General features: G+C 39.4%; 3 protein-coding genes and 1 long non-coding RNA gene across 13 annotated transcripts; 2 read left to right on the top strand and 2 right to left on the bottom strand.

The window, feature by feature from the left end:
- The first annotated feature begins 319 nt into the window (after window positions 1-319).
- On the top strand, window positions 320-88,141 carry LOC127429778 (glycerophosphodiester phosphodiesterase domain-containing protein 5-like). 9 transcript variants are annotated; one of them, XM_051678958.1, is made up of 19 exons: window positions 320-592; window positions 6,435-6,523; window positions 6,635-6,842; window positions 33,262-33,436; window positions 64,628-64,731; window positions 70,083-70,176; window positions 70,632-70,691; window positions 71,290-71,388; window positions 71,691-71,784; window positions 72,868-73,013; window positions 76,667-76,749; window positions 78,156-78,306; window positions 79,471-79,692; window positions 81,646-81,803; window positions 82,406-82,553; window positions 83,098-83,180; window positions 84,204-84,218; window positions 85,660-85,772; window positions 86,804-88,141. In XM_051678958.1, exons 4-19 carry the CDS (start codon window positions 33,320-33,322, stop codon window positions 86,869-86,871), a joined length of 1,755 nt encoding a protein of 584 aa, XP_051534918.1. In that variant the 5' UTR covers window positions 320-592; window positions 6,435-6,523; window positions 6,635-6,842; window positions 33,262-33,319; the 3' UTR covers window positions 86,872-88,141. The 9 variants fall into 9 exon arrangements, 7 of the variants coding, with proteins under 7 accessions (XP_051534918.1, XP_051534920.1, XP_051534917.1 ...); XM_051678960.1 differs by having other exon boundaries at window positions 6,432-6,523; XR_007895335.1 differs by lacking the exons at window positions 6,435-6,523; window positions 6,635-6,842 and adding an exon at window positions 85,943-86,191.
- Window positions 87,870-96,529, bottom strand: LOC127429779 (heat shock 70 kDa protein 13-like). Its single transcript, XM_051678963.1, has 5 exons — window positions 96,389-96,529; window positions 92,935-93,275; window positions 92,594-92,807; window positions 92,196-92,363; window positions 87,870-90,897 (listed from the first exon to the last, which is right to left on the bottom strand). The coding sequence occupies exons 1-5, from the start codon at window positions 96,411-96,413 to the stop codon at window positions 90,329-90,331; spliced, it is 1,317 nt and encodes a 438-aa protein (XP_051534923.1). The 5' UTR covers window positions 96,414-96,529; the 3' UTR covers window positions 87,870-90,328.
- Window positions 96,530-98,638: 2,109 nt separating this feature from the next.
- LOC127430153 (SAM domain-containing protein SAMSN-1-like) lies at window positions 98,639-114,693 on the bottom strand. 2 transcript variants are annotated; one of them, XM_051679687.1, is made up of 15 exons: window positions 114,578-114,693; window positions 113,517-113,660; window positions 112,793-112,839; window positions 112,258-112,295; window positions 111,811-111,894; window positions 109,219-109,316; window positions 108,635-108,737; window positions 105,372-105,697; window positions 101,934-102,014; window positions 101,589-101,717; window positions 101,309-101,414; window positions 100,581-100,732; window positions 100,201-100,413; window positions 99,833-99,983; window positions 98,639-99,054 (listed from the first exon to the last, which is right to left on the bottom strand). In XM_051679687.1, the coding sequence occupies exons 1-15, from the start codon at window positions 114,599-114,601 to the stop codon at window positions 98,957-98,959; spliced, it is 1,794 nt and encodes a 597-aa protein (XP_051535647.1). In that variant the 5' UTR covers window positions 114,602-114,693; the 3' UTR covers window positions 98,639-98,956. The 2 variants fall into 2 exon arrangements, with proteins under 2 accessions (XP_051535647.1, XP_051535648.1); XM_051679688.1 differs by lacking the exons at window positions 112,258-112,295; window positions 112,793-112,839; window positions 113,517-113,660; window positions 114,578-114,693 and having other exon boundaries at window positions 109,219-109,311; window positions 111,811-111,831.
- Window positions 112,273-113,653, top strand: LOC127430154 (uncharacterized). The gene is made up of 4 exons (XR_007895412.1): window positions 112,273-112,438; window positions 112,572-112,631; window positions 113,180-113,212; window positions 113,489-113,653. It is a non-coding gene; the product is annotated as an uncharacterized LOC127430154 (long non-coding RNA).
- Window positions 114,694-121,896: the final 7,203 nt, after the last annotated feature.

The raw sequence follows: 121,896 nt of genomic DNA, 5'->3' as shown, positions 1-121,896 counted from the left end.
TTTAGTATTTTTATATTTATATTTATAATATTTATTTTAAACTATGCAAATGTAGGGTTCTCTTAAGCCACTTACAGTTATGAATGTAATTTGACAATATTAAAAAAATACATATAATACTAAATCAATTTAAGAATTTTTCTATATCGAAACCAATATAATTGCAGTCAACAAAGCTTTAATAGCATAATTGTCATTATTTATTTCATTCAGAAGGATCTTCACATTGGACAGCAGGGAGCATAATGAAGACAGAGCAGCATTTAGCCCCGCCCACTAGAATGTAGCCCCGCCCACAACCGATCGTTCAGGGCTGCTGTCTCACTGCAATAAGCACGAGCTCAGGTACTCTACTACACTGACAAAACAAAGAACCGACGGAGCCGAGCGAATAAACAGCATGTATTTTTAGTCAAAACACTTTTTAAAATTTTGTTTTTTAAAGTGCCTCCCCATGCCAGTGTTTTAATTTCGTCATATATTTATTTTAACATTCATCGGTTGTGCTATTGTGTCAGTTGAACCTGTTCCGTTAGTACAGAGGAAACGCGCCACCTGCGGATAAACGGGGGGGCAAACGCGTTTAGATAAGGTAAGACAACTTTTGTTATTCGCTCTTTAAAATGATTTGTTTAATCGATGAACACTTTTAGATTTTGAATAAGCTGTTAAAACCTACAATCACTGTATTGAATTCATATATATAGGTTTTAATTTAATGTAAAATAGTAATATAAAACTGCAGGGCAACTAGTTTACACTGGGCGCAGATTTGGGCATCCTGAATAAATGGTCTTTATTTTTTGCATGACGGGTATATTGGAAGTAGCATTTTGTACGTATGAGTATAGAACTAAATGTGATTGATTTAGTAAACAAACGTGTTGTGTGGAATTCCTCGCGCATGGCACGCGGTAACGCCCGTTGTATTTACGCCAGGTGACATACAGGGCATCTGTTTTCCCCTCTGCATAAGGGAAGTGAAGTTACAGCAAATGGGACAACGTGATTTACCCAAGTAGGACATCTTCCTGGAGCAACATCCTTTATTTGTCCTGAAACTGTATATTCTTTCAGTTAATCACAGCCAAATCCCTACAAGTCAGGCCACTGGTTAATAAGATTGGATAATAAAAATGTTATTGCTAGTCTAACAAATGATACTGATCCTGGAACATGCTCTTCTTGTGTAAATCACATTAAGCGCACGCGATGGTAATGATAATCATATTCCGAATGTGCAGAGTATATGGTATCTAGCACTGAAGGGCTGCCCTTTGACCTGATTGATATCAATGTAGATTTCCCAGTTCATTAAGTAAATCACAATTTGTCGGTTAGGACATTTGTTTTTCTTATTCCTCCCTTTCCACTCACACCAAAAGACTATATCTGGCAGGCACCAAATATTTTGTAATTATGTAACGGCAACTTTATGTGGTTACATAAAGTCCCATTTTATTGGTGTGTAAAACAAAGGTTATTTCTCTCTCTCTCTCTCTCTCTCTCTCTCTCTCTCTCTCTCTCTTTCTCTCTCTCTTTTTTTTTTTTCAATTTGGAATGCCCAATGCACTGTAAGTCCTCGTGGTGGCGTAGTGACTCGCCTCAATCCGGGTGGCGGAGGACGAATCTAAGTTGCCTCTGCGTCTGAGACCGTCAACCCGCGCATCTTATCACGTGGCTTGTTGAGCACGTTATCATGGAGACATGGCGTGTGTGGAGGCTTCACGCCATCCACTGCAGCATCCACGCACAACTCGCCATGCATCCCACTGAGAGCGAACCACGTTATAGCGACCACGAGGAGGTTACCCTATGTGACTCTACCCTCCCTAGCAACCGAGCCAATTTGGTTGCTTAGGAGACCTGACTGGAGTCACTCAGCACACCCTGGGATTCAAACTCATGACTCCAGGGGTGGTAGTCAGCATCTTTACTCGCTGAGCTACCCAGGCCCCCAAAGGTTATTTCTCTTAATGAAATCATCGAACCCATTCCTGTTGCACAACCATAAACAGTTAGGACAGTGGCATACACATGAATGAACAAACACTACTTTTATTATAGCGCCTTGGAATCTAGCTTTAATCTGTCCTCTAAAGCATTGAAGACTAAAGATCTGTTCAACGATGTGTTAGCTGGCTATAAAAGAATCACTGCTGCCCATCTCAAAGGAAACAGTCTTCATTTATCTAGCACGGCAGGTGAACGATGAATTATCCCTTTTTTTCGTAAGTGAGCTGGGTGATGCTATGAGATGACCTATTGCCAGTCCTGTGGGAGCTGAGCCATGTGCCATCTTTGATTAGTCCACACCCCCCTCCTACATGTCAGGAATAATGGATGAGAATCTGAGACTCAAAGCTCAGCATTACATCATTAGAGGACCCTCTTAAGAAACAGCAATTGATTGGGTGTGCTTTGAAACTGGGCACTCTTTAATCTTCATTGTGTTTTATGTAGGGTGATTTTTAACTTGGTACTTAAAGCAGAAGTCCCTGTTCATTGTAGGGTTTCACGGTATACCACGGTATGAAAATTGACGGTTATCATACCATGTACACTTGCTTATCTATGGTATTGAGGAAAAAATGCAACTGAACGGAGAATATCACCTGCGCGTGCGCATCTCCTTTCCAGGGGGTCTGACATAAGTAAGTGAGTGTGTGTGTGAGTTAAAGCAGCGTTTCTCAACTGGTGGGTCGCAGGTCTATTCGGACTGGGTCGCGGACAGCAGGGAAAGAACAATGCCATGGTTCTCCCATTGAAGATATTTCGGCAACCACTCAAGTGATAGCCTATTTAGGACTGCCAAAGCAGATTTAATGATAATCTCGCAATCAGCTAAAGGCTTCTCATCTGCACTTTCGCACGAGTGTAACGGAACCAGATCGTCATCATGATATACTCTGCTCTCTGGCACGCGCGTGCAACAACCGGGCTTCCCACGATATTGCAGAGCACAGACCTCAAAACTGATGTGACCAATTTCAATTCTAGTGAGACTTCTCTAGTTTAAAGCGTTATGTAGGAAGTAAAGTCGAACCTCTCAAACAGTAGGCAGCCCTGACATGCCAAACAGCACTGAGGAGGAAAAGAGCAACACTGTGCTATGCACTAATTTTGTTTTTTGGTATACATCATCACCTTTACAAAATTGTTTCACGATTTTACATGAGTCAAAGTAACTTATATTTTGACAAAATGTTATAGTTTCATATGAGATAATCTATTAGACCTCATTTTATATCAACAGTGGCAGTTGTAGTTAAAGTTTCAAGATGTGTTTCAGCTAGTATAATACTATAATTTGTTAATAATAATAATAATAATATTACTATTATTTAAGACTAGCAACACTGACCTAACCATGGTAATGAGGAGCCTTTTCTCCTGTGTAATATGTATGTTCTGTTTGAATTATGTTTGAAATTAGGAAACAAACAGGATAATAATGGATTCATATAAGTAAATATGCTCTTCAATTTTTAAAAGGGGGGAGTGAAAACTTCCTGTCACTTTTGTTGTTGACGTCAACAACAAAAATAATGTCACTTGATGCATGTCCTTGTACTTGAAAACCACGAACAAAACTATGCAACATAAAAGGAAATGCGACCCAGGATACATTAAATATAGGTTACGTTTTAACTATGGCGGGTCGCCACTTGATTTCCAACGTAAAATCTGGTTCCTGAAGCAAAACCAGTTGAGAACCACAAATTAAAGGTACAGACAGGAGCAGTCTGGCTGCAATGTTGAGCACCTACAGTATATGTTAATGGTTAATAAACATAGGACATTACTTTAAAAGCTCACACAGCTGATGTTATTTTTCATTTAGTAGTTCATTTAACATGTAGACTAACATAACTTAGTTAACATGTTATAGTTACAAGCTATTCTTTTTTTTATCATGATTATAATTGTTTATTATTGTAATTCTGTTAGCTTTCGTATTTACTCTATTATTTTCAAAAGGGAGATCTTTTTATTTATTTATTTTTTTAACACATACTTCCATAAAAAAAAAAAAAAAAATGGTTTCAAGTTTCAATTATAATAAAGCGTTTGTTCAACCCAAAATAGGGCCATTGTAACTGATAATAATAATTGTGTAATACCGTGATACCCTCAAACCGTGATATTTTCTGAGATGGTTATCGTACCGTGAAAATCTCATATTGTTGCAACCCTAGTTCATTGTTGTTCATTCAGTAAGGAATTTCTCTACTAATTAGCAGAAATTAAATAAATTATGAGCCCATACTGGCTGTGACATGGTATTTGGTCCATATAGCACAGAAAAGCAACATTAGGGTCACGTGCTGGCTGATAAAAGTGATAATTACTGTATCTCGCCAATTCAGATAATTTTGGAGCATAGGTTGAGGCTGTGGCTAAAACTGAAGGCAGCTACCTTGTTGCCCAGTCAGTCAATAACTTAACAGGCAGCTTTTTTTGAGTGAAGGTACCGCTTAAGGAAATGGGTTTCAAACAGTCTTCCAAGTCACCATAACATCAAGTCTAATGGTCTAGAACTAATTCAAATGCACTTTAGATTTAAGCTAATTTTGAATGACTACAATGCTCATGTCTTGGTAGAAATGGAATAAAAATAAAAGAAATTGACAATTATAAATTTCCTGCTTTCAATCGATCAATCACAAATTGTATTCCTTACAACAACAACGGAACCATACACACAGGATTGTGAGATCTCCTAGACAACTATGGATACATCTGTTTGCTTCAGAAACTGATCAGAGTTATCTTAGTAGACGAGGTGCGTCCCAAACTGCACAATTCTGTACTATTCTACAACATTTTGTAGTGTAAGTAGTGCACATAGCATGTTAACACTGAACATACAACAAAAATGAGTGTAGTATAAGTACCTGGATGATGCACTTCTTCAACCGTCAAAACAGAGTGTGAATGTTGGACACTTTATGCACTCTGCACTTGCCGCTTGCTGTACGTTGCTGTAGGGGCGGGGTTACCGCGATGCTGGCCTGACAAACCCGTAAATAATGGAGAAAGTAGCAACTAGTGAAACTTCAGTGTAGACAGCACCATACAAATGGAAGTTTAATGCTTTACCACCACCACCACCACATGCTTTGAGAATATGTACATTGTTTGAGATATAAGTGTTTGACTGAGGTTGCCTAATGCACTAAAGCTAGCTATAACACTAATTGCAAATGTTTGAAATGTCACTTCCATCAGCTGTTAAATGACGATTGCTTCTGTGTTGTAAAAAAACAGTTAAGTGTTCCATTTGGGACGATTATACGCTTTGAAAATTCATACACTACATGGCTCAGTGCATAGTGCATAGTGCATTTTTTAAGTGTATAGTGTATCGTGTGTCATTTGGGACACAGCTAATGTGTTGCACAAACACTGTATTTGTATGTACCTTCAAACCTATACCTTATACTGCCTGCAAAGGCAGCATTTTTCACTTGACGTTTGATGATTCAGACAGGCAAGGTACCTTTTTTTTTCCAGATGAGTTCACCAACATCAGCAATGTCTGGGCACGACGTGGATGAAGTGTACTTTATACTATGATGTCAACCACACCCTTCGTTAGGCAGTCAATCACTGCTGCATCAGTGTGATTCTTGTATAGGCAGCTACTTGCAAACTCCACATGCATTGGCCACGGATCCCCTGTTGCTCATTGGGACTGATGGCACCTGTGCTTACTGCCTCAGGGATTTCAGGTGGCACTGAAAGAGTTAAGGCTCTGATGGCCTTTATTTCAACCAGAACAATGTTCTCTATGTGTCCGCATGCCTCGCATGCCTTTGTCAGGTGCTGATTTTCCAGGGAAATGTATCAGCACCTACTGTATGATTAAGCTCTGGTCCAGAATTGCCATCTTCTCACCAGTTCCCTGGACTTAATCACCAGGGGTTGTTTGAAACGGCTCCATTAGGCCGTTCTTGTGCTTTCTGCATTAGTATTCAGGAGGGCAATGGGTTCAGCTGGATAGAGAACATGCCAAGCTCAGCATCCCTCTGTTTGGAGTGAGTAAAGCCATCTGAGCACAGTATGTTTATCCTGGTTTGTTGTTTATTTTGAGCTGTCCCTCATGTGTAGGAGGTGTTAAGTTTTTTGTCTCACATGCTGAAGATCTTTTCGAAAACACTTTTTTTTTTTAATGATGGGGCTCTTATATCATACAAGTTTGGCTACTAATTTGGGATTAAATTAAGATAAATTTTGCATTAGAAAATTGCTTTGCTTTAGAAATGAAATATTGATTTAAATATTCAATATTTAGGTTAAAATGAATGTGCAGTTTTTCTTTTAGTCTTTTAATACTTTCTGCTATCCCAGTTTAATATGCAAAGACATCTAAAAGCAGTTCATATAGGTTGATTTCCCCATTTGTTTGAGATTCTAACTTGTCACAGCAGCTTTGGCTCAACGAATGGTGTGAGTCTGGGGCGGGGCTATCTGTGTGTATCTGACCAATGGCAGACGGGGGAGTGTTCTGGAAACTCAGGTCATTATGTTTTTACATGCAATTCTGTTAAAATTACACATTTCACCTTTAAATAAAAAATAAATGTTATTAATATAATCATATTTTCATGTTTTTATTCTCTATACTAAGATGGCAAGCCCCCATAGCACAAACAGAAAAAGCTTGCCGTAGGAGTAAATTCTAACCAAAGTTGGTCGATTGCTGGCAGTCAATTAGATGGCTGAGGAATGTTTACATAAAGAGCACCAACCTGTAGCTCAAGACTGGTTGCCTGCTGAAGCTAAGCAGGGCTGAGCCTGTTCAGTACCTGGATGGGAGATCTCCTGGGAAAACTAAGGTTGGTGCTGGAAGAGGTATTAGGGAGTCCAACAGGGGGTGCTCAGTAGTGTCCAACTGATATATCAGTCAGCCAATATTAAAATAGTCAGCATTTCACTGATACTAAACAGTTCTACTGATGTTTATTTAGCTATTTATTTTATTTGTATTCTTTATGGTCAGCATTTGACTGATACTAAACAGTACTGATGTTTATTTAGCTATTTATTTTATTTGTATTCTTTATGGTCAGCATTTGACTGATACTAAACAGTACTGATGTTTATTTAGCTATTTGTTTTATTTGTATTCTTTATGGTCAGCATTTGACTGATACTAAACAGTACTGATGTTTATTTAGCTATTTATTTTATTTTTATTTATTCTTTATTTAAATGGTCAGCAATTGACTTACTAAACAGTACTGATGTTTATTTAGCTATTTATTTTATTTTATTCTTTATGGTCAGCATTTGACTGATACTAAACAGTACTGATGTTTATTTAGCTATTTGTTTTATTTTTTATTTATTCTTTATTTTAATGGTCAGCATTTGACTGATACTAAACAGTACTGATGTTTATTTAGCTATTTATTTTATTTTTATTTATTCTTTATTTTAATGGTCAGCAATTTACTGATACTAAACAGCACTGATGTTTATTTAGCTATTTATTTTATTTGTATTCTTTATGGTCAGCATTTGACTGATACTAAACAGTACTGATGTTTATTTAGCTATTTATTTTATTTGTATTCTTTATGGTCAGCATTTGACTGATACTAAACAGTACTGATGTTTATTTAGCTATTTGTTTTATTTTTTATTTATTCTTTATTTTAATGGTCAGCAATTGACTGTTACTAAACAGTACTGATGTTTATTTAGCTATTTATTTTATTTTTATTCTTTATGGTCAGCATTTGACTGATACTAAACAGTACTGATGTTTATTTAGCTATTTGTTTTATTTTTTATTTATTCTTTATTTTAATGGTCAGCATTTGACTGATACTAAACAGTACTGATGTTTATTTAGCTATTTGTTTTATTTTTTATTTATTCTTTATTTTAATGGTCAGCATTTGACTGATACTAAACAGTACTGATGTTTATTTAGCTATTTATTAAATTTTTTATATGGGGTGAGGTTGGATGCCCCATCATCTTTTGGCTTCCAACTCATAATTAATACTGTCTCTGATGTGCATGAATAAGGTAAAGCTCTGGTGAAATGAGTGAGTGAGTGAGTGTGTGCGTGTGCAAGAGCCTAATTGATCAGCTGTTGAATGCAGACCATGTCCATACTTGATTCCTTGCAAAGAGTCAAATTTAATTTGGAAATGGATTTGTAATATGCCAAAATAAGAGAACTTGCCATATGCTAAAAATGAATTTGTGATAGTAATGAGCCAAAATATAATCTGTAAAAAAACCCCGACATCATATAGTTTTAAAAACAAATGTCCTTGAGATAATTGTTGGTCATTGTTACTTTTAATTTTGAAAAATATAACAGATTGCAGGTCAGTTATGATTTTGGCTTTTGTTCCTCTACTGTCTCACTTTTTTCCACAAATGCAACCACCTGTTGTTTTTAATTAGTGTCATAAAGTAACTAAAATATCCAGAGTCCGCAGACACAGCCCAGGTCTCATCTGTGGCATTTTAAATCATAGACTGTCTCCATCCTGAGAGAAAGGAACACGGTAACTTTATACTGCAAACCTTATAATTAATCTGACGGGCATTTAGCATTGTAAAACGTTGGTAGATGGTGCGTGAAAAGCGCTTTGTGCCACTTGCTGCTAAATAATGCCTATACATGTAATTGAGATTTCTTTAGGGTGAATTATTCTTTCTGAAAATAGCTGTCAGATATACAGTACAAATGAACCTTTTTCCTAATTAGCTGGTAATTGCCTGTAAAGTTTTGCCAAATCATGACTTAAATGAGAGCCAGTATTTAATTTTCTTTCCATTGTATTCATGACTGTTACTATTTGCTGACAATGGGAATCAGCAAGGACCTGGCAACAAAATATTATATTGATATCTGGGCTGTGATATGTTAATATTGCAATTCTATTTATTACATTGCGATTCGTAATATATATTGCTATATTTACTCACTTGTGTCTCATTCATATTCATTGGAATTCGGTCCTTTGTGCTAAACTTACTTCTTTACTTCATCGTAGAGCCATAGTAGTGTCAATAATAAAAAAATAACATGAAGGAATACTGTCCCTTGATTACACCGTTTATTTTTATATAAAAACCCTTGAAGAACTGTATATAGGTGGAAATATCTATAAGGACATCCAAATTTACACAAATGAAGCATTGTATACTTGTTTTTTTGGATCACTGAGTTTCCATTTTGGTCACAAAGAAACAATTGAGTGGGCATATGTTTAGTTTTCTTGCACACTTGGAGGCCCTTCACACCGAACGTGGAAAACTAGATGGAAATCCCTAAAAATTAAACAGGTTATAGACATATATTCTTAGCTCATACTTTTGCAGTTTAGTCGGATAGAAATATAACTAGTGTCGCAATATGTTTAGTTTTCTTGCACATTTGGGGGTTGTTCACACAGAACGCTGAAAGCTAGACGCAGCAACTGAAAACGCTGCACTCATGACAAAAGGTGCTGAAAAAGCAAAGAGACAGGTCAAAGTTGTCCAGAAAAACACTTTCTGTGTGAACGGCCCCATGCTCATTTAGTTTTTCTAGGATACTTGAATGGTGGTCAGTCTCTTTTTTTTTTTTTTTTTTTTTTTTCTAAAAATATTATTGAAAAAAAAATGTGACACATCGATGTAGTATTGTGCCACAGCATATTGGAATACTTTGAAATAAGTTTTTTCCCCTACCTATACAATCAGTTACTTCCACAAAGACAACAAGTGAAAAAATAAGCTGCAGTAGCTTATATATTAGAGGAAAGGAGCTATATTTAACCCAGAGCTATTACAGTGTCTTAGATCTATCAATCAAGGTCTTCCTTCAGATATTCATGGCTCAGCGTTCTGCTCTGAATGGGGTTTTTTTTTCTCCACCGAAGATGTACTCTCATTGGCCTACTAAAAAAGGAGAAAATGGTTTGCCTTATCTCTCCACCCACACAGAGCCCAGAACCCTCAGTAAGTGATAAAAAGCTTCCTTATTCATTTGGACACCTGACCCAGTTCATTCTCTCCCTAGTTCTATGGAGGTTTGTTATGATCATGATAACAGTTATGGAGTGACGGTGATTTGCATATTTGTTCTTGATTATTATTGGGTGAAATGTGGCACCAGCCATGTGTCCATAAACCAGTCTTTAATTTACATGATACAGAGACTGTCATTAGAGGCACTGATAAAATTACTGATGAATTTATTTGTCTTTTTCACAGTTAATATCTACTTATGGTACTAAGGTAATACCTTGGGAAGTATCAAATATATATCTAAATGTATCTACAGCTAAGGTCCTCCGAATAATGCAAGATGGTTTCAGCATCCAGATCTTGCAGCTCATAATGTTTTATACAGTCGGACAGTAGTCTTCATTAAGTTTATTTGATTTTATAATTTTTTTTTTTTTTTTTTTTTTAAAGAAGTTTTATATTTAATTTTAAAAAGCAGATGCAGACTTTGTAGTAAAAATTTGCCAGCCAGCGTTCAGTGAGAAGGGCTGTTCTAGAGAACAAGTGAAGGTTGCCATGATGAACCATCTGCAAGACTTCAAGAATGGCACAGAGCAAAATTGTCTGTGATAATTATTTTGGAAATTGTTTTTACATTCTGTATTATTTCAGTATGCTTTACTAAAATTGTCCTAACAGATTTCAGACAAAGATTGCTTGTATTGTTCTTTTGTTTATTTTGATAAAAAATACAAAATCACTTTTCTTATAATGTCTTGTTAATGTTGTTGTTGTTTCAGATGACAAATACTTTTCTCCCCATGAGTTCTAAATGACAGTAGGAACATGTTAGTTTTCTGTTACAGGAGAAGAAATGGTTCAGGATAACAGCGAAATCCAGTTATCACTGTGATACAGACTATAGTGAGCGTGATATAATATCCAACAGTGGCAGCATGCAGTAACACCATTACACTTCTTGTCAAACACTTGGAGATTAAAATGTTAATTTTCTTAATACACAATATGTTATTTAATAAACATTTATTACTGTAGGTCTGTTAAATAAAGAAAAATATAGACTATTATTGTTGTCATAGATTTTTTTGACCATGTGAGTCTGATGTTGTTGGGTCTTCAACAGCTTGAAGTCCAACCTCCCATATTTTAAAGACATAAAGACTTTAAGGCATGGTTTTTTTTTTAAATAAGCAGTTCACTGGGCACTTTAGGACCTCATTTGTAAGTCAGTTTGGATAAAACGAATTAATGTAAATTGGAGGCATGTTTCTCACTAAAGCTATTTTGAAATTATGTGTATTGTGAAAAAAGTTATACAAAATAAAAATGATGACATTTGATGAGGAGTCATATTTCCCTCAGTGTGGAGGTTCCAGCCCTCAACAATGTCTGTTAGCAGGCCAGCAGGCCTCTTTAAGACTGCTCTCTGCAAGTCACGCCAGCTCTGCTGAATTCTGTAATATTAAAATGCATAATATTTCTGTGTGAGACACTTTATGGAAACGTGAGTTTGAAATTACCTATCTTCACATATGAATTGGTGACTGGAGTAGATGATATAATTAAATAATTATAACATTTTATATAATGTGTTGTATATCGGGAGGTGCATGTTAATTTTTTTTTTTCTCCCAATTTGGAATGCCCAATTCCCAATGCACTCTTAAGTCCTTGTGGTTGCGTAGTGATTCGCCTCAGTCCAGGTGGCGGAGGATGAATCCCAGTTGCCTCTGCTTCTGAGACCGACAACCCACACATCTTATCACGTGTTTTTTTTTGAGCGTGTTATCGCGGAGACATGGCACGTGTGGAGACTTCACGCCATCCACCGCAGCATCCATGCACAACTTGCCACGTGTCCCACCGAGAGCGAACCACATTATAGTGACCACGAGGAGGTTAACCTATGTGACTGTACCCTTCCTAGCAACTGGGCCAATTTGGTTGCTTAGGAGACCTGACTGGAGTCACTCAGCACACCCTGGGATTCGAACTCGCAACTCCAGGGGTGGTAGTCAGTGTCTTTACTCGCTGAGCTACCCAGGCCCCCTGGAGGTGCATGTTCATTTAATCCAACCAATCAACACTGGAGTAAGCGTAAATAAGTCACCGCTTACCTCTGTCCTTCGACAGTTCTTCTGGCATCCCTCTGCCACCCCAACTCCACCTTCATGGCTAGTTACCACTTTATTGGACAAGAAAGTCCGGGGGGGTTCCTTGGGCTCGGGTCAAGTCTCAAGCACGAGCCCTCCATTATGGGCAGCAAGCCACATATGTTTACCTTCTCTTCATTTCAAAGATTACATGAACATTATGTGAACATGTGAACTCATGAAAGTTCCATTAGTGTGCAAAGTGGAGTAGAAAATCATTCGGTCAGTGCTTGATTTGTTTAAACTCTGCCTCTTTTTTTCTGTGTGGATGATGTATAGATGGACATATGTCAGAGAAATTCTATTTTATTTATTACTTGTGCCCTGTAATGTTGTTGACCTTGGTATGTTATGTAACAATTTTCAGAATGTCTTTGACAGTAAGGCTAAACTCTTGACCATGTTCACAAGTAGGTGGTTTTATACATAGATCAAGTTTTGCCTCTGCACCATAGCTTGTGTAATCGGGGCTTGGAGGCCCTTTGGACTGATTTTAAAGACATTGAATGCTCCATTTAAAATGTTATATCTCATTTAATACTTCTTAATGCAGTCTTTACAAAATTACCTGACATACAGTTTATATACACCTTACCCAAATACATGTACACTCAGTTTTTCACAAGTCCTGACATTTAATCTTAGAAAACATTGCCTGTCTTAAGTCAGTTAGGATCACTATTTTAAGAATGTGAAATGTCAGGGTTATTTTAGAGAGAATGATTTATTTCAGCTTTTATTTCTTTCGTCACATTCCCAATGGGTAAGAGGTTTACAAACACTTTGTTAGTATTTGGTAGCATCGCCTTTAAATTGTTTAACTTGGGTCAAATGTTTTGGGTAGCCTTCCACAAGCTTCTCACAATAGGTTGATGGAATTTTGGCCCATTCCTCCAGACAGAACTGGTGTAACTGTGTCAGGTTTGTAGGCCTCCTTGCTTGCACATGCTTTTTCAGTTCTGTCCACACATTTTCTATTGGATTGAGGTCAGGGCTTTGTCATGGCCACTCCAATACCTTGACTTTGTTGTCCTTAAGCCATTTTGCCAACTTTGGAGGTATGCTTGGGGTCATTGTCCATTTGGAAGACCCATTTGCGACCAAGCTTTAACTTCCTGACTGATGTCTTGAGATATTGCTTCAATATGTCCACATAATTTTCCTTCCTCATGATGCCATCTATTTTGTGAAGTGCACCAATCCCTCCTGCAGCAAAGCACCAACTCAACATGATGCTGCCACCCTCATGCTTCATGGTTGGGATGGTGTTCTTTGGCTTGCAAGCCTCACCCTTTTTCCTCCAAATATAACGATGGTCATTATGGCCAAACAGTTCAATTATTGTTTCATCAGACTAGAGGACATTTCTCCAAAAAGTAAGATCTTTGTCCTCATGTGCACATGCAAACTGTAGTCTGGCTTTTTTATGGTGGTTTTGGAGCTGTGGCTTCTTCCTTGCTGAGCAGCCTTTCAGGTTATGTCGAAATAGGACACGTTTTACTGTGGGTATAGATACTTGTCTACCTGTTTCCTCAAGCATCTTCACAAGGTCCTTTGCTGTTGTTCTGGGATTGATTTGCACTTTTCGCACCAAACTATGCTCATCTCTAGGAGACAGAATTCGTCTCCTTCCTGAGCGGTATGATGGCTGCGTGGTCCCATGGTTTTTATACTTGCGTACTGTTGTTTGTACAGATGAATGTGGTACCTTCAGGCATTTGGAAATTGCTCCCAAGGATTAACCAGACTTGTGGAGGTCCACACATTTTTCTTCTGAGGTCTTGGCTGATTTCTTTTGATTTTTCCCAAGATGTCAAGCAAAGAGGCACTGAGTTTGAAGGTAGGCCTTAAAATAAATCCACAGATACACCTCTAGTTGACTCCAGTTAGCCAATTAGCCTATCAGAAGCTAATTGCCTAAAGGCTTGACATAATTTTTTTGAAATTTCCAAGCTGCTTAAAGCCATAGTTAACTTTGTGTTTGTAAAGTTCTGACCCACTAGAATTGTGATATAGTCAATTAAAAGTGAAACAATCTGAAAACAATTGTTGTAAAAAATACTTGTCATGCACAAGTTTTTTTAAGATCCCCACAAATTGTGTTTGGGCTGCCCATGTGACAATATGCCTTATGGCTAGAGAGGTCCATTGTTTTCTTAATAATATGAAGAGTTACGGGTTTTGTCTCTACATACAAATTCACGGTTGTCAAATATTTGCTGTCTGCCGGTGTAGATTGTAGTCCTCAAGCTTTCTTTACGGACACAAATTTCAAATGTCTTGACAGATGAGGTAATGAATGACTTGGAAAAATGTACTTGGGTTTATAGGCAACTTCGTCTGTGTCATTATAATATTTGCCCACAACTTCACAAGCAACTTCATACATCTGAACATTTTTGGTGTCAAAAAACTTTTCCTTTGCAATTTCTGAAAACAATTCATCCAGTGTATCCTCAGCTGCCTTAAAATAGTTTGAAAACATTGCATAAATACAACCATAATTTTGTCTGCATTGACCCTTTGAATTAGCCACATCAGCATTTTACTGTGCATATTAGCATTCTGAGCTGGCTGCATATCTTTCTTCACCGCTGATTCCTCGGATGAAATAGATCGATGTTGGAAATCAATCATACATGGAACTTTTTGTCATTCTGTCACAAAGAATAAGCTTAATTGGACTTGAGCTGGTTGTGCTTACACAATTTGAGGTCAGTGCACACCTCAAAATTTAAATGAAAATTATTAGAGTGGACGTGGCCTGGGTTTTGTGTTTTAACACGATGAGACAAACGATAAAAACTATCAAGCATTTTCCTAACCATCTGCAGCAGGACGTTGATATTGATTGATTTGTTTTTATTTCTGCAGCATTGTGCTGAGTTGCCCTGCCCACTGTGAAACCTCATTGGTCCAAAATCCCACTCTTCGTGACTGTGCATTAAACAGTAAAAATAAATAGAATTTTGCTGTGTTATGCAGCAGGTTATGTTCACTGTGCACAGACAACATGCTTGTCACTGAAAAGTAGTTGCATCACAGCTGGTTAGGTTTAATGTCCCATCTACTATAGGTCCTTGAAGTTAATTGATTTTTAGAAGTAACATAAATCCTTGCATTCTTAGAAATTCTCTCTTAATGTGTTGGGAAACAAAATCATACTGGATGAATTCCAACCTTTTCGGTGTATTTATATATTTTTTCTAATTACCTGTCTATTAGGGAAAAGGTTGATTTGAAATTGAGCACCATAAGAAATAAGTTAATTAAATGCATCCTTTTAAGTTTGCTCAATAGGCTAAATGTTTCTCAAACAATATTTTATACGGGTGCGACTAGAGTGTTGTGTGACTAGAGTGTTGGCCAATTCCCTTTGATTATGTGCTGCTGTTTTCTCTTGCATTTGAGAAACAACATAAAACAGCAAAGGCTTCTAAAGTGGTATGAAACGGCACTCCCATATTAACAGAGCACAGAGAGCACCAGGCATGTGCGTTAACTCACGGACCGGACTCGAGCTCTCAACTGCGCAAAACAGACCATTATAAATAGCACTCTGAGAATCAGTGAGACGTGCAGTGTGGAACCTGTTTGAGATCGGCAATTAGTTCTTTGTTGTAAACCCCTATGAAAACCCAAATGTGTCGGTGATTAAGTAAGGGATAATATACAGTCAGCCGGTTGTTATCGCAAAAAAAAAAACACCAACAGGGTGATCAGGACGGTTTTGTATCAGCCTTAAGTGGTTTATTTTGCAATAACAGCTGGATGTATACTATCCCACTTATTACATGGCATTAAACGAATTCTGTCACTTGCCTATTTTTTAAAACATTGACAGATAATTCCAAATTATGTCCGTCATTTTGGAAGATAACAAAGATTCTTGTTGTTGTTTTTTTATTTATCATCTTTACGAGGTTCATATCTCATGTCGCTCTATGAGTGTATGTGAATGAGGTACAGTTGTTGTCGGCAGAGTGTGTGAGAAGGCGACACTTGTTAATGCAGAAATAATGCCATAAATCTGAAGATTTTTAAATGGAACCTATGATGAACATACACCCTCTTTTCACGGACATGTCCTCTTTTTCGAACCTTAATAAAGCATCCGGTCAGATTTCTAGATTCCCTAAATGTCCGGGATTTGGCTGTTTTCATTTTGAAGTGCACAACAAGAAACACAATTAAATCTGGCGCAATCATATTCATGGATTCTCTCTCTCTCTGCATGCTGTATGTCTGTCTCTCTCTTTCTCACACACACACACACACACACACACACACACACACACATGTACAGGGCATGTGCAGCAAGCGCTAGAGTCCAGTAACTTTACCATGCAAATATGTGTGTGATTGTTTTCTCATCTATTCAGGATTGCCGTCGAAACCTAATGTCCATACACAGACATTAGTGAGAAAGTGATTTACGTTAAGTAAACACAGACTGATCTTCCATTTTTGACTGTTGTTAGTGATATTATAGTGCTTGGAAATGGGAATAAGTTGTGAAGCAGAAGTCTGTTGCATCCGCATTGGAAGAACACGCTAAGCATAATGGGTAATTTCGCTGTCTGTGCCAAAGGTGGATAGTAACGCCTTGTATTAACTATGGTATTTCCAATGGTACAATATATGCAATATTATTTTACTTGCACTTATTTATTCAATACAACAACATCACTAATTTAATTAGATTCTAGAATTCTTTTTCATAGGCCCCAGACCCCCGCTTTCCCACTGGTGCTACTGTGGATAAAGTCAGGTCTGAACTGTTTGTGGTCTTTGTAAATTCCAGACTGAAGTGTTTTTAAATAGGGCTACAAGCGTCCTCCCAGACATATTAAATCTGTGAGGTTACACATACGCCTTAGTAAGGGAGTATTTTAGTTTGGGCTTTGTGCAAGGTATTTGGCAGTTTTGAGCAAACAGATGGTGACCTGAATATCTTTAGCTGTTAAATAGGGAGTGAGTGAGTGGAGTTATCGGACATAAACAACCTGCTAATATGAGTCAGGTCATGGCGGAGTCTGTAGCATCTTCATCACCTCTACAACCACGTTTAGTAAAAGCATTGATATATCCAAAGAGATTGACTAGGGTGGAATAGTCAGTCGCTTACTTGCTGTCATTTAGTATAAAAAAAAGTTTTTAGATGTAAACAGCGATTTAGACGTAATGTTGAAGGCCACTTCCAGAGTAATACGCATTTGTTTGAAAACGCATTGATTTTTGTGTCGTTTACACCTCTACATCCATACTAGAACAGAATTTTCCTTCACCGAAAATGGAGACTTTCCAATATACTCTTTATTATCGCTTTGGAAAGCTATGACATTAAAAAGCGTACAACATTTTCAAACAAAATGCCACGTCCACAGTAAACCGTTTGAAAACTCTGTTTTCAGTTTCCTAACGTCATTGTTTTTGATGTATGAGATAATGGGGATCGTTTTCGAAATGCTATGTTTTCAGTGGAGGAAAACGCTATTTCAGTCTGTGTGACACGCATAAACGTAGCAAAATCAATGCGTTTTCAAATGAAGATGTGTAAACGTGGCCTAAGTTTTAGTTATATTTTCAAACTGTGTGATGTTTACATATTGTAAATGTTTATTCACAGTGCATTAAAAATTAATCTGAGAAAAATTTAGAAAAAGAAACTCCTAAACAATATGTCGACCTACCAGGAAAAAACAAAACGCATTCATCCTGTAAATTGTTAAGCTTTGGTACTGTCTTGCTATTGAAAAAATACGAAATGTCATGGTTACTGGTGTAACCTCCGTTCCCTGATGGAGGGAACGAGACGATGGTGTCGATGTAGTGACACTAGGAGTCACTCTTGGGAGCCCGAGACACCTCTGGTCTTTGATAAAAGGCCAATGAAAATTGGCGAGTGGTATTTGCATGCCACTCCCCCAAACATACGGGTATAAAAGGAGCTGGTATGCAACCACTCATTCAGGTTTTACGCTGAGGAGCCGATATAAGGTCCGGCCATTTCAGCGGGTAGTTCAGCGTTGTGGCAGGAGGGACCGATGTCTCGTTCCCTCCATCAGGGAACAGAGGTTACACCAGTAACCATGACGTTCCCTATCTGTCACTCACTCGACGTTGGTGTCGATGTAGTGACACTAGGGGTCCCTATACAAAATACCACAAGGCTGAACTGTGTTACGTGAACTGGCGGTGTGTGGTGGGCAGACTTGCTGTGTGCCTCATAGCCAGCACACCAGGTCGACACGTAACCTCCCCCAACACAGTTATGAATGTCGAACGGCCCTTTTTGGGGACAAGTCGACTACCTAGAGATGGAGACGGGCTTAACCCAGTCGTGGCCTCTTTCACCTTCTCTTTTTCCACTCCCTAAAAAAGAAGGGGGATTATCCGACTGGGCCGCCAGGTCTAGTCGGGGGGTGTCCCTCCCAAGGGGAGGACACCACGGAGACCACACCTCACCCCAAGAGAGGGGGGGATATTTAAGTGGAAGAATACATCACATGGTCTTTCCAACCATGTGGAGAGCCTTCAAGGTAGATCCTGCCCAATGGGGGAGGAGTTACTACAACATGGAGACTGGGGCAGAGGGGCTCTGCCCAAGGAAGACGTAGTTTGCCAGCAGGGAAATGAATTAGCGGAAGATATAGATCGCATGGGGTTAGCCTTACAGGGAACCGCCACATGCGGAGCACCTACTCCAGAACCGGGCTCTTAGCGCGTGTACTGGGCCGGCAGCGAGTTTCTCCGAAAACTCGACTGCCACAGGGCTCGGAGGAAGTCAACCAGGGAACAACTTTTGTGAACACTACTGGGAATTAACAGCGCACGTCTTCAGCTCAAAAGGAGGTGGAAGGCGCTATGTGCAAGCGATACACCCGGCCGGCTATCCCGGGCTTATCCGCTTGTGTTGCGTGCCACTACCTGGGATGAAACCGGTTCCACCCGGAGGTTGTAGAACCTTGCAAAGGTGTTGGGTGTTGCCCAGCCCACTGCTCTGCAAATGTCTGTTAGAGAGGCACCTCTGGCTAGGGCCCAAGAAGCCGCTACACCACGGGTAGAATGGGCTCGTAGCCCTACCGGGGGCGGCATGTTTTGGGCGAGATATGCCATAGTTATGGCGTCAATGAGCCAGTGGGCGATCCTCTGCTTGGAGACAGCGCTTCCTTTCCGCTGTGCACCAAAGCAGACAAAGAGCTGCTCAGAGACTCTAAAGCTCTGTGTGCGATCCAAATAGATGCATAAAGCGCGCACCGGACACAGCAACGACAGGGCTGGGTCTGCCTCCTCCTGGGGCAGCGCTTGCAGGTTCACCACCTGGTCCCTAAAAGGAGTGGTGGGAACCTTGGGCACATAGCCCGGTCGGGGTCTCAAGATCACGTGAGAATAGCCTGGACCGAACTCCAGGCACGTTTCACTGACAGAGAACGCTTGCAGGTCACCTACCCTCTTGATGGAAGTGAGCGCAGTCAGGAGGGCAGTCTTCAAGGAGAGTGCCTTAAGCTCGGCTGACTGCAAAGCTCAAAGGGGTTCTCTGTAGACCCTGAAAAACTACAGAGGTCCGATGAGGGAACGAGGCGCGGCCTGGAGGGATTCAGCCTCCTGGCGCCTCTTAGGAACCTGATGATCAGATCATGCTTCCCTAAGGACTTACTGTCGACTGCGTCGTGGTGTGCTGCTATGGCAGCAATGTACACCTTCAAGGTGGAAGGGGACAGCTTCCCTTCCAACCTCTCTTGCAGGAAGGAAAGCACTGATCTGACTGCGCATCTCTGGGGGTCTTCCCGACGGGAAGAACACCACTTAGCGAACAGACGCCACTTAAAGGCATACAGGCACCTTGTAGAGGGAGCCCTAGCCTGATTGAACGTGTCTACCATCGTCTTCCGCGTCCCGTCCAGGGGGCAGACATGGAGATTCCAGAGGTCTGGGCGCGGGTGCCGGATGGTGCCCCTTCCCTGAGAAAGAAGGTCCTTCCTCAGGGGAATTTGCCCGGGGGGAGCTGTCGCGAGGAGCTTGAGGTCTGAGCACCACGTCTGGGTGGGCCAGTAGGGTGCTTACCAGGACGACCTTCTCCTCGTCCTCCCTGACCTTGCACAGGGTCTGTGCAAGCAGGCTCACGGGGGGAAAACGCATATTTGTGAATACCAGGGGACCAGCTGTGTGCCAGTGCATCTATGCCGAGGAACGCCTCGGTCAGGGCGTACCAGAGCGGGCAGTGGGGAGGATTCTTGGGAGGCGAAAAGGTGCACCTGTGCCTGTCGAATCGACTCCAAATCAGCTGGACCACCTGAAGGTGGAGTCTCCACTCTCCCTTGAGGGTAACCTGTTGTGACGGCGCGTCCGCCGAAGTGTTGAGGTTGCCCGGGATGTGAGTGGCTTGCAGCGACTTGAGGTGCTGCTGACGCCGTTGGAGGAGACGGCGGGCGAGTTGCGACATACAGCGGGAGCGCAGACCGCCTTGGCGGTTGACATATGCTACCGTTGTCATGTTGTCTGTCCGAACTAGCACGTGCTTGCCCTGGATCAATGGCCGGAACCTCCGCAGGGCGAGCAGAATTGCCAGTAACTTGAGGCAGTTGATGTGCCAACGCAGCCACGGACCCGTCCAGAGGCCGGTGGCTGTGTGCCGTTGCCAACAGCGCCCCAGCCTGTTTTGGAGACGTCTGTTGTGACCACGACACGCCTGGAGACCAGTTCTAGGGGAACACCTGTTCATAGAAACGAGAGGTCGGTCCAAGGGCTGAAAAGACGGTGACAGACCGACGTAATGGCCACGCGGTGTGTCCCGTGGCGCCATGCCCGTCTCGGGACTCGAGTCTGGAGCTAGTGCTGAAGCGGCCTCGTATGCATCAACCCGAGCGGGGTGGCCACCGCCGAGGATGCCATATGCCCCAGGAGCCTCTGAAAAAGTTTCAGTGGAACCGCTGTTTTCTGTTTGAACGCCTTCAAACAGGCCAGCACCGACTGGGCATGCTCGTTCGTAAGGTGCGCCATCAAGGAGACTGAGTCCAACTCCAAACCGAGAAAAGAGATGCTCTGAACCGGGAGGAGCTTGCTCTTTTCCCAGTTGACCCGAAGCCCTAGTCGGCTGAGGTGTGAGAGCACCAGGTCCCTGTGTGCGCATAACACGTCTCGAGAGTGAGCTAAGATTAGCCAGTCGTCAAGATAGTTGAGAATGCGAATGCCCACCTCCCTTAACGGGGCAAGGGCAGCCTCTGCGATCTTCGTAAAGACGCGAGGAGACAGGGACAGGCCTAAAGGGAGGACTTTGTACTGATACGCCTAACCCTCAAATGTGAACCGCAGGAAGGGTCTCTGTCGAGGAAGGAGCGAGACGTGAAAGTACGCATCCTTCGGGTCTACCGCCGCGAACCAATCTTGATGCCGGACACTCGCTAGAATGCGTCTTTTCGTCAGCATCTTGAACGGGAGTCTGTGTAAAGCCTGGTTCAGTACTCGCAGGTCCAAGATTGGCCGCAACCCACCGCCTTTTTTCGGTACAATGAAGTAGGGGCTGTAAAACCCTTTCTTCATCTTGGCTGGAGGGACAGGTTCTATCGCGTCCTTCCGTAGGAGGGTAGCAATCTCCGCGCAAGGTAGCAGCGTTTTCGTCTTTCACCAAGGTGAAGTGGACACCGCTGAACCTGGGCGGATGCCCGGCGAAGTGAATCGCGCAGCCGAGTCGGACGGTCCGGACCAGCCCTCGTGACGGACTGGAAGGCGCAAGCCATGCGTCCAAGTTCCGCGCAAGGGGGACCAAAGGGACAACCTCATCGGATGTACCGGCAGGTGGGGCCTCGCGGCGGGGCAGAGCTCGAGGTGCCACACCACGTCGTGGCCGTGCTGAGTCCGAGGACATCGAAGCACTTACCTGGCTCCTTGTGACCACCCCCGGAACAGCCTGGGACGGGGGAGGAAGAGGCCTGTCCTCGTGACCCGTGGAGTCTGTCACATCGGGGGCGGCTTTGTGCCACAGCTGGGCGCTCAGGGCGGGAGACCGCCGCTGGAGCACCAACCTGCCAAATGGAGTGGTGGACGGTGTTCGTGATGCCAGCAGTACACACCGGATATGTGACCCAGGGAACAAGGAAACCACTCTTGCTGAGCTCTTGAGTACTGCAGCCACTTGGGCATGCAGTGCAATTAAATGCAAAAGGTAACAAAAAGATGAAGATCTGCTTACCATCTCCAGAGCAGTGGGTTTTGTTGTCCCTGGGTCGCCCGTCTCAAGGGCGCTTTGAAGCCTTTCACGGGTTCTGGCCGGCCGCGAGACGTGTGGCGTCTGCTTCCTGCGGTGGGCTCCACGCCGGGGCCAGGCCGAAGGGGCGGGCTGCGGCAGAGCCGGTGCAGACACCGCAGGGGGACGCCCTTGGCGATGAGTAGATGGGGTGCGGGATCTTGAGTCGCGCCGGGGCAGGATATGCCGGCTAGCATCCATCTACTGCTCTACCATCGAGAACTGCTGGGCAAAGTCCTCGACGGTGTCGCCGAATAGGCCCGCATGGGAAATGGGGGCAGCAAGGAATCGTGTCTTGTCGGCCTCACCCATCTCGACCAGGTTGAGCCAAAGGTGGTGCTCCTGGACCACTAGTGTGGCCATCGTCCGCCCGAGAGACCGCGCCGTGACCTCCGTCGCTCGGAGAGGGAGGTCGGTCGCCGAGTGCAGTTCCTGCATCAATCCCGGGGCGGAACTACCCTCGTGCAGTTCCTTTAGCGCCTTGGCGGACTTGCAGGAGAGCCATGGCGTGCAGGGGGGAGGCGGCTTGTCCAGCGGCACCGTAGGCTTTGGCCGTCAGAGACAACGTAAACCTACAGGCCTTGGATGGGAGCTTTGGGCACCCACGCCAGGTGGCGGCGCTCTGCGGGCATAGGTGCACTGCGAGCACCTTTATCCACCGGGGGATTGCCGAATAACCCTTGGCCGCCCCACCATCGAGGGTAGTGAGAGCGGGGAAGCTGAAAAGATCGGGACCGGGCAGTAAAAAGTGCCTCCCGCGACCTTGTCAGCTCTTCGTGCACTTCCGGGAAGAAAGGAACGGGGCGGGGCATGGCTTTGAGCAGCGCCGCGAGCCCAGGAACCAATCACCGAGCCGCGAGGGTTCAGGGAAGAGCGGTGAAATCCACTCTAACCGACGCTCGCGGCTGCCCGGGAAAGCATGTCGTCATCTCCACGTCAGCCTGTGACTGGGCGATCGACCCCAAAGGGAGGAGCCCAGCTGAGGCTTCCGACTGGACGAGCCCGCTCTCCGATGCTGCGCTCGAGAGCTCATCACTTTCGCGGGCTCCGAATAAGAGGTCGAACTCGCAGTGAGACGAGTCGGCGGACTCACCCGGAAGCCCGATCGGGGCAGACGAGCGTGCTGGGGAATGGGAGGTCCGCGGGGGAATACCCGGCGGAGGCGGTCCCATTGGGGTCCCCAAATCGCCCCCAGTGCTAGCCGCGCTGGCCTCAAACCTGTGGGTAAAAGGACTGAGGCGGGAGCCTCTGGGGTGGCTCGCTTTCTTACGAAGGCGAGCCGCGACCGCAACGTTGTCATGGACATATTCTCGCAATGAGAACATGACCATCCACGAACGCTGTCTCCGCGTGAGCAGTGCCCAGACACGAAAGACAGTGATCGTGACCGTTAGAAGGCGAGAGATAACGAGCACAACCAGGAATAACACGCAATCGGAAAAGCATCTTTAAAAAGACGCGTCTTTAAAAAGACGTTCCGTGTGTGCGCTCTTTTAGAGAAATATATACTCTTTTAGAGGGGAAAAATGCTCTTTTAGAAAATATACTCTCTAGTTTTTCTGCCGAAGCGCCCAGGGGCATTCTCTGCAGTGCACCAGTGCAGAGGAGGGAGAAGCCGCTGAAATGCGCCGTCAGATCCAGCAGAGGTGAATGAACAGTAGTATTCAGCTCAGTGAGCATGACCGTTCAGCTCCGAAGAGAAAATCTTAATGAGTGGTTGCATACCAGCTCCTTTTATACCCGTATGTTCGGGGGAGTGGCATGCAAATACCACTCGCCAATTTTCATTGGCCTTTTATCAAAGACCAGAGGTGTCTCGGGCTCCCAAGAGTGATCCCTAGTGTCACTACATCGACACCAACGTCGAGTGAGTGACAGATAGGGAACTAAATGTCTTTCCCTAGAGCTAAGAGTTAATTATTCAAATTTTCTGCTGTTGTCTCTTTATATGTCAAGCATCAATAGCAGTAATTTGTAGCGCATCAGTTCGAGGAACCCTTGATTGTATGTGGTTACTTTAAATGTCTCCCCAGATTGGCCATTGTAACATGGCCATCTTTAGTAATGGCACAGGGGCTTGTTTAGTTTGTCGCCATACCAATAGAATGACCTTGTTATGTTATAAACACGTTTAAGGAATAATTGTAGATTAGCTCAGAGACATGTGATTTCAACCCAAGACCACTATTAGGAATAGTTCACCCACAAATTAATGTTCTCTTATCATTTACTAACCCTTATGCCATCCCGTATGTTAATGACTTACTTTCTTCTGCAGAACTCTGAAGATTTTTAGAAGAATATCTCAGCTCTGTAGGTTCATACAATGCAAGTGAATGGTGGCCAGAACTTTGAAGCTCTAAAAAGCACATGAAGGCAGCATACAAGTTATCAGTACAACTCCAGTTTTTAAATCCATGTCTTCAGAAGCAATATAAGTGGGGGTGAGAAACTAACCAGGTGGCAATATGCATGAAGAATGTGATTCGCCAAAAAACAAAAAAAAAGAAAAATGTGGAAGTGAAAGTGAAATATGAGATTTATAGTACAAAAGGACTTCAATGTTCTGGGTTCAATAGACATTAAGATCAGTCAACAGCATTTGTGGCATAATGTTGATTATCACAAAATAAATTTTGACTTGCCCCTCCTTTAAAAAAAAAAAAAGGTAAAAGTGTGGCACTTACAGTGGAAGTGATTAGGGGCCAATTTTTGAATGTAAAAATCCTTACTTTTTCAAAAGTATGGTCACAAGACAAACAATTTGTGTGTAAACCTGATTTTAGTGTGATAAAATCTAGGCATATGATAGTATTCGGTTTTAAGGTATATCAAGGTAATTAAAATGCACGATATTGTTATTATGGGCACTTCAAAATACCGTTGATAATCCTAGATAACTGTTTAGCCAAATTGTTTAGATATTTCTGATCACACAGTACATTTTATTCCATCAACAAATCTTAATTTACAACACTGCGTGTATTCGGCACAAATGACACATGCGCACTGCGCACTCTTATGTAAACAAACCAGCAAGGACTTGAAGCATGGCAGAAGGAGGCCGACCCTTTATCCACCTTCTAGCAGGGTTAAGTCATAAGTGTGGAAGTATTTTGGGTGCCATAAAAATGCAGAGGGAGTGTTTCCCTTTGTGCAGGGGTGTCGTTCGGGGGCCAAATGCAGAAAAAAATAAGGTGCCGCAGGCCGCATTGCTGTAATAATTTCAAAAATGTCTAGAAGCTACTAGATTGCCACTATGCATAATCTTTATATTGTACGCTTAATATTATACAAGTTTTAATCATAATTTCTGCTCTATGGTATGCTTGTGTAGGTCCTACATTTAAATAAAGGATAGGGTATTTCACTCACAAAGAACTCTTATAATGGAACAGTGATGCGTCTTATACAAAATATTATACTCATTTATTCACATTAACTTTTTGACGTCCATCCAGTGGCACATATAGATCTGCTAATTTGTGTTGGATGTGACGCATCACAATAACCAGAATCAGATTACATTTTATTACTTTATGAAGTGATGCAAGGAATTACTCATTATTTTTCAAGGAATTACTCTTTATAGCTATACAATTATAACTTCTGTTCTGTTGTTACTTGTGTTACAAATATGATTTTAATTTGATAAAATTTATTTTGTAGACGTGCATGTGCAAGCTGAGCGTGCGCATCAGTCAAAGATGTGCAAGTGTTTTAAGCGCTCTCTTCTACAGTACAGTATGTCCTCACTCAAATGGCACTGGGAAGCCCGTGAATAATTTCTCGTTTCAATGGAATATCAGAACGAACCAATTATTTACAGTATAAGTATAATACAGTATAAGTTGCACTGACAGAGGTTGCATCCGGCAGGCACCCAGCCTTAATTCACCAGTTCATATGTCAAACGCGCTCCATGAAGTTACAGTACCTCCAGAATCTACTCATCGTATCAAAGTGGTTATGGGACTGTTTTAAATGGGAGAATTTGCTTTAATCGTGTGTAACAGTTTCTCATATTCTGTTTGTTTCATGAGAGAAATGTGACAAGTAAGCCACATCTGTTTATAAAATCTGTAACTCTATGCTGTGTGCAAATAAACAGCGTTTAGTCTGTGAGTAAAACAATATACCTGTTGCATTCCATTCTTTCATTAACATTAGGGACTGTGAATATTTCTGATCTTTGTAACCCTCTTTGCTATGCATTAATCATCCAGTTCACTGACTAAATGTTTTATGAGTGTGATGAACAGGGCCAAAGCTAGAGGGGTGAAATGTGGTAATGATTCTAGGGGCCCACAGGTCCAGGGGAGCCCTGACAACATATTCTAAACTGTATTTTTTAATAGAAAAGGGGCCCAAAGCAATATACAGTCGGGGGCACCAGAAAACCCAGCTACGGCCCTAGTGATGAAGCATCACTTTATGGGCATGTGAGGAGATGTGTTTGTCAGCGGACTAGAGTTTGTTAGAACAGTAATGTTATGATGGACAAAATAGTTAAACTGGTTGCATAAAATACTTTGTAAAGGCAAAATATTCTGAATTGGCAACTTGAAAACACTTCTGCCATCTCTATGACTGATGTTTTCATCTGTTTTGGTGCACGTTTGACCAGCTGACATCAGTACTGTATAAATTATGTATAGGCCTATAAATCACTTTGGACTATAAGCAGGACCTTTCAGATGATGAAAAAATTCACAACTTATATTCCAGAAAACACGGTATTCATTTATTTTGTGGAATTAGATAATTTTCCAAGGCATACCTGACAATCTTAGTGGTTGGGAAACACTGCTCTAAGAGACAATTGGCTAAGTGACAGCTAAGATGACAAAGAAAGTGAACTGTTGTTGCTATTTGCAGATAATGTGTAGCTTGCTTTCAAGTGGCCAGAGAGTAGTTCACTAAAACTCTGCCAGCTACATAGTAACGTCTGCGTCTTGAAGTAACAATTAAAATATAGTTGGAATCAGAAAATACTAGGTCCTATAATTAATAATGGCAATGTGGCTCAATGATGATTTCAATATTAATCAAGTTAGAATGCCAAGCAAACGTACATTTCCATACAGTGCGAGTAAACTTACGGTTATTAAAGTTGTAGCTAGCGACTTGCTCTATATTAGCAACTGGCTTGCTATCCAGAAAAACAAAACATGCATACTATTGTTGTAGCCTAGTAGCTGGCTTGATAAAATGAGTCTAGCCTTACTTTAACATTAGCCTCAACAACACAAGGTTTGTCCTGATCTGAAATGATCAGTGGCCCTCTGGCAGAATGACCATTTAAATATTAAGACATCAACTTAATGTTATATTTGGCTATGTATCTATGGTGTTGATGGTAGTTTTTTAAACGTTCAAGGTTCTTTTTAAAGTTCTTTATCTGTTCATTTTAAGGCTAGTTTGTTATCAAAAAAGTAATTAAACTTGTTATTAAGAGAACAACAATAAAGTTTGTTTATCTTTCGTTTTTGTAATGTAATTCAGTACCGTGATAAAAGCTTCAGCAGTTATCGTGAAGTGAAAATTTGATACCATCACATGCCTAATAAAATCACTTTTAAATCAATTTTTAAACCCTTCAGAAATTGGACACATTCACTTCTATTGTAGTGCCTTATTGTAACCTCGAATTATTTTTTTATTTTTATTTGTAAGAAAAGGAGGGACAAGTCAAATGTTTTTTTTTTTTTTTTTTTTTTTGTGGTAATCAACATTATGGCACAAATGCTGTTGATTGAGCTTAACTTGTTTCTCACCCACAGCTGTTATACCGCTTCTAAAGACATGGATTTAAACACTAAAGTCATATGGATTATGTTGGTTTATGCTGCCTTTATGTGCTTTTTGGAGCTTCAAATTTCTGGTCACCATTCATTTGCATTGTATGGACCTACAGAGCTGGGTTATTCTTCTAAAAATCTTTGTTTACATTCTGCAGAAGAAAGTCATTCACATCTGGGATGGCCTGAGCGTGAGTAAAAGATGAGAGAATTTTTGGGTGAACTATCCCTTTAATTATTGTTTTTTATTTTATTTTTAGACACTTTTAGACAACATGAAATGTTACTCGCAACCTATTTTACTTCTGTAGTCTGACATATTTCCACATAAAACAGGATATTCAGTGTGAAAAAAGTCTAGGGCAGGACTTGATTTTACCCATCACAAATGAATTGGGTAATAAAAAGTGGTGTTAACGTACCAGAATGGAGCCAAGTGGTTGGAGGGAAGGGGGTGAAAAATTAGAGGGATTTGTGATGTCAGCCTAAAAAGAAAGTTGTTTTAGATGCGGAGCAATTTATTTAATTTTGACTGATTAAAGATTATGAGGACAAAGGTTTTTATTTTTTATTTTTTTTATTAGAATAACATACTCCAATGAATTGTACACAATAAGACTGGGAATGTGCATTAAGAAAGTAAATTGGCTCAATTTTAATTTCATGTTTTTCAGTTTCTTTATAACGTAGTCCGAGATTCAAATTGCTGAACCATGTCCTTTAGTGGAAGCTGTTTTTCTGACAATAGGAAATGAGGCAGCAGAAAGGAAACTGTTCTTCCTAAACCTTCTGTCTCACCCCTCTGAGCCCTAAAAATATGGAGCAGGAGTCAATTAGTTTGCAGGAAAGTTTGTAAGGGTTAGGGTGAGCATTAGTGTCAAAACAAAGATGACAGGAAAGGTTGGGGATAGTTCACCCAAGATTGAAAATTCTGTCATCAGTCACATCATTTACTGCCTAACATTTCCTTTTGTGTTCCACTGAAGAAAGTCTCCTTTTTACCTGATAATTAAGGGAACTGGTGACACTGTTGAATTGTGACACATTCAGTGAAAGTATAGAGTTTTATAGACTTTCACCACTGCCCTTTTAAAGACTGCAGTCCACTGCAATGTGACTTCATCGTGGTTTTGTGTAATAGCTGTTTTCCCTTTCTGAGTGTTGTGTTCAGACAAAGAACAGCTGACGACTGCATTTCATCACCGGTCCATAACAGTGGCTTATCCTTATCCCTACAATTATTACCTCCTGTGTCATTGACTTTATAAATCTGAGCCATGCAGTGTTGGATTGTATTAATAAAACATGATGATTTGCTTATTTTGTATGCATAATGAAGTTGATTATTTTGGATGTACTCTTAACACTCAAACAAAAAAAGTATAAAAAAGCCAAAAGCTGTATAAAACAGCATTGACTTTTCTGTGGAAGAGTGAAATATGACATTTATTTAAAATGAAAGTTTTGTTGCTTTAAGTCCATGTCTGAAAGCTTAGAGGCCATCTATATTCTAGTGTACTTCTTAAAAGTTCAAATTAATTTAAAGCAGATACACGCTTTTACAAATTTACAGTTTTCCCCTTGCCTTTGTAGAAAAGGGGGCCCTCTGGATAAGTGCGTCCTGCCCCAACTTGCTGTTTCGATTAGCAAAATGTCAATTTAGAGGATGTTTTGCAGTTTACTTTCCTATTCAGACTGTATGGCCTTTTTGACCATTGTTTTCTCTTCCAGACAAAAGGCATTAGTATGAACAATGTAAGGCCATATCAAGTTCATCCTCAAATAATCCCACCTGCTCAATAGATTACTGTTCTCGCCTACAGTATATCTGCGACTCGCCCAGCAGTAAACAAAGGGATTTCTTAATTATTCAACAGTTCTCCAAAATGGATTCAGTCTTCAGCATGGGAGTGCAAGAATAACTTTATTCTCAATTAAGACACTGACAGCTCATTTACAGTAATGAACAAGAGACGCATTTAAAGCACATTTGGGTTACATAACTAGTAATTTAGCAATACATCGCACGACCTTGAGACAGCGTATTTCTGTCTTCCTCGTAAAAGCTTAACTTTTCCAAAATATTTTTCTAATTTAACTTCAAGGACAGGGGTGACTTGTTTTTGCTAAAACAGATTATCTGATGCTTGCACAACAGTGCTGTCCTTGACCTTCATTGTGGAACTTTGAAGGTTCACTGTTGAAATAAGGGAAAGATTGAGGATATTTGGTGACCTCTAATGAAGCCTGTTATGTTGAGTTAACCTATGGAGAGTCTTTTTATTATGTGAGCACCTTTGCATTCTCTTTTAAGCTGGGGGAGGGTTCTAGCGCATTAACATGAGACCTTGGTGACGGAAATTACTTCCTTTGCTCTGTTGGATACTTTAAATACCTCTCAGCAGTACACTGCAAAGGATGGGCTGTTGGTGGTCTCTCCCTCTAAATGTCAAAATGTCCTTTATTAGCGTTGGGTTGCACTCAGCAATGCTTCATTTAGCAGATAGAGGATTTAGCAGAGAGGTTACATAAAGATATGTGCCATGCTTATTTATATAGTTGCCTTAAGATTGCTAGCCTGATGATTTAATTTTTATGTTGTTTCTGCCAAGATTATGTCATTGGCAGGCATGGAAGTTTTTATTTTAAATTTTACATTCCAAGCTCTTGTTATTGTTTCTTAAAGGAATGAATGGTTCACCCAAAAATAAAAAATTCTTACTCACCCTCATGTTGTTTGAGCATGAGAGAAGCTCGTTCGTAGTGGCTCGTGTTCACGTGAGAACTTGTGTTGTTTAGCACTAAAAACAATGCAAGCTCTCGCATGAATGCCTGCCACTTTGAACGAGCTTCTCTTATAGCACTCATGAACATGCAGCAGATGTCACAGTTTTTACTGAAAAATAATCTGCATTTCAAGTTGTTGGGTTTTGTTGGATCAGTCTGTTAACCTTGTTGGTGTTTGTTGGGCAAGTGTGAAAATGACAGTTATGCTTCTCAGTATTGTCAATGTTCACACCGAACATGTTTTTGCACCCATCTGTGCTGTTTTTCAGTTGATTTTTTTTCTATGTAGACATGCGCTAAATGGATGTCTTTGACTGTTGTACTGTGTCTCGCACAACGTAAAAAAAACAAAAACAAAACTTCAGCTCGAGACACGTGTTCTGGGGCCAGTTGCATAAACTGTTTTAGACTAGTCTTACAAGTTAGATAACATTTTTATCTTAACTTTTTCAGTCAGTTGCACAAAAACTTTGCACAAAGACCAAAATGTAAAGCTCGAGACCAAAGACCAAAAAAATAAATCAGTCATTCACTCTTCACTTTAAAGTGGATGGGGGGTGATTTCGGACACAACAAAAGTCTTTTTAGCAAGTCAGTTCACTTGGCGGCCATCTTTGGAACACTCCTGGGCAGCTCCTGTCTACTTGAATGGGGAAAGACCGAAATCACCAAAATAGTTGGTCAAGATTATGCTCAAAAAACATATTTCAAATCAGCAGTTAAATTGAACAACAACGGTATCATAAATTGTACCTCAATATTTTACTTCAGGTTAAGCAAAAAAAAACTAAATGTTCCCGGTTTGTATATCTAATGTGCATGCACATTCTCGAGTTGATTGACAGCCAATGTCAATATCTAAAAGCTGATTGGCTTTTTTACCTGTAATGCGGGACTTTCTTTCTACATCAGTTGATCGTTGGTTATTCCGATTTCTCACATTTATTTTAATAGAAGTGGCCCATCTCTGCTAAATAGTCTCTGGCTGAGCTAGTGGGGGCTTCAGTTGAGAGCTAAAAGGGCCTGAGTTGAGACTTTGTAGAAAACTTTGACTTTAACTATGTTAACACAATTTCTTGTTTTTTATTATTTGGGTTAAAATAACTACATTTGTTCATTAGAATTGATTTTGAAGCATTGTTTTCTTCTAATAAGCAAATATTTTCAGCAAATGAAAACTGTGAGCACCCACTTTTTTTTTTATTATTTATTTATTTTTTTTTCAGCGTACTTTTCCCACAATGCAATTAGACCGTCTTACGAAGTACAACTGGGAACTTGTTTTATGCAACAGGCTTTCTCTGGTATCTCTAGTCAGACTAATTGTTAAGCGCAGTCTTAAGTTAATGGTTACGTTTATGCAACAGACCCCTGCTCTGTTCGTTGCCCTGCATTTAGCTTCTTTTTCTTTAGCGCAAAAGTGTGTTCTGACTGAACACTCCCTAAATCCATATGGCAACTTTTTACTCATTGGAGTTTTTTGGGGCAGTGCAAACCAACCTTTATGCCACATCCATACTAAACTGTTTTCGTTTCCTAATGTCACCATTTTCGATAGTCTCGAACACTTTTTCAGTGTAGCAAAATCAATGCATTTTCAACCAAAAATGCATTAGTGTGGAAGTGGCCTTTGACATACTACAGTTCTTATCAAATTGTAGCTAAAATTTTATCATTGCTAAGCATGAAAGCACTTCTGTGACTGTATATCCACTGAGCTTGAATTTATGATCTCCTTAGATGACTGTTTTGGCTGATCCCAGAGCCACCCTGGCATCCACGATAAGACTCACAGAGGCTTAGTACCTCTTTTACTGTGACCGATAAACAGTGGAAAATCTCTGAGCTGAAGCTGCAGGAATGTGATTTTATTCTCTTGAGTAGTTCAGCAACAATTACTACAGGAACGGTGTAGATCTGGTGCCTGACGCACATTAATTGAAGGTGGGTTCGGGGTCCACTACCGTTCCACAGAAGAAAACATCACCACCATCAATAAAAATGCAAAAAAATGAACACCCTTGTTAGCTGTGCCACTTAAGCATTAAACGGCAAAAGCAAAAATTACATTGAATACTATGATCAGGTTCAGGAATTCTGTAACTTCAGTATTTAGGAGATCTTGAACAGCTTTACTTGGTGACAGTGTTGGAAATAGACCCATAGTTCCACGCCTCTGCTCATATGGGTTTATGAGTGTCAGCTGTTTCATCTAGCTTCACATAGTGCTAATGCTAAACTATTGTTTGTTTATTCAGTGCTCTCTGTGTGTGCTGCTGTCTATGTGCAGGGTTCTTGGCTGTCAGTGGGATGATAGTGAGGTGGAGTGGAGTCTGGATTGAAGGAGCATGGTGAAGCACCAACCCTTACAGGTCTATGAGAGACAGCTGTGTTTGTCATGTCTGACCGGGATCTACGGCTGCCGCTGGAAACGCTACCAGCGGTCACATGATGACACCACCAAGGTGAGTTACCCTGTCACCATGCCATCTGGTGGAGGTGTTTAAAGATGTTCTTTAAAATTTAAGCTCAGACCTAAGTACTTTTAAATATGTCACTTGCGCATACTGCTGCTGACCAGAAGGATGATGTAGATTTTAAAACAATTAATTAAATATTGATCTTTTTCACACTAAAAGTAATTGTGTTGCTTTAGAAGACACTAATTTAACTGCTGGAGTCAGTATGGATTACGTTTCTTTTTTTTTTTTTTTTTTTTTTTTTTTTGGAGCTTCAAAAGTCAAATCACCATCCACTTGCATTTTAAGGACCTACTGAGCTAAGATATTTTTCAAATTTTCTTCAAATGTGGTCTAGTGAAGAAAGTCATACACACCTGGTTTATCATGAGGGTGAGTAAATGATGAGAGAATTTTTATTTTGGGTGAACTATCCCTGTAAATCTCCTTTTGTGTTCTATGGAAGAATGAAAGCCTGAGGGCGAGTAAATGATGACAGAATAAAAACTTTTGGGTGAACTATCCCTTTTAGTGTTTTTGTGATTTATTTTCTGTGTTTTAAGGGTCCTGGACATAATGTGACCGTAACAGATTACCACATGTGTACAGACATAGTGTTTGACAAGACAACAGTATAGGTGCGCGTAGGGGTGTGCGATATTGAAAGAACATTATATCTCTATATTTTCTGGGATTTTGTTGATAATGATAAGTAGATGATATTTTGCATCCTTCAAAAATGTGTTTGTTAATAGGATATTAACTTTTTTCCAGAATGATTCCGCTATGTTTGCTGAGTGTGTTTTTGTGCTGGTACCTTGGCTGGTTTAGGCCTGTCACGCTGTCAGTGAAAGCGTGCACCCTCAGTGCACACATGCAGTAGTCTATCCTACTAGGCTACATCACACAGTGAATGCGTGGACTCTCAAGGCATGTTTTTGATTGGTTTTTGCAAAGTGAGTGACATACTCTAATGTCAGCTCGCTCATCGTTTAAACAACAATTAAGATATTATCGTAGATGATGCATATCGCACATCCCTAGGTGTCCGTAACATTTACATATCAACCTACAAATATGTAGTTTGTTTTGAAAGGGTAATAGGTCAACTAGTACTGGAAAATGTTCAGGTCAAATGATTAGTCAGTTTCCAAGGAAACAAGTATTTTGGGAAGATCAAAGTTCAGATTATTCAAGGGTCACGGTGCATTGAGGGGTCTGTGCAGAGCTCCAAGGCTGATAGAGAACTCTCGCTGATATGTTCTCTCGTGTTCCTTATTTACCGTATCAACCAGCCCAGTGTAACACATCTATTATCTTTTATTTAAATATTATCTGTTGTCTTTGTTTTGTGCATATAGATGATGTAGTCTCAGTATGAGAACCAAAGCTGATTATAAAACTTAAGTTTTGGTCATCAAGAGGTCCGTTTTTTACAGTGGGTAATTTCACCTATAGAAACCAAATGTCAGGCATGAGGTAATTTCTGGCCCCCTCATTTTGAACTCCAGGGTCATATTTGTCATCATTGTTGGCACTTATGCCCCTAGCCCCGCTTAATTTCTGACCCTGATCTGGACCGTACCCCCATATATATTAAAAGGGGATGCATCCCCTCCCAGTATTTTAATTAGTGGTTGACTAATAGGCATTGAGTTTTTCAATGTCTGATTTGTGGACAACTTATTTGCGTCCCCCCAGTCCTTAACATTTGTTTGCAGTCTTTCATTAGATAATACTGATTTTATCGTAATGGATAATGCTCTAGAAATGTGTTAACAGCTAGTAGATATTACTCATTAGGTTAAAACATTTTATTAGGAATCCTATTAATCAGCTACATTTTGTTTGGTCATCTTTTGATACTTTTGCTCATGTCTGCTTCTTTAGTAGAGTAAATTAAACCATCAGATCTTTAACGTATAAAAGCACTTTTTTTCCTCTAGGATACAGTTTCCATGCAGTTAATTAATGGACATGTGCTCAGCATTAAGGGAATTGTGACATTATTTATGTGTGTTGAAAGAGCTGTCTCCAGACAGCCAACAAATGGTATTATCCTCATTGGCTAATGCAGCAAAACCAGCCAAGGGTCCAGGAGGGGGATGTTCTGCTTTTAGCAATAGAAGACTTTAAGTGAAAAATGGCAGGTCTGTGTAACTTTTATGTTAGCGGAATATGTAACTAACACAGCAGCTGTGGTTGTGATTTTCTGTGGTCAAGGGAATATATGCCCTTTGAAGCTGTATATACCCACTTTCATTTGCTATTGTAAGGGAAAAACATGTAAACATCTACTGGTTTTGTTTATTTTTCTGCACTCTCCCTAAGGGCCTGTTCATTATTTTGATAAGCTTTTGGTATGCTTGTGTGTTTTTGAGCTCGACAAGTATACTATACAGTGGGCCCAAAAAGTATTTGGACAATTGAGCCACTTCTAAATATCTGAATGCCATTGCATTAGATACAAACATCAAACCACATAAAAGTGATTTTAAAGAAAGCACTTGAATACTTCAAGTGAAGCATTTCACAAAAAGAAGTTTGATGGGTTTGAATTGATAAAAAAAATAAATTAATATGGTGTTCAAAATGAAGGCAAATTATTTGGACACTTTGTGGTTGTCTAATGTTATTGGCACGTGTTCATTAAAGGAATAGTTCACCCAAAAATAAAAATTCTCTAATTATTCACTTACCCTTATGCCATCCCAGATGTGTACAACTGTATTTCTTCAGCAGAACACAAATTAAGATTTTTAGAAAAATTCTGAAACTCTGTAGGCCCTTTATAATTTAAGTAAACGGTTGCCATCGGGCTGCTGGCTATTTGACGGTTTAAAAAGCATAAACGTAATCCACACGACTCCAGTCGATCAATTAATGTCTTCTGAAGCAAATCGATAGGCTGGTGTTATAAATAAATCAATAATGAAAAAGTTTTTAACTTTAAATTGTTGCTTTCGGCCAGCGCTGGGATGCTGTTTGGAATAAACTAACTCTCGCGTGACGTTCGTTCCTCTGTTGTATGCAAAGCACGCTTCCGACTTCTTGCATGAACGTGCCATAGCACTTGCGTTATTGATGCGTCAACTGCTGGCAGAAAGCAATTTTTTAAAAGTTAATAAAGTTTTAATTATTGATTTGTTTCTTACACCAACCTATCGATTTGCTTCAGAATACATTATTTGATCAACTGGAGTCGTGTGGATTACTTTTTATGCTGCCTGAATATGTCTTTTGGACTGTCAAATAGCCAGCTGCCTGATGGCACCTGTTTACTTCCTTAAAGTTCCCTTTGCCACACTTTTGCAAGTTATATGCTGCAGTTATACGTTTATGCCCCACACAATAAAATTAAGGTAACACTTTACAAAAAGGTTCCATTTGTTAACATTATTTAACAACGTTACTATAGTTAACATGAACTAATGAACTTAATGTTAGTTACAACATATACTAATACATTTTTAAAATCAAAAGTTGTATTAGTTAATGCACATTAATGCACTATGAACTAACAATGAACAATTGTATTTTTATTAACTGACATTATGAATAATAAATTCTGTAAAAAAATATATTGTCCATTGTTTGTTCATGATACCTAATGCATTAACTAATGTTAAAGAAATAAAAAAAAATTTATTAAGTGTTACCAAAATTACATGAATTGTGAATTGCTAACATAAGATCAGTAGCTCTAACTTGTAATGCATGTTGTTTTAATTGTTATTCAAAAACTCCCTTGAGGTATGTTCATTAAATGATTTGTTTTCCTTTAGAGAGGTTTTTGTCTTGAGGAGCATTACTGTTTTCAGATTACTGTTTACTTTTGTAAAGGTTCCAGTGAGAGACGAGAGTTAAGAGGACAATTGCTTGTCAGAGAACCAGGCTGTAAGACAAGACGGAAGCGAAAGGATAAGACTTTGCGTTGAAAATTGGTGACACAGATTTTGACTGTAGTCACGTAGCTAAGAGAAGCAGTAGAGATGGTTGTCAGAGAAACCGAGATTAAATGTGATAATGAAAGGAGGACCGTCTCATGATACATGGGACAGTACATAATTGTCCAAAGAATCTGTCATGGAGTAAGTCATTTACAATGCATGGAAAATAATTAGATTTCTAGTCCTTAAGAATTTACAGGGCTCCAGACTAAATTTTGAGAGTAACCAGTGCCACCAAGTTCTCTGTATTTTGCTGTGTTCAGCTTTCCTTCAACCCTGACCAGTTCCCCAGTCCCTGCTGCTGAAAAACACCCCCACAGCATGATGCTACCACCACCATGCTTCACCGTTGGGATGGTATTGCACAGGTGATAAGCGGTGCCTGGTTTCCTCTAGACATGACGCTTGGAATTGAGGCCAGACAGTTTCATCAGACCAGAGAATTTTGTTTCTCACTGTCCTAGAGTATTTTAGGTGCTTTTTTGCAAATTCCAAGCGGGCTTTCATGTGTTTTGCACTGAGGAAATGCTTCCGTCTGGCCACTCTGCCATAAAGCCCAGATCGGTGGAGTGTTGCAGTGATGGTTGTCCTTCTGCAAGTTTCTCCCATCTCCATACATGATCTCTGGAGCTCAACCAGAGTGACCATCGGGTTCTTGGTCACCTCTCTTACCAAAGCCCTTCAACATGATTGCTCAGTTTGGCCTGGCGGCCAGCTCTAGGAAGAGTTCTGGTTGTTCCAAACTTCCATTTAAGAATTATGGAGACCACTGTGCTCTTGGGAACCTTCAATACAGCCGATTTTTTTTTTTTTTTTTTGTAGCCTTCCCAAGATCTGTGCCTCGACACAATCTTGTCTCTGAATTCTGCAGGCAGTTCCTTTGACCGCATGGCTTGGTTTTTGCTCTGATATGCATTTTCAGCTGTGAGACCTTATATAGATTGGTGTGTGCCTTTCCAAATCATGTCCAATCAATTGAATTTGCCACAGGTGGACTCCAATCAAAGTGTAGAAACATCTCAAATATGATCCAGAGAAATGGGGATGCTCCTGAACTGAATTTATTTTTAGGATTTTTATATCATAACAAAGGGTCAGAATATTATGTAATTTTTATCTTTATAATAAATTTGCAAAGTTACCAAAAATCTGGTTTTTGCATTGTCATTATGGGGTATGGAGTGTAGATTGATGTGATTGTTTTTATTTTTTATTTATTTATAGTACTTTAGCATAAGGCTGAAAAAAAATGAAGAAGTCTAAATAATGTATGAATGCACTGTAGAACTTCTATAAAAGGTAAAAAGTTAACACCTTGATTCAAGTCGTCATTTTTATTTGTATAGCGCCTTTCACAACACACATCGTTTCAAAGCAGCTTTACAGAAAATCATGCATTAACAGAAAATGAAACTGTAATATCTATAATGTCTTAGTCATCATTGTGTAGTTTGATAAAATACGATTGTGATCTCTTGGAAGCAAAAAAAAAGTTATATTTTTCTACAATCAGAGAGCATTAGAAGAGAACAGATTTTACACAGAAGAAAAACTATCTATGTCCATAATTCACAAAGGTCCAGTTTTTAAAGCCCTTGATTCCATTTTCCATTTGCCCCTTTAAAATTTACCATAGTTTCTTTTTCTTTTCTTTTATTTGTATTATTATAGTTTTAACAGTGTTTTTTGTAACAAGACAATGTTAGATGTAACATGACTTCTATAAAACAAACTATGGCATTTGTTGTAGTACAATTTAAAAACTATATATATAAAAAGCATTTATAAACTGCCATAGTTGCAATAAAAATGAAGGATATTCCCTCACTCCCATGTAGCATATTATATATTTAATAGAACTTTAGTAGTTCTATGATGATATTTATTATGAATATATTTTTTTCTAAAATACTATAGTTAATAGGCCTACAGTTGGTTTTACTATACTAAATTCATGGTAATATAAGGGCAGTGATGTGTGTCTGCTGATTTACCTATATCGGTTTCACGTCACAGCAAATCCTGTTCATCTTTTAAATGTTGTTAAGAATATCGGGCCGTTTAATGTGGTTTTAAACTAGTTTACTCACTGAGGTTTTTCATAGAGGCTTGCACCAGAGAATTCAAATGGTTTCCGCGACTCGTGCATCGCTTCTTACTGCTTCTCGGTGCGTGTCTGGTGCAGAAGAAATCCGCTCAATGACGCTTACAACGGCCGAGAGAGCAGTCGCTTTGGGCCGTGTTTGTAAAACAGTATGTAAAGTGTGTATAGTCTATACACTATACACTATTGCTCAGTACACGAGCATAAATATAATCTTATATATGCGCGTTTACAGTTGGAAAGATGCCAGCTGACATGTACCGTTAATGATTTACGCTGCTTTCCAAACCTTTTTAGGATTCACAATTTGTTGTGACAGTGCCAGGTGCAGATGTGCCTAGATCACATACATTACCGTTCAAAAGTTTGGGGTCACTTGCCTGAAATGTTTCTCATGATCTTAAAAACCTTTTGATCTGAAGGCGTATGCTTAAATGTTTGAAATTAGTTTTGTAGACAAAAATATAATTGTGCCAACATATTAATTTATTTAATTACAAAACTAAAATGTAATTTAAAAAAAAAGTTTTTGAAATGGATGACTTGGACCGAATAATTAAGAAAAGCAGCCACTAAGTGCCCAGCATATAGATGGGAACTCCAATACTGTTTAAAAAGCATCCCAGGGTGATACCTCAAGAAGTTGGTTGAGAAAATGCCAAGAGTACATTTCTGCAAAATCTAGGCAAAGTGTGGCCACTTTGAAGATGCTAAAATATAACATTGTTTTGATTTATTTTGGATTTTTTGAAGTCACAACACAATTCCCATATTTCCATTTCTATTATTCCATAGTTATGATGATTTTACTATTATTCTAAAATGTGAATTTTTTTTTTTTTTTTTTTTTTTTTTAAATAAATAAAAGAAAGAATAAGTGACCCTAAACTTTTGAACGGTAGTGTCTCTACAATTACTGCTCAGTTGGATCAATGCTAAATACAGAAATGTGCAAAAAACAAGCAGATATATGTACTGTAGATTTCCATTTTAATTCCACAAAAGGCAAACTAAGCCATTGCCCTGGTTTCCTGTTGTGCTTTGGCTCTCAGCTGCTTATACTATGCTGTCAGCGATTTCAGCTTGCTCTTGACTGTCTGCAGTGGGACGCCTCCCCCTTTCCATCGAAACAGCCAGTTCAGCTGACTGAGAAAGAGAGAACTAGCGCTAGAGAGAGAGACTCGGGCATCACAGTCAGTGGTGTCGTTCCACAGTGAATACAGTTAATATAATTTCCTGTCACTTTTAAGAGGAAACAGGATATGCTTGCTTCACATGTACACAAAAATTTGACCTTTGTCCCATTCTGCCAAAGTGGATATTTTCAGAGCTGAGGTTTTGCCCTTGTGTGACACTCTGATCTTGTTTTGTGCCGGCTGTTACTATAGGCCATTGATGATGCAATGAGCATCCATACTTCATGATTCCAGAATCAATTTGCGGTGTGAGAGGAACAGGCAGTTCATACACATTCTGGATGGATGCATCTTTTCACACAGAATACAAAGGAGTTTAAGTTTGGAGTTTAATGCAAACTTCTGTTAACTAGGTTAACCATCTTTATTTTTTTAAAACCTTTAATATGCCATTTTTCAATATTAAAATTATTTTAATCAACTATGAGTGTAGCGCGGAGGAGGGCGGGGCCGGGCAGAATGATGGACGCCCGGACCCCAATCAGCCTGATGAGGCGAGCGAGGGATAAAGGCGACCGAAGACGGCAGCTCGAGAGAGAGAGAGAGAGAGAGAATTATGGGCAGCTGCCCTGTATGTGTTTGTGTGTCTTTTTATTTAATAAAATATTATTTATATTATCAAGCCAGTTCTCGCCGCCTCCTTTCCATTGATGTGTTACATTGGTGCCGAAACCCGGGAGGGAGGAGGGATGCCCGTCGTAGAGTCCTCACACTGCTGTCCACCCAGGGAACCGCTGCCGTTCACAAGACGAGGAGGGACTCCCCTACTGCCTTGAGCAATGGAGTCGCTGGCAGGGGCGGAGGGGTGTCCCCACGTGCCGCCAGAAAAGCGGTGGGGCGTTCTGTCCGCTGGGGGTCGGAGGTTTGACTCCGGTCCGCCCGGGGAGGAGCGGCTGTCGTCCACCCGAGAGGGTGGAGGAGTGATCGGGGACCACGCGACGGTGCATCAGAGAACCAGTGAGTGAGCTTTTTCTCTCTCTCGTCTCTCTCTCGCGCTGTCGCTCTGTGTTGGCCTTTCCCTCGCCTTTTTTTTGTTTGTTTTTGTTTTGTTTTCCCCTCCTGTCTCCTCCCAGGTCGAGGAAGGCGGGGATGACTTGCCGGCAGGTGAGGCGCAAGGCACGCCCCCCACCCCGGGGGGGGGGGGGTGTATGTCATGCCGCGGGCTCCCCGGCCAAAGGCAATGCAGGGAGGAGTGTAGCGCGGAGGAGAGTGGGGCCGGGCAGAATGACGGACGCCCGGACCCCAATCAGCCTGATGGGGCGAGCGAGGGATAAAGGCGACCGAAGACGGCAGCTCGAGAGAGAGAGAGAATTATGGGCAGCTGCCTTGTATGTGTTTGTGTGTCTTTTTATTTAATTAAATATTATTTATATTATCAAGCCGGTTCTCGCCACCTCCTTTCCATTGATGTGTTACATTGGGCCATTTGTTGGTTGATTTTTCTCAAAGTGTCTTTCATGGCAAGTCAGTCCATTCCGCTGCCATCTTTGGCACACTTCCGGGTAACCTGGGCAGCTATTTTCTATGTAAACAAGCTGCATAAAAGTACAGCTCCTAACTTCTTGAAAGGGGAAAGACCAAAAACTAAAAAACTGTTGGTCAAGATTATGATCAAAGAACATATTTTTAGAGTCACGTGACGCTATACGAGGGTTGGTCACTTAGAAGCGAGCTCTGCTTAAACTTTGCTACAGTTATTGTTTTAAGCAATAATATACAACAGTTAGCTCCGGTCCTCGAATCTGATTGGACGAGAAACATTCCATGAGTATTGATGTCTCACAACATCAGCGCTCGGACGCTTCACTGTGTTTCACTCAACTTGTGTTCGTGCCATTCTAAACTAAAGTGTAAGAGCAGTACAGATGTGTTAAGAGCTGTCTCTTTACATTTAATATTGTGACATTACATATTTTAGCCAGCAGGTGGAGGCAAAAGCCATTTTTGTGTGTAATATGAGCCAGCTGGTGATGTGAAGTGAGTCCGTGTCACTCAGTATTTATATTCAACAGCGCTCCGTGATCGCTCGTATTACTACTACACTACTAAAGCTAGGAAATAGCTTTAAATGGCTTTAAACTAACAACTTCAGCATTAATATACAACATGATGGCGTCGCGGATGGCCGCCTCAGTGTGGAGCGCTCTTATTGTTTTGTTGTTTTTGTTTGTTTGTCCTGTGTTTAGTAATCTTTTTCCAGTCAGTTTTACCAGAGACGAACTGATGAACATTCGACAGCTTATACCAGACAGTCTTTTCCCGGTTTGTGAATATTCAGACATTTTGCTAGACATTTTAGTTGGAGGCGCGGCTTTGTTGTTCAGGAGACGCAGGCAAGGAAGACGACTGCGTCGACGGGCCTTTCAAACAACGCTGCCAAGCATTCATCTTGCGAATCTCTGCTCTCTTCCTAACAAAATGGACGAACTACATCTCCTCACCCACACAAACATGGACTTTTCAACCTCTGCTGCCTTGTGCTTCACAGAAACCTGGCTGATTGAAGCCATTCCGGACAGCACGTTACATCTGCCAGGCTTCCAGCTGTTCAGAGTGGATTGCATCGCGGAGTTAACGGGGAAAACGAGAGGCGGTGGAACATGCTTTTACATCAATGAAAGTTGGTGTACAGATGTAACAACGTTAAAGAGGATGTGCTGTCCTAATTTGGAAGCGCGTGTTTGAATGCGGCGCTGCAACAGCTGGCTGATCAAATCACAGACACAGAACAACAATACCCGGACTCAGTTATTATTATTCTTGGGGATTTAACAAAGCAAATCTCACACGTGAACTGCCCAAATACAAACAGCACATTACATGCCCCACCAGAGACAGGAACATATTGGATCATTGCTACACAACAATAAAGGATGCATATCGCTCTGTCCCTAGAGCAGCTTTGGGACTCTCTGATCACTGTCTGGTTCATCTTCTTCCAACCTATAGGCAGAAATTAAAATCAACCAAGCCAGTAGTAGGGACTGTAAAGAGATTGACCAATGAAGCAGAGCGGGAACTACAAGCCTGCTTCGATTGCAGGGATTGGAGTGTTTTTGAGGCTGCAACCACAGACATGGACGAGCTCACAGATACTGTTACATCATATATCAGTTTCTGTGAGGATATGTGCATTCCTACTAGGACTTATTTAAAGTTCAACAATGACAAACCGTGGTTTACAGCAGAACTCAGGCAGCTTCGTCAGGCCAAAGAGGATGCTTGCAGGGGTGGGGATAAAGTCTTGTACAATCAGGCCAGGAACACACTGAACAAGGAAATCAGAGTGGCTAAAAGAAGATACTCTGAGAGGCTGAAAAACAAGTTTTCATCTAACGACCCTGCATCAGTGTGGAGTGGCATGAAACACTCACAAATTACAAGACTCCTACCCCCAACCCTGTGCTGGACCAATAACTGACTGACGACCTGAATGTGTTCTACTGCAGATTTGAAAGGCCCAATCTCACACCCCACACCCACTCTGATCTTCACTTCACACAAACACCAACACCTCCTGCAACCCCCCTCCTCCCCCTCCTGCTGTTCAACCTGCATTAAGATCAGTGAAGATGATGTGAGCCGCGGCATTCGGAAACAGAAGACGAGGAAAGCTTCAGGCCCAGATGGCGTCTCACCAGCGTGTCTTCGATCCTGTGCTAACCAGCTGGCCCCCATCTTCACACAGATCTTCAATAGATCACTGAAGCAGTGTGAAGTCCCATTCTGCTTCAAATGCTCAATCATTATTCCTGTCCCAAAGAAACCAAAAATCACAAGAATTAATGACTACAGACCTGTCGCCCTGACGTCTGTGGTCATGAAATCATTTGAGAGACTGGTGTTGGCCCACCTGAAGAACATCACTGGACCCTTTCTAGATCCCCTTCAATTTGCTTATCAAGCAAACAGGTCTGTGGATGATGCAGTCAACATGGGATTGCATCATATCCTGCAACATCTGGACAGACCAGGTACATATGCAAGGATCCTTTTTGTGGACTTCAGTTCGGCTTTCAACACCATCATCCCAGCTATACTCCAGAATAAATTACACCAACTCTTTGTTCCCATGTCTATCTGTCAGTGGATTACCAGCTTTCTGACAGACAGGCAGCAGCTTGTGAGACAGGGGAAACTCACTTCCAGCTCCTGTACAATCAGCACCGGTGCCCCCCAGGGATGTGTGCTCTCCCCACTACTCTTCTCCCTCTACACCAATGACTGCATCGCCAAGGACCCCTCTGTCAAGCTCCTGAAGTTTGCAGACGACACCACTGTCATCGGCCTCATCCGTGATGACGATGAGTCTGCATACAGAAGGGAGGTTGAACAGCTGGCTGTCTGGTGCAGTCAAAACAACCTTGAGCTGAACACTCTCAAAACGGTGGAGATGATTGTGGACTTTAAGAGGAACACCCCAACACTGACCCCCCTCACCATTCTAAACAGCACTGTGGCAGCAGTGGAGTCATTCAGGTTCCTACCTTTCACTACCATCTCACAGGACCTGAAGTGGGAGATCCACATGAAAAAGGCCCAGCAGAGGTTGTACTTCCTTCGCCAGCTGAGGAAGTTCAACCTGCCACAGGCGCTGCTGCTACAGTTCTACTCAGCAGTCATTGAGTCTGTCCTCTGCACTTCAATAACTGTCTGGTTTGGTTCAGCTACGAAATCAGACATCAGAAGACTAAGGACAATTCGGACTGCTGAGAGGATTACTGGTTGCCCCCCCCATCCCCCCCCCCCCCCTTCCTTCAAGAACTATACACTTCCAGAGTGAGGAAAAAGGCTGGAAAAATCACTCTGGACCCCACTCACCCTGCCCACTACCTTTTTGAACTGTTGCCTTCTGGCCGACGCTTCAGAGCTCTGAGCACCAGAACTGTCAGGCACAAGAACAGTTTTTTTTCCCTCAGGCTATCCATCTCATGAACAGTTAAATTGCCCCATTGAGCAATAACATGTGCACAGTTTAGTCTTTTTTATATTTATCCAACACATCCAACCTCTTCTGCCATTTCATTCCTCTGGAAAAAAAAAATTAAACTTTTTGCACTGTACATAACAGATTTGTATTTGCACTGTACAGAACAGATAACAAATTTGTATTAGATTGCACTACGTATGTGTATGTATGTGTGTGTCTGTGTGTATGTACGTATGTGTATAAATATTTTTTATTTTTTATTATTATCTATGTCTTGCTGTTGTTTTTGTATTGTACACTGGAAGCTCCTGTCACCAAGACAAATTCCTTGTATGTGTAAGCATACTTGGCAATAAAGCTGATTCTGATTCTGATTAAGGCTCATCATAGCTGAGAGACACAACAGACTGATTAATTACACAAACTCAAGGCGCTTACCTCTTATCGGATTTCCACATTGGAGAGGAAAATATGGCGGAGGAGATTGCGGTTTCTATAATGAAAGACTCTTGCGCACCAGCTACCACGAAATAGCGAGGAATACCTCCGCTTGAATGGCTATTTTTCCACAGAGAAAATAGGATGCATTTCACCAAAATGACATTATCTTCAGAAAGCTGACTAACAGACTACAGCATCGTCAACAGATGATCGCACACGCTCCAGCTCTCTCTCTGTCTCTCTCTCACACACACATGAGCACACACACACACACACACACACACACACACACATCCTTGTTTCTCCAATAACTTATTAAAAACAGCCCAAGCCATGATTTTAGTTCTAAAGTGAAATTTTTGAATTACTAACGAAGGCTTGGACGCATCATTTGGTTTGTACTAGCAACAGCAGATTCTGATCCATCGCGTAAGAAAGTAGTTCCATGCACAAATGCGTTTTTTGTGACCGTACTCAGTTTTTCCCAAAAAAATGTTTATATTTACTTGTTCATTGAACTGTTTTATACAAGCAATATCACACTCGCAATCGTGCTGTATGGCCCTAAATCAGCACTGCTGTGATTACTTATGGCACAAGGCCGCGGCCGAATCACAGCAGTGCTGATGTAGGGCCATATCGCACTCTTGCTCATGTGATATTGCTTAATTAACCAGTGAGAACTGTAATAGATTTATATGTTAAACTGTGCTGGGAGGGCAGGATGTTGAAAATTTTTAAATCAGTGGCCTGTGGGGACATTAAAAAGCACTTGTGTTCTTACAGTCGGTCCAGTCGATAGTGACAGCGAGCTTCATGATGTAGGTCGGGATATCTCTGACATTCATGCAGCACTAACAAAAATCTCGACCAACATGGAGGGCTTGCAGAAATTCATCGAGCAACCATATCTATGGAGGCGAAACTTTCCACCCTGATCACAAGAATGGACAATGTTATAGGCTAACCCGCCTGCTACCAAGGCTGATATGGAACAGGTGTTTTTCTATAGCTACACAAGCGAAGTGGCACGGATTCAAAGAGTGTACAAAATTACTGCACCAACAGAAAGTAAGCTTCAGACTGCTTTATCCTGTTAAGCTGAGAATTGACGTCAAGGATAGTAGCAAGACTTTTAAATGCCCACAACAAGCTATGGCCTGCATTAAATCAATGGTGTGAGTGGGTAATTTTGCCTGCATTTGGTCAATAATACAGACTACACATTGTACATTTTACTGATGCAGCTTGAGAGGGTTTGTTGTTCTGTTGTCTGCCACTGGCTCCTGCCTGACTCTTATTTATTTATTTTTTTCTCCCTCTATTTACTTGCTGTTGAGCTCATTCGTTCACTTTGTGGGTTCGATGTTATTGTTTACTGGGGCCTATTTTATGTTTTAATTTTTTTATTTTATTGAACACATTTATGTACATTTTAAAGGCATTTGTGATGAGGAGGGCGTGGCCAGGCCGTAACGATGGACACCTACTGCTAAACCCGCCCAATCAGTGAGAGAGGGACAGAGGAGCCGGGGACGCCATTTCGAGAGGGAGAGAGAGACACGTGGCCACGCTGTCTGTGTGTTTTATGATATGATTTAAGTTCAGTTATGTAATTAAAGATATGTTGACTCTTCTGCCGGTTCCCTCCTCCTACTTGCCCATCTTTTACCTGTTACGTTGGTGTCAAAACCCGGGAAGGAGGAGGGATGTGCTCTCCTAGAGTCCTCACCGCTGCCGTCCGCTGGGAAGGGGAGGAGCTGTGGCCATCTGCCAGGGGCCGGAGGAGTCCCTGCCAGCGCCGGAGGAACTGCTGCTGTCCACCAGAAAGGGGAGGAGTCATTCTGTCCACCAGGGGTCAGAGGACTCGCTGCCATCTGCCAGGGGAGGAGCGGCTGACGTTCGCCAGAGGGTGGAGGAGTGGCTGAGGACCAGGCGACGGCATGTTCGGGGACCGGCGAGTAAGTTTTTCTCTCTCTCTCTGTCACTCCCCCTCGCTCTTTTCCTCTCCCCTCTCCCTCCCCTTGTCTCCCATGGCTCCAGTGAGGCGGGGAAGACCTGCCAGCAGAAAGATGGAAACACCTCCCCTCCAGGAAGGTAGGGGAGGGGAGTATGTCATGCTGGAGGTTTCCCCGGCCTGAGTCTGGTGGCGGAGGAGTGTGACTAGGAGGAGGGCGGGGCCGGGCTGTAACGATGGATGCCCAGTACTGAATTTTTAGGTCTAAATTTTTCAGGTGTTTACAGTTGCGCCATCTACTTTGTACTATTTTTGGTGGTAATCCACAGCCCCCTAAAGCTGCAGACACCCTCTGTATGGTGCTCACAGCCTTTGGAAAGGGGCATGAAATGGCAGTGTATTATTATTCTTTGATTCAGATGGGGCCTTAACAGCTCTTAAGGTTATCGGAAAGAGATTTGAACTTGGTATTAGAGGATGGGGAGTGGGAAAGAATAAAAATAATAAATTTAAAACTATGTCTAGCGATGCAAGGGTACACCTTATTCAGTTTAAGGTTTTGCATCATTTCTACTGGATTCCCTCTAGATTGTTTAGGCTTGGTTTAAAAGACACACCTACCTGCTGGCGATGTCGATTGGAGGATGGAGACATAGCCCATGCTCTGTAGTTCTGCGCTAAAATTCAAGAATTCTGGGTAAGAGTCCAGAATTTTATCTGTGAGGCTCTAGATACTCAAATTTCATTCTGCCCCAGACTATGTATATTAGCTGATGGGGCAGTTATTAAAGTAGGTGACAAATATACAAAATGGGTCCAAACTAGTGTAATGATTGGCAGACAGATAATTCTTAGAGGATGTAAGTCAATTGGTGCTCCCTCATTTCAAGAATGGTTCACTGAATTGGGCAGGGTGGTGGCATTTGAAAAGATGTTACATAAACAGCTTGGTACATTAGACATAGAAAATGGGACAGGTAGGCTATTTGTCTTTTCTGGAAGGCTCTCATTGAGGACCATGTGGAGAGAGACAAAATTGTGGTAGTAATTGTGGATTCTGTTCTTTGTGGAATTTTCATTTCTCTTTGTTGATTTTTATATTTTTATTTTCTCATATTTGTTTTTGTTTGTTTATATGTGCATTGTGTAATTTAGGCTTTGACCATAGGGATGTTTGTTGAGGGACAGGGTGGGGTTGAGGAGGGGGAAATAATGGGGGTTAAAGTTGATTCTGTATACATATTTTGTTTATTCTCTTTTTTTTTTATATATTTTTTTTTTTATATATATATTAGAATCAATAAAAATAATAAAGCAATAAAATCTAGGGCTGCCCACGACCAAAGATTTTCCTAGTCGACTAGTAGTCGTTAGTTTAAGCCATTAGTCGACTAGTTGTTGCACATTTATGACATTAATTTAATTACTTAAATATATGTATTTTGGGGGGCATCAGAAAATGGTTTGAGTTCCAGGGCTGAGAAAGAATGTTATAAGTAACATTGCTAACACTGTTCTACATTACAGAGAAATACTAAACCGTAATAATGAGCCTTTAAAATATTAATTTTACAAGCGCACGCACAAAGCGAGCTGTAGCGACACCGGCAAAAGCGGTAATAATTCTGAATGTGTCGTAAAATCCAGCAAGGAGACTGTCTGAACATTTTGTTAATTTGAATGCACATTAGAGTTGTGCCTATAGACGATGATCTCGGGGATCATCCCATTAATGTATTAAATTATTATCAGGCTGTTATTATTATCAAATTAATATTACAAATAATTTGCCCATAGACACACAGACAAGCGCTTGAAGAAACACTTTATTATATTATGAAGAACAGTTGACAGAAATGCCGTCGATGCGCTGGTATAACACGCTGTTTGTACAGAGGCGTGCAGTCTTGTGGAACACGTGTATGTAAAAGGTTCTCACTCTTTCGTTTCTGTCTTCTGAATTTTTTTTTGCAAGAACAGTATCGTCTATGAGTGCTGCAAATGACCTCTGAGATCTCAGCTCAGGAGGTGCTTTGAGTTCAGTTCGCTTTATTTCCACAGAGCAGTTCATTGTGACAACTCTGCAGCCTATACATCTGTGATTAAAACATAAAATAATACAAAAACACGTTCACCTCGAACCATGATTTTTATTTCAGTGATTATTATCATCATGATTATTTTTACATTTATAATTGTTTTTGTCTTCATTTGTGTAAGTAATTTTCTGCCTGCATGTTTAGATGGATACTTGCCTGATGGTAAAATGGAAAGGTGGTTACTTATTATTTTTTTGATCACGTTATTATTTTAATTGCTTTTTCATTTTGATTTAAGTTTTTTGTTTTTTAAATTAATTTTCAATGCAAAATCGCTAAAGCAAGAATAGGGAAGGAAAAAATGAATTTATTCACACAGATGATGTATTTTCCCAGACAACAAAATACCCGACCGGGAGAGAATGCACAGATGAAGTAGGTTCTTTGCCAGAGAGATGTTGCCCTTCACAGCTGTTGTAAAGCCATTTTTCAAAAAGTTGAACAACACACATTTTAATTGCACTTCATTTTTTTCCAGTTTCATTTGAATTTTTAGTTAAAATAAAGTTCAAAGTTTGAAATTGTGAAGGTCTCCACAAACAGAAGGGAAGGAGGACACAGGGAAGTGGGTTCTTCCAGACTCAGGTAAGGCTTTTACTCGGCCACTTAAATGCTTTACAGCTTCACAAACTGAACAGTCTCAGAGGCAGTAGGCACTCAAACTCATTAGCTTCATGAACGTAAACACATTAGCTTTACAAACATAAACACATCAGCTTCCACAAGCACTGTAGGCTCCCTTGTGCCAGACTCTCTCTGCGCCTCTGCTGGTGGCATGGCCGTTTATGTACTCGCTGGAATTAGAGACAGGTGTTAGACATAATCTAGCTCAGGTGTAAGCGCCCTTACCGCTTTTTCTCGCTTTCCGGACAGACGCTCAACCACTCCCCCGCTGCCACAGAAATCAAGGTGTCTTGCTTTTTTTTGTAAGCTTAACCCTAACCCTGCTTAATGAAAATGACCCCATAGTACCACCTAGCATCCAACCAGCGGTAATACCAGTGATCGTCGGTTTCCTGTGTTTTTTTTTTTTTTTCTGTGACCAACCAACCAATCAAAACTTGGCCGACCAAGACTCTTCTCATCGACTAACCTTTGGTCGACTATTAGGGGGCAGCCCTAGTAAATTTGACAACAATGGTATCTTTAATTTTGCTGCTTTAGCTCAGATCAAGCTAAAAATAATTAACTTTTATTAGCTGTTTCAGCAAATGCGGATGTGCATTCTGGAGTTGACTGACAGCTGATGTCTGTATTTAAAAGGTAATTGGCTCTTTTACCTGTAAGGCAGGACTTTTTTTTTTTATACATCCGTTGGCCGTTTCAGCTTCTTTCATTCATTTTAATACTAGTGGTCTGTATCTGCTTAACTGTCTTTTATTGCTCTTTTTTTTTTTTTTTTTTTTTTGAGCATCCCAACCAGCCCGACACTGCGATATTAGCTCATCCCGAAAGTACCAAGAACACTGAGAGAAAAACAAAATACCCTTTTAACATTTAACATCTTTTGTGGGCACACAGTTCTAATATGTCTTGGATTGGTGGATAAATACTGCATGTTTCATGACAGAATATTTTTTCATTCACTGTGTTAAATGATGAGCAAGAAGATCATGACCATGTGAGTTTTTTGTGCCCATACTTTTATTGAAGTAACTACTGTAGTCTTACATTTCTCATAAAATCAGTGCGAATCCAGTTCACAACCCATTTTATTTCTTTTATGTGACTAATATTCCGAGTCAAACAGGCTAGAGAAATTTGTTTTGAATGGGACTTGATTTTATCTATTGGGAATTGTTTGGATTATGAAAAGTGGATGTACCATACCAGAATTTAGTTGAACCTGAATGTGAGTTTGCTACAAACAATGGCAAAATAGCTTCTTTTTTTTTTTACAATTTGTATTGATTCCATGCAGCAAATCAAATAGACACAACAGAAAATGCAGAATCAAACCACATGAAATCATATTTTACCCCCCCACCCCCACCCCCCACCTGACACAAACAAGCACCTCAGTGGTCGAAAGCTAACTGACAAAGACACATAAATAGACAATAAAACAGCAGAAAATTCTTAGAAACATAAAAAAAAAAACATAAAAAGCATGCTCTCAAAAACAAAAAGGTTACAACACACACATCCAAAGCCACTAGTCTCTCTCCGCCGCCCCTCCCAGAGAGCCTTCCAAAAAGACTAAATAGCTGCCCCATTTCCTGTTGGACAAATCCCAGTTGACTAGCCTTCTACATGTCATCTCCTCAAATGCCGCTACCCTGCCCATCTCCGTGTACCACTCCTGAAATGAGGGCGCTCCAGCCGACTTCCATCCCCTTAGGATGACCTGTCTACCGATCATAACACTAGCTAGAACCCAATTTTTTTGACTTATCCCCTATATTAATGACTGGTTCGTCGCCTAAAATACAGAGTCTGGGGCAAAATGAAATTTGAGTGCCCAAAACGTCACACAAAACTCTGAACCCTCAACCAAAATTCTTGGATCTTAACACACCACTTGTGTGGGTTGTGTCCCCATCTTCTGACTGGCATCGCCAGCAGCTGGGTGTGTCTTTAAGACCAAGCCTATACAATCTAGAGGTGTCCAATAGAATCGATGTAGAATCTTAAATTGCATAAGGCGCACCCTTGCATCTCTACATGCAGACTTGATGTTTTTTAGAATCCTAGCCCACATTCCCTCCTCCAATACCAAGTTTAAATCTTTCTCCCATAATCTCTTTAGAGAAGTTGAAGCTCCATGCCCCAGACTCTGAACTAGCAGAGAGTAATACAGTGATGCCTCATGACCTTTTCCAAAAGCAGTAATCACCACACCCAGAGTATCTGTCGCTTTAGGGGGGTGTATGCTATTCCCAAAAATAGTACAGAGCAGGTGGCACAGCTGTAAATACCTAAAGAATTGAGACCTGGGGATCCCAAAATGTTGAACCATATTTTCAAAGGATCTGAACACTCACAATCCACTCTGACCAGCAGAAAGGGGACTTATTAATACATAACTTTGGGATCAGACATATGCTCGACGCAACATTTAAATAAATGTCTGAATTAAACACTCTGGACACATGTCCTTACAGCATGCAAATGCGAGATAACGGGTGTAACTTACAATTTTTAATAATTGCTTTGGCTAATTTTTTGAAACAGTCTTAACATTCTCTAAACTGTAAGTGCAATTGTCACAACTGTTTTATGGGGCATCACAACTCTATTGCATGTCTGCAAAATGTAGTAACTCACCCAAAATATTTAATTCATGCTTCAAAACCTAGTTATTGTGTTAGTAAACTGGCCAATGCCACCAAAATAAACGTTTTTTTTTTTGTCATCGTGTGCGCCGTACTGGTCAAAATGTTTAATGTTTTTTCACCATGGCAAATTTCATTTTTGTTCTACTTTTTTGTTGACTCTGACTGCTTACTGTATTATACAATTTCAGTTTTGTCTTGCTGAATGCTATTGTGGATCACACTGAGCTTTGTAGATACCAATTTCAACAGTAGGTAAAATTTTACTGGGAAAAGTCAATACTGTACAATACTTTAGTACACCGAAAAAGGATATGCACATTTGTATGTATACAGTACATTTATTTTTGTAGCAATGTGTAAACGGAAAATTCACATTTACATGTCGATTTTTACACATTTCTTAAAAAGTCATATATAGTGAACATTTAGCAGACTTGGCATTAGATTTAGCAGTCATCACAAACATTCCATGTCATAGATATTTTTGGAATATACATGTATGTCTGACAGATTTTAATAATTGAATGGATCATTTTTCATGTGATGGCTCATGATGAAAATGTTCAGAAGTTGTGAAGTGTATGACAGTTTCACTGAGAATCAACTCAGTTTTGATCAGCAAGCCATGTGCATTTAGTTATTGTGCAAATTGTAGACAATTGTACTTACTCTTTTGCACACATGTGCCAAAACACGTGCAATTTGCTTAAATGAATACAAAATTCAAATCTGCTGTGAACAAGAAACTAATTGTTCAGATATTTGAACTTATTGTTTTGAAAAAAATTATTCTCATTCAAGAATTGAGCCAAAGCAATTGAGAAAAACTACCTTCTCTTGTCAGTTTGATAGAAAGGCTTTGCAATGGCAAAATGGGGGCAAGAACTTCCTGTTCAGTACAAAACCAGGGAGGGGTTCTCTCAGGACCGAATGCATAATAATAAAACAAAATCTTGGGTAGGCCTAGCCTACCTTTGTCAATTGGCCTATGCAACTTACTGAAATGTAATCTGGGGCGTTTACCATTCCAAATGAAGGACTTCGCTATGCTATCAAATTGCTTGAAATAAGAGAGGCGGACATCTATAGGGAGAGATTGTAGCAGGTAGTTGAATTTTGAAATACACTTCATTTGAATAACATTAACCTTCCCAATCATAGATAAATGTAATGAAGCCCACCTGCCCACATCGCTTGAAAATTTAAAATTAAACTTAAATCACACAAATTTGCTGGAAATATAATACCCAAATACTTAATGCCCTGTTTGGGCCACTGGAAGGCGCCCGGCTGAAAAGCCGTTACCGGGCAGTATGCTGTCAGAGCCAAGGCTTCGGATTTAGACCAATTAACTGAGAATTTAGAAAAGGAATGAATAATTCTGTGGAGGCAAGGCATAGATCTAGTAGGGTCAGAGACAAATAATAAAATATAATCTGCGTAAAGCAAAAGCTTATGCGCCACACCTTCCGCCACCACCCCTGGAAAATCATCCTCCTTTCTTATCGCGGCTGCTAATGTTTCCAGGGCAAGACAGAACAATAATGGGGAAAGAGAGCAACCCTTCTGGGTGCCCCTATCCAGAGTAAATTACTCTGAAATTCATTCCATTCATTTGTACCGCCGCTACGGGTGTCTATAAAGTAACTTAATCCAACCAATAAAAGTATTCCCGAACACGTACATTTCCAAATACTTAAAAAGATAGTCTCATTCTACCATATCAAACGCCTTTTCAGCATCAAGTGAGATGGCAGCAAATGGAATCTGATCATTCACCGTCACATGATATTGATGAAACACCTAATGTTATCAGAAGAGCTATGCCCCCGAATAAACCCCACCTGATCTATATGAATAAGAGATGTCATAACTTAATTGGTTAGCCAGAATCTTTGACAATATTTTAACGTCTAGCTGGATCAGGGAAATTGGACGGTAACTCTTACACTCACTTGGATCTTAAGAATCAGACTGATCCGGGCTTGTGTCATGGTTGGTGGAAGCTTTCCATTCTTTAATGACTCCGTATAGACTTCTAGCAAAAGTGAGCCAATTCTGTAGCATAAGATCTAAAAAAATCAGCAGCAAAGCCATCTGGCCCCAGGGCCTTGACTGTAGGCAAGGCCTTAATTACCTCGCCAAGCTCCTCCAAGGTTATCTCAGAATCAAGAGAATTGTTTTGCTCAACTGTCAGTTTAGGAAGTTCTAATGGTTCCACAAAGTTTCTAATATCCTCACCAGTAGATGAAGACGTGGAACTATAGAGATCAAGATATAATTCTTTAAAAGCATTATTAATATCAATGGCTGAGGTAAATATTTTACCACCAGCAGATTTCACTGAGGGAATGATAGGAAAAAGATTCTAGCCAGAGGTTTTCCTGCCTTGTCCCCCGAGTCAAAGTATGACTGTCTTGCCCTGAATAGCCAAAACTCAACCTTCCACCCCAAAATAGTATTATATCTGTATTTCAGTCGGGTCAATTCTCTGAGGCCATTAGACCACATTCGGCACTTCAGCTCTGCCTCTGCACTTTTAATATTCCCATCCAATTCCACGAGTTCTTGTGCTTTGGATTTTTTGGTGAATGAGGCATACTGTATGATCTGGCCCCTAAGAACTGCCTTAAGTGCCTCCCAAGCCACGCCCACAGAGGATACTGAGGACCAGTTGGTCTCCATATAAACATTGATTTCAGCCTTTAACATTTGTTGGAATTCAAGATCTTGCAAAAGGGATACATTAAAGTGCCAACTATATGATTTCCTTTTCTCCATATGTGGCGACACCTCTAAACACACCAGGGCGTGATCTGAGACTAAAATGTTTCCAATTGAGCAATCAACAACAGATGAAATGAGGGACTTAGATATAAAAAAAGAATCTATTCTAGAGTAAATCTTATGGACGGATGGAAAAAAATTTACAGTCCCTACCAGACGGGTTCAGAAGTCTCCAAATATCTGTAAGACCAAGATTTTTACACATCCTTTGAAGCGTCAATGTTGCTCTAGGGGGCTTGCACACTTTTGCTTCACTATGATCAAGGACTGAGTCCATCAAAAGATTAAAGTCTCCTCCCAATATTATATCATGATGGGTGCCAGCGGCTTGCAACATCCCTTCAAGATAATATATAAATACCCCTGATCATCAATGTTAGATGCATAAATATTAGCTAAAATAAGACTTTGCCCCTGAAAGAAACACTATATGATATTTCTTATGCTTAAGAAGAGAAATAACCTTCCTTCTTTTTATGATGTGCCCCAACCCATTCACATTCCACGTGGAGAGACAATCCACTCATTTTAACATTTGACATTTTGACATATAAGAAAAAATAGATTGTGTGTCAAAAACAAAATTATAAAGACCACATTCCAACATTAGTGCAACAATCAAACCCCGAACTTCCCCCAGAACCAGACAAACAGAAAAAAGAAAAGACAGTGCGACAGTGCCAACTGGCATCCATCCCTCTAAATTCGAACAGTCCATGCATGCTTACGAGAACCTCCGCGACAACTTTGCCGTCGGATTGCTCAAGTCCGGTGTTTCTATACAAATTTTGTGAGACAGAATTACACAACAAAAGATAATCTATAAAACAAACTCGAGCCAATAGGCGGAACCAGCACAAAAAGAGAGAAGAAAAAAAGGGTACTCAGTTTCCTCGAACAGTCAAACGAATGTTCAGGGAGCCCATTCAGTTACAGCATGGGTGCAACAAATGACCTAATCACTCCAATGTCTTGCAAGAATACTCCAAAAAACAAACTCCATCCAATAGGAGGCATAAGCACAAAGAGCACAAAAAGAAAACAAAATGGCGCTCAAGTTTCCTCGAACACTCAAGTGGATGTTCAGTGAGACGGTTCATTCAGCTGCAATGTGAATACCACAAGATAACTTACTCCACTGACTTTATGAAGGACATCGCTTGCTGTGGGCATGTGAATGTTTTATGGCCATCCTTAGCATCTATTCTCAATTTGGCCGGGAATATCAGTGCAAAAGCGACCTTCCGTTGATGTAAAATTTTCATGCATTCCTTGAATAGATCATGTTTCTTTCTTGTTGAATTTGCAAAGTCTGGGAAAAAGAAAATGCTGTGGTTTTTCCAAGAAAGCCTTCCTTTACTTCTCGCCTCACGTAATACAAGATCTTTATCGGATGATCTCAGATATTTGGCAAGAATTGATCGGGGCCTGACTCCCTTTGCAACTCGCCAAGAAGGAACCCTGTGAGCTTGCTCGATTTCCAGCTTATGGCCTGTTATGTCAAGCAGATTTGGAAAGAGCCCTTCCAGGGATTTCACCATATCCTGACCCCAGGAATTCCAACAATACGGACGTTATTCCTCCGGCTACGGTTCTCCATGTCCTCCAACTTCTCCCAGACAAGCTTCAAATCCACCTTGGTCGCTAGTGGATTAGCAGATAATTCCCTCTCCAATGACTCCAGATAATCTATCCGTTTCTCGACATCCCCCACTCTTGTAACCACCTCAGAGAATTTCGTCTCCATGGCAGCGATCGATTGATGTATCACAGCAAGATCATACAAGTCAGCAATGACATTCGTCAGCATCGCCAACGTGTTCCGCATCTCTCACCACAATTCCCTCACTTCTCCGACAAAACTGACTCCCTAGCTTGGGGCCTGTTCGGGTGTGTCAGCATGAGCACGTTAGTGACTTTTAATGTGTCCAGAGCCCGAGGATTTTGAATTCTTTGACACATTGTCCTCCTAAAACAGTTATGGATCAGTGTATCGAATCTCACCAGTTTATATTATTACAAATTTTAAAACTAGTAAAGTGCGCAGAGTTCACCGTTCACATGTCCGATCCTTGTATGGTGTCACCAGGAATCTGGCGAAATAGCTTTTTAACATTTTCCAATAGTCTGCATGGCCTAAGTGACATCAGCAAAGTTGTTTCAAAAGAAGAGCAAGTTACTTTTTTAAATATTTGGAATAATGTGCATTGATGAATTTTGATTTCTTGTTTGAAATAGTTTGAAGTTTGAAGTTTGATGCCCTCTTCTAGTCAGTTCTGAGGGCAGATTGTTACCACAGACATGATGCAAAGTGACAGACGGTGGCTCCAGCCTGCAGTAGGTACTGCACAGCCACCGACTCTGCCAGAGGCCACCCAGCCAATCAGTTTGAATACATGGGTGGCAGTGTTTGCCCACTGAAGTGGAGAGAACGTACAGACAGTAATAGCATCAGTATCACAATAGGACTCTTAAAGGCATGCCATTCTTCAGTTATACATGATGATGTCTGTAATTACTTTCCATTCCCTTGATGGTTTTTTGCACATATTAATCTGATTACTGCAATGTTCTGTATTAGTTTGGATGCAGATGTAGGAGTCTACAGTTAGTTTGCACCTCTATACAAGATTCTTTCTGCTCTCTTGTCAGTCTGTTTCAGGAAGCTCATGTTTTTACATTAGCACGTCCGCATTTAAATGGCTTTGATGAATATATCTATGGGTGAATTCTAGTGCCAGCATGTTTCCTACAATGTGACCTAATGCTGCATCTTGTGAGATTTAAAAGGATAGTTTACCCAAAAATGAAAATTCTGCCATCCTTTTCTCTGTTACAAATAGAAAAAGCTAAGCAGAATGATAGCCTCAGTCGCTGTTCATCTTTCATTGTATGAATAAAACAATGCAATGAAAGTGAATGGTAACTGAGGCTTTTTCAAAGTTCCATGTTGAAAATACACAATTAATTTGGCCTTTTTTGCATATATGGAAAGGTAGCACATCCCAGTGACACAATAAACTTCAATGGAAATATTATATATAGAAACAAAAAGTGTAATTTCAATTGAAAATTTGTCAAGATCACAGCATTTTCATTACAATATACAGCATTTCTGGTTGTAACTTTTTGCAATCACCATGTAAATGTAAATCACAGTGTAAATACCAGTGTTGTGCTGAGAATTTACACTACACCTTTTCCACTTTTACTCCTGGACTGTTCAGAAGAAATAATCACCCCTAACCCACAGAGCTGTGAATTCAATTGAACAGTACTAGCTGTATTTAATTTACTGCTCTGTGGATTAGGGTTATACTGCTACAATATCCTTAATTCTACCTGACCTAAATTCTACACCCATTGACACACCATCCCTGTCTTTTTACACTTGTGTTGTCTGGTTTTGAGACAGATATGTAGTACCATACAAAAGTATAATGGAAATGCTTTTTACAGATTCTGTTAATGGATTGTGTGAGATCTTGTTGAGACCAGGTCAGTCTGTTTTTTTTAAAGACTTGATTTTGCAGCCGGTTTACTGGTGGGATTACCACAGAATGATACTGTTATGAAAGCTGTTGAACTACCCCCCTATCATTCCCATTTGTCTCTCTTCACTCTCTCTCTCCCCTCATCTCCCCCTCTGTCTCTCTCACCTCGGGAAGCTGGCCTTACTGTGCTCTTTGCCCTTTGCCTCTGTGGACTGGATATTTAGCAGTCTGTGGGATTTTGAACTACAGTGTGTGCCTCAAGGGAGCAGATGTGTGCCTGCAAACATCAAAGTCAAGCCACTCCATTGAAATGCGTCTTAACACAAAGCAGAAAGCTGCTTTATTTTGCGACTTTGGATCAGTTTGTAGAATGTCATTTTTGTTGGCACAGGAAATGTAAAAAAATAAATAACTAATTGTCATAATTGCAGCCAGTGCTCAGACGATCTTATTTTCCGAGATGTTGTTATTATGCCCCATATTTCAGCATCAGATATGCCTCTAACTTAATGAAGATCATTAAAACCAGCCACTGTAACATATCGCCCCGCCTTAACTAATTATCCAGAGTTTACTCTGCACTTACTTTACAGCATTAAAACAAATGTGCAGGGATTGTGTTGATGTGAAATATTTTAATTTATTATATAATAATTTTTTAAGGCAGGAGTTCTTCAGGCATGTCTTTGCCTCCAAAAACACTGACATAACTCTGTGATTGTAAAAAGGAGACATTCAAGGTACAGATACTGTCTCACAGAATATAATTTCTACTTTCCCCTCAGGAAGCATTTGACTTACAGTGAGTTTGGTACTAAGAAGTGGAGTGACACTGTCATCTCAGATCAGCAGAACAGTGGCAGTTTTTCCATTTAAGTGCTTTTGAAAAAAATGAGATGATATTCTTGTTTAGTGGAAAGGCAGGAGACACAATTTGACTCCCAGTGCTGCTCAGAATCACTCAACCGAGTCTGTGTCTAAAAGGTGAATGACTGTTTTATCTGCAAGGCTAGACTACCTTTCTACATCCATTGACTGTTGGGTGCTAGAGCTTCTTGGTTGGGTGTTCCAATTTCTCACATTCATTTAAATAGAAGTGACTCATCTCTGCTAAATAGTCTCTGGCCTCACAATCTGTAGAACTACAATGGCCATCATGCAGTACGTCTCCTCCCTAATGTTTGCACACTTTTACTCCTGATTTCTCGCAATACGGGGAAAGTAGAGATGTACAAAAGCAACGTGTTTCTTTATTAAAAAAGTAACTCTGATATTATAGTCTAAAATAAAAAAATATTGTTACTTTACTCATTACTAGAAAAAAGTAATCTGATTACATAACGTGCATTACTTGAAACGTGTTACCCCCAACACTGGTTAGGGGTTTGTTCAAAACTTCATGAAACATAAACAGCAGATGCTCCCGATTAAAATGAAGCCAAATACAATGTGATTTGATGCAGTGATCTTAAAATGATCTTGGAGAAAATGCGACGCTTCCTCAGATATCTTTTTTTATCATCATGGGGGACGGTCTCAGGTGAAAAAGCAGACCAGTCACAGCTGTTGTGGTCTGTGTAAACATGACGCATTGTTACATTTTTGGAGAGGTGCACATCAGGCTGTGCCGTAACCGCCGTAGCTACAGATAGACTACGGCATTGGCTCAACGCAGAAGCATTAATCTGCCTCAACTCATTCAAAAAAGTTTATACTATGGACATGTCAATGATATCTCAAATCATGCAGCTTCCTGAGGAGAGGTATGCTTGTAAATTTCAAAGCAATCTGACTTACGATTTCCACATGGCGGATGATAAAATGGTGTAAAATACCAAAGTCTTTAAATGAAGGAGAGACCCGAGTCATATCTAGGGATCAAAATATCATAAAGATTTAGAGGTGGGCTCTTTTGACTTGGGCCAGTAAGCAACCCAGAACACCCTTGCAACCACAGAGCAATGCCCTAGCAACCACACACAACAACCAAGCATTTGTGGCAGCAATTTTTGCACAGCACCTCTCACATTTGCTTCAGAAAATAGAAAATGTATGGGATTAGTCAGTGCTAAACATTACTCTTGTCCAATTGATGGAAAAATCATTTGGAAACACAATACCACGTTTGACCTATTTTTTGGTAGGCTATTGATTTTATGCATTCAGACATACTGTGCTACTGGTTGGTGATCTCCGGTTAAGCAGCATTTATTTGGATGTATTATTTTTCCACTTAGAATTACCTCAAATACTCTTTATCCATCTATATCTAATTGTTTTTGGATGATGGGGTTTTAGGAATTAATACATGCTTTCTAACTGCTTTTCATGAGGATCATTAATTTCTTAACAAAACTGTTGTCATTGCCCTGCCTTCCTCATGACAGGCTATGTTTTCATTCATTGTGTTAAACCATGAGGAAGAAGATAGTGACCGTGTGAGTTCTTTGTGCCCAAACTTACTTTTATTGAAGTAACTACTGTAGTCTTGCTTTTCTCATGAAAAATCAATGTGAATCCAGTTCACAACCCATTTTATTTCTTTAATGTGTCTAATGTTTCTGAGTCAAACAGGCTAGAGAAAATTTTTGGAATAGGACTTGCTTTTATCCTTTGAAAATTGTTTGGATTCTGAAAAGTGGATGTTCCATACCAGAATGTAGTTGAACCTGAATGCGAGTTTGCTAAAAATAAAAACAATGGCGAAATAGCGCTTTAACATTTTCCATTAGTGTTCATGGCCTAAGTGACATCAGCAAAGTTGTTTTAGAAGAACAAGTTACTTTTTTAAATATTTGGAATAATGTGCACTGATGAATCATTCACAATAAGACCGTAACATGCTTTAAGAAAGTAAATAGGGTCTATTTTGATTTTATGTTGACTGAAAACGCAAATTTCAGTATGTAACCAAATCTGTGTCTAATGGAATTTATTCATTTAGAAATCAGTTTAAAATGTATCCAACGCTGTATTATGTCTTTTATAAGGCATCACTCAGTATTGAGGTGTGTTTTTTTTGATTCCCAAAGTTTGATGGTTAATGTAATTTGTCTAAATACAGTCTGTCATATGCAGCAATTATATATACAGCTAAAACTTAATCTGCCTGAGGATCAGCCTGGCTGCCAAATGGATTAAAGAGGAGTACCATTATGAAAAATTATGATGATTTGAAAATTATAAGAACATTTGTGGCCCTATTTAATCATAAATTTGTTCAGACATAATGCTTTAATGTGTATTTTTTGTGGTTTATGTGATTCCACAGTAGCACTGTCTGTAATTTTATTGTGCACGCTCAAACAGACTAGGGGAAAAAAACAGTTGGTTCTCTTTTAGCCAAACAAATGGTGATATTCGTAAGTGTGGGCGTTATTCATGGTAGATTGGTTATTGTTCAGAAGTTGGCTGTGCCAGGGGTAAGTGCAAACAAAAATGTGTGGGAAGTGCAAGTTATATACTGAAAAATCATCTCTCCCCAAGAAGATATTCTTCAGTACTGCATTGTCTTGGGGAATGCTTGTAGAGACTCAGTGCACAATTATTATCCACTAGGAAAGGTTTCAGCTGTAGAACACAGTATGGTTGTACCCTTGCTTTAAGCCATGGGAAACCCTACTGTAATCTGTGCATACTGTATGCTAGAGAGGTGCTTAAACTAGTCGCATTCAAACACTATTCAGTGTAAAGCAACAATAACAAATACTGTAATATAAATAAATTCAGTATGTATAAATATGTAAAGCAAAATAATAGTGGCCCCATTGACAACTGATATTAACGTTCTGATCATTAAAACAGTGTGCCATTTGTTGGAGACCTCTTAAACCAGTGACTGGACCTCTGATAATGCAATGGCAGGGGTGTAACTAGTGACAGAGCAGAGGATTGTAGGATTTACGGTATATGTGCTGCACATCTAATCCATCGTTTTATAATGTTGTGACACCTGGCAGGGTGTTTTTTCCAGTTATGTACACTGCCTGGCCAAAAAAAAAAAAAAAAGTTGCCGTTTGGATTTAAGACAGTGTTATGATCTGGGGTTGCTTCAGTTGGTCAGGTCTAGGCTCAGCAACGTTATGCGGCAATAAAATGAAGTCAGCTGACTACCTCAATGTACTGAATGTTCAGGTTATCCCATCAATGGATTTTTTTCTTCCCTGACGGCACGGGCATATTCCAGGACGACAATGCCAAGATTCATCTGGCTCAAATTGTGAAACAGGAATTGGCCACCACAGAGTCCTCACCTTGACCCCATTGAAAGTCTTTGGGATGTGCTGGAGAAGACTTTACGGAGTGGTTTGACTCTCCTGTCGTCAATACAAGATCTCGGCCAAAAATGTATGCAACTCTGGATGGAAATAAATGTTGTGATGTTGCATAAGGCTGTTGAAACAATGCCACGATGAATGCGTACCATAATCAAAGCTAAAGGCGATCCAATAAAATAGAGTATGCAACTTTTTTTTTTTTTTTTTTTGGCCAGGCAGTGTATCAGTATGTACAGATGGATTGTCCATATATATAGTTCTTGATGTCTTTGTTGAGAAAGTGATTGGTGAATTCAGGCAGTATAGCTGATAAGGTGCCCTGCCCAGAATAGAACTAATGTTTCTTTAATGAAACTCTGCTGAAGGGAGATCTCACTTTTGAAGCAGCTCTATTCAGCTTAATTGAGTTTTATATCGAGGACGCAGACATATCCTGAGGCACTGTGAGAACTGTATATGAAATTTCATAAAGCAGTGTTGACAGTATTTTGAATAATTGTTTCCTATCTACCAAGACTGTTTTTCGGAACAGTGTGTCACTGTGTTGATGCATACAGACACCAACCCTATTTAATTGTAATTATGTTGATAGTAAAAGACAGATAAAAAAAAATCAGGTTCCATAATTTGTCTATATTAATTTGTATGTTGTATTTTTTTGTATTTGTTTTTTTTCTGTTTCAGTGGGAGTGTTTGTGGTCATTCATTCTCTTCTGCACTTTTTCCTTGTTACTGGTGTGGTTTTACTTCTGGTGGGAGGCCCACAATGACTACAGCGAGTTTAACTGGTGAGTAAGCCTTATTACATCATACACTTTCATCTCTGATTCTCTGCAGATATGTATCAAAGAACATCATGAGCTTTCCTGAAACAAATTTGGGATAATCCTATGCTTAATGTAATCCAGAATTCATGGAGATCTCTGTTAAAAACAGATTGCGCATAACTTTACTTAAGGCTGGGCTGTTGATTTGGTTATGTTCGGAATGGAAATACTAGCCTACTGCTTATTGCATACTTGGCAGTAAATACTGTATACTGCCTTCTATTGTTTTTAAAATGGTATGTGAAACACTGCATTATGCAATGATAAAGATTTCAAAGGTTAGAATGTAACATTTTTGTCACATGGCCTTAAGTTGCATTTTTAATTAAAAAAGTGGTATCCAGTTATCATCTCAAAGCTAATAATTACGGTTATTTTGCATTTTTAAGCATTTTTAAGTTTGTTTAAAAAGATTTTAGTTTTGGCAATCTGATCAAAGAATAAGTCAAGAAAAAGATGTTGAAAATCGAGACTGATAGTAAATTTGGTGAATTATTCACACCAGAAAAGGAAAGTTGTTGTATACTGCACATTATGCCAAATACATCCGTGTATTCCATGTGAACAGAAAATATGTGTTCAATGCACAGTGTACTTGCTATTTACTGCAGAAATGGTAAGAGTAGTATGAGAGTATGCTATTCTGTTGTATAGTCAGGGCTCAAGTTGAGGGGGAATGCGAGGGGATGCCATCCCCCTTGTTGCAAGAAATACCAAAGCCCATCCCCTTTGTAAAATCACCATCATCCCTTACAATCCCCTTTAGATTAATTCTCATGTATTGCTTAGAACTAATCAGGCAAGTAAAATGTTTAATTCTCTACATTTGATAAAAGACTTTAAATAACGGCGATTAGCTGATCAGAATTAGATTTCAACGTGTGTGGTTGACAGATTTCAAGAGGTGAAATCCCCCAATCAGATCTTTACACTTACACAGTTTGGAAATATTCTTCCAGTGTGACACTTTAGTTAGCAATCTGGCAACCATGAACATGCAAGCTCTTTATCCACCGCAAAAAGGCGCCAGTTTTCTGAAAGCACCGGCAAACGGGTGTGCTGTAGTTTAGCGATGAGTTGAGTTCAAATGTTTTCAAAAGTTACGTGGACTTTGTGGCCAAGAGAACAGTACAAGTAAATCTTTTGTCTTTCTTTAAAAAGAAGATAACAGAAGGTAAGAGATTTCTATGACAAATGTACAGTTACAACATGTAGGCTTTGTGTGTAGAACAACTTTTTGCACCACCTTCATAGAAACGGTCTAAACTTTTGTAAGTTCGGTTATTGGAGTCGAATACGTGTGTGTGTGACAGTAAGTGAACAATCTAGAGCAAACATTTTCATAATGTGGATTCTTTCCACATCAGCATAAAATACAATCACAGATGGTAACAGGTGCATATTATGGCCATGTGTAAGGTTCAATGACGTGATGCTAATTTTTGTCCAGATCTATTAAATACAAAATATTCACACAAATAATTTACTTGAATACAACTTTTCTATGATGAGCATATAAGTCAAAGTCTACAGTAATTAAAAGCTGAAATTCTTGAAAAAAGAAATGTTGGCATGAAAGGTGCAGAATTATTATTTATTGTTATTTCTTAAAATAAGCAGTGAAACAATTGTTTTAAAATATGATTCATTTTTAAAAACTCTTTTGTCTACAAAATCAAAGTCATGTGGTGTAACCAACATGTAGGTAACCATTTTGTTGTTTGTTGACCATAAAAAAAAAAAAGAAAAAAAAAAAACATAAAACAAAGCAGACACCTTTAGACCTTCAAGACTGAGCATGTTTTAAAAAAAAAAAACTATTTATTTTGACATTTTTATGAAAAGGCTCATTTTGTTCAGGTCATGTGGTGTAACCCTGAGAAAACTCCACAATTTAGAAAAAAAAAGTGTCTGAATTGTTTTTATTTTTTTTTATTAAGTTGTTTATACTCCTGTAGTCAAGGTGCAAAGAAAGTATTATAATACTTTTTACTTTATGGTTACCCCCCCCCCTTTACAAATCAACCACTGTGTATAGTATGCTATATCTGGAAATATGTTATATAATACTAGCTTGCTACTTAACGAATACTGATGCATTCAACACTCTGGATCTAGGTCAAGTTTAGCACATTGCATTATACAGGATTATGCGTAGTGTGCTTTATTATGCTCTGCATATGTTTCCAAATTTAGTTGGTCATCCAGGTATTTAATGCATACAGAAGGTTTGAATACACTGTACAATATACATTCTATATACTGCAGAAATAATTAGAGTAAGTCATTATAAGAACCCAGAGACATTCTGTATAAATTTTTCCAGTTATGATGGGGGTTTTCGGAGATGTAATCTGCATAATTCCGCAGAATATTCACACTACATGAGAAACATATATATATATTTCTCCCCAATTTGGAATGCCCAATTCCCAATGCGCTCCTCATGGTGACATAGTAACTCGACTCAGTCTGGGTGGCCGAGGACTAATCTCAGTTGCCTCCGTGTCTGAGACCGTTGATCCGCGCATTTTATCAAGTGGCTTGTTGAGCGCATTACCGCGGAGACGTAGCGTGTGTGGAGGCTTCATGCTATTCTCCGTGGCATCCACGCACAACTCACCACGTGCCCCACCGAGAGCGAAAACCACGTTATAGTGACCAGGAGGAGGTTACCCCATGTGACTCTACCCTCCATAGCAACCGGGCCAATTTAGTTGCTTAGGAGACCTGGCTGGAGTCACTCAGCATGCCCTGGATTCGATCTCGCGACTCCAGGAGTGGTAGTCAGCGTCTTTACTCACTGAGCTACCCAGGCCCCAAGAAACATTTATATTAACATTTCTAATATAGCTATTAAATTAAGGACAGTTTACAGTACCCATTGTCAGATAATATTCCAGGAGGCACATACTCCGTAAAATTCCCTCAAGACAATGAAAACAACAGTGACAGTGAAAAGGCATAGTTTGCTTTGTCCTTCAAGGTCGTTTGCTTTGTCCTTCAAGGTCGTTCTCCTGTATATCATTCTTTCATCTCTTGTTTTCTTTTCCTTTTCAATGTCACCTCTGTCATGTGGCCTCCACCCCCACCCCCCTGCACAGCCTCATGTGTACTATGTGAGTCCTTAATGCTACTGTAGAGGACAAGAGGGCCGATTCGCAGCAACAGCCAACTAATACCCTGTGGGACTGTGCACGTAGAATCACTGATTAGAAAGGAGATACATCTAGCAGGCAGATCATTGATATGGCCCCTCCCACTGAGCTTCAGCTCAGCCAATCAGTGCCCAAGGAGTAATTATGGCAATCTAGGATCAGCCTCCCCCTCTTCTGGAATGTTTGGAATAGCATACCACCATACCACTTAAATGCTGCAGTATATACTATGTGCACTGTGCGCAGTATATACATAACCTACTGTACATATCATATACTAATAAGCTATTCCGAACAGAGCCATAGTGTTTAGATGCTAAGAAAGCCAATACTTATACTGTGCCCCTTTGTGCCATATGTTTTATCTCCTTTTGTGACGAAGATACCCACTAGGCATTTATGCTTTATTGCAAAACAGATGTGTCTGTCATACTCCTTTTGGCAAAAGTATAGTTATATAATCAGCAGTTCTCATAAAAGTGAGCTGGAAAAATGTGGAGCCTGTCAAAAGATTAGTACCCTCTGTTTGTTTTTCAGGAACTTTCAGGCTTTAATTAGGGCTGGGCGATATATCTAATTTTAGTGATATAATCGAGATAATTTTGCTGACGATGTAAAATTCACCAATATCGTGAATATCGAGATGATTTTAATGTGCTTTAATTTGGCCATTAAGTTTCATAAAGAGAGCATCCGTAGACTAATTTCCCGATCCTTTAGGGCTGCACAATCAAAATAACATTAAAATGGTGAGTTGGTCGTATATAATTATTAATCCACAAAAGGCTGTGATTTAAAGACAGATAAACCTGGTCTGTGTGTGATTCAGAACAAACCGGTGACGCGCTGATCTGTGTGCACACGCATGTTGGCGCTCTCAGATCAGTTCACGTTCATTGTAAAATCAAAGTAAAGCAGATTCAAGCATTCACGTAATTCCAAATATTAGTAACCGCAACAAGATATTATACAAATCTACAAACGCGGCACAGAATAACAGAAAAGAGGGAAATTACAGCGTTACAGGAAATGCAGAACATTGTAAACTGTCAAATAGACATAGACCTTTTTCACAGACTGTGATGACGCGTTTCCTCCTTATTTAGCAGCGTAAATCTAGCAAACTTTTTTATATGATCTTTATTTTTTAATATTGAGTGTAACTTTATAACAATATGCTTTTTGTTATATTACCCTGGAATTAGTTTGAAAAAATGAATTACCACTGCTGCGAGGGGATTTCGATAACAGCTGCTGAGAGAGTGACAGTAAATTTGGCATCTTCTCCCATCTGACTGTCTTAATCCTCCTCTCTCTCTTTTTTTTTTTTTTTCTTCTGTAAAGTCATTCAAATGTAATAGTGGATTTTTTCTTTTGTTCTTGGAGCAAATGGGTATGTGAAAATGATATTTGCTGTGATCTCCCATTCACCAGTCGAAGTTTACCCTGCAATCGTTTACTTCCACGTTCCAAACCCGGAGTGTGAAAAAGGTCTTGCCTTTTCTATGTCGAAATAAAAGCTCCTTGTGAAGATGACGTAAACAGGACAGAAATATATTACTTTTGGATGACACAAATCTAATAATCAGAATAATAATGATAATTCAGCATTATATTATAATAATCAACCTGACGTGTCACACAGTAATAATTTAGTATTATGCAATGTTCAACTGGGGTTTCAGAAATAAGTCAGTAATGTAGCTTTGCACAGTAAAAACATTTGAAGGTAAATAACGCTTTTTATTAAGCTACTATGTATCATTGTGTATGAAATATAAATATGAAGTGCATATAAATGAAAATGATTGAATTTAATTCTCCCTTGTGTATATTAAATGAAAAACGAATTGTTTTTATTTAATGTCTTTAAAATATTCTTGGCTGTTTGGATGAAATGATGGTTCCTCTGATTTAAAAAAATAAATAAAATAAAACACTTTTGAGTCATTTTAGAGCAAATACATAATTATTGAGATATACATTGAATAATGTCAATAGGCTGAAAAATATCGAGATATTTTTAAGACATATCGCCCAGCCCTAGCTTTAATACAGTCTGAACATTACAGAGGCCATCAGACATAAGACATCCAGGAATTCTAATACTGAATAAACAGTTTCTAATGTTTTGTCAATATTGTACTCTCGTAGGTTTTTATATAACCGCTCAGGGGAGTGGAGCGATGGAACCATTCCCATATTGGCGACCACAGCTGCAGGCTTCACCTACATTGCATTTTTAATGGTGAGTTGTCACTACTCTGTAGCACTGATACTGTGTCTTTGCATTTTGAAACCTCTCCAAAATCACCAATGCTGTTACTATCTCTTTCAGAAATGTGTGTACATGTCAACTAGTTAACCATTGAACATTATTGGGATGTTTCCTGCTGAAAAAACAAAACAGCTAAAACCAGCCTAAGCTGGTTGGCTGGTCTCAGCTGGCTGCCCAGCCTGGTCAAGATGGTCATTTGGCTGGTTTTAGAAGGGTTTTGGGCACTTTTTAGCTGTCTGGCTGGGAGACCAGCTTTGCCAGGTTGGGTAACCAAGCCAACCATCTTTTTTTTTTTTTTTTTTTTTTTGCATTGTTAGCTCCATACCACTATTTATCACTTTAAGCAACTGCTGCCACCCATTCTGCATTTCACTTTAGTTTGTCTTCTGTTCAGTTATATTTCTTCTTGTTCTGGTTTGTTGCAGATTTTAGCCCTGTGCCATGTTGCTGTTGGACAGCAGTTAAACCTACACTGGCTCCACAAGGTACCTGTCAACCTCTGAACTGTTTTTTCTTCACCCAGAATAGAAAGTCTTGTACATTTGTGCAAGACAAACCAAATCAACCTTGACACAATGTCACAAACACCTTGTTATGCCCTGAGGGAGTGTGACCACATTGGCAGAGTGAAGCTGTATTTTCTGTTAATCTATGAACGAATATGGAGCATTTTGGTTTAGGTTAGTTTTCATTGAATTAATGAATTACTTTTAAAGGGATAACTCACCCCAAAATGAAAATCTAGTCATTATTTAGTCACTCTTCTTTCACTTTTTTCAGTACAAAAAGGGAGAACGTTTTTATGCCTTTGCCATTGCATTAGATCAGTGAGCAGAACCTTTTTCTTTTTAATGTATCCCTTTGTGCACCAGAAATGAAAGTCATATGGCTTTAGAACAACATGTGAGTTAGTAAATAATTACTGAATTTTCATTTTTGGGTTATCTATCCCTTTACCGGTCTCCTCATTGGTGTTATTTTGTCATAAACCATACATCATCATATGGTCTCTGTTTAAACACTATAAAAATATAATCTTAAGTAAAATTTGTTTAGTTGGTCTGTTTATTTTTGCCTCACTAGATTGGTGTGACAGTTGCTTTGCTCACTACAATAATTGGCGTGATATCTGTCTCTCAGATGTGGGGAGAGGAATGGGACATTGTATGGATTTCTTTGCAGGTATGTTCTTTTAAATAACTGATCTTAGAACTAACGTATCCAGTTCATGGTATTTTGTGGTATTTTTAGTATAGCTGGATACAGGTATTTGGAAATACATCACAAATGAATAACCATATTCTACACAGTTGAGATATTGTCTATGTTGGAAATGTTACTGTGGCCAGTTTTTTGATTACTTTGTGCAGATACTGTAAGGCTGCTCTGTTGTGCATCTAGATATTACTCTTAATATGTCTCTGGTGTAAGCTTTGCTGCATTTATAATGTATGTGGTGGGATTTATCTCCAATTTTTGTTCAGGCTACAGGCCCCTTCCTGCACATCGGTGCTTTAGCTGCAGTTAGTGCTCTGGCCTGGCTGATGGCTGGACAGGTGGCGCGAGTGGAGAAAACCAGTAAGCCTGCTTCCTCCCCCTCAGCCTCTCAGTTATGACTCACTATTGACCAGATGTTAATTATTAAAGAGAGATATACAGTATAAGAGAAACCCTCTGTCACAGCGAGAGACGTTGTGTTATCTCCACGAGCTCAGTGCACTGGTTTTTTCATGTTGCAGCATTAGGGGAAATATGTATACATTCCTCATTTCCGTTTTCAAGCCTATCTGATTCAACCGAGTGCATATTTAACTGGTTTAATATTTAGTCAATCAGAAGCCTTGTTATTATATAAAAAAATGTGGAAGTCGTCATTAATGCACTGGACAACGCTGCCTTTCACAGTTAAGAATTTTGTCTTGGTGAACTCTAGAGTTCTCTAAGTTGTCTTGAAGTTCTTTTGATAGGGCCTAGGAAACCTGCCTCTCTTCTTCAGAGAATACATTTTCGTTTAGATGTTTCATCTTGGAAAAAAAACAGGTCAGCCAATCAGCTACTGTGGGGGAAAAATTTATCATTTTGAAAACTGTCTGTCAGAGGTTGTGCGGAAGTATACATTTTTAAATGATTTGCAACACAAACTCTACAAAAGAAGCACGGCCACGACAAATGAGTAGAGTTTTTAAAAGTGCAAGGGGCCATGACAAGTTTAATAAAGCAAAGAAGCACCACAGTGCTAAAAGCGGCGCTCCTCGGAGAGAAAAACCTATTTATTGGCTTTACTTGTGGCTGGAACAGGATGTTAAACACCATGACATCACCCTAAACAAACTCATTTTAAAAACAGTGTCACGCGTAGTTAAAATGCTGGCTCTGTTTGCCTAGGGTGCTTTAGTTCATCCACAAGAAAAAACGTTTGGCTTCTTTCATCGTATAAATCAGGCTTTAAGCAGAACGATATGGGCAAAACACCTCAGTCAACATTCACTTTCATAGCATGGAAAAAAATGCAATGAAAAAGAATGGTGACATTCTGCGTAAAATCTCCTTTTGTGTTTAACTGAAGAAAGTCATGTGGGTTTGAAATGACACGAGAGTGAGTAAATGATGACTATCACTTTAAATAATACAATGCTAAATCCAAACTGTTGGATCTCCTAGGGTTCCAAGTGATGGTTCTCCTCATCTATCTGAGTGTTCTCCTCACACTCTACTTCATTCCATTGTCAATCACCTCCCCATGCATCATGGAGCGTGGGAGTCTCAAAGCGGCCCCCTCCATCATCGGCCATCAAGGAGCTCCAATGGTAAGCTGCCACAATGAGTTTCCTGCCTCTCAGGCTGCATCAAACATTAATGGAGGCAGTCTTCTCTCTCTCTCTCTCTCTCTCTCTCTCTCTCTCTCTCTCTCTCTCTTCCTGAATCTCTTTGTTTAGGCATATCTCCCTTTCTTCATCAGTTTATCTTTCCCATATTGCTTTCCCTTGCTTCTCATGGCTATAAATACAGTAACTCAGGGAAAAGCCATTGAGATTCTCTGTGTAGGCGTCTCAAGGTTTGCTGGTTATGAAGGGTTTTTAATATACTCATGTGTATCATAAGAATCATTTAGTTCTGAATTAGCAAATGCACATTGGGTTTTGCGTGCATGTTGTCATTACTATTTTGCAATGGAACACAAAACTGCAAATTTACTTTTACATTTTGTAGTCAAATAACAATAAATAAAAGATAAAATTAAATTTTTTCATTGTTTACTCACCCTCATGTCATTACAAACCTATGGCTGAATTTCTTCCATGTTACACAAAAGAAGAAATTCTGAAGACTGCTGGTCAGTCTTTTCCATGCAGTTACAATGACTGGAGACTGAAATTTACAAGCTTCAAAAAGAGCGAAAAAGCACCACAAAAGAATCGTAAAAGAGTTCCAAATGACTTATGATATATTCCAAGCCATTTGATAGCTCTGCAAGAGAAACGGACTGAAATTTAAGTCATTATTCACTGAATATCCACACTGAATTTCACTTGTCAATGAATGGTGACTTAAATTGCCGTTTGTTTCTCACACAAAGCAATTGTATGGCTTCACACTATTTGTAATATAGCATACAAGTCATAATGGGCCATTTTTATTAAACTTTTTGGTGTTTTCACCTCCTTTTTGAAAAGATTCAGTCCCCATTCATTATAATAACATAAAAAAGAGCAACCAGGGAATTACGTGAGGGTGAGTAAATAATGACAGAATTTTCATTTTTGGGTAAACTGTTCATTTAACAACATCCCATCCCAGCTGAATAGTTTCTGTTCAGTTTTGCCCACAGTGTTATGTAACATTTTAGCTGGCTGTTTAGTGAGCAATGTGTAATCATCCATCTTTTTTTGGGAGAACGTAATTGTCTGCTGAGAGAACTCCACTCCTAGCTACAGCTGTAAACACCCAAACTTGGGATGAGAACACACGCGTTCACAACACCACAGTTGCTGGCTGGAGAATGAAGGTGCTGATTGACCACCATGACTTTAAAAGCCAAGGCTCAAAGAGGAGAGTCATAACCATAAGAGATCTGCAAAGACAGGCAACACACTGCTCCAGTTGAACCTTATTGTATTCCTCTCCTCATTCTCTAATGCTTCAAAGAAAGCGGCTCATGCTCATTTTGCATTAACACATATTTTGTCACATATACTAGTAAATTAAGACCTAATGTGTGTAGATGCTCTCATGTTGCTGCTTGCATGCTGTTGCATAAGCATGAACCACAGAGGAGCCATAGATTGAGCATTTGTCTGACACTCAAGCACTCTGTGAACCCTCCATGAGATTAATTATTGATCTATAACCAAATAAGACAAAAGAGTTTAGCTACTGCTAATCTCCAGGGTGAGAAGGGTCTCACAGTCTGGTTCAGCAGCACTGATCGTTCCATTGGTGCAACAATTTACTCTGTCTTTTGCACCTCTAAAAGTTTTTTGTATGTTACTCTTCTGTTTCCACTTTTCTGTATCTGTTGGATAAATCCCAGGAAAACATTGATAGGTCACATTTCACCCTAGTATAAAAAATAAATAAAAAAATAAATAATAATAATAATAATACAGAAAATTAAGCCTGCTTTATGACCATTATAATTTTACTTTTAATAACTTTTTAGATGTCTGTCTTTTGAGTTTTTTGTAAGCCCCATTATTCTCAGTGGTGATTCTCAGTAGATATTAATTACCGTAATACAGTAATTATTCAATAATACAGTATTTTTTAATTATACAATAATGTTTTACTGAAAATATTACACATATTGAAAATATTGCTTATACTTTACAATATTACACAGCATTTGTTAATCATAGTTAATCTTAATTGGATAATCCTAATCAGTTACTACATACAGTTGAAGTCAGAAGTTTATATTCACTTAGGTTGAAGTCATTAAAATTAATTTTTAACCACTCCACAGATTTCATATTAGCAAACTATAGTTTGGGCAAGTCGTTTAGGACATCTACTTTGTGCATGACATGAGTAATTTTTCCAAAAGTTGTTTACAGACAGATTGTTTCACTTTTAGTTGACTATATCACAATTTCAGTAGGTCAGAAGTTTACATACACTAAGTTAACTGTGCCTTTAAGCAGCTTGGAAAATTCCAGAAAATTATGTCAAGTCTTTAGGCAATTAGCCAGTTAGCTTCTGTTAGGAGGTGTACTGAATTGGAGGTGTACCTGTGGATGAATTTTAAGGCCTACCTTCAAACTCGGTGCCTCTTTGCTTGACATCATGGGAAAAACAAAAGAAATCAGCCAAGACCTCAGAAAAAAAATTGTGGACCTCCACAAGTCTGGTTCATCCTTGGGAGCAATTTCCAAATGCCTGAAGGTACCATGTTCATCTGTACACCATGGGACCATGCAGCCATCATACCACTCAGGAAGGAGATGCATTCTGTCTCCTAGAGATGAACATAGTTTGGGGTGAAAAGTGCAAATCAATCCCAAAACAACAGCAAAGGACCTTGTGAAGATGCTGGAGGACACAGGTAGACAAGTATCTATATCCACAGGAAAACGTGTCCTATATCGACATAACCTGAAAGGCTGCTCAGCAAGGAAGAAGCCACTGTTCCAAAACCGCCATAAAAAAGCCAGACTACAGTTTGCAAGTGCACATGGGGACAAAGATCTTACATTTTGGAGAAATGTCCTCTGGTCTGATGAAACAAAAATGTAACTGTTTGGCCATAATGACCATCGTTTGGAGGAAAAAGGGAGAGGCTTGCAAGCCGAAGAACACAATCCCAACCATGAAGCATGGGGGAGGCAGCATAATGTTGTGGGGGTGCTTTGCTGCAGGAGGGACTGGTGCACTTCACAAAATATGGCATCATGAGGAAGGAAAATTATGTGTATATTGAAGCAACATCTCAAGACATCAGCCAGAAAGTTAAAGGTCGGTCTCAAATGATTCTTCCAAATGGACAATGACCCCCAAGCATACCTCCAAAGTTGTGGCAAAATGGTTTAAGGACAACAAAGTCAAGGTATTGGAGTGGCCATCACAAAGCCCTGACCTCAATCTGATAGAAAATTTGTGGGCGGAACTGAAAAAGCATATGCTGTATATACAATGATGTTTTGCATTTAAATCATCCTAAATCAAAGCCAGAACAACAATTTTTTTTGCATTACAGTAATGACAGTTGGGGGAGAAGAATATTTGCATAATTGTCATGAAAATAATGTTACAATGTAAACAATAAATAAAGGGCTTAGTAGGCTTTAATTTTGGGAGGCAAAATAAAATCTCTTGGTTTTGGTATTAATATGCCATAAACATGTTTTTAACAGGTTTAATAAGATTCAGCCTAGTTACTTTCAGTACTTGATGTTTAGGCTGTTTGATCACATGAGTAATGCATTTAAAATGTACTTTCTTTCTATCTCTCTATCTTGTTCAGCTGGCTCCAGAAAACACACTCCTGTCCTTCCACAGAGCTCTGCAGAGGAATGTAAGTGGGTTGGAGGCAGATGTGGCCATCAGGTATTCATTAATTTTATTCTGTCTGGTTCTCCTCCTCTCGGTATAGTTTAATCAATAGAGTATGCAGAGCCGTGTGTGTGTGTGTGTGTTTGATCTAAATGCACAAGGCCACAGTGCATCTCTCAAAGTGTGAGCCTTTATGTGACCGCATGTGACTGCTGTAATGAGAAGTTGCTGTGAGGTCTGTGAGCCAACCAGAGTGCACAGTAATTGAGCACTGCAACAGGCAGGAAGACCTAATAGAAGCCCCCTTAAGATATAATCTACTCTTCCTGCTAAATGGGTATCCTTAGATAATAGAGCAGAAATCTGTTGTTTGTAGTTTATCTTGGTCAAAAGCAATCAACACTCAGGCTTTTTAGATTCAGATATGATCTGTTCTCTTTAGACTCTTCTTTCTCAGTTCTTTTGCTGATACATAGTTTTTTGTGCGAATACCGTCACTAAGTGGAATCACAAAAATTATGACAGTTTCAAACAGGTTTCCCCATAAAGGTCCCCCCCCCCAAGTCTTCTGTTGGTCAGATAAACGAAAGTCACGCCACAAACTCGTACCATTGGTTGAGTCAGTATTGCTGTGTCAGGCTGGTTGGGATGTTCAAACAGCAATGTTTTGAAAGTGCCACAGTGTAAACGCCTTTTGAAGAAATCTACCTAAAAATGGCTTGCTTGTGGTTGTCTCTGCATATGAAACTGAGATGGGAGAAAAAATTACACACTTCATCTTAAAATATTAGATATTTAAATATTTAAAAGGCCTATTTTTTCTTTATTGTATTATCCATCTTGCATCATTGCACTCCTTTTTAATATAGTTGAAAACTCAAATAATTGGGTCAGTTAAGTAAAGCTTTGTAAGCTGCTTTGGAACAAAATGTATTGTGGAAAAAGCTATACAAAAGAATTGAAATTGAAAATTAAGTCTTGTTGTGGGCCATTAATTCTTTTGTGGTTGATTGCATAGGCCACAATTTGTTAAGATTCATCTAGTGTAGATGAATATCCTGTTTTTTTCATAGAGAGTTGATGCTTGTATAAAACCATATTAAAATGAAATAGGTTGATGTGGCTTAATGTTTAAAATGGCTTATGGGATGGTAACCCAAAGGTTTAATTCCTAGAATGGGTGGTTCCAACATTATGCTCTTGAGCAAGTCATTTATCTCCAGTTGGACATTGCGCTTGATCAAAAAACATCTGCTAAATTAAAAATGGATTGCAATAATATTAATTCTATTGCTCATTTTTCTTCCAATATCAGTGTAAAGTTGCTCTCCACTCTCAGCTTCTGTCTCGTATCGAGTAGTATTCAGCTGTCCTGGCAGGTTGAGCCCTAATGGAAAAGCTTTCTCCAATGCAATCTAAGTGCTGTCTAATCATATACACCTCTGTGTAACTGGCTACAGTCTAGATGGTGTGCCCTTCCTCATGAGAGACCGGACGTTGAGAAGAACCACAGACGTGAAAAAAGTGTTTCCAGAGAGACAGTATGATGATGCCTCATTCTTCAACTGGACCGATCTGCGCTCGCTGAATGCTGGGCAATGGTTTCTGAAGGTGCAGGGAGTTTTTGGTTCCAAACAATGTCCATAAGCTAAATGAACAAGTAGCATAATAGTTTTGCTCATTATGCATTTTCATGATAACTTAAAGGTGCTGTAAGCAGTTTTAGCATTCTGAAGCATTCATGTGACTGAGCTGTTTAATTAGTCACACCCCCTCTTTCCAGAACCCTGCCCTCCATAGATAATTTTGAGACCAAAACAGAGCAAAAGAGCAGCATTGTTTGTTCCTATGGCTAAGTTCTACAGTGGCACAATAGCGCCCTCAACTGACAAACATTATGAATCATAGCCTCAGTGATCTGCTTCAAATACAACACTATATGAACGAGCAAAATGATTGACAGGTGAAAAGCGTCAATGTCCGCGATCTGCTAACACATTTTTGTTTGCTGTTTACAAAGTCTACAGCTGTCACAGAGACCGGTGAGATATCCCAGGACATTTATTTCATTAATATCTTTAAGAGAGTAGGAAAATGTTTTGCATACTTTTCCATAAAAATAAATCTCTTACAGCACCTTTAATGAAGAGGAGAGTTCTGATTAGATTTTAAAGATAAAATCATAATTTCAACTTTCTTAATAAATGTACTGGGTTTTATTGTGCATGATCAGGTCATGTTATTCTAAAGAAAACAAAATGTTTGTTTTTATAATATTTCATCAAAATATAATAACTGATATAATATCCCCTGCCTCTGAAATTATTTTCTTTTCTGCTGACATTACCAGTCCATAAGGCGGGGAAAATAATTGTAACCAATAATATATAGCTTAACATGATTTCACCTAATAAATCCAGATGGTTAATTCTCATCTCCTTTACTGTAGTTCTGGGAATGTGTATATTCCAGAAGTAAGTGTGCTTTTTGACTGTTTCTTTGACCCAATAAAATCCAGATGGTTAAGTCAAGTCTGCCCTAAATTGATCCCTGCTGAATATTCTGTTAAAATCTGAAATACACACATATTACAAAGGTTAAATGTTTTGCGAATGTAGTTTCATGTTGTCTTTAGAACCTAAAAAATGTAACTAAATGTCATATGTTGGCAATGCAGACAAAACTGCAGAGCCAAGCACTTGTTTATTTAAATATCAACATATTTTTTCTTCATTTGGAACTACTTACTGAACTAACTGATGTCAATAAACACAGGATGATCCATTCTGGACGGTGCAGTACATGTCAGTGTCAGAGCGCTGGTTGGTGGGGAACCAGACAGTGTGCAGTCTGGAACAGATGCTGAAACTAGCGGCTCGGTCCAAATGCTCGGCTGTGTTCAGACTGCGCAGACCGCCAGCCGGTCACCCTTACCATCTCGACTGGGTCAACCTCACCCTGGAGACTGTTCTGAGGTCTGGCATTCCACAGCGGCAGGTAAGTGTTGATTTAATGTACGTCTAGATGTCTCATTGTCTTTTGCCTGCGGTTGAGCCATAACATATGGCTAAAATTGTGGAGAAGGACCTGGCTGCAGCCTGAAGAATGAGGCGGGGCTACACGTGTCGCCCCACCCATAACATAGTCTCATTGGCTCGTTCATCTTTCATAGACATACATGATAGGAGATGTGGTCGTCGTTGCTGGTGTGTTATCATTGTTTGAGAGATATTGAATAGTTGAGCCAAACCATTTGATTATAGTGCTTGCTTGTATGTGATATTCGATCCTAAATTCCATGGATTTTAGTCCTACTACATTTGTTTGAAATGGCATGTGAGGTACAACACAAAGTCATATCACTTACGAGTCATAGCACTAAAATCAAGATTATCTTTCCTAATTAATTCAGCACTGACTACGACCGCATTAGAGTTGAATCTTCGCCGTTGTAGGATTAGTAATTTTGCCCTCCACTTTCAACACGACTGAAACAACAACAGGCTGCTCAGTCAGACTCCTACTACATCTGTTTGCAATGAACTGTGAAGTACAACACAATTTCATATTACTTACGAGCCACAGCACTATAATAAAAATTATCGGGCTACACTATTTTAAAATGCATCTCCTATCATGTACACCAATAAAATGTACACCAATAAAAGATGACTGAGCCAATGAGAGTAAGTTATGGGTGGGGTGACACGTGTAGCCACGCCCCAATGTGTTGCCCCGCCCATTCTGCAAACTGCAGTCAGGGAGACTTGAAATTGTGTGGTCACCCCCATCTTATTTACAGTTTTGGCTAGGCCCGTTAATTTCAGTGAGGAAAAAAAAAAATCTTAATTCTCGGCATACAATGATATTCTAGAGATTTGTATGGTTCTAACTTTGGGGGAACAGTCTGGGAGAAGGAATTTTTGTATGCCAGCATGGCCAGTGGCGAAATCATTCCTAGGCCCAGCGAAATGGTTCCAACTAGAAATTTGCACTAGCGCCTGTAAGCTCCTAGTCACGACTCCGAGCATGGCAATGTCATAGTGTAACATTCAAGCCATGTGCAATAATTTACAATAATTATATTGGCTGTTGTGTCAATAAACTATTTAATAATTTCAAATATCATAAATTATTCTTATAGTAATATTACAATTAGACACTAGCTGGGTTTCCATCAAAATGTTTCGCATTTTTAATGCGCATTTCTGAAAATTCGACTAAAGGAAATGCAAAACATCGCGCATTTACAGTTCGTGGAAATCTTATCTTGAAGGAGCCTGCCTTTTGTCATGGAGCAGCTGAAAAACCTATTTGCTTCAGGGAGAGTTGTATTTGCTGTAATAAAGCATTTGTGCATTATGATATTAAATGCTGCCAGGAGATGTCGCAGAATAAGTGCAATAGCTCATATAATGAGGGCTCAAATGGCTATTCCTATTCACCAACAGCCTCCATATACCTGGGAGTGTCTGCGTTCGAAACAGTTCTGGTGGATTGTGAGGGCCGATTTTAATGACGATATGTGGGTGAAGCACTTTCGACAAACCAGGGGCTATGTTTGAAGACTTGTGTGCCATGGTCGGGCCTTTCGCTGAGCCAGTCATGTCAAGCTCTCGCACACCTACACCATCCGACGAACGCTTTACAAATGGTCACGACACGTCTGCATTTATGCGAATAAGACGTTTCCATCACTTTAATGCGCATTTTATCTAATGCAAAACTCTAGAAAATCAACCTCCTCCTTTCGCATTAAATTGTATGCGCATTTTGAGTTTATTCACATATCAAACATTTCCATTTAGGATTTCTTATGCGCATTTTCAAAATGTGCATAAGAATGTTTGGATGGAAGCACAGCGATTGTATTTGCTTCTCACATATGGGTTTGGTGTGTGTGTGTGTGTGTGTGTGTGTGTGTGTGTGTGTGTGTGTGTGTGTGTGTAGGTGATGTGGACTGCAGACAGTGACAGGGAGATGGTGAGGCAGGTAGCTTCTGGTTTCCAGCAGACCTCTGTGCAGAAGCTTCCCCTGGACACTCTTCATCATAAAGGCATCAGCAGAGTCCTTCTGCGCTATAATCAGGCATCTGCGCAGGATGTCCGGTAGGCTGCTGCCCTACTTACAGACACCTGGACTGACTTACAGTGTATACACTGATAAAGCACAGTTTGGGAACAAAGGCTACAGCATCAAAAAAAACCTGGGTATCTTTGAAAAGATAAGGCATATTCACACTAAGGGCAAATGTTTGGCAATATTTTAAAACAAAATCCATCCCAATATGTAATGAGCCAATGTCCAGTGTTCCACTTTTTTCTTTTTTTTTCTTTTTTTTCCAAAGAATGTTAATCTTTAGTTTTTTCCTGTAAGTGGCAGAACGTGGCACAAGCAAACCCCGGGAACACATGGACTGATAAAATCAAAGTATATTGTGAATGTACTGTAAGTTGCTCTGGGTTAAAGCGATTGCTTAATGCATAAAAACGTAAAAAAAAATGTAAAAGAAAGAAATTGACCGACCAGTGATATTCAAACTGGTGGTGTCTCTGAAAATGTGGAACATAAAAAAGCGATGACAGCAACAAAAAAGTGGGGCTAGAAGTAAAAACTACCGAAAATTTGTCACATTGGTGTGAATAGGTCTTTAGTCCCCAGTCAAGTGTGTAAAATGCGTTGATTGATCTCTGTGTGTTTATTGTAATAGGCTGTATAATGAAAATAACATCAGTGTGACTCTGTATACGGTGAATGAGCCGTGGCTGTATTCTCTGCTGTGGTGCAGTGGGGTACCATCTGTCTCCTCTGATGCTCCGCAGGTGCTCAGGAAGGTGCCCTCTCCACTCTGGCTCATGGTACAAGCCCTCATCTGTTTGAAGTTACTTGATAAGACAATGGCAATAGTGCCCAATGGCACCAAACTTTGCCAAGATATCTATTGCTGTACATCTGCTACATTGGCCTTCTTTTATAATATGCAGCATATTGCTTTATTAAATGTATTCTGAATTATGTTCTAAAGTGTAACACAAATCTGTTTAATATACAGATTGTTCTGCAATATACAGTGCTCCCATGGAAACCTGGAAATATCAGGGAATATTAAAATTGTGATTTCCAGGCCTTGAAGTCATCCAAATTAATAAAAACTTAAGTCATGGTGAAGTCATGGAAATTTCTACTCTGTAATATATATATATATATATATATATATATATATATATATATATATATATATATATATATATAAAATTTTCTATTTATGCTCAGCTCAAAAATATTTAATTGAAAATTCATTGTTGTGAGAACACATATTTTTCTTGGCTTTAATAGCATTTCTTTAGACACGTAGCGCCATCTAGTGGTGTCTCTGCCTCATCAGCCTTTGTGTCCCTCCAGAGTCCAGATGAATACTGTATGATATGGATCTCCACTGATCTCATCTCTTTTGCTGTAGTACTGGGAATATTTATATTCCAGAAGTAAGTGTGCTTTGTGACTATCTTTCTTTCTTTTTTCTTTCTATCATTTCTTTCTTTCTGTTGTTTCTATCTATCGTTTTTTTCTATTGTTCCTTTCTATCTTTCTATTTACAGTATTTGTATTTACCAATTATAAAGTATTTTGTGTTTACTAGCATTTGTCCTAAAGAACTTCTGACACATTTACTGTATATACAGAGGTAAATGATACTGTTGAATAATTGGTCACAGTATTATGCATTTGTGATTCATCCTAGTAATTGTTTATCAAAAAAAGTAATTCAAGTGTGTTAATAGTAAAACATTACATTTACCAGAAAAATGTATATTCCATAACCACCCAGTCTCAGAAATATCAGTGTGATTCTCTTTGTAAAGAATATACATTTCGGATGAAATCTATTGAATCCTATCTATAATGCAAGCAATAAAAAATAGCAGTTCATAGAGTATTTCAATTTTTCTAAATATAAATACTAGGGATGGAACGATACAATTTCTTTCTCTTCCGAGACCTGAACCAGTGTTGTTTTTTTCTTGAGTTTAGAACATCTATAATTCACTGTGTGGAACTGATTGGGAGTACTCTTTGTGTAAAGAAACAAAAACCTCTAACAATACATTATTTCATTATAAAATAGGAAAACAAAAAACAATTACATTAGAGCATGTGCAAAATTGTATTGTTAACTAGTCTGCTAAGGACGTCTCTTGGTTTTTTTTTACAAAATCAACTACTCTGATGTCATTTCCTATTGGGAATTCTCATTGTTTGACATTGTTTACATTGTAATTTTAAATGTGTGAGAGATAAATGCATTTGTGTAAATTGATTACTTGATGATATGTAGGGCTCTGGAAACTCTGTTTGCTGCGCTTGCCATAGTGACATTTGCTTCTGCTTTTCTGAACTGACATCTTGATTCTCTCCCTTTTAACCTTTTGCTTTTCTTCAACCTCTCCTCCTCTTGCTCTGCCTGATGTGCATGCCCCTCTTCTCTGCTGAATGCTGGCGTCTCTCAGCTATCACATAATCAGGTAATTGGATCACTGCTGTTGACCCATGCTACATGTCCCTTGCGCTTCTTTTTTATAAAACCCTGTTTCAGTCTGTCTGTCTATCTGTATCTTGTTCTACCTGAATTTTGTTGTCAATGCTATTACTAATTCGTCTTACTAAACTACATCCCACATTTGGAGCCATTTTCACTTTAATATCACTGCATTTCGCTTAACAATTGATAAGTATTTAACCCAGGGGATGCTTGAATTAAAGATTACCAACAGAAAGTATACTTTGGGTGTTTTGCCATGGTAGCCCACCACCCTTTCTGTTGTTATACACTAGAGGGCAACATTCACACTCACAATTATACATGTTATTGGGCTGTGATTTTCTCTTGCATTAAATGCTTTCCTAACAGTTACCTACCCATTTAAATGGTCTGATTCTGCATAGACAGCACTCCAAAATGTTAGTTTTGAAAGATAACTAACTTTTTTAACTAATGTTTTCAATATCACAAAAACAGACATTAGATACTGGGTAATTTTCTCATTTACTCACCTCATGCCATCCCAGATGTGTATGACTTTCTTTCTTCTGCTGAACACAAATGAAGATTTTTGAAGAATATCTCAGCTCTGTTGGTCCATTCAGTGCAAGTAAATGGTGGCCGAATTTTGAATCTCTAAAAACCACATAAAGGCAGCATAAAAGTAATCTGTAAGACTTTAGTGGTTAAATCCATGTTTTCAGAAGTGATATGATAGGAGTGGGTGAGAAACAGATCAATATTTAAGTCCTTTTTTACTGTAAATCTCCACTTTCTCTTTCACTTCCACATTCTTCATCTTTTGTTTTTTGGTGACTTGCATATCGCCATTTACTGGTTGGGGCTGGTCAGAGGTGGAGATTTATAGTTAAAAAGGACTTCAATATTGATCTATTTCTCATCTGCACCTATTATATCACTTCAAATTATATGTATTTAACCACTGGAATTGTATGGATTACTTTTATACTGGCTTTGTGGTTTTTGGAGATTCAAAGTTCTGGCCACAATTCATTTGCATTATGAGGATCTGCAGAGCGGAGATATTCTTCTAAAAATCTTCATTTGTATTCAGCAGAAGAAAGAAAGTCATACACATCTGGGATGGTACGAGATTGAGTAAATGATGAGAGAATTTTCATGTTTGGGTGCACTATCCCTTTAATAGTTAGTTACTATAATTATGAAGACTTTTGTGGTTCTTATGAAAATCTGAGTCAGTGTTTAGTAAATGATACTTAAAAAAATAAATACATAAATAAATACTGTATATCTCACAAATGTATAAAACACTGTTAAGATTTGTGTGCTAGTTTTGATTGTTTGGCAGCACTAGGTAAAGGAGACAGCACTAGCAAAGCAAATTCAGTTTGGATATAGTCACTGAGATCTGTGTGTTTGTGTCTGGGTGCACATGATCACAGGTGGAGAATGAGTGGGATGCATAGCTACAACCCGGAGCAGATCATGCTGAGCGCAGCCGTCAGGAGATCCAGCCGAGATGTCAACATCATGAAGGAGAAGCTCATCTTCTCTGGTAAGGCCACCAAAAAACCTCCTCTTAGCAGTGTGTGCGCACATATGTGTTTGATACATGTATACCTGTGTTGCTTGCAATGTGTTTTCAATTAAATACCGTGTAAAGTGAGTGCATGTGTCCCAACAGTGTTTGCATGCCTCTCTGTGTGTTTTGTGCCCTGTCTCAAGGTCAGCCACTGTAGCTGTCCTCCACCCATTGGGTTTGTCTTCTACTGTCACCCCATCTATGCCTGCATCCCTTCATCCCATTTGATCTCATTCCATCCCCTCTTCCTCCTCTCTCACACTGATTATCACCATCACGTCTCCTCCATCCATTCATCCATCAATCCATTCTCGACTGACATCCCTCACCATGAATGATAGCTCATGCAGGGCTGTAGTGTCAATGGCCGGGGTAACTGTGGCCTGCATGTGGTGAGTATGGGAGGGCTTATAACTGACCTAATCATTGTGTGGAATTCAAACTGAAGATCGACATTTTCTTTCATCAGTTGCTTTTTTCCAAGCCCAAGTGAGCTGCCTTGCTGACTACTGTCTACATGGGCAGCTAAAGTTCCTTCTAAAGCAGCATCCTAATATATGGAACCTCATAAGTGACAGAATTGAAGTCTCTACATAGGCAGCAGGAGCATGTTGCCAATCTAATGAGCTGTTACACTAATTAGTACAAAAATACATAGTACACATAAATATTAGTTGAAATAGTTCATTGTAATTAGATGGAACTGTTTTCTCTCTATACTTTTCAGTATTGAATGAAATATACTTCTCTTGTTGCAATGCATATAAAAAGTATATGAGAGAATATAAGGTATATAGAAGCATATAAAGGCAACAAGTTATCACCTAACTATGCTGTCTAGGTAGGCAGCTCACAAGTGCTTGGAATAAAGCCAGTGTGTCTCAACCATGATTGATCTTTAGTTTGTACTTTTTTCATTGTCATAATGGATATCTTGCAAACATCCATCAATGGCCTTTAAACTATATTCAGTATTTATTGCCTTGTTACCTGTTGTTTCACAGAGGTGAACAATGGAGTCAGCAGTGATGAACCATATATGGAGAATGGATTTAACTACTACACCAATTAAGGATTTCTCATTGAACCCAAGGAGCAAAACACATGAGACACAAAGGCAGACAACCGTTTCCTGATTTAATGGAAAAATCCTATTGCATCTGGAACCAGTTTGTGATATCCTCTTTACTACTGACTTGACTCTTAGTCTACTGTTGATGGACCCTTGTACAGAAAGTTTTTTTTTTCTTCTACTTTTAAGTTGCTTGTACATAATTGTGACCACTAAATAGAACTGTCCAGTTATAGAGTGGGAAGTGAAGTTTTTCTGTTGACTATTACCAAATCTGTGGCCTCTGCCCCGACTTAACGCTTGAGGATGCTAGAATGCCCGTTTCTTGCTTCGTATTGCAAGCATGCCTGTAATAATATAGTGGAATTTATCTGTTGTTATTTGGGGATTTTATTTTTTCTAATCATCCATAGCCAGCCAATGTGGAGTAAAACATGTATTTTGCCAGTTTTATTCTATGTAGACCTTGATTTGATGTGATATTCACAGTCTAATGATGCCTTCTGTTCAAACTGTTGTGAATTTTAAAGAACAAACAGGTGTTTACAGAGTGCCTGCTTTTATCCTTCCAGTGATATTTACTGTATTTTGTGTACCTACACATTTTCGCGTGTGGTTCAGTTGCATGTTGTTTTGGAAGGAAATCACCAGCCTTAAAGTCTAGGTCAGTATGTTTGATGCTGTTGCAGATAACATGGGGGATTTTGGCACATTCTGCTTTTTTTTAATTATTTTTTTTAATCTCTGTTTTAAGTTATGAACAAGTAAATTTAGAATTTAGCCTAATTTGGGGATTTAAACTGAAATGGAAGAAACCAAAAAAAAAAAAAACTATCTAAAAAAGGTCTGAAAACATGAACGAAAACATTAGCTTAGATTCTGTAGTTTATGTAGTTAACACTGTTTATAAGGAAGCTGCTTAAGTTTCAGTGCAGTGCAATATTACTAATTTTAAATAACACTGTCCTAGAGGGAAGTGTTTGAATATTGTTCAGTGATTTAAAAAAAAAAAAAAACTGTTACATTTGTCATTTTAGTCTTTCTTCTCAACCCTCTTGTTTATTTAACAGAATTTCATATAATGACACTTTTGTGCAGGGCTTCCATTGGGTGAGGTCATGACCCCTGAATTAATATATCATAATGTGAGACTTGACATTGTTTACAGTGGACAGAGGCTGAATGATTGTGCTGTTTGATGTTTTATGTTTTTTTTTTGTATTGATTTGTTTCAGAGGTCAGTCAATAAAAAGAAACCCTGCCGTTTTGACAGTTTGTGTTTTTCTTTGTGTAGTAACAAAGTATGGGAAAAGGCACAAAAGATATAAAGACTTTGTTTTAATGACACAGAAATGGTCCTGTGAATGATGCAACTTTGACACAACAAATGAAATGATACAGGACTGTAAAAATAGAATTATCATATAAACATACTGTAATCTTATAAGACAATCCCTCATGCCAATACAGGAAAGGTCTGGATATGCATTCACAAAATGTTCACTGTAGTCATCCTAATGTATCTTAATTGCTCTCACATTTGTACTGTACTCCTTTTTGTATTTACTTTGTTAATGTGTTTTGTCCCCATTTCAGCTCTAATACTGAGCTTTTATTTTAGTTTTTCTCAGTTGAGCAAACAAAATACATCTAGACTGCACTAAAACCTACACAATTGTTTCAGTAAATTTGCCTTTTCAGGCAAAATATTGGTCTTTTCTATTTTGTTCCGTGTGGTGAACTGCATTCATTTTGTACAGACTGTAATATTATAAATATTTTCAATTATATTCTTATAAGTTTCCGTTTGAAGTTTACATTTTAACTTGTGTCATGAATCATAAGCTTCAAGGTATTTGCATTAAAAACAGTTGCAGGTGACAGTTTACCACAGCGCTCTTATTTCACTGTACTGAAAACAAACTGATAAAAAGACGATTTAATCCATAAAACCATGAATGGTCTGCTGTAATCATTTAAATGATAAAAAGACAAGCAAATCTCCAGTAGACAGAAAACAACAGGTAGCTGAAAACAGCTATCCTTGGTAAATAAATAGATATTACTGGAATGATTAGTCATAGTTATATACAAACAGCTGTTCTCTGAATGCAAAGTCATTCAAATATGTCAAAACCAGTTGTCAAAAACTGATTGGGTTCCATTCAAAGTCGAATGTGAGATATTCCAACTTGATATCTCCGATTATGTATAAGAATACAAAACCTTTGTCTCCTACAGAAACCAAATTACAGAGGATAAACGATACTACAAAACACTAGTATTTGTCCTACAAGTGTAAGACTATCAAAAGAGTATAATTTTCCATATTTTACACACTTTCTCTTCGACCGCTAGCTTAACAAGGTTAATAATCATTTAATGTAGGAAGTTTGACTCAATTGTGGGGTTTATTTGATTAAAGGTGAACGTTTATCTTTAACTTTGTACATTGCCCTAGGTGTAGACATGACGTCATGTATCTAGAGGATTTCAAGTCCAACTTAAAGGGTTAGTTCACCCAAAAATGAAAATCCTCATGATTTACTTACCTTAAAGCCATCCCAGATGTATATGACTTCTTCAGCAGAACACAAATTACGATTTTTAGAAAAATGTTGAAACTCTGTAGGTCCTTATAATGCAAGTAAACGGGTGCCATCAGGCTGCTATCTGTTTGACGGTCCAAAAGGCATATTTAGGCAGCATAAATATAATCCACACAACTCCAGTTGATCAATTAATTTCTTCTGAAGCAAGTCGATAGGTTTGTGTAAAAAATAAAAACTCTCAAACAGCCAGCAGACTGATGGCACCCATTTACATGCATTGTATGGACAAACTGAGCTGAAATCTGCTTATAAAAATGTTCAGTTCGGTTCTGCTAAAGAGGGAAAGTCATACACATCTGGGGTAGCTTAAAGGTAAGTAAATCATGAGAATTTTCATTTTTGGGTGAACACACTTTAAAGTGGTGTTGCAATTTTGCTATTGCACCTTTACACTTTTCCATATAGGAAGTTGGAAATTCCGACATTCTGAGTTGAATGGAACGCAGCTTTATTGCACAGTTAGTACCAGTTTGGCACACAGATAGCAATAAACGAACCAACAGTCATTGTGACCAAAGTCTTAAGCAGACACTTGCTCAGTATAACAGGAGAAAAAACATTTTCTAAATGTTATAAACTATAATCGTTCACTAAATAAATACTCAACATCTTAAGAAAATGTTAAAATTGTGAGTTGGGCAAATAAGTCCAGACATGTGCTTCGTTGGGCCAATAAGTCCAGACAAATGCTTCAGTAAACATAATGTTTGGCCTGGTATCAGGGGTTCATTGCAAAGCTAATGCACTGGAAGAAGCAAAGACAAAACACATGCGGTTTAACCAGTTTTTGGTTTGTTGGCACAGAACACTCATGTGACAAAAGTCAGATTAGATCTCTGAATCAATCAGCTGAAGTTGGTCTTGCGAAGGTGCCTGTTTGGAATTTCAATAGCGCTAACCTGCAGAGGCCAAGAGCCACCCATGATGCCTGCCTGAATGGCAACCCCAGTTACTACAGCCAGGTCAGGATCCACAGAGGTGTTAGGTTCCTTCCCAAAGTACTGTCTAATTAGCTGTCTAATGCGGGGGATCCTTGTGGACCCTCCGACCAGAACAATCTCATCCACCTCCCCTTTCTCTAAATGGCCCTCAATGAGAACGGTCTCAATGGGTGCCAGGATTTTCTGAAAGAGATCTGCATTGAGATCCTCAAAGAGTTCACGTGTCAGCTTCTCCTGGAACAGAACTTTTTCCTCTTGCTCTTCGTTGACTCCTGTTGTCTGCAGGTGAAGAGGAACTTTGAGAAGAACATGAGGCTCCTGAGTCAGGTTGATCTTGGCGGCCTCCACAGCCTGTCGGAGAAGGTGGATGTCTTCTTTAAATGTAGGGGGAACACCATACTGCTGTCGTACTCGCTCGATGGCATACTGCAACAAACGCTGGGTGAAGTCCTGTCCTCCAAGCTTGTTATTACCTAGGGAGATGAAGATGCTGTGGTCAACAAGTGCTTCTAAATACCTTAAAGGAATATTCGTGGTTCAATACAAGTTAAGCTCAATCGACAGCATTTGTGGCATAACGTTGATTACCACACAAATTAATTTTGAATTGCTTCTTTTCTTTATAAATAAGCAAAAATCTGGGTTACAGTGAGGCACTTACAATGGAAGTGAATAGGGGCCCATTTTTGAACGTTAAAATACACACTTTTTCAAAAGTATAGCCAAAAAGACAAACAATATGCATGTAAACATGATTTTACTGTGATAAAATCACTTACTAACCTTTTTATGTGTAACGTTAGAGACAATTTTACAATTGTGTAATGTCAACAAACCCTAAACCTTAAAATGACTGTTAAAACAACAATTTAAAGGTGCACTCGATAATTTTTTCCTCATTAAAAAAGTTTTACTCCTAAAGAAATTAACTGTAATTTTGAAACATATGTATAAAATCATGACCACACACATGAGATGAGGACTCTAGTCATACCAGTAACCATATAAAAGCTGTTTTATTCTACATGGGGCAGGGCCATTTTAGAATCACTTGACAAGCTGAGATGCTTAATCTCAGTAACCATGCTCTTGGATTAAATCAATCATGGCTGATTGTGAATAGTGAATTTCTACAAAAGCATCTGTAACTAAAAACTAATGATTTTGAATGATGCTGCATCCACACCACTAGGTGTCACTGTCCAAGACGACACAAACAAAACGTTATTGAGTGCACCTTTAAACAACTTTACAGCTCAAATAATACATGAGTTTTATCAGAAGAATTAATATGTGCTTTTATAAACTTGTAAGCTTCACATTTTTGCCTTTAAACCCTCCAAAAATTGGCCCTATTCACTTCCATTGTAAGTGCCTCAATTTTATTTATTTTTTTGAAAGAAAAGGAGGGATGATCTGAAATAACTTGTTGTGGAAATCAACATTATGCCACAAATGCTGTCGATTGACACACATCTTGTTTACGTCATGTGGCTATTCTTTTGAAACGGTGAGTATTTTAACATTTACGGATTGGCCCCATTCACTTCCATTGTAAGAGCCAGATTTTTGCTTATTTAAAAAAAAAAAAAGAGTGACAAGTCGAGATTCATTTTTGTGGTAATCAACATTATGCCACAAATGCTGTCGATTGAGCTTAACTTGTATTGAACCCGGAACATTCCTTTAAAAATGAGGTGTGTAGGTTCTGTAATTTCCTAAATAGAAAGTTCCTGGTCTTGTTAAGGAAACAGCCCTAGTGCGTAGTCACCTGCCATAGCTCTGGTGAGGAACATGCCGCCCTGCTTATTGAGAAGTGACACATCTAACGTTCCTCCTCCCAGATCCACCACCAGCACATTAAACACTTCAGCCTTATGCAGGCCATATGCCATCGCTGCTGCCGTGGGCTCGTTGATCACTCGCAGTATGTCCAGCCCTGGTAGGGGACGAGATCACAATGACTTATCAATTACGTTCATGGCTGTTAGAAGCATTAGGCTACAACAGGTGTAATAAGGTAAAGCTTGCTGTTTTCCACATTTAATTAAACAGTATCTAAAACATAGTTAAAGACGCAAAAGCTTAAAATCACTTTCTAGCAATGCAAGACTTGCAGTTAGTGACTATCTGGCTAGGAGCGGAGTAATAAACTGATAGTAAACTGACCTGCTAGGTTAGCAGCTCTTATGGTGTAGTTTCTTTGTTTCTCGTCAAAATCTGCCGGAACGGATATAACTGCTTTTTCAATGGGAATTCCAAGCTGCATCTCAGCCATCTTTCTCATTTTCAGTAGGAGTCGGGAACCAATGAATTCAGGAGAAACCGTGAAAGTGCTGTTTGTAGAGACTAAAAATTCTGCACTCTCATTGTTGAAAATCACCTGTAAAACAGTGCAAAAAACGATGTTAGAGAAAACAATGTATTACTAAACTGCTATGGTATGCTATTTGGGATCTGTTATGGGTGAAGGAAATAAGAAGACATAAAAACAAGCCTGAAAAGTGTACTTTAAATGGGTATCGTGCACTTTCTCGCTCTAAAGTGTCACGGTCAAACATCTTCCCTATAAATCTCTTGGCATCATAGATAGTGTTTTGAGGATTGATGTCTGATAATTCTTGGCCTTCATGTCCAGCATACATGCCAGTGGTGGTGAATGACACCACACTAGGGATGCTTTTGCGTCCTTTCTCGTCCCCAATAACTTCAATGTCCCCTGTGCCAGGCTGAAACACTCCCACGGAGCAGAACGTGGTCCCAAGATCTAACCCGATGACCCTGGGCTTTGGAGGAGGCAAGTACTGCTGTCCCAGATACCCTGCCAAAAATAAAGCCAGGATGACAGAACCTGTGGGGACACAAAGAGAAAAGATAACAAAGAGGAGAACAGTAAAATTAGGCTTGCAGCCAATTTCAAAGTGTATGTCTGATCGAGCAGTGTCTCTGTAAAGTCCCCTTACACAAAGTACTGTGACAGTACCATGGTAGAGTGATGGTATCAAATGATAATACTAATGTACTTTGATGTATTCTATCAGGGTTACCAACTCTCATGCATTTGGCATGAGACACACGCTTTCAGGCTCTGTCTCATGCTCTCACACTGCTCAAATAAATCTCACGCCACATAACAAGACAATGTAATTCAATATAAAATAAATAAATGATAGTAACATAGACTGCGCATAGAATTTTGCCATCAGCGTGAGACTTGAATTTGTGGGCTGCTGAAGCTGGAGAGCTGAACAACTGTGCGACTCAGCAAGCTTTTACTCAATAGTTGCTCAGAAAGCTGGAAAATGCTGTCTTCGAGGCTGAATACGGAGGAAGGATTGAATTAAGGTGCCTTTCAAACTGTTCTGAGACCAGTTTCCTTAAGAGATTCATTCATCGAAAAATGCTGTCGGCTACGCCATAAACTGTTTGGACAGCAAGTCAGCTGCCTAAGCTTTCAGATGCAGCAGATATCTCAGTGGAGGCAACACAACTTATGCACCCCATATTCTACAGTGAATCATCTACTTTAAAGCACTGTGGAATAAATTAAACCGCTCAAATTGCTAGACAGCCCCAACATTTTCAACAGCACTGATGAGGTAAAAAGGAGAGAACTCCGTGCATGTAACAACATCAATGCCAAGTCTTTTTAAAATACTGTACATATCATCACTCTTACTAAAAATTATCATGTTTATTCTGTACAGTAAAAAGTTATAGTTTCATATTAAATCAATTAGACTTCATTTTTATATTATTATTTTAATTTATGTAAATGTGTTTAGGCTATTAGTATTTGCATAACAAATACGATAGTTTATTTTTAGTGGACTAGCTAGCTACATTGACCTAACCAAGGAGGAACAGTCCACTGTGGTTAATGTGGCCTTATTATTACAAATGTGCTCTACTCATCATAGGTACATTAAGAATATTATAACTAGCCTTTTAAAATATTATTTACACTGGCGGCCAAAAGTTTGGAATAATGTACAGATTTTGCTGTTTCGGAAGGAAATTGGTACTTTACAAAGTATAGTCAGGACATTACTGATGTACAGCACCATCACTATTTGAAAAAAAGTCATTTTTTTATCAAATCTAGACAGGCCCCATTTCCAGTAGCCATCACTCCAACACCTTATCCTTGAGTAATCATGCTAAATTGCTAATTTGGTACTAGAAAATCACTTGCCATTATATCAAACACAGTTTAAAGCTATTTAGTTCATTAAATGAAGCTTAACATTGTCTTTGTGTTTGTTTTTGAGTTGCTGCAGTATGCAATAGACTGGCATGTCTTAAGGTCAATATTAGGTCAAAAAAGGCAAAAAAATAAAGAAACAGCTTTCTCTAGAAACTCATCAGTCAGTCATTGTTTTGAGGAATGAAGGTTATACAATACTTGAAATTGCCAAAAAACTGAAGATTTCATACAAAGGTGTACACTACAGTCTTCAAAGACAAAGGACAACCGGCTCTAACAAGGACAGAAAGAGATGTGGAAGGCCAGATGTACAACTAAACAAGAGGATAAGTACATCAGAGTCTCTAGTTTGAGAAATAGATGCCTCACATGTCCTCAGCTGACAGCTTCATTGAATTCTACCCGCTCAACACCAGTTTCATGTACAACAGTAAAGAAAAGACTCAGGGGTGCAGGCCTTATGGGAAGAATTGCAAAGAAAAAGCCACTTTTGAAACAGAAAAACAAAAAGAAAAGGTTAGTGTGGTCAAAGAAACACAGACATTGGACAACAGATAATTGGAAAAGAGTGTTATGAATCTTAACCCCATTGAGCTTTTGTGGGATCAGCTAGACTGTAAGGTGCATGAGTGCCCGACAAGACAGCCACATCTATGGCAAGTGCTACAGGAAGCGTGGGGTGAAATGTCACCTGAGTATCTGGACAAACTGACAGCTAGAACGCCAAGTATCTGCAAAGCTGTCATTGCTGCACGTGGAGGATTTTTTGATGAGAACACTTTGAAGTAGTTTAAGTTTTTCAAACTGTAATAGTAATTTTTCATGTTATTAATGTCCTGACTATACATTGTGATCAGTTGAATGCCACTTTGGTGAATAAAAGTACCAATTTCTTTCCATAAGAGCAAAATCTGTACATTATTCCAAACTTTTGGCCACCAGTGTATATGAAGTTATAGTTTGTATTTCCCATAGCATTTTTAAATAAAAATAATAATAATAATAATAATCGTCAAATTTAAAAGGTTTCAGATGTCCAATGTAAACAGTAATTTTGCTAATTAGTAATTAATTGCAATTATATCACCAACCAAATAACACTGAGCTTGTGGGTGACAATGTACCTTTGCCACCACGGAAGACCATTTATGGACCATTTGTGCATAGTGTACGTGTGTTTTAAAACTGTGAATGCCAGGTAAATTGGCATAAACGAGCACCAAATAAAAAATATATAAATAAAAAAAAGAAAATTATTGTAGGCTTTGATTAGGTCTTGCTGTGGTGTTAGAAAGTATTACCACGGTAAAAGACATGGTAATACCACTCTACTTTTTGGTATTGGTTTGTTAGTGATGCCTAAATAGCAGGTCTGGGCATCTGAAGCGCCAAAAGTCCAAATTTATACATGCTCAAAATGCTGTCTAGATAGGCAGCTCACTCGTTTTTCAGCTGGTTTAGTAACAAGCACCTGCTCATCATCCTTACAATATCCGGCGCTCTTTACATAAATGCAGCATTAAAATAAGCTAATCTTTGAAGCAGACAGTAAGAGTAACAGTAACCCCAAAACAAGCCCTGAGCCTGAACTGCATAACTAATGTCTGATTTGGTAAACATTCAATTTAGTTTTCCACGCACAGTCAGTTGTTGGGGACTTTCATGCCAGCTGCGTCAGTACTATAGCTAATGGCTACAGGAAAGAATCGTTTTGTCAAATTTAACAGCTTGCCGGCTTTTTTTATTTGAACACTTACCTATAATGGACATTTCTCCAGCCATGTGTAAAACCAGGTATGTTATTGATAGCTTTAATAAGAGTTGCTTATTCCGTATCTGTGCCGACTGTACCTAGCCGGCAGTGTGTCATACGTGCGCACAGATACACGTCAACTTACGAGCTGTTGGGTGTATGGGGACTGTAGTTTTTTTCAACAGTCGAAGTCTGTTCCCCCTATGTTTAACGGCAATACATGGAACAGTATCCGGGGAAACATAGGGGGTTGTGTCGAAGTCTGTCCCACCATATTTCCCCTTTGTCGAAGTCTTTTACCCCTATGTTTAATGTTTAACGGCGCTACGGGGAACAGACTTCGACACAACACCATGATTGCAACCAAAGGTTAGCATAGATTAGCCTAACGTGGCCGTTCCATAAACATTCTATGGCGGCCACTCGCGAGGAGACAAGAGGTCGAATGGATGTCTATGGAGGAGATGCTTCACAACGCTGAATAAACCGCTTTTGTGAGGAAACAACTCATCATTTAAGGAATTAACCGCCCTTCCGCTAATCATTAGCATGTTTTACACTAAGCAATCCTTTTGGAGTGAACTACGTGTTGAGTTTACTCTGATAAAATTTCTGTTTTATACGGAAGCCCTGAACCGCAAGGTGGAGACAAAAAACAAAAAAACAACGGTGAAAATAAATAAATAAATAAATAAAAATAGTGTCTCAGTTCCTTCCTGAGCCTATATCTTAAATTATTTTTCTCTTCAAAAAATTTTTTTTCTTACTTCCAAAAATTGTTTTTTCTCTCTTCAAAAAAAAATTTTTTTTTCTCTTCAAAAAAAAAAAATGTATGCGGTACCAACCTTGGCCACCAGGTGCCACTATCAGTAAACATGTAATCTCTTGAAGAAAATAAAATTTAAGACTTAGTCTCAGGAAGGAACTGAAACTTGTTTTTTTTTTTTTTTTTTTTTTTCACCGTAATTATTTTTTTTCCACCTTGCGGTTCAGGGCTTCCATAAACATCAAAAGAAAAATGCCACTAATACAGTTCCACAATATTTCAAATGAAGAAAAAAAAAAAAAAAGAGAGAGAGAGAGAGAGACTGAGTTTACAATAGTTAGAACAGAAGAGAGAATATGGCACATTTACTGCGTCATCGCAGTTTTTTTTTTTTTTTACGCGTCATCATAGGTTTGTGAAAAGTGTCCATTATGCTACATTAATCAAGTAAAATTCTATTTCCACTTTAGTTTATCACCACATGTATTTAATCTAAGTTCTAAAATGTTTTTCCATAAAAGAGAGAGGTCACAATAAATATGGTCAATCAATATCAAACCTACAAATATACTGCCACAATAACTTAGTAAGATGTTTGTGTGGAAACATCAAAATTTCCATTATACAACAGGATAAAATAAATTAATAAATAAAAAAAAAAGTCTAATTAAATTGTGTTTTATTGAATCATATAGAAACGTATAGGTTTATAAAATCTCCTCAGTAACGATGGCACACCATGTCAGATGAACAGAAAGTAACAGTAGTTGGACATTTCAGGCTATTCATAATATAGCCTTTAGTTATTATTTTCATTTGTTGTATGGTGTTATAGTAGAGATTTGTTCTGTCTTAAAAAAAAAAAAAAAAAAAAAATATATATATATATATATATATATATATATATATATATTTATTTATTTATTTTTTTTTTTTAAATGTTCTCTTCTTTAGATCTTCCATGTGCAAAGTCAGCCTTTAGATTAAATGTATCGTAATTTATATAAATTCAATTTCATTTATCCTGTTGATCAACTAGTTCTTTTTTTTTTCTCAAACTTTTCAGGTGGCTTTTGTAAGAGTGAGTCACCCTCACCTCAACCTTGACCAAATTGATCTGTTTTACTCTTCTCATTTGTACCAAATTAACTCCAATATTTATTAGTTTAAGAACTTTTTAACTGTGCCTTTTCTCAATAATGGAAAATAGTCTTAATTCCAGATCTCAAATTTTAGTGCCTCTTGTTTCAACAAAGAGCTATTAATTTTCACACAAAAATAAATAAATAAATATGGGTATGACAATATATATGGATATTAGCTATTAGAATAGATAGTAACCTTTTGTTTAGAGATGGGGTGTTGCAAGAATATTAACTGGAGAGTGCTTTGAAGCTAATGGAAACAAATAGAAATGTGTTCACAGTCTGAATTTTAGCAGTAGCAACATGTATTTAAGCAGCCAAATAAGTAACAGAAAAGCAGATATGCTGAAGAATAAATAATTTATTAATTTTAATATTATTACTGTATTTACAATTCAGTCATGATAAACACAAAAATTATTTGTGAAAAATTCCTCACACACATGTAGGTTTGAAAAAATTTCAAATAACATTTACATTGAAAAAAAGGTTACATCAACAAAACAAAACAATTGTGTAAATACAAAACCAAAGTAGGCCAGTTCCTATAGTAAGGACCAAATACATAATGACAAAAGGAAACTGAGTTTTGTGTCTTTTTGTAGCTTTATCATTATACTATATGTCAGGAGAGAGACATTCGACAACTAGTGAGTGGCTCTCAACTATCAGGACACTCTGCTGGAATAAAACAACCAGAGTCTCTGAGACAATCTTGGTCTTCCTCCTCATCACCCTTCATCTCTCCCTGTTCATCTCCTGTAGAGTGAAGCAAAAAAAAGGTTAAATCTCTCACATGAACTCCTGCTGGTTAATTTAATCTCTGCCTGACAAATGAGGTTTGCGTTCACAGATGCCCAAATGAAATTAATGTTAATTAAATGACAGGCTTCCTGGTTATTATCCTACACTCATATCAGCCAGAGCAGCCAAGCCATGTGCCACCTGCTCACACAGTGAGCCAACATCCAAACAGCAATTAATCCTGACCTGCATTAACAGTAAAGGCTGTAACAGTGTTGTGGATTAAATTAAAGGGATACTTCACACAAAAATAAAAGATCTGTCATCATTGACTCCAAATCTATGTGACTTTCTTTCTTTCTTCTGTGGAACACAAAAGGAGATGTTATGCACAATGTAAAGGACCTGAAAGCCTCAGTCTACAATGAAATTGAATAGTGACCAAGGCTGTCAGTTCCTAACATTCTGCCTAACATCTCCATTTGTGTTTCACAGAAGAAAGAAAGTCATACAGGTTTGGAACAACATGAGGGTGAGTAAATGATAAGAGAATTTTCATTTTTGGGTGAAGCAACCTTTCAAGGCAAGGTTGTGATATCTAGTATTTCAAAACAGCCAAATTTCATCCACATATAAAAATAGAGGATGCAAAGATGCAGTAGCAGTATCTATTCCCTTCCTGAGGCTTGCTGTCGTAATGTTTCCTGAGATGGAAGTTTACAAAGAATACTGACAATCCATGATAGAGTTTTTTCCAACAGCTGTCCATCGAACTAGTTGTATAGACACTCACTGCTTGTGACATAGAGGCACTCTGATGCAGCAAGCAACCTGTGCCTGTGATCTGGGTCAGTCACATTCAGCTCAATCAAGTGCCTCTCTTTCAGATGTTTGAGGTCATCTACTGTCTGGTAGCCATTCAGGAGTAACGAGGATGCATATTCCTGTGACAAAAGTTCAAAAGTACATTCCTGTTGCATTAAAATACAACTATAAACTCCAATCTTGGGCAAATTCATGGATATTCCTAATTAAAATTTCATGACAAATATTTTACAATCTCCAAAATCCCTTCTTGCTGAATTTTATTTGGTCAAAAGGTGGGGGTTTAGATTGAAAGTGATGTTTCTATGTGTGCATGAATGTTGTGTCTGGTTTTACCTCTAAATGAAGCCTTTCTAATAACTCCAGGAGTGTATTCGGTCGTAGTTTCTTGCAAACTTTCACAGGTCTTATTTTTGGGGCCTCCTCCTCCTCCTCTTTCTCAGGCAGAACACCCACATAAATGAACTTGAAATTTCCCATTTTATTGTTGAGCATGCCAGTCCATATACCCATTGGTGGTTTACTTATAATGCTAATGATGTCTCCCACCTAAAAAAAAGATGCACATTTCATTTAGATTGAAAGGTACAAGCATATTCTGTTGGTATAGTCAACATCATTCACTTCCTATTAGCAATTTATGTTTTTCTTTTAAGATTGTGCTGATTTATCCAACAGCATGCAACACTGAACAAGTAGCACTATGGATACTGTACCTTTAGTTTGAGGGAGTCTGTATCATATGGGCTGGGCACAAAGTCTGTATGTACTCTGGCTCGTCCGCAGAACTGGCCTGTGTAGGGCACTTCCTCCTCCAGTTTCAAGCTGTCTCTGTTACTGGATCCATCTGAATTGCTAGCCACACCACCTGAGCCAATAAAAGACTATGGTTATAACGTAAAAACGATTTAACTTGACCCTGTAATCCAGATATTGGATATAATTTAACACAGATTAGGTTAGTAAGCGATTTTATCACACTAAAATCATGTTAAAGCTGCACTAAGTATTTTACGAACACACTGACACCTAGTGGTGTGGATGCAGCACCATTCAAACATAATAGTTTTCAGTTGCAGTTGCCATTGTAGAAATTCACTATTCACAGTCAGCCATGATTAATTTAATCCATGAGTGAAAGTGTCCAATAACAGGGTGGTTACTGAGATTAAGTTAGTAGTATTCGACTAGTCATGTGATCATAACATGGCAGCCACCATGTGGGGACCCTCTCCATGTAGAATAAAAAAAAAGCATCTTTTTTCTTTCTTTTTTTTTTTTTTCTTTGGAGATAATCAACAGCCACAAAAGCTGTTGATTGAGCTTAACTTGTGTTGAAACCAGATTTTTTTAATTTATTTTTTTAACAATGTTAAATTACCTGTAGCTTGACAAACTAATGTTTTTAGTAGCTTCTCCAACAATACTGGTGGTAGATACTTACTTGAGGAGCTCTGTCCACTCCAGAGACTTTCCAGTGAGTTGGTAGTCTGGTCTGTGCTCTTCTCTACAGTAGACCCATTCTCTATTTCTCCTTCAGTGTCATCTCCCTGCACCAATCAAAATATCAGTCATTGACATTTCCCGATCAACTTTTTTGCAGATGTAATGACATATGCTTTGATAAACTGCTGGTGACATATGCTTTGATATTAAAGATGGTGAAGAAATGAGTTGGTTAATCAATGTCAGTAATCATATGAGGAACTTGCTGTGTGACTCACCATGTCCTCCGAGCAAGATTTGACATGTTTCTTGCCCATCCGTTTACGCATAGTCATTGAAATGGCCTTCATCTTTTTTCCCAGACTTCCCGGTTTCTCACAATTATGTGCCGTTGATTCGCCATCTGCCTGTTTAATGCAAATAATATGTTTTAAAATGAATGCTTCAGTATAGAGAAGCATCTCTGTCCAGTGTTCAGTAAGTCAAGGATAAGACCTGCTGACTGTAATTAAAATGGGTTGATTGTTTTGGATTTGAGGGCATAGTGCATGCTATGATGAAAAAAATCATAGATTGCTTATGAAAAATTTATAAAATCTGTGAAGATTAAACTCTTCCTATACCTCAATTGTTCCATTTTCCTCAAGTCTGGAAGCGGAGTGTTGATGTCTGAATGTGTCAAATCTTCCAAAACTGGTGGATCGCTGTGTCAGGTAATGAAAACAGATCACATTTACCATATAGAAAAATAGATATTTGAAACATCAAGGCACATGCTATATACAGTAGATTACTTTTTATAAACCACAATAGTGTAACGAATTGTACGGTAGAAACTGTTAAAAATTTAAGAGCTAGTCAAGGTATTAACTTGAGTTATCTACAGCTGTAGAGCATTTAAGTACATTAAACTCCACTTTACATGTCATCATTTTGATGTAATATTTTCAATTTGATAAAACCATTGAATGATTTCTAATCTGATTAAAACGTCTCTTCCAACATAAAATGGCAATTAATTGTCTAAAGTGACAAGGTACACTGTCTTCTTTGACCTAATTTGACAGAATTTGACCTTGACAAATCCAACTTTGTCAGTAGTTTTGTGTAGTGACAAGCTGTTGTCTATATGTTAAATAGTTGTTAGAAATTCCTTTCATTATTATTCTGTTTTCTGGTCCCCTTTTATTGCAAGTGTTAGATCTACTGGGATAGTACATCTAGTACAGACAGGTCTGTATAATACCTGTCTATAACATCTTAAAGACTATGTGAATTACCTGTGTAACACCACCAAAATTATTACCTTACCAACAACTTAAAAGAATAAAAACCTACCTTAGGTTTAAGACTTTTTGGTTTGTCTGAAACATTTGAAGCAGCCCTTTGAAGCATCGCCTTAGACGTGTGTGTTCAGTTAACAATGATACTCCAATCTGCAACTAGCGGTTTAACCTCTCAGCTACAAAAGTGTAAAATGCAATGCCTCAGCAGAACAGCTTAGTATAAGAACTTCCTTAAATCACACAGGATGTGAGACAAGCGTGCTCTGTCTATTTTTGAGGCATCAGTTCTAGAGGGGAAAAACACTAAGTGCTTGAGTCTGCATTTTGTGGTTCACCACTTCATAGTCATTTCGAGTAACACAAATTCGGTAAGTGGGACTCTGTGGCACAAAAAAAATTAAATTTCCATAGAGGTGGTGTTTACATAATCGAACACTTAGTTGTGTCATAATGATTTGATGAGATTCTGATATGCAGTGGCCCCAAAAACTAGTTGGACGCTTAAGTTACACTTGAAAATGTGTGAATGTCATTGCATTAGAGAACAAAATGTAAAACCATGTGCTGTTTAAAAGCGCAATTTCAACCTAAACATTTAAAAGAAAAAGACGTTTTCTATATGATAAAACAACAGATATAATATTTGGACACTTTCTGGTTGTCAAACATGTACGTATTCAAAGTTTATGTGATGAAACCCTGCTGTAGCTACTCTACTAGGACACCTGTCTGATGGGAAATGACTTCCTGATTTAGAAAAGTGAAGTTTGTTCTGAGAAAAGGTCTAGGGTCATAATTTTTTGTTTACAGATTGCACTTGGTTTGATATTTTGTCATCATAATGCAATTAAATTCAAACATTTTAAATATTCAGATCCTTTTTTGGGCCACTGTAAATGCGAAAAATCTGTGCTTCTACTATGTCTTCAGTATAACTTTTAGGATTAAAGCAACCTTCATTCACATTAACAAAAATCAAATAATATACACACGTGAAAGCTCATATTTCAAAATTCCTTTTGTCTTTTGTCCACATTGCAAAATCTGGTCTCAGTATATGGGAAGTAAGCTCCATAGCATGCACAGGAAGAGGACCCATGCCCTTGAAACAGTTCCTGTCTACTTTCACAACCTTCTGAATTTCAGTTTGGAATTTTTGCAAAATGTTTCTGCACATTGACCTGTTTTATCTGACATCTGTCTCATCTCATTTCTTTCACATATACAAAATGTTGGCTCTTAATATGAGGAGAATCACAACCCAACCCTTCAAACTCAGGCCATCATTTAAATTAACAAGGAACTGTTTACAATATGGATTTCTGTGTGCGGCAGACAACAATAACTGTCCAATAGTGTTCAAGGAAAGCCTGTGGACAATAACATAGCCTAATCCAGCTGTGTGCAATCAGACATACAAAGTCCAAATCCAGGATTACACCATTATAATCTATTTCTTCAAGCACCACAAGCCCTCGGAAACAAACAGCCCTTCCTAACGTTTTGTGAAAGCTTCCTTTTATCTGAGGGTGATACAATGTACTAGTTTACCCCTTACCCAACGCTAGAAAGGCTAATGTATGAGAATCCAGTTGTTACTGAGTGTATAAAAGCAAAATATTACTGAGATTAGAATTCTAGAAACTCTGTGGAATAATGTTTTCCCTGATCTACATGCCATTAGAAAACAAAACAAAGTTCATCACCCACAAATGTTTAACGTGTGCAAATATTGCTTAATCCCTAAGATGGGTGCCATGCCAGGACATACTTTTATTGTTATATTGCAATAACACTAGAGTGGTTCATAGATGTTTGACAATTTATATTGCACATATTAAGAAGATTGGACTGATTGTCTCTATAGCAATTATATTTATACAAGGATTTTGCAGGAGTGACGCTCAGATGATATAAGCATCAACTTGTCAACTTGTTGTAGAGGTGCAATTTCCATGGAAACAACATACATTGATCGATATTAATCGATTCATTGCTGTTTATAATTTGATCAATTAAGCTTATTAATCGTCGCTTAATTTCAGAACAATCACACCAGCAGACGTTGATAAGACTGTCTATACAGTCATCCGACTCTAGAGGGCGCACTGCCACTTACGCGCTGCATATAACGTCTAGTCTGCAACACAGAAGAAGAACTACACATTCTTCACTTCCCCTCATTGAAAGATGAAGTGGGCTCAAAGTAATCAGTGTTGGACAAACCAACCTACAACTATGTCAGTGATCGCCGGGAGAGCTCATTCAGCTGACATCTGATCAGCCCCAGAGAAGCGGTATTTTATGTACTTGTTTATGCAGCATGTTATGATTTTACTTAATTTAAATAATAAATAAATAAGTCCAAAGGTCCGAAATATCCCACAATATGAAGTTTTAATGAACTCAAATATGTATCTTCTATACAAGTTATTATTAACAGTATTTCATTAAATGTTATTAAACAATTCACAAATTTCTACTAAACATAGCCTTAATGTTTTAAAATACACTGAACTATGAATATTTTAAGAAACAAATGCCTATCCTTGCATTTCTTAAGTGTATTAATTTAAATTTAAACAGTAGGCTACAAGCACATATTATATATATATATATATATATATATATATACATATATATATATATAATTATTATTATTTAATATACAGTATTACACATTTTCTCATTTTGATGGCCCATTTTGTCTCCATGTTTCCCTGTGTATAACTCTAATACTAAATCTATAGATCCAGTTTTATATGAAAAACTTACATTGGAGGCACAGAAATCCACATTGGTGGTGGAGCGCACCACTCCTTTGGGTGAGGGGTCTCTCTTCATGGTATGAATGTTGATTTTATCTCCTTGACTTGGGGCCATGGAATTAGTGCAATCACAGGTGTGGAGTCGATACTCATTGGAGGGAGGTTGACAGGTGTTATAGGCCAGTACCCAGACAGGGTTGCTCCAGCGCTGTTTATTGGAAGATGCTGCTTCCATGACCCTTGACCCCACAACAGGGGTGGTATTCTTCTGTGTATGTGGCTGTGCTCCTACATCTAACACTGGCATCATTCCGTTGGCACCTTTTATGTGAACTTTGAAAGACACAGTCAATGTCAAGTCAAGTATTTGTGCAGCGCTTTTCACAACACATCATTTCAAAGCACCTTTACAGAAAACTATGCTGTAACAGAAAATTATGCTGTAATGTGAGTAGCATCATATTCTGTTACAACATAATTTTCTCTAAAGTTGCTTTGAAACGATGTGGGTTGTGAAAAGCACTATTGCATTGACACTTTTCCTGTCAATTCTAGTGTGGCCTTCAATGAAAACAGTTGTTGAACCACAAAAAACTGTAACACGGTTATGACCCCATTCAAAGAAATTTTTTGTTGAGTTTTGATCCTTTTAGTCCATGTCTATTAGCATTGAGGCATCTATAAACTTGTATACTATAAGTTGACAAAGTGGCTTTTAGCAGATATACTGTACACATTTAAAATGTATATTGTTTCTATTCTGGAAAAAATAACCAAAAAATATTGATGACTCATCTTGCACTCAGCAGGCGTACACAAATTTTGTTCAATAAAATGCTGTCTAGAATGAGAACGAGAATGTCCCCACCCTCTAATACCACCTGCAACCAGCTAGCAATAGCAAATTGTGGTTCATGGCTCTGATGTAGGGATGTTAACTCTGCAGCAGCCAGAGTGCTGACTAGAACCAATAAATATGATCATATTATCTAAATTTTTTCATCGTTATATTGGCTCCCTGTTAAATTTCTTATTAATTTTAAAATACGTACAATGATCTAGCTCCACAGTAATTAAGTGACCTTCTACCACGTTATATTCCATCACTTTCATTACGATCGCAAAATTCTGGCCTGTTAATAGTTAATAGAATATCAAAATCCACAAAAGGAGGTAAATCCTTTTCATATTTGGCTCCTAAACTATGGAATAGTCTCCCTAACACTGTTCGAGATGCAGACACACTCACTCAGTTTAAGTCTAGACTAAAGACTCATCTATTTAGCCAGGCATACACCTAATTTATCCTTCAACACACAATTAGGCTGCTTTAGTTAGGTCTGTTGGAACCAGAAACTAGAAACATTGATCATGATCTATAACTCTGCAATAAATTGAATGGCATCTATGCTAATATTACTCTATTTGTTTCCCTGTCTCAACCTTGGGACTCCTATCCTGAGGTCACCAGAACCAGCTGGATCCAGCTCCATTCCTGCTTCATGTTGGACTCCACTGCTACGTGTCTCTTAGTGATGATGACTAAATGCAGCCGGTGCATCACATCACATCACTTCAGTCTATTACGATGTACTTCAGAGGATGAACTGATGCCAACTCCAACCATAAGACATGGGATACATCATATGCCATTACCTGAACCTTGGATTTAGGATAGACCTCACCGAAATTACCAGCCAGTTGAACTGCAATGCACCTCACTGATCTCTGCCTGCATCACCTCGGTCTAATGATGGACTACACACTTATAATGGAATACATAGACTATCAATTAATTGCCAACAAAACCCTTCATTAGCCAACAAACAAGGACAATGCGTCTATATGAACTTCTGCAGTTAATCCAGGATGGACTTCAAAGACATTAATCATTAATCTTACAGTTATTACAAAATCTTTATTTAAACACTGACCCTTAACACTTACTTAGTTTAATAATTTTAAACCATGACTTGCACTATACATAAGTAATATTGGCATTATATTCATGATGTTAACCAGAGGGAAACTGGCCCCACAGTGAGCCTGGTTTCTCCCAAGGTTATTTTTCTCCATTAACCAACATCTTATGGAGTTTTGTGTTCCTTGCCACAGTCACCTTTGGCTTGCTCACTGGGGTTCTAAATACAATTATTAATTAATTACTTATTTTTAAACACAATTCACAATCGTATTTTATCAAACTACACAATGATGACTCTAAGACATTATAGATATTACAGTTTCATTTTCTATTAATGCATGATTTTCTGTAAAGCTGCTTTGAAACGATGTGTGTTGTGAAAGGCGCTATACAAATAAAAATGGCTTGACTTAACGATTAATCAAAAAGTGATTAATTGTTGTTAATAATTTGATCGATTAAGCTTATCAATCATCAATTAATTAATTTCAGGACAAATACGTTCAGTAAAAATGCGATCAGACATTGATAAGTCTGTCTATACAGTCATCCACCACTAGAGGGCGCTGCATGTCACTTAATTTTCAATCATAGAAGAAGAGCCACACAGCCACAGATCAGAGATGAAGTGGGCTCAATGTAAACAATGTTTGAGCGTTTCTCTATAAATGAACTTTAATGTTTTCTGCACACACCGTGATAGTGTTTTAAATTACAACATGACAACAAGCACTGTTGATCTCCATTTTTCCTCCCAACCTACAATTACGTCAACGATCATCGGGAAGGCACGAAGGTACATTCAGCTGATTTCTCGCAATTACCTTAGAAATGGTATGTTAAGTACTGTGTTTACACAGGGGGTTTTTTTGTTTGTTTTTTTTACTTAATTTTTTCAAATAAAAATATAAGTCCGAAATTTACCACGATCCAAAACATGAAGTTTTAATTAACTCAAAAATGTACAGTATGAAAATTATTTTTAGCAATAGCCTAATTCATTAACAGTAATTAAATTCACAAATTTGTTCTAAACATAGACTAAATGCATTAAAATACACTGGAAAATGGCAAAACTTGCATTCTCAAGTGTAATCATTAAAATTATATTTAAACTGTATGCTACATGCACATATTACTTTGAGTCCTCTACATGTGTTTTGCAATATTAACGTTAAGGATTAATAGATCATTAATTTTCACTATGATAGATTATAAAAATGTCTGAAACTTGACATCCCTACTCTGACGTAAACCAAAGACTAATGTCTATTTAAAGGAGAAATTAGTCCTTTCATATGTCCTGCCTTGCAAGCAGACTTGCAAATGTATAAATTCATATTTACCTTCTATCTCTTGTGTTGGGGTCCCTCTGTGACTGCTTTTCCTCTCTACTTTTTTCACCCTTGTACCTCTTGTCTGTGTCATCTCTGTATTTGCTGTCTCAGTCTGTTGCTTGACAGAATAGTTACAGTACATGACAAAGCACACTGTTACATTTATGATATTCTGGTTCTAGTTACGGTGTCTTTTTTATATAGCAATCCATCAGGCTCATTATACAAACAATATTGCAAACATGAGGTCAAGGTAACGTGCCAGCCGAGCACCTACCATTGAGATGAATGAGAATACTAACAGACAGCTTTGTCCAGGTATTGCAGACATCCTGGATTGCAAACCATAGCAAGTTTTTGGTGGGTTGAGAATTTTGGCCATTTTCATTACTGGCCCTTGCATTGGTGCACACATCACAAATTCAGCAGTCTCGAGGGACTCTAATGCCATGTGGGCAAAAGGGATTATATAGGCAGAAAAGGGCCCCTCACCCAACCATCTGTACAGCAGACAATGCAGTGCACAACTGTACCATGTTACTCAGCCTCACTACTCAGTACTCAACCAGACACAAATATCACAATTTTCTGACCTGGACAGGTGGTTCTTGCTGTGTGTTTCTAGAGATGGTCTGAGTCGTTGTGTGTGCCACTGTGTGACTCTCAACCCTCCTTAGAGCTCTCACCTGCTCTGAAATGAACAAACACATTTAATATAACTGGTAAACATTAGTACTTTGCAATCAATACACTATACACTAGAAACTTATTTGCTCTTTACTCAAATATTAATTTTATTAGGGCAAGATTTCAGTATAAACCATGACATTATAGAATATATGGTAATGCAAAGAAAAAGGGGTTAACCAAAGCAGAGCTCAAAATAGTACATTCCGTATGAGAAAAGATCTGTTGTTTTGCACCTCTTTTCCTGTTTTGCTTCTTCACGTATTTTGACAAGGGGAAATACCATTTGGCAGGTGATTTTACTCTGCTTAGTCAAGGAAATGTGGTGCATCCAGGCAGACAGGTTTAACAGCAACTACTTCAAAATTAATGTTCAACAACATTTGGAATTAAAAATGCTCCTACTCCATTAAAGATATTAATGAAATAAGTGCTCTGAGATATCTCACCAGTCTCTGTGACAGCTGTAGACTTTTGTAAACAGCAAACAAAAATGTGTCCGTGGACCGGGGACATTGATGATTTTCACCTGTCAATCATTTTGCTCGTTCTCATAGTGTTGTCTTTGAAGTGGATCATTGAGGCTGTGATTCATAGTTTTTGTCAGTTGAGGGCGCTATTGTGCCACTGTTGAATTTGACAGCCACAGGAACAAACAATGGTGCTCTTTTGCTCAGTTTTGGTCTCGAAATGATCTTTGGAGGGCAGGGTTTTGGAATAAGGGGGCGTGGCTAATTCAACAGCTCAGTCACTTGAAAGCTACAGAATGCTTAGTCTCACGTAGTCAGACCTTTGACTTAAACAGCAAAGGTCTGGGGTCTATGGCAGCTAACATTGACAAAGAACCGCCCACTTATACATGTAATACATGTAAAGCGACCAGTCACAGCTGGGTTTGTCATTACGTGACGTTTAGGGGCGGGGTTATCGGAGATGGCTCATACCATAATAAAAGACCGGCATGGGAAAATAAATAATTTATATAATGGCGTGCGAGTCTCCGCGAGCGATTGCACAGAAAACCCATGGGAAAATAGCGGAAAATGTGTAGCAACTGTAAGTACAGCATGGAACCTCATTACAGAGTATTTCTAACTAAGACATAACTAAGTAAACAAAGCAGAATATGAAGCTCTGCTCATGGATATCTGCTTTACTTTCTGCTACGTGCCTCAAACCAAACGATGAATGTTTTTAAAAGAGTTGATGTGACTAACCTGGCAAACTTAGGCAAATTCTGTTATTATTTAGTTTCTCAAAAGCACTAACTGTATCAGCACGGGACATTGTGAACTCAACTCATGCTTCCACCTGGACCAGCACAAACTAAGCTCTCGGAAATCCTGTAGAAGTCAGCCAATCAGATTTGGTCTGACAGGACTGAGAAAGCGTTTCCAATTTTGCGTGCTATAAGCATCAGACGGAGACGGTTAGTACACCGAGTGTGGGCGTGCCATCAGAGGCTGAGACTACACAACGCTTAAATCACTTACAGCACCTGTCAAAAATTCCAACGTAAACAAACACACACAATGCCTTCAACAAAGTCTCTTTTAAGGCAAGTCAGTTCACTCGACGGCCATCTGTGGAACGCTCCCGGGCAGGCTGGGCAGCTATTTTTCTTTGTAAACAAGTGGCATAAAAGTACAGCTCCTATCTACTTGAAATGGGAAAAACCGAAATGTCCAAAACTGTTGGTCAAGATTACGATCAAAGAACATGCAGTATTTAAAATCAGCAGTAAAATCTGACAACAATGGTATCATAAATTGTGCTTCTTTACCTCAGATCACACTAAAAAGCGATATTTTCCCGGCTTGTCTAATGCGTATGCGCGTTCATGAGTTGATTGACAGGCGATATCTGTATATAAAAGGTGATTGGCTCTTTTACCTGTGAGGTGGGACTAACTTTTCTACATCCATTGGGCGTTTCTCACAATTTCTCCCATTCATTTTAATACCAGTGGTCCGTCTCTTGCCTTTAATCTCTAACATTCAAATTCATTTTTTTTTTTTTTAAACTAACTTTCAGACTAGGATTTTGTCAAGCCAACATTAAAGTTTGTCTTGATAAACTTTACATATATAGTTAAAAGTACTATCTTATCATTCTATGCTGCTCAGAAAAAATATTGGATAATTGTTTACATAACACTTACATAAAAAGTCAAGATAAGTTGACAGATTGTGTGCATCAAATACATTGTGAAAATCCTCCATAGTTGTAAATGGCTGAAGTCTATTACCCTATTTACAATCAAGACCCTGCTGTTTCTTAATCAGTCCCACAAACGTGAGCTGATCTCTGCACAACACTGCGCATTGTGTTGTTCCCACTCTCTGCTCAGACTTAATTCACTGTAAATAGGATTTAACACAATCAGAATCTGACAGGGCACCTGATTGGCCAATGGTGACTGGATGTTGCTAAGCTGTTGGTGTCTTATAAATTAAATCTAGTCTGGCTTAACCCACAAACCCTCAGACCAGTTTTACCTTCATTCTGATTGTTCCTCAGAAGGACTGAGTCTTCTTGCTTTTTGGTGGCCTGCCAGACAGAATTAGTACAGATGGTATTATCTGCAGGAGGGAAACCAAGACCATTAAGGGTTATTCATTTACCAATGTCTACCAGTGTGCCATGCTTTTACTTTTAAGATTTCTTACTATGAAATCTTGTTTGAAAGCAGGGAAATGTGGGGAATCTTGCTTTTATTTATGTTCTTAATGATCTGATAAATACTGATCAAAACTTTCTTTTATTGTCTTCTTATTGGTCACTTTCGGTTCGTGTTGTGTTTGTAGTTACAGTAAACTAGTTTTCTTCTGTGCGTGTGACAGGAAAAAGGAGATATGTAATTATAGGTTAGTCATGTGATGCAGAAGAAAAAGAAAGAAGAGGGGATATTCTTTATAACAGATCTCTCAAATTGTATTACATACCTAAAGCTTCATTTTCAGAGACAGACTTTGGTAGTGATCTGAGAGAGAAAACATTGAAACATGTTTTAGAGTGGTATTTTGTGAATAGTCTATGTGCATAGTTAAAGGATAGTTAACAAATGCAATTATTCAACAAGAGAACATTAAACTCTCTCAAGATTTGCCTTCCCAATCATAACAGGTAATTCAAATCCTAAATTAAGTGAAATATATGATCCAGATTCATTGCAGTATCTCTGTTGAAGTATCTCTTGTGCCATATTACAATAATCAGGGTTTTACTTTTCAAGTCACAGCTTATGCCTTGTCTTTAGGAATAAGACCTATACTAGACAGATGCTACAGGGCTTATGAACATCTACATAGGATGAAAGGTAAGGAGGCATTATTTAGATATTCGGCTTAAAGTATTATATCTACGTATACAAAAAACCAAAGGGGACCATTTCATTTTATTCCTTTCACTTTTACTTTGACTGGAAGTTCAACATTTTTCTCTTTGTTTACTTAAAAATAAAAACACAACTGAACTCACCGTTGTTTCTTCTTTTTGTTGTTGTCTGTGTTGATTTGTGACATTTCCTGGGAATTAAAATAGAATAAAGACTGCATGTTAATGCATGCGAATGGGTTTCCATGATAATCTAAGCCAGGCATTTCTAGTTTCTCTCTCAAAGACAGGTCTCAAAGAGACATTAAAGGAATAATTCGCCCAAAGTTAAAAAAAAATCAGTCAACATTAACAGTTTTAAACCTGTGTGACTTTCTTGATTCCATGGAACACAAAAGGAGATGTATACAGCATGTTAAGGACTGACAGCCTTAGCCACCATTCATTTTCATTTTATGGAAAAAGACACAACAAAATAAGTGGTGACTAGAGACAGTCAGCCCCTTATGATTCTGCCTTTTTGTTCCACAGAAGAAAGTAAGTCAGGGTTGGAACATCATGAGGGTGAGTAAATGATGACAGAATTTTCGTGTTTGGCTGAACTCTCCCTTTATTACATTTCCATATGGTTACAGCACAATCTATTTGCAGCAGGTTTTTATTTAAAGTCATCTCATCATGTCTGCAGCAATGTTATAATGTACGTCCAGATGGCCAATACATTTCCCATGATATTGCAGTATGCATACAACATTCATCTAAAAATGTCGACTAAGACACTAAAAGCAAGGTTTTCAATGTGAAAATGGCATAATGACATATACACTTCCTTGTGGACAGGACCTCTGTCAGTTATTCATATAGATACCATGGAGATGGAATGCCCTGCACTCCTCCATTTGATGTTGTCATCTAAAAGGACAGCTGGGCCGTTGGACCTGCTGGGGATGGTGTACACCTGGGACTCACAGGACTGCTGTACGGCTTCATACAAGCTGTCCATAGAGCCCTCCTAAAAAACAGTTCAGTAACAAACTGTTATGCTAGCATGCATGACATGTAGAGACTATAACTAATAAACCAATGAAGGAATGTTATAGTAATATGAGTTTTAGACCAGTGATTCTCAAATGGTGGGTCGCACCCCAAAATTGAGATCTACTAGCAAATAATCAAATGTAATCTGTATAATTGTGCATAGAAAGCATAACAAAATAAAAAGGCTTTCAAAAGTGAGAAGAAAATGCTTCCAATATAATTTGGTAAAATATTAGGCAGAAATCCACCAGAAAATTACCAGAAATCTGGTTTTAAAGGGAAACCTGTTGAGAACCACTGCTTGAGACCCTTTATATCTTTGAATTCATCATATAAAGCTTTAAAAGGGCATTTGAATGATAATCCATTTGAGCAAAAGATCAGCCAAAACAAAACTACTCAGATGAATTAATTCACTTACATAAAACCAGACCAGCATGAATTCAGTGGAGTGAAAACACCATTAATCCTGAATAGTGCATAACAACCCAACATCTGCCAGACAAATTCAGTTCATATATATTTACGACTGTATTTTTGTTTGTTTATAAAATAAAAAAATAAAAAACATTACTTAATCAGTGAGAAAGAGAAAGAAATATTTTCTCTTTACTATAATGCAAATGTTGCAAATGGAATACGTAATATAGACATGAGACATCATTAAAACAAAATTATTCACACCAATAACAACCTACAGCACAGGCAGTACACAACATATCTTATTCCATACATGTTTTTAAACAAAAGAGAAAGAAAATGCAAGATAAACAGGCTAACACATGGTTTCTGATTTCGACACTGTCAAGTTACCACCATCCAGCAGTTCAAGTTTCATCCTCACACACTGCCAAACAAAACACAGAGCAGAAAAGGTGAATCATATCTTACCAGAGAGAAGCAGAAGAGATTCATTCTGGAATGAGTGGCTTATTTCCAGTGCCCACAGCACAGAATGAACAATGGGATGAGAATCACAGGAAGACAGAGAGCAGAGTGCTTAGTGTTACAGGCTGCATGCAGCTCTACAGATTAATACTGAATGACATCCCTTCCTCTAATCCAATAGATGTGGAGGAACATCACCACTCCAGGCAGCCCATCAATCAAGTGCCTAGCTCGTTAATGCTGCTGTTGTTTACTTACAAGTGAACTGGGTTGAGAGAACTTGTTTGGGTTATGAGAGAGTAACCAAAACTGTCACTTGAGCCATTCAAAGACCAGTTACTGCTGTGATATAAAAATGTAATCTGGAGGCATCTCTACACAGGATAAAAAGTCTGTTATAGGCTTGTCATCAAAATGTAAAAAGTTAAACAATTATGAGGCACGAAATGATTCATGGAACAACAAAAATGGAAAAGGTAACATGCAAAAATACCAGTAACACTTTACATCAATAAGTGTTTATAAAGGGTTTCATCAGTGACAAAAAATTAACTTACTAATGCACTATAAATCATTGAAATGTGGTAATAAAAACTTGCATAAAAAAAGAGGCTTTCATATAATACCGCCAAATAGTGAGCCATTTTACCTCACGCTATAAGTAATCTATGATGATGATAACAAGTACCTTAATATAAATCACTGTCATGACTGCTATGTTGCTCGGAACTGCACCCAAGACTTTCACCCACTGTTGCACTTGTGCATATGGTTGTGTGACAATAAAAGTGATTTGATTTAAATTGGACACATGAAGTATTATTAGGTTTCTTATGTTGACAACTCCCTATGTACTTAAAGTTCTGTAATAGTCTATTTTTGCTGCATTATGTCATAAAACATGAATTAGGGCATTTTATGTTTTTGATTAAAAGAAGTATAAATAAATTAATTTCTTAATCATTGATTACATGTAAGTTAAAATGCTCACTTTTTGTCAGTTATTGCATGAAAGTTGCCCTTTTCATTCATGTTGTTATAACTGCAAATCAAAGCTTAATAATGCGATTTGTAAATGACTTATTAGCCAATAATGAACATCTTAATAAACTCTTAACGAAGGGAACATTAATGTAAAGTGTTACCAAAATATCAAACCATTGTAAAAAAAACAAATATTGTAATTTCTAAATTGTATACAGTACTGTGCAAAAGTCTTAGGCACATGGAAATATACATTTTAGACTCCCAACCATTCATTTTGCTAATTGAATAGAATAGAAGAACAGGGAGCCCTGCAACAGATGGCATGACCCCCACAGAGTCCTCCACTGAACATTGTGTCAGTCTGAGATTACATAAAGAGACAGAAGCAATTGAGACAGCCTAAATAGATAGAAGAACTGTGGCAAATTCTCCAAGAAGCTTGGAATATCCTATCTGCCAACAACCAAGAAAAACTGTGTCCAGGAGTACCTAGGAGAATTGGTGCTGTTTTGAAGGCAAAGATGGTCACACCAAATATTGATTTAGCTTTTTTATATTTTCTAGACTTTGTATGATGTTAACTGATAAATGAAAACTATTTATGGAATTATTTTTGAAGACATTCTCACTATGCAACATTTTTCACAAGTGCCTAAAACTTAACAGTACTGTACATTTAGAACACAAATGACAACTTGCCTCGACCTGAATTTAATGAAAAAATAACTTTGTCATGAGAACACATTTAAACCTTACAGTTTTGGAAAATCTGCCTTTGTTGTAAAGTTGACCCTTGCCTTAATGGATGCAGGTGTGATTTGATTATGTGCATTGTATATACAGTATATGTATGTGTGTTTATATATGAACATAACTTCTTAACACAAAAACTTTTACTTTTAATTTACACAATGATTGTTTTTACTTTATATGTAGACTACACAAATAGGATAAATCGCAACAAAACACCAGAATTTATGGGTAAACTGAGCAGCTCTCAACATAGGTAACTCTAACCTCTTTTCATGCTAGTGACATAGAAATATACTTAAATACTGCTATGAGAAATATTTTATTAAACAAGTGCCATGTTCGGCTCCATCCACAGGGAAGAGAGAAAAGCTGGAGGTTTTTAAGCATGGCTCTTTTAAGTAGTCTTATTCTCTTTTCTAACTAATGTTTCAGTCACTTGGGCAAAGTTCACTATACGCATTTTGGATAACAAGAAATCTACCCAGCTGTGTATACACTATTCTGGTGTATGACACTACCTGCTAGCTCACTGAGTGTTTCTTCGCCAAAGTGCATGTGATGCCTTGTCAGCAGCCCTTAAGTCTTCTGTATCTGGAATTGTCTTGAAATAGGCCTAGAGGATTATGGTGCAAAGTGTTGCGTTTCAGACCTCAAGAAAGGAGGTGAATCTGCTTCAAGAATCTCTAAGCTGGTGGAAGAAGTAGGTCAATATGAAACTAAAGTGTTCATGGTTTCTTTCTGACTGTGCACACAGTCTCCTCAGTATGAGGATACAATCAAGGTCATCAGACATTTGTTTTGCCTCAATGATAATATGTTTGTTTTGATTTTTGTAGGTTTGCCAAATTATGCAATCTGTTCTTTTGCTATGCTGTATGTTGCTATGAAAAGGGCAATTTGAGGTGACTGGTAGACTGGCAGTGAAAGTACAATTTATACACTGAAGTAATTACTGTTCACCTATAAATGTCAAGGTTATTCTGCTTAAATATTTTGAAATGCATAGTTTATTATTGTGATTCAGCTCTGTTTCAGCAGCCAATATAGTCTGGTGCAATGTTCAGTTTCGATTTAGTTAAATTTAAGTGTGTACTTGGATATCTCTCTTTCTTAATAAGTAAAATAGCTCATATTCAGCAGTTCATTCACTTGCTCACTTCTTAGATCTTGCAAACAGACAAAAATGCTATGTCAATTCAACACATTTAAGCCTCTTAACCTTTAGCTGTCCATTACAGAATGTGACCACATAAATGGCTGTGCTCCGCACTGCATGTATGCATGAAAGTGCTCAGGTTCACAGCTGGTTATTTTTAAAGGAAGAAAATCCTCAATCTCTTTAATAACTAACCCTGCGGATACTGAAAAGGAAATAAAGACAGAATGTCAGACCGATTTTTCCCTGTTTGTATTAAGATTATTAGAAGCAGAGCCAAATTATTTATGTACAGGGAGAAGCAATTTTTTCAAATATTGTGTGCTGTGTTACTAAGAGCATGTTTGATCTCACTGCAAGACTGGGGAATGAATAGAGAAGACTGCAATCTAATGTGTTGTACCTATTATAAAAAGTATTTTTTATATATTTTACACTGTAAAAAGTGGATATGTGCAGCTGGAGTTATATCCACCTGACCCAACCTGTAAACATTCATTCATTCATTCATTTGTGTAATTATTTATACTGTAGTCAGGTTGATTTAGTAATATTATATAATATGATTGACATTTTGTAGGTTATATTACAAAACATTTTTTACACTATATCAGTCCTGTGCCTAAATGTAAATGTCACATTGTTCCCTATATATCACTCACTCGACGTTGTGTCGATGTAGTGACACTAGGGGTCACTCTTGGGAGCCCCAAACCCAAAAAGGCCAAAGAGAATTGGTGAGTGGAATTTGCATGCCAGTCCCCTGGACATACGGTTATAAAAGGAGCTGGTATGTAACCACTCATTCAGATTTTCTCTTCGGAGCCGAGCGGTTCTATTCATTGAAGTTCATTCATCCGCAAAGTTCATTCACCTCATCTGCTGGATTCTACGGCGCATTTCAGCGGCTTCTCCCCCTCTGCACCCGTGGAGTGCAGAGAACGCCCCTGGGTGCTTCGGCAGAACAGCTAAAAGAGTATATTCTAAAAGGAGTATATTTTCTTTCTAAAAGAGCGGCACACACGGAACATCTTTTTAAAGATGCCTTTCCGATTGTGTGTTATTCCTGGTTGCGGTCCTTATCTCTCTGCTTCTGATGGCAACGACCGCTGTCTGACGTATCTGGGCGCTGCCCACGCAGAGACATCGTTCATGGATGGGTCTTGTCCTCATTGCGAGAACATGACCATGGCAACATTGCGTTTGTAGCTTGCATTTGTAAGAAAGCAAGCCACCCCAGTGGCTCCCCACCTCGGTCCTTCTACCTATGGGTTTGAGGCCGTGCCGGTTACCACTGGGTGCGATTTGGGGACCTCAATGGGACCACCTCCGCTGGGTATCCCCCCACGGACCTCCCATTCCCCAGCATGCTCGCTTGCCCCAGTCGGGCACTCGGACGAGATCACCAGCTCGTCTCAGGGCGAGTTTGACCTCTCGTTCAGAGCCCGGGAAGAAGACGAGTTATCAAGCACAGCATCGGAGAGCAGGCTCTTCCAGTCGGACGCAGAGGCTTTGACTGGGGTTCCTCCTTCAGGAATGGTCACCCAGTCCCAGGCTGATGCGGAAACGACGGACATGCTTTCCCGGGCGGCCACAAGCGTTGGGCTAGAGTGGAACCCTCCACTCTCCCCTGAACCCTCACGGCTCGACGATTGGTTCCTGGGCCCCCGTTCCTTTCTTCCCAGAAGTGCATGAGGAGCTGACAAGATCGTGGGAGGCACCTTTTACTGCCTGGTCTCGGTCTTTCAACTCTCGCTACTCTCGATGGTGGAGTGGCCAGGGGGTATTCAGTGATCCACCAGGTGGATAAGGCGCTTGTGTCCGCAGAGCACCGCCACCTGGCATGGGCGCCCGAAGCTCCCATCCAGGGCCTGTAGGTTTACGTCATCCCTGACGGCTAAGGCCTACGGTGCCGCTGGACAAGCCGCCTCCGCCCTGCACGCCATGGCTCTCCTGCAAGTACACCAAGCCAAGGCGCTAAAAGAACTGCACGAGGGTAGTTCTGACTTGGGATTGATGCAGGAACTGCACTCGGTGACCGACTTCGCTCTCCGGGCGATGCAGGTCACGGCGTGGTCTGTCGGGCAATGCGATGTCCACCCTGGTGGTCCAGGAGCGCCACCTTTGACTCAACTTGGTTGAGATGCGAGAGGCTGACAAGGCACGGTTCCTTGACGCCCCCATCTCCCAGGTTGGTCTACACCGTTGAGGATTTTGCCCAGCAGTTCTTGGCAGTGAAGCAGCAGACGGAGGCCATACAACACATCCTGCCCCGGCTCGGCTCAAGACCTCGCACCCTGTCTGCTCATCGCCAAGGGCATCCTCCTGCAACAACAAAACCGGCTCCGCCGCAGCCCGCCCCCCGTGGCCCGGCCCCGGTGTGGAGCCCAATGCAGGAAGCAGACGCCACCCGTCTCACAGCCGGCCGCTAAGAACCCAAGGAAGGCTTCAAAGAGCCCTGAGAAGGGCCACCCAGGGGCAAGGAGACCCGCTTCTCTAGTGAGCAGACCACTCCATCCCCCGGTGGAGGGCCGGGAGGAGAATCTTTTGTTTCATTTTCATTTAATTTCGCCGCATGTCCAAGAGGCTGCGGTTCCCCTAGAGCAGGTCTCCAGGTGTGTCGTGGTTACAACAGGTGCCTTCAAGACAGGCACACAGCCGCCGGCTCCTGGACTGGCCCGCGGCTGCGTTGTCACATCAACTGCCTAGAGTTGTTTGCAGTACTACTCACCCTGCGGAGGTTTCGGCAGTTGATCAAGGGCAAGCACATGTTGGTCCGGATGGTCAACACAGCGACGGTAGTGTACATCAACCACCAAGGTGGTCTACACTCCCGTTGCTTGTCACAACTCGCCCGCCGTCTCCTTCTCTGGAGTCAGCAGCACCTTAAGTCGCTATGAGCCACTCACATCCTGGGCGACCTCAACACCGCAGCGGACGCGTTGTCACATCAGGTTACCCTCAGGGGAGAGTGGAGACTCCACCCTCAGGTGGTCCAGCTGATTTGGAGTTGATTCGGTCGAGCACAGGTAGACCTGTTTGCTTCCCGGGAATCCTCCCACTGCCCGCTTTGGTACGCCCTGACCGAGGCACCCCTCATATAGATGCACTGGCACACAGCTGGCCCCCTGGACTACACAGATACGTGTTTCCCCACAGACCCTGTGCAAGGTTCAGGAAGGACGAGGAGCAGATAATCCTAGTAGCACCCTACTGGCCCACCCAGACATGGTTCTCGGATCTCACGCTCCTTGCGACAGCCCCCCTGGCGAATTCCTTTTTTCTCAGGTTGAATCCCTCCAGACCGCACTTCGTCCCCTTGTGGGACTTCTCTGTAGTCCTTTGGGGTCTACAAGGAGCTCCCTTTGAGCCCTTGGAGTCAGCTGAGCTTAAGGCACTCTCTTTGAAGACTGCCCTCCTGACTGCGTCACTTCCATCAAAAGGGTAGGGGACCTGCAGGGATTCTCTGTCAGCGAATCGTGCCTGGATTTTGGTCCGGGTTACTCTCACGTGATCCTGAGACCCCGACCGGGCTATGTGCCCAAGGTTCCCACGACCCCTTTTAGGGATCAGGTGGTGAACCTGCAAATGCTGTCCCAGGAGGAGGCAGACCCAGCCTTGGCGTTGCTATGTCCGGTGCGAGCTTTACGCATCTATTTGGATCACACGCAGAGCCTTAGAAGCTCCGAGTAGCTCTTTGTCTGCTTTGGTGGACAGTGGAAAGGAAGCACTGTCTCCAAACAGAGGATCGCCCACTGGGTCATTGATGCCATCGCAATGGCATATCAGGCTCAGGATGTGCCACCCCCTGCGGGGTTACGAGCCCACTCCACCAGGACTGTGGCGGCCTCCTGGGCCCTGGCCAGTGGCGCCTCTTTGGCAGACATCTGCAGAGCAGCAGGCTGGGCAACACCCAACACCTTTGCGAGGTTCTACAATCTCCAGGTTGAACTGGTCTCATCCCGTGTATTGGCAGGCACGAGCAGGTAAGTTCCAGGACAACTGGCCGGGTGTACCACTTGCGCATAGCGCCTTTCCTCTCCCTTGAGGTGAAGACGTACACTCTTGACTCCCAGTCGTGTTTACAGACTGTGATCCCTGGATGACTTTCCTCCTTAGCCCTCTGGCAGTTGAGTTTGTGGAGAAACTCGCTGACTGTCCCAGTATGTGCGCTAATGAGCCCCTGTACTGAGGTCCACATGTGCTGGTTCCCCGAAGGCGACCCCATGTAATATCTTCCGCAAAATAATTTCCATGTCGGCAAACTGCGTCTTCCTTGGGCAGAGGCCCCTCTGCCCCTGGTCGCCATGCTCTGTAGAAACTCCTCCCCCTTCGGGTAGGACCTACCATGGGACCTTTCCTAATGACATACTTCTGACAAGAGAAAAATATCCCCCCCCCCCCTTTTTGGGTGGGGTGTGGTCTC

This window comes from Myxocyprinus asiaticus, chromosome 39, assembly GCF_019703515.2.
Source record: "Myxocyprinus asiaticus isolate MX2 ecotype Aquarium Trade chromosome 39, UBuf_Myxa_2, whole genome shotgun sequence".
NCBI classification, from domain to species: Eukaryota; Metazoa; Chordata; class Actinopteri; order Cypriniformes; family Catostomidae; genus Myxocyprinus; species Myxocyprinus asiaticus.
This window is presented reverse-complemented; position numbering and strand designations above follow the sequence as displayed.

What these genes read in the sequence shown, in the direction of transcription:
- LOC127429778 (XM_051678954.1), top strand. Translation starts at nt 33,320, where the DNA reads ATGGTGAAGCACCAACCCTTACAGGTCTATGAGAGACAGCTGTGTTTG. An exon ending in TTGTATGGATTTCTTTGCAG is followed by an intron (nt 71,389 to 71,690) that starts GTATGTTCTTTT and finishes ATTTTTGTTCAG; the next exon opens with GCTACAGGCCCCTTCCTGCA. An exon ending in GGCGCGAGTGGAGAAAACCA is followed by an intron (nt 71,785 to 72,867) that starts GTAAGCCTGCTT and finishes TGGATCTCCTAG; the next exon opens with GGTTCCAAGTGATGGTTCTC.
- LOC127429779 (XM_051678963.1), bottom strand. Translation starts at nt 96,413, where the DNA reads ATGGCTGGAGAAATGTCCATTATAG. An exon ending in GTGCACGATACCCATTTAAA is followed by an intron (nt 92,808 to 92,934) that starts GTACACTTTTCA and finishes ACTGTTTTACAG; the next exon opens with GTGATTTTCAACAATGAGAG. An exon ending in CCTCACCAGAGCTATGGCAG is followed by an intron (nt 90,898 to 92,195) that starts GTGACTACGCAC and finishes TCATCTCCCTAG; the next exon opens with GTAATAACAAGCTTGGAGGA.
- LOC127430153 (XM_051679687.1), bottom strand. Translation starts at nt 114,601, where the DNA reads ATGAATCTCTTCTGCTTCTCTCTG. An exon ending in TAGAAAGGCTTCATTTAGAG is followed by an intron (nt 99,984 to 100,200) that starts GTAAAACCAGAC and finishes CTTTTGTCACAG; the next exon opens with GAATATGCATCCTCGTTACT. An exon ending in GTGCCTCTATGTCACAAGCA is followed by an intron (nt 99,055 to 99,832) that starts GTGAGTGTCTAT and finishes TTCACTCTACAG; the next exon opens with GAGATGAACAGGGAGAGATG.